Raw genomic sequence first — 129,079 nt, forward strand, 5'->3', positions numbered from 1 at the left:
ATAAAAGAATGCCAGGTAGTGATTTGTGATAAAAACAAAAACAAAAACAAAAAAAACAATGAAGAAAGGAAGAGGATAATAGGGTTAGAGGAAATGTGCCTCTCTGTCTGTCAAAGTTAGTTAAAGCCCCTGGACTGAGCTGAGCTCCAAACAGCCTCAGGATGTCCCTCTTCCTGTTTGGCCTATGGTTCCCATACCCCGGCCCGGCCCCCACTGTCCTCCTAGGCCCTTCTCTGGCCTCCGCGAACTTGGTGGAGGGTGTGAAGAGGGCTTCTGAGAGGCCTTGTCCACCTCCTTTGGCTTTTCTTCCTGATCACTCACTAAATATACTTCTGTTGGGAACTCCTGTTGGACACAAGTCACTTCTGGGCTGGAATTTTGGCCTCTTGGGACAAGAGTCCTGCTAGGTACCCTCGAGGGCACTATAGAAGCCCCACCCAACCCTATCACTTGCTGGTTATATGACTCAGATGAACTTCTTAAGCATTTTTTTTTCAAAGGTGAGGAGCCTCAATTTCCTCACCTGTAAAATGGGTTGAGAATATACCCCCCACAAGGGGATAGCTGGGTCTAGCTAGTGATGGGTATTGCAGTATTTTGTGGGTCAAGTGTAATACAAGTACACTGAGAACAAGAGCTACCCACTAAGCTATTGATTCAACATCTAGAGCTAGAAAACGTTTCAGCTCATCTAAATCTAAAAGTGTTTTTGTTTTTTAAAAATATTTTTATTGCATTTATATTTATATTATACAATATATTTTATACTTTTTATACATACAAAAGATGGAGTTCTGTGTGAATTATGAAACTTATAATTCACCCCGAACACCCCTGTACCCAACTTAAGAGCCAGAACATTGCTGATACCCTTTACCCACCTGTAAGACTTCTGCTCCAAGATGCACCGTTTAGCTAGGGCCTCAGCCCGGGTCAGCCCCATGTTGGCCTGTTTCCTGCTGGCTCTGGGGAATGTGTGCTGGTGGGGGCTGCAGAGGTGCATCATGGGGGAAGCCCACACCTAAAGCCTGGAATCTGTCATCTTCTCTACCATATGTGACTGTTTTCCTCCAGTTTTCCAGGCCAGAGTTCATCCTGTTGGCTGGAGAGGCCCCGACGACACTACATCTGCCGGGATCGGTTGTGGTAACTACTGGGCTAGACTGGGCAGGGATGGAGGGTGGTGAGGGAAGTGGGCAGTTACGGGAGGCCAATTGTGTCTGAATGGAGTCTCACGTGGGGACACCCCAGTGACATTCAGTTTCCCCCAGACCCCTGCCAGAAACGTCACTACCTCCCACTGCTGCTGTTTTCCCTTTGGCCTGTTAAAGGGGCCCCATGTGACTTCCAGCTGAGTCCTGCTGGCCCTCCCAGCCTCAGCTAGGGAATGCTGTGAAACATCTACCAGGTGCCAGGCACTATTCTAGGCCCCACCTATGCTGTGTGAATGAAACAAAGTCCTTTTCGCGGTGGAGATTAAGACTTAGAAGGAGGAGGCAAAGACAGTGAAATGCATAAATATAAAAGAATGCCAGGTAGTGATTTGTGATGTAGTAAAACAAAACAAAAAAAAAAAAAAAACAATGAAGAAAGGAAGAGGGATGGGCATGGCAGGTGGTGGTGGGAGGGAGAGTGTGCTCTCTTTACATGGGGAAGTGGCTCTGGGGAGACCAGGAACAAAGACTGGGTGAAGACAAAGAGTGAGCCTATGTGGCTTCTAGAAGGGCAAATACTGTGTGTGGGCTGTCAGTTTCCTACCCCAGAGCCTGAGCATGTCCCCTGCAGAGCCCCATGTGTGGCTGGTTCCCACCTCTGAGCTCCCCAGGACATATCTGTCCATGTTCAGGTCCATATCTCTTGTTGTCTAGGGCCCAGTTGGGCCTCCCGGAGCTCTCAGTCAATGCTGAGTATTTGAATGTGAGCCTTTCCCATCTCCCCAACCCCCAGGGCTGGAAGCACACATTGTCAGTTTGGCTTTCTGGGCTCCTTGCTGTTCAGGCCTCCTGAGGCAGGGTTGCAGTGGGGCGGGCTAGACGCTTCCTCTCCTCCCAGGCCCTGCATCACCTACCACTCTTGTCCTTTTTCCTGCACCAGTAAGCTACCAACAGTCTCACCCCTGGCTCACCCATGCAACCCCACAACCCGGTGCCTCTGCCTGCTCAGCACCACACTGCCTCCCCACCAGTCCCATGAAAATGCACCTGCATGCATCCCACCAACCCCATACCACCACCCACCACCCCATGTAGAAGACACACTGACTGGCACTCCACTGTGTGCCTGGTCCCTCTGCACTGGCACAAAAGTGAAGTGGGATGGACAATTTTACACCCCAAGTATGCAAAGATTGAGTTACCTAAAAGCATGAAAATGCTAAACTTAAGGAGACTGGTGTGTGAGGGGCTGGGGTGCCAGGGTAGCTCACTCTGGAGGTTCACAACTTTCTGAAGACACTTCCTGTATGGGGCTTGTAGTAAGTCAGAGGGCCATGGCCCTCAGGCCAGTCCCACCTCTGCCCATCCCCTTCTCAAATCACCAGCCCCCAGCTGAGGGGAAGAAAGGAAAATACACCCAGGAACCCTTCCTGACATCCCTGTGGTCACATGTATATTTGATGACTGGAGACTCCTCTACCCACCAGGTAGATGGGCTTGCACCTGCTGTGATGTGGGGCCAGCTTCCCCTGCTCTGCAGGGACGCTTTGTGCAGTGCTTAGGTACCAAGATTCCAGGTGATGGAAACAGTGCTATTAAGTCCTGTGCTCTGTCCGGGGAGCATCTTTGACCTACACACCAGGTCTAGGGAGCCTAGTTATAATCCCTTCTATGAGGGGATCTTGAACCCTAGCTCTCTAGAAAGATGCCAGAAAGGCATGAGGGGCACTGGAGGGTTCCCCAATAAAATATTTTTTGGACCTCTGTTCCCTTACCTGGGAAAAGGGAGGCCCCATTCCCAGGGTTTCCTATGTCACTGGTCTGTTTGTCTGACTTTGGACTGGAGCATTTGCCCCTGTTGCTTTAGCCCTCCTTTCCTCCTGTCCCCAAGGGTCCTCAGTCAAAGTGTAGCTCCCTATGTCTCCCCCAAAGTGGAGTTCTTCGTACACACACCCTTTCCTTCTGGCTCCTATGGGTGTTGGGAACAAAACAGATTCCCCTACAGCATGACTGTCCCATGGGAAATGCTGGTAACAGGCTCTCACGGAAACGTGAAGAGGCAGCATCCCAGGTTCAAAAGCAGCCACCAGTGAGGAGCTGAAATATAAAACATTTTTTTCTCTCTCCATGTGTACTTTCTCTGTCTCAGCATGTATGGTGTTTTATTTTTATTTGCTGTTTAATGTCACATTCTTGGGCATAGGGATATTCACTGCAGGTGGACAGAGACCCTTGCAGTACCTGGGACCCTGCTCTGTGACTCTTGTCACGCCAGTTGCTGGATCCAGGCACCATGCCCCACGTAGGGTGAAAAAGCCCAAGCTCCCTTCCCATGACCTGCTGCCCCCTCGGCCCAGACAATCAGTGGTCCCCCAAGGGCTATACCCCTTGTATGGAGATTTACTTGGCACCTGGCTTGGGAGCCGGGTGGGTGAGAGGCTTCTCCCGCTGAATGCCCAAGGAAAGAGCTTTGATGCTGGTGGGGACAGCCACTGTCATGGTTGCCTTGACATGCCTTGGGTGCATGTGCTCATTTTGGGACTCCTCTCCACCAGCCCCCGAGGAGGGCATCACTAGGGACAGTGAAGCTGGCTGCCTCAGTGGAGGGCAGAGGTCACTCAGCGGGAGGACGCAGGAGGCAGGGAGGCTGGGCCAGGCCTGGGGATTCAGAGAGCAGAGGAGTTGGCACAGAACCCTCCAAGGAGAGGGGAGCAGGACTGAAAGTCGAAGCTTGTATACACGCCATTGTCCTGGGGACTCTACCTCTAGGAAACACACATTCCAAGACGCACATAAGAGTGCCCCAGGCTTAGAGCACTGACCATGGTAGCCCATCACTGGCGAAAGCATATTTATTCATCACTGAGGGCCTGGGCATTCTCTCAGGAAGCAGCTGGGATTTCTTGCAAGGGAAAGAATGGTCAGGATCTGCCTCCCAGTTCTCTCCTGGCCCTGGCAGAATCAACTTGGGAAGCTTTACAAGATATTGGATTTCAGGCCTTGTGCCAGACTGACAGAACCATCTTGGGGCGGTCCCCACCCTCTCAGGTGACTCCTACATGTGCAGCAAGTGTGGAACCCAGGCATGGGAGTGTGCCTGGGTGTGGATCAGCCCTGCCCAGCAACTTGTGGGAAACCCTCCCACGGGGTCCTCAGAGCTGCCTCTGGCCCTTGGAGGCAAGTGTGGCTGCCCCTTTTTTGGGTGCCAGGAGGGTCAGGGCAGGTGACCACAGGCACAGTCTCGGGATGGCACTAAGGCTACATGCTAGTGCGTCTCTCCACACTGCCTCTAAAGAGAGAACTTCCCCGGGGAGGTCCAGGCTGGATTTGGGACATGGGGATACCAAGGAAGAGCCACAGACAAGGCTTCAGGAGAGCCTGACCAGACAGACCCACAGGAGTTTGCCAATGGGAGGGAGGAAGAGCCCTGGGGGCAGTGGGGGTATTATATGTGCAAAGACACAGGGCAGTAATGGCCCAGGCTGCCGCCTGGTCAGTGAACTGGGTCCAGGAGGCTGAGCCAGATGACAGTGGTCTGGGTGGGGCTGTGGTGGAGATGAAGAAGGCAGAAGGCACACTCTGGAGGCTCTTGGCTCTGCTGGACCCATTTCTAGAGTCTAGGTAATCCCTTTGCCCAACTCTGTCTCTTCATTGGATATGCACCCACCCAAATTCTCTCTGAAGTTTAGAATTAATTAACCTGTGCTCTGCTGGAGCCTGGGAGACAGTGTCAGATCGGGACAGAATGATCCAGGGCCATACGATTCATTGATGAGGGCCCTGGGTGACCTTCTAGGAAGCAGAACCCAAGGGCAGCTGGGATTTCTGCAGGGGAAGACATCAGTCAGGACGGGCCTCCCAGCTTTCTGGCCCCTGCTGAGCCTGGCAGAAGGCTCAGATTTGAGTTCACCCTGCTTTACAAACTTTGCAAACCCTGGGCAAGACTCTACCATTTCTGGAGCCTCGGTTTCTCATCTGCTGCATAGGAACTGTAAATATACTCATCTCTTAGAGTTGTTTGTCAATTAAGTGAAAACAATGTGTGCGTTTAGTACAGTAACCCAAAGTACACACTAAAGGTCAATGACTTATCATTATAGTATAATTGATACTTGTTGTTTTCAGACCAAAAAAGGGAAACTCTATTTGGCTCCTCAGGACCTCTGTGTGGTCCTGCTGAACGGGCAGCCTGAGGTAAAATGTGATGTCGAAATAACAGTGGAGCTGTCTTCAATGCCGTAACGCCCTTTGCCAAGCCGGAGGAACTCACCCACTTTGGCTTGGCATATATGAAAGGTAAGCATCTCTTTGGGCAACTCCCAGCTGGCCTGGTGCCTCTAGTAACTCGGGTGTCTGTACCTGAGCTCTGCTCTTCTGGGAAACTGTTTGAGACTTGGGTGCCTCCCTTGAAGTACCTGGATTAGTCAGCATGATGAGGGCTTCAAGTATTCATTGATAAAGCATCAAGCAAGTGCAGAAGATTGTCAGGAAATAATGAGTGTAAGATGTGGGTTTCTGTGGCTTGGCTGGATCTGGTTGATTGATTCCAGGCACTGAAGTTAGGACAAACAAGCAAATGTTAAAAAGCATTTCCATCTAATGATGCAGGACTAATGGGACTCAGTACCCTGACCCTAGGAGCCTAATTAAGATTCCATCTCTAAATATCCAAGAAAAGGGTTTTATACCCTCCCTCTGACGTTCCATTAGAGACTCCTTTATTTCTGCTGTCAACCTAAAATAACAGTGAGAGAGACAGGCCTCCAAAGAATGAGTTTATTTGGGACCAGCAGGAAATTTCAATCTAGGATCCACATGTTGCAGTGAACCATAGGATGCATCTAAGGAGGTTGGGCAAGGGCAAGCCTTTATAGACAAAAGAGAGAAGTATATGTATGCAGTTGTTTCCTTTGAAACTAGAAGCCGATCGGTTGTCTCAGGGCTTCTACTGCAGGAGTTCAATGGCCAGTTCACTAGTGAAAACAGTATCAGGCAAGTGCGTTCTTGTGTGAGTGGCTTAGCTGTGCTTGTGTAGCCTAGTCCTTGTGCTGCTGTTCGTCATTGTGTGACCATGTAGCAAGTTGTGGTTTGAAAAAATTTCTATGGTATTTTTCATTATAGGTATAGAGCATGAGTGACCCCCACGGCCTCCCAGCCCGCTTTTAGTAGGGTTGTATAAGGACTTATTTTGCATTGATAATGTTTACATTTCTCCAATCAAGTACGTTCTGAAAGCATCACTACTTTATCATCCTGTGGTTAGGTTTTGATTATTCCTCGTGCTGGATGGACCTTTCCGGTCGTTTCTAGTCTCATGTTGAAGGAAATGACCAGCAAGTAGGAGTTGATGTCAAAACCTCTTTCAGCTCTTACTTAAGCAACATGGAGGTTTGGAAGGAGTGGCTTGAGGCTAAGTCTATTCATTGTTCTGTTTCCTAGGTGTTGGTGGTGGTCATTTCAAGTACTAATCTCATCAATGGGCATTTTGGTGAACTCTCTGTGTAGCTCGTGACATCAGGCGAGACTTGTTCCTAGAATTTTACATCGAAGCTGTCCAGTTTCAGTTTATAGGCTTTAGGAACAGAGCAGTTCTTGTTCTTAGTTCTCCAGATACTGGAGGAAACAAGAATTCAAGGTCCAGTTCAGTCTACAGGTAGATTAGAAACACACAAAAGCAAATGAACAGGAATTACAGTCAGATAACAGGTGTAATACAGTTTCACCTTCCCTTCAGAAGCATACCCCCATCTACAGTTACCCCTACTTTTACTAAAAGATAATCCACAATAAGACAAATTTGTTTGCTAAGCAAGTTTAGCCCTCATCAAGTTTGGCTCAGAGTATTTCATGTGAAGTGTATCAAGAATAGTGATTGACTACGCAGGTTCCTTGAAGCTTGTTCTGCTTAGAACTTTGATAAGAATCTCAGCCTGGACTTTGTTAAAGTCTCCGGCTAGGAGGCCAACAAGACGAACCTCAAAGGCTCTATTGAGGTAACTTTTATGTGCATTTTCAAATATGACACCAAGTCAAAGCCTTAGTAATATAAACTAATTTTAAATATTGTATCCTGTTATAAAGAGAGTATATTTTTATTGAACTATATAAATAACTATATTATCATAAAAAAAATAAGAATTACTTTTGCTTGGTTTTAGGACCCTGCTGATTAGGTAGGAGAAAAAAGCAAATATTTTAATTTTGTTCACAAGAGTGCACTTTATTATATTGTTGTAAACTATAGGGATAACCTATTAAGGAAAGTTTCCTTAAATCAGAAAAACAAACATTTAAAGAACCAGTGAAATTTCTGGCAAAATTATAAAACCAATACTTTTTCATCTATTCATTCAGCCTCATGTACGAATTCTTGTTCTGTTTGATCTTTGCTAGCAGTTTCAACAAACTTAGTTTCTTTAGTGTCCCGACATTTTTCCTTAGTCCAATGGTTTTATCTTGAAGACAGAAACCTGTAACTTGTCAGAATTCTTTCATCCCCCTTCTCTGTGAACTCCTTGAAGAAAAAGCAATTTTGGACTGTGGTATTTGCGCGTTTAGAAAGTATCACCACTTTCATAATATTCCATGGATGACAAGGACTTAGATCGGTCATGGTTACAAATCTGAGGAGATTTATTATAACCAGCAATTGACAGAGAAATTTGCTATTTCTATGGCATATATCATTTTAACATAATAAATCCAAATATTATACTAAGCCATAATGGGAGTTCTAGGCAATTTTGTACAATTTTAGGAACATTTATATCAAAAACTATATTTGTAGATATTATAACTTAAAGTTTTCTACCACTTGTTACATACTTCCTATGCATTTTAAAATATTGAATGTCCCAATTAGTTTAATATCTCTTTACAAGGTGAGGGACATACTCTTTGCTGTTTAAGGGTCCATTGAAAACCCAAAGTAAATTCAAGGTCAAAAAAAGACTCAATTTAGAATTTGCAGATTTTGGGAAGGTGTCAAGCTTCGCCAAGCGTTTAAAACTCTTGACTAAAATAGAATCATAAGGTCACTGTGAAATAATTGCCATTCATATAACCACAGAGTGATAATTAAAAAGGCTTCAAAAGGCAAATACATAATGGTCAAAACCTAGCTCTTTTAGTATTGAGAAGACTCACTTTTTAACTAATCAAAGACCTAATAAAACACAGAGTAGAGAGCACAAGAAACTATTTTGATAAACACAAAATCTTTTTTTTTCTAGGCCACTACTAAAAAAAGTTAAGGAAAAACATCTTATATTAATATTAACAGCAGAGGCTAATAATTGCAATATAACTCTTATTTTATTAACAGAGAAGACAAATAAATAGTTTTTCAAGCATGCTTTGATATTAAGGCTCAAGTTTTAGAAAAACATAAATAAAGAATTTTCTTCTAATTTTAATTACCTTGATCACACAAAATTTCTTTCATAATATTCATCTTCCATAAACCTTTTGCAATTTCTCAAACTATTTATAATGTTCTTGTTCGCTTTATTAATATCACTTTTTTCTTTTAATTTGTTTTGAAGCAACCCCTAACTAACCTCCAACTAGAGAAAATTACTTTTTAAAAAAACAACAAATAAAAACACATTCTCATATCTCTTCTCCTTATAACTTTTCTCACCCAAATATATCTTACTTTTGTAATACCCTGAAATACAGACCACGTGATAGTAATTGAAATTTAAAACCTTGGTAACTTTAATTCTATTGAAAACCAGAAACTAGGAAAGTAAGCAATCATAAACTGCCTTTTACAAATTCAGGGAAACATTATTTTATAACATCTAGAAATATATGCTCCCTCATAGCACATTTTTTCAGTGTAGGCATCAGCATTTTAATTAATAGACCCAAATATCTTTGTTCTTTCTCTGCAGGAGACAAAGTTTATGTTTAAACTATGTTCAGTAACCAATGTTTCAGCATTATATCTTTGAAATGGTCTATTACATGAATATTCATCATTTCATTCAACGCATTTTATAAATTTTAAGGTTTTGCAACCAAAAGATTTTGTAAACATTTTAGGTAAATGTATCTTATAAACATAATCATTGTTGTAAAGCTTACTTTATATTCTATTTTACTTACATTTACATTTATCAATTCACTGGTTTTAAATAATTATGTTTGAATTGTTTATGAAAAACTCCATTAGACATTAAACAAATGTAGTCATTATCTTAAGTTATTTTTCTCTTGTTTAGTAAATCAGCAAATTAAAAATACCACAGAAACAGAGGACCTAAAGTTAAAACATAATGCTTTTTTAACTCTCTTTCTCATTGTCACATTTGTCACACACATCAAGCAATTTATTTTACTGTGTGTTTCATTCTAGGTTACATTTATAATTTTACCATCTTAAACATACTTACACTTTTGCTCAATAAATCCAGATAGAAGGATATGTCTGCATTATGTTTAGTGTTGACAAGTCTCCATTACGCCTGTTTTAGTTGAACCAAAAACTTAAACTAGCTTCTATGCTTACCAAAAAATTATACCAGATCACCTGAACCTCAAAAAAACATTTAGGTTAGTTCTGTTTTTCTGAGAAAATAGTTAATTTATAAAAGTGTGTGTTTTCTTCCGTCAAGCCAGATCTCACATGTCCCAATAGGACAGTTGTCAGGATGAGAATCAATTAAAAAATACTTTAAATATATAAAGTCCAAATATCCAAAGGTATAGCCACTTCAACTGTGACTCCAAAAGCCAGTAGCCTTTTCTTTTCTAACCACAAGCAAGAGGCTTCCACAAAAAAGAGTGTGGAAACTGCAGTACCCCCATCGAGATCCAACATTTCTCCCAAAGATATAAAACAAAAGGCCCTCCTTGTTAACACAGGTAGTGGGAGGCTGAAACAATTGAGACAAATTCCCCTGAGCTGGCACTCTGGGACAAGGAGACGCCTGTTTCCTCAGACTCCCAGTCAGCTGGCCATCTGATGCAAACTCGGACACCTCCACGCCCGCCAGGAGACCAGAGGAAGATATCCTCACTGGCTACAGAGCTCTTGAGACATAAAACAAGATGAAAGGAGAGTCTTATTGTAACTTTTATCCTTGTGGTAAATCACACAGAAGACAGAGATTATGGAAAAAGAGCTATTTCTGTTAGAACCTAGGACCAAATTCAATAAAAGTCACAATTCAGAGAACATTCTTACAAATGTTTCTTTTCTCCTGCCAATTGAAATTTAGAAAAGAAGGGACAAGAAAAAAATTTTACTCCCTCTCTTAGCCAGGCACTACCCATGGGATGTTTGGGAAAGCTGGCTTTGGAAAGAATCCCCACGTTTCATGGTGGTGATCTCTTGTCAGGCCTCTCGGCATCTCATATCCATAGGCTGGAGTGAGTGGAGTGTCCAGCCTGTTAGGTGCCATCCTCATTGCCAGAAACTGTAAGGATGGAAAAATTACCACTTCTATCCTTTACATCCTCACAGGCTCCAGCTGTGTCTGAGAAGCAAACTAACATAAGACAGATCAACAGGAGAAAGCATAATACATGTTATGTGGTATGGGAGCCCCTATAAGGCTAGAAGAAGACTCCAACAAATTAGTTAATTGGGTTGGACAAAGAACAGTTAATTGTGGCAAAATGGGACTAAATTATGAGAAGGCTTAAAAGATCAGAGTTATTCCAACAAGCAAGGTCTGTGTGGCATTTTGTCTAAACTTCTGTCCTTGAAGATAAGGATGTTGCCTTTCCCTTCCAGGGAGAGGGAGGATGACTATCACACGGGAATTTCATCTTCTTTTAAGAAATAACACAAAGTTAAAGTCAAAGTGGCCAATTTGCACTCAAGAGCCTAAAAAGTGCACTTAAAGCAAGTCTTTTAACTTAAATAGCTGATAGGCCCAAATGGCAAGAGTTTAACTTTTATTCTACCTAACTAGAACTTCCTAGAAGATTCACATATTAAAAAAGATGACTTGGTGGTCATGGAGAGAAGAATTGGGTTAGTAGTTGAGTAAATTTGGAAAAAAAAAGGAGTTCAGCTAGAGGGAAGACAAAAGAGAGGAGGAATTGTAGATGGGGAGGCACCTGGAGAGAAATGAGTCTCAGCTAGCTTTGAGATATATTTGCATTAAGGCATTTTGAGTCCTGAATGCGTTTTGAAGCCTCAAGATGCCAATTGAAATATGTGCCCTAAGTGCAACTGGACCTTTGAAGCAGTCTTCTCTCATTTTAATTCTAAGGAAGAAACGAGCTGGGCAGTTCAAATGATCTCCATCTGGCCACTGAGTTCTAAATTATCTTCGGTATAATTTACCAGAAGCTTAAAAAATTCATGGGGTGAATTATGTTTGAAAGTCTACGGATGCCAATTTAAATTCTGTGCAATGTGAAACAACCCACTCACCTGGTGAAAGGATGCTAACTTCTACAAAAAGGAAAACTAAAGAATATCTGTGAAGAAGGACCATGTCCTTCACACCTATAAAACCAGATCTCAAATCAAGCTCTTCAAAGCTCAGCCAAAATGAGGAGGGAATAAGACAGAATCCTAAAGCAAGCACCAGCAGAAAGATGATTCCCTGGAAGCAGAGATAATAAATGACCCAGTGCGACTGCATCAGTGGTTCTCATGTCACTGATATGGAAAAGGCTTGTCCTTTTGGATCCCATATCTCTGACACCCAGGTTTTACAACCTAAAATAACAACAAAGAGAGACAGGCTTTCCAAAGAAAGAGCTTATTCAGAATTAGCAGGAGATCGCAATCCGATATGCATGTTCTAGAGGACTACAGGTGCATTCCAGGAGGCTGGGGAAGGGGAAGCTTTGAAGACAAAAGTAGAGAAGTACATGTGAGTTGCTTTTGAAACAAAAGATGATTGATTCCAGGGCCATTGCAGGAGTTGACATCAGTTCATCGGTGAAGACAAAAGTGTCGAAGTGTTCTGTGTGAATGGCTAGGATGGCCTCGCAGTTGGTTGTCCTTGTGCTGCTGGCTATCCTTGTGTGACTCATGTAGCAAGCGGCAGTATGGAAAACATTTCCTGTGGTATTTCGTGTAGGCATATGCATGAGTGCCTCCCTCATGGCCTTTGGCTGCACTTTCTTAGGGTTAGACATAAGTGACTCATTTTGGTATTGATAACTTTCTCACACCATTAATGTAAATATCATGTTGCCACAGCTGGATCTCTTTAACTGCTGTGTGGAGGCTGAGCTGGCATCACACTGGCCTTCTGGCAAATCCCTCCTCTCCCAGCCCATCTGGCTTAGGTGTCATATCTCAGTGTTCCTCTATTTCCCATTTGCAGGAGTAGCTCACCTAACTTGTATGATTCTTGTACCAAGTAGGGGCTGGTGACAGCATGTTCCCATCCCCATAGTTCTCAGATCTTATAAAGATCTCTCCCAAATAAGAACAACTGTTACATGCTTGATGCTATCAACTGATATTTGCTTGACTCCTCCTCAGAAGTGTGTGAATACAGGTGTCTTTAAGAATTGCATTGTTACTGATCTATAATATACAATCTAATCCAGTGTGCTTGCATTGTGAGTGCACCTGCACTCACAAATCCACTTATATCCTACCTGCCTACTCCCCAATCAGTGGCCATCCTGGAGCCCTCCCATGTGGACAATCTCTACACCTGCCTAGCTAGGATCATCTTGGGAAATCACTCAAAAAGTGACTACCTCTAGGGTTTGGATATAGATCAACTTGGAGGGTTCACCAACCAACCTTGGTGGGGAACTGCCTATCCCTTGGGGAGAATTCATCCCAAGGGAAGGGTGAGTCCAGTGTGGGGCATCAGATTCAGCAGCAAGGGCAGAGGCAGGCGGGCAGAGGATGGAGGTGTGAGTGCAGTGGTGACTGCTATTTAAACCCTGACACTCTCCTCACCCCAGCATGGCCATGCATTGGGAGAAGAGATTGGTCACTGTTTAAAAGTTCTGCCTTCCAAAACCCAGGTGGACCCCTGTGCCCAGGCAAGCTGCCAGAGAATGCTTTGGGCTGAAAGGGTGGACCACTGAGAAGGAGGAGAGCCACTTTGAGTGTGTGGTGAACAGACAGGGCAGACCTGCAGCAGTCCCTGTGGGAGTGGCCGGGGCACTGGAGGGGCTGGAGTTTGGCTGTGAAGAGAGCAGAGGGGTGAGGGAGGGGCCTCAGCAGCTGAGACTGATTCAGCCTCCTCCCAGAGGTACTGGAGGATACATTTGCCAGGATTTGAAGTCCCAGCTTGGGTTGGTAGAATTCTTCAATCTAAACCACTTGGGTCAAAGGGCAAATTGACTCCACTTACACCATGTCTTGTGGGCAGCTCAGGCCGCTCTTAACAAAAATACCACAGAGCCGGTGGCCTCAAAAATGATACTCCTTTCTCACAGGTCTGGAGGTTGAAAGTCCGAGAACACAGTTCCAGCTGATTTGAGTCCGAGAACACAGTTCCAGCTGATTTGGTTCCTGGTGGGGTCCTCTTTCTGGCTTTCAGAGGCCTCCTTTCACAGTGTCCTCACATGGCTGAGATGAGGGAAGCCTGTGTGTCTCCTCCTCTTATAAGGACGCTGATCTCATCATGGGGCCCCACCCTCATGATTCATCTAAACATAGTTACCTTTCTAAAGACCCCACCTCCCAATGCCATCAGATTAAAAAGTTAGGGCTTCAACATATGGATTTTGGGAAGACACACTATTTGGACCATAGGATTCCATGGCTGTGAGGAGCTGGGTGGTCCAGGCTGAGGTGGAGGGTTCTGCACACTGCACAAACCCTAGTGAAACTCCTTTGTTGGTTTTCCATTTTATACCTATGAGATGATAGCTGAAGGCAGATATTAAACAACAGCTTGTAAGATAAGCAACTAATGCTATTTTCTCCTCTCAGTGCTGAGTTTTCTCTTACTTGATCCCCTCTTCCCTCTTTGTTCATTGCTCCTTCTTAACACCTCACAACCCCAACAAAGATTCTCGGTACCAGGTGTGCTCTCAAAGATTCTTACCTCCCACTCCTGCACTCCCGCCTCTAAGTGACCCTCTGTAGGGCTTAGGGTTGTGAGCCTGAGGAATAGTGCATTCCCTACTGCTTCCCCCTCCACATGCTCTATTTCCATTTCAGGCAAAGAGTTCTTTTTTTCCTGGACAGTGAAACCAGATTGTGCAAAATAGCCCTGAAGGCTGGAGAGAGCAACCTCAGAAGACCTCCAGCTTAATACCTTTCACACTCTTCCTGAGGATAAAGTTCCTTTGTCAGCCACTATGGGATGCCCCAGTGAGTGTTGCAAATGTGTTCATTTGTTCCTTAAGGAACTTATGTATGTCCAGGTGACAAATGCTTTGGTAAACTGTAAATTACATACAAATAACAATAGCTATTGTGGTTGGTTTTCTCTGTTGATGGACTGATCAAGATAGAACAAAGGGGAAAATCAGTTTGTTTTTCGTGCAGGCCCTTGGTCAATGAGAATATGTGACCTTTAATTTCAGACATACTCCCACCTGTCAAAAATTCTCCTCTTTCTGGTTCAGGACCCCCTCACCCCAACACAATAACCAGCAGCCCAGTCATGAGGGTTAGAGGACAGAGACATGGGCTTCCAGCTCTGATCACTGCTTTATTTCTTTGTTTATTAGAACACTACCAAACTGATTATTAGCTTCCTCACTCAAACCAGAGCAAGAAAACACCTCTGTAAGTTTGTGTGAAGTGAGTGATCCTGAACTAGGGCAGGAGACATGATGCAAATGGAGGAGGAGCACACTTGTCTTGCTGACATTGCTCTGAATTCTATTGAGTTGCATCTCTCATCTTCTCCCTACTTTCCCAACTTCCCACAGTGAGAAAACCCACTGGTGCTAATAATGCTCTCCTTTCCCTTAGCAACCCAACCTTCTTTATTGCTACTTTTCCCAGGCACAGCCTGACATGGCACCAGTTTACCTGCAGCTTCGAAAGATATCCTGAGGAGAGGCTCTACTGCAATGAAGAGTGGAGCAAGGCAGCTGGGGAGTCCTTTTGCCCTTGCAGGCCGAGTTTGGCAATTACCCTAAGGAGGTAGGGGTGAACACCTGTGGGGCTCTTTGGTGTGGCATCACTGGAAAACAGTTACAGGATGAGGGCATGTGTTAGTAATGTGGGAGACTCTGCTTTGAATATTGTTACCATCTACCAGTTACATTGGAGTAAACCATATAGTTATCCATCCATCCATCCATCCATCAGTCCGCCTATTCACTGATTCATCCATCCACTCATCTGCCTATTTACCTGTCTATCCATCCTCCCATCCATCCATCCATCCATCCATCCATCCATCCATCCATCCATCCATCCACCTATTCATTGATTCATCCATTCACTCATCTACCTATTTACCTGTCCATCCATCCATCCGTCCGTCGGTCCATCTGTCATCTATCCATCCATCCATCCATCCATCCATCCATCCATCCATCCATCCACCCATCAATCCACCTATTCATTGATTCATCCATCCACTCATCTACCTATTTACCTGTCTGTCCGTCCGTCCGTCCATCCATCCATCCATCCATTCACCCACCCATCCACCCATCCCTCCACCCATCCATCTACCTATCCATCCATCTACCCACCCAGCCACCCACAAACCCATCCACCTATTCATCCAGAAAGCATTCATTGAGCACTATTTGCTAGACTATGCTAATATGGTTCTAGTCTAATAGGTACCTCCTAAAGACAGTAATTTACTAGTTTATTGAATTCCTACCATAATCACCATAATCAATAGTAATAGCCAACCTTTATTTTCAAAATTTATTTTTATTTATTTATTTATTTTATTTCAATAGGCTTTTGGAGAACAGGTGGTGTTTGGTTACATGAATAAGTTTTTTAGTGGTGATTACTGAAATTTTGGTGCATTCATCACCCAAGCAGTGTACACTGCACCCAACATGTAGTCTTTTATCCCTCATCCTCCCAACCCTTTCCCCAAGTCCCCAAAGTCCATTGTATCATTCTTATGTTTTCTCATTCTCATAGCTTAGCTCCCATTTATGAGTGAGAACATACGATGTTTGGTTTCCATTCCTGAGTTACTTCACTTAGAATAATGGTCTCTAATTCCACCTACGTTGCTGTGAATGCCATTATTCCATTCATTTTTATGGAATAAGATGATAAAGAAATTGTAATATATATATATGATATATATAACCAGCCCAAATGCCCCATCAATGAGATATATATATATATCTATATATATGAGATATATATATGAGATATATCTACATCTATATCTATATCTATATATAGATATAGATATAGATATATATCTCATTGATGGGGCATTTGGGCTGGTTCCATATTTTTGCAATTGGGAACTGTGCTGCTATAAACATGCGTGTGCAAGTGTCTTTTATGTATAATGACTTCTTTTCCTCTGGGTAGATACTCAGTAGTGGGATTGATGGTTCAAATGGTAGTTCTACTTTTAGTTCTTTAAGGAATCTCCACACTGCTTTCTGTAGTGGTTGTACTAGCTTACATTCCCAACAGCAGTGTAGAAGTGTTCCCTTTTAACCACATCCATGCCAGTATCTATCATTTTTTGATTTTTTGATCATGGCCATTCTTGCAGGAGTGGGGTGGTATCACATTGTGGTTTTGATTTGCATTTCCTTGATCATTAGTGATGTGGAGCATTTTTTCATATGTTTGTTGACCATTTGTATATCTTGTTTTTTTTTATTATTATACTTTAAGTTCTAGGGTACATGTGCACAATATGCAGGTTTGTTACATATGTATACATGTGCCATGTTAGTGTGCTGCACCCATTAACTCATCATTTACATTAGGTATATCTCCTAAAGCTATCCCTCCCCCATACCCCCACCCTAGGACAGGCCCTGTTGTGTGATGTTCCCCTTCCTGTGTCCAAGTGTTCTCATTCTTCAATTCCAACCTGTGAGTGAGAACATGCGGTATTTGGTTTTTTGTCCTTGCAATAGTTTGCTGAGAATGATGGTTTTCAGCCTCATCCATGTCCCTACAATGGACATGAACTCATACTTTTTTATGGCTGCATAGTATTCCATGGTGTATATGTGCCACATTTTCTTAATCAAGTCTATCATTGATGGACATTTGGGTTGGTTTCAAGTCTTTGCTATTGTGAATAGTGCTGCAATAAGCATACATGTGCATGTGTCTTTACAGCGGCATGATTTATAATCCTTTGGGTATATACCGAGCAATGGGATGGTTGGGTCAAATGGTATTTCTGGTTCTGGATCCTTGAGGAATCACCACACTGTCTTCCACAATGGTTGAACTAGTTCATAGTCGCACCAACAGTGTAAAAGTGTTCCTATTTCTCCACATTCTCTCCAGCACCTGTTGTTTCCTGACTTTTTAATGATCACCATTCTAACTGGTGTGAGATGGTATCTCATTGTGGTTTTGATTTGCGTTTCTCTGATGGCGAGTGATGATGAGCATTTTTTCATGTGTCTGTTGGCTACATAAATGTCTTCTTTTCAGAAGTGTCTGTTCATATCCTTCACCCACTTTTCGATGGGGTTGTTTGTTTTTTTCTTGTAAATTTGTTTGAGTTCTTTGTAGGTTCTGGATATTAGCCCTTTGTCAGATGAGTAGATTGCAAAAATTTTCTCCCATTCTGTAGGTTGCCTGTTCACTCTGATGGTAATTTCTTTTGCTGTGCAGAAGCTCTTTAGTTTAATTAGATCCCATTTGTCAATTTTGGCTTTCGTTGTCATTACTTTTGGTGTTTTAGACATGAAGTCCTTGCCCATGCCTATGTCCTGAATGGTATTGCCTAGGTTTTCTTCTAGGGTTTTTATGGTTTTAGGTCTAACATTTAAGTCTTTAATCCATCTTGAATTAATTTTTGTATAAGGTGTAAGGAAGGTGTAAGGAAGTTTCAGCTTTCTACATATGGCTAGCCAGTTTTCCCAGCACTATTCATTAAATAGGGAATCCTTTCCCCATTTCCTGTTTTTGTCAGGTTTGTCAAATATCAGATGGTTGTAGATGTGTGGTATTATTTCTGAGGGCCCTGTTCTGTTCCATTGGTCTATATCTCTGTTTTGGTACCAGTATCATGCTGCTTTGGTTACTGTAGCCTTGCAGTATAGTTTGAAGTCAGGTAGTGTGATACCTCCAGCTTTGTTCTTTTGGCTTAGGATTGACTTGGCAATGCAGGCTCTTTTGTGGTTCCATATGAACTTTAAAGTAGTTTTTTCCAATTCTGTGAAGAAAGTCATTGGTAGCTTGATGGGGATGACATTGAATCTATAAATTACCTTGGGCAATATGGCCATTTTCATGATATTGATTCTTCCTATCCATGAGCATGGAATGTTCTTCCATTTGTTTGTGTCCTCTTTTATTTCGTTGAGCAGTGGTTTGTAATTCTCCTTGAAGAGGTTCTTCACATCTCTTGTAAGTTGGATTCCTAACTATTTTATTGTCTTTGAAGCAATAGTGAATGAGAGTTCACTCATGATTTGGCTCTCTGTTTGTTGTTGGTGTATAAGAATGCTTGTGATTTTTGCACATTGATTTTGTATCCTGAGACTTTGCTGAAGTTGCTTATCAGCTTAAGGAGATTTTGGGCTGAGATGATGGAGTTTCTAAATATACAGTCACATCATCTGCAAAGAGGGACAATTTGACTTCCTCTTTTCCTAATTAATACCCTTTATTTCTTTCTCCTGCCTGATTGCCCTGGCCAGAACTTCCAACACTGTGTTGAATAGGAGTGGTGAGACAGGGCATCCCTGTCTTGTGCCAGTTTTCAAAGGGAATGCTTCCAGTTTTTGCCCATTCAATATGATATTGGCTGTGGGTTTGTCATAAATAGCTCTTATTATTTTGAGATATGTCCCATCAATACCTAATTTATTGAGAGTTTTTAGAATGAAGGGCTGTTGAATTTCGTCAAAGGCCTTTTCTGCATCTATTGAGACAATCATGTGGTTTTGGCTTTGGTTCTGTTTATATGCTGGATTATGTTTATTGATTTGCATATGTTAAACCAGCCTTGCATCCCAGGGATGAAGCCCACTTGATCATGGTGGATAAACTTTTTGATGTGCTGCTGGATTCAGTTTCCCAGTCTTTTATTGAGGATTTTTGCATCGATGTTCATCAGGGATATTGGTCTGAAATTCTCTTTTTTTGTTGTGTCTCTGCCAGGCTTTGGTATCAGGATGATGCTGGCCTCATAAAATGAGTTAGGGAGGATTGCCTCTTTTTCTATGGATTGGAATAGTTTCAGAAGGAATGGTACCAGCTCCTCCTTGTACCTCTGGTAGAATTCAGCTGTGAATCCGTCTGGTCCTGGACTTTTTTTGGTTGGTAGGCTATTAATTATTGCCTCAATTTCAGAGCCTGCTATTGGTCTATTCAGGGATTCAATTTCTTCCTGGTTTAGTTGGGAGGATATATGTGTCCAGGAATTTATCCATTTCTTCTAGATTTTCTAGTTTATTTGCGTAGAGGTGTTTATAGTGTTCTCTGATGGTAGTTTGTATTTCTGTGGGATCAGTGGTGATATCCTCTTTATCATTTTTTATTGCATCTAGTTGATTCTTCTCTCTTCTTTATTAGTCTTGCTAGCAGTCTATCAATTTTGTTGATCTTTTCAAAACACCAGCTCCTGGATTCATGGATTTTTGGAAGGATTTTTTGTGTCTCTATCTCCTTCAGTTCTGCTCTGATCTTAGTTATTTCTTGCCTTCTGCTAGAAATTTTAATTGTGATGTTAGGGTGTCAATTTTAGATCTTTCCTGCTTTCTCTTGTGGGCAGTTAGTGCTATGAATTTCCCTCTACACACTGCTTTAAATGTGTCCCGGAGATTCAGTTATGTTGTGTCTTTGTTCTCACTGGTTTCAAAGAACATCTTCATTTCTGCCTTCATTTCATTATGTACCCAGTAGTCATTCAGGAGCAGGTTGTTCAGTTTCCATGTAGTTGAGTGGTTTTGAGTGAATTTCTTAACCTGAGTTCTAATTTGATTGCACTGTGGACTGAGAGACAGTTTGTTATAATTTCTGTTCTTTTACATTTGCTGAGGAGTGCTTTACTTCCAACTATGTGGTCAATTTTGGAATAAGTGCAACGTGGTGCTGAGAAGAATGTATATTCTATTGATTTGGAGTGGAGAGTTCTGTAGATGTCTATTAGGTCCTCTTGGTGCAGAGCTGGTTCAATTACTGGATATCCTTGTTAACTTTCCATCTCGTTGATCTGTCTAATGTCAACAATGGGGTGCTAAAGTCTCCCATTATTATTGTGTGGGAGTATAAGTCTCTTTGTAGGTCTCTGAGGACTTGCTTTATGAATCTGGGTGCTCCTGTATTGGGTGCATATATATTTAGCATAGTTAGCTCTTCTGATTGAATTAATCCCTTTACCATTATGTAATGGCCTTCTTTGTCTCTTTTGATCTTTTTTGGTTTAAAGTTTGTTTTATCAGAGACTAAGATTGCAATCCCTGCCTTTTTTTGTTTTCCATTTGCTTGGTAGATCTTCTTCCATCCCTTTATTTTGAGCCTATATGTGTCTCTGCACATGAAATGGGTCTCCTGAATACAGCACACTGATGGGTCTTGACTCTTTATCCAATTTGCCAGTCTGTGTCTTTTAATTGGAGCATTTAGCCCATTTACATTTAAGGTTAATATTGTTGTGTGTGAATTTGATCTTGTCATTATGATGTTAGCTGGTTATTTTGCTTGTTAGTTGATGCAGTTTCTTCCTAGCATCAGTGGTCCTTACAATTTGGCATGTTTTTGCAGTAGCTGGTAGCTGTTGTTCCTTTCCATGTTTAGTGCTTCCTTCAGGAGCTCTTGTAGGGCAGGCCTGGTGGTGACAAAAATCTCTCAGCATTTGCTTGTCTGTAAAGGATTTTATTTCTCCTTCACTTATGAAGCTTAGTTTGGCTGGATATGAAATTCTAGGTTGAAAATTCTTTTCTTTAAGAGTGTTGAATATTGGCCCCCACTCTCTTCCGGCCTGTAGAGTTTCTGCCGGGAGATCCACTGTTAGACTGATGGGCTTCCCTTTGTAGGTAATCTGACCTTTTTCTCTGGCTGCCCTTAACATTTTTTCCTTCATTTCAACTTTGGTGAATCTGACAATTTTGTGTCTTGGAGTTGCTCTTCTCGAGGAGTATCTTTGTCGCATTCTCTGTATTTCCTGAATTTGAATGTTGGCCTGCCTTGCTCGGTTGAGGAAGTTCTCCTGGATAATATCCTGCAGTGTGTTTTCCACCTTGGTTCCATTCTCCCCGTCACTTTCAGGTACACCAATCAGATGTACATTTGGTCTTTTCACATAGTCCCATATTTGTTGGAGGCTTCATTCGTTTTTGTTTTTGTTTTTTACTCTTTTTTCTCTAAACTCTTTCACTTCATTTCATTCATTTGCTCTTCAATCACTGATACCCTTTCTTCCAGTTGATTGAATCAGCTATTGAAGCTTGTGCATTTGCCACGTAGTCCTCGTGTCATGGTTTTCAGCTCCATCAGGTCATTTAAGGACTTCTCTACACTGGTTATTCTAGTTAACCATTCGTCTAATCTTTTTTCAAGGTTTTTAGCTTCTTTGTGATGGGTTCGAACTTCCTTCTTTAGTTCAGAGAAGTTTGATCGTCTGAAGCCTTTTTCTCTCAGCTCGTCAAAGTCATTCTCCATCCAGCTTTGTTCCATTGCTGGCGAGGAGCTGCATTCCTTTGGAGGGGGAGAGGTACTCTGATTTTTAGCATTTTCAGTTCTTCTGCTCTGTTTTTTCGCCATCTTTGTGGTTTTATCTACCTTTGGTCTTTGGTGATGGTGACGTACAGATGGGGTTTTGGTGTGGATGTCCTTTCTGTTTGTTAGTTTTCCTTCTAACAGTCAGGACTCTCAGCTGCAGGTCTGTTGGAGTTTGCCAGAGGTCCACTCCAGATCCTGTTTACCTGGGTATCAGCAGCAGAGGCTGCAGAGCAGTGAATGTTGCTGAACAGCAAATGTTGCTGCCTAATCGTTCCTCTGGAAGCTTCATCTCAGAGGGGTACCCTGCCGTGTGAGGTGTCAGTCTGCTCCTACTAGTGGGTGCCTCCCAGTTAGGCTACTTGGGGGTCAGGGACCCACTTGAGGAGGCAGTCTGTCAGTTCTCAGATCTCCAACTCTGTGCTGGGAGAACCCCTACTCTCTTCAAAGCTGTCAGACAGGGACATTTAAGTCTGCAGAGGTTTCTGCTCCCTTTTGTTCAGCTATGCCCTGCCCCCAAAGGTGGAGTCTACAGAGACAGGTAGGCCTCCTTGAGCTGTGGTGGGCTTCACCCAGTTTGAGCTTCCCTGTGCTTTTTTTACCTACTCAAGCCTCAGCAATGGTGGGCGCCCCTCCCGCAGCCTCGCTGCCGCCTTGCAGTTCTATCTCAGACCACTGTGCTGGCAATGAGTGAGGCTCCATGGGTGTGGGACCCTCTGAGCCAGGCATGGGATATAATCTCCTGGTGTGCCGTTTGCTAAGAGCATTGGAAAAGTGCAGTATTAGGGTGGGAGTGACCCGATTTTCCAGGTGCTGTCTGTGACAGCTTCCCTTGGCTAGGAAAAGGAATTCCCTGACTGCTTGTGCTTCCTGGGTGAGGCGATGCTTTGCCCTACTTTGGCTCACGCTCAGTGGTCTGCACCCACTGTCCTGCACCCACTGTCCAACATGCCTCAGTGAGATGAACCCAGTACCTCAGCTGGAAATGCAGAAATCACCCATCTTCTGCGTCGCTCACTCTGGGAGCTGTAGACTGCAACTGTTCTTATTCGGCCATCTTGGAACTGCCCCCGACCATTTGTATATCTTCTTTTGAGAATTGTTTATTCATGTCCTTAATCTACTTTCTGATGAAATTATTCACTTTTTTTCTTGCTGATTTCTTTGAGTTCTTTATAGATTCTGGATATTAGTCCTTTGTTGGATGTATAGATTGCAAAGATTTTCTCCTATTCTGTGGGTTGTGTGTTTACTTTGCTGATTGCTTCTTTTGTTGTGCAGAAGCTTTTTAGTTTAATTAAAACCCATCTATTTATCTTTGTTTTTGTTACATTTGCTTTTGGATTCTTGGTCATGAAGTCTTTGCCTAAGCCAATATCTAGAAAGTTTTTTCTGATGTTATCTTCTCAAATTTTTATGGTTTCAGGTTTTAAGTCTTTGATCCATCTTGAGTTGATTTTTGTATAAGGTGAGAGATGAGGATCCAGTTTCATTCTTCTACATGTGGCTAGCGAATTATCCCAGCACCATTTGTTGAATAGGGTGTCCTTTCCCCACTTTATGTTTTTGTTTGCTTTGTCAAAAATCAATTGACTGTAAGTGTTTCGCTTTTTTTCTGGAATCTCTATTTTGTTCCATTGGTCTATATAACCATTTTTATACCAGTACCATAGCCTTATAGTGTAGTTTGAAGTCAGGTAATGTAATGTCTCCAGATTTGTTCTTTTTGCTTAGTCTTGCTTTGAATAGTAACAGCCAACCTTTATTAAAAGATCACTATGTACCTGGCATTTACCTAGACATTTTCGATTTATGTTAACTCAGCTCTCACAGCAACATTGTAAACTGGTGTGATAATATCATAGAGTTGATATTATCACACAATTTCCTAGAAGAGTGATCTGAAGTTCATGTGGCTAGTACATTGTAAAGTCTAAATTTGAGCCCAGATGTATTACTCCAAGGCCAATGCTGATTCTTCTGGGATACACTCTTCTCAAATGGCAATTCTAATCTTGTTGGCCAAGCCCTTGCCCTTGCCCCTGCAGCAGAGTCATATGCAAGTTTCTTTGATTTAACTGCCTATGATAGTCCTCTGTTACAATCCTCAGGGAGTTAATGGAGTTAATTACTTGTTATTTGATTTTCAGATGCCTATTAGTAGGGAAGGATTATGCTAATGTATTTACTTACCTAATTAGGATTTAAAATGGGGACACAAGGCAGGAAGGAGAAACCAACCACTTGAGCTGTTACAGAGAGCAGTGTAATTTTGCTTTCGGGGTTTATGCAGCACTTCCCCCATCTCCTGCCCATGTTCTGGATGAAGGGAAAGGCTTGGGAACAGACCTCAACAGAGACCAAGCAGTGTGACATGGCATCTGAATGTGGAGTCCATCTCTGGATGCATCAGTAGGAGCAGAGAGGAAGGAGCAAAGGAGGGGAAGTTTCCACCAATCTCTTCCCTGGTGACCTCCCAGTCAGCACACGGGGCTTGATCTTGGATAGCACTCACCACTGTCATGTGACAAATGCTGGGTACCACTGGGGAATGCTTAGCTTGGAGAAGAGATGGTCTTCTTCAAGAGGACTGTGTGAAGGAGGAATTCACTGCTTAAAAAAAAAAAGAAAGAACGAAATGTTAACCACACCCACCCCACCCTTCTGCCCCAGAAATCTTCAAAAGGACCTTTAAATCCTTGAGATCCTAAGAACTGGCAGGTACTTGGGCCTTTGAATGCCCTTTCCCATAATGTCTGCACATCCGTCTCAATGTTATATACCTTTCAAGGTCAGTACCAATCCCCTAGAGTTCCTGGCTCCACAAGTGGACCCTCTGGGTCCTTTTTAGCATCCTCCTATACCCTTGGCCAGCACAGGTGATTGGACAGCATTCTGCTGATTACCAGTGATAGCAAATCAAGCTCAGGCTGGCTTGAATAAAACATGTCATTTACTGGCTTGCAAAACTGAAGGGTTCTGGTTCTTTCTCAGCCCCCTAGCATCCCTGTGAGAAGCTTCCAGCCCAATCACTCTTACCTTGGACCCTGGGTGATAGGAACTCACATGATGTCAGCGGGACTTGGGCTTCTTGTGTCTCTGAGCTATGCTCTCCTGTCAAATTTGCCTTTCATGGCTTTCCAATTCCACCCTCCAGGTTCTAGCCCTGTGCAAGAAAGAGAGTCTCTCCCTTGGAAATGGCATGGAAATCCTGGGTTTCTGTCCCATTGGCGCTGACAGAGTCATGTGCCCACCTGAAGCCAATCATTGTGTAGGAGGATGTCATGCTTTGATTGGTTAGACTTCAGTCTAACCCCATGGTCACTCTAGGAGGCAGGGATAGAGCTCACACTGCAAAGTGCATAGACTGAGAGGGAGGAAGGATGGTTTCCCATTTCCAAAAAGAAGATGAATAGTCACATGTGGCCAGAAATACATGTCCACCAACAGTGGGCAGTTAGTGGTCAGAGATGTTATATCGTTGGTGAACAAAGGAACCATGTTTACCTAAAGTTCTAGTCTGCTACATCACCGGGGTCTGACCTTGTATTATGGGCTGAGTCTTGAGCCCCCAAATTCATATGTAGAACCCCTAATTACCAGTATCTCAGAAGGTGACTGTATTTGGAACTAGGGCCTTTAAAGAGGTGATTAATTTGGGATGAGGCTGTTAAGGTGGGCCCTGATCCAATCTGACTGGTGCCCTTATAAGAAGAATAAATTTGGACACACAAAGAAACACCAGGGAGGCACAAGTACAGAGGAAAGGCCATGTGAGGACACAGGGAGAAGGAGGCTGTCAGCAAGCCAAGGAGAGAGGCCTTGGGAGAAACCAAACCTGCGGAAGCCTTGGTCTTGGACTTCCAGCCCCCAGAACTATGAGAAAATGAATTTCTATTGTTTAAGCTTCCCAGTTATATGGCAACTCCAGTAGATTAATACACCCTGAGTCTGAGAAAGAGAAGCAGTAGCCAACACTGGGTGTGGACACCTTCGCAGAGTTCTGTGTCTTATTCCTCATAGGGTATGTGGGATAGATGGGGAGGGCTGTGAATGACTTCAATTATAACTTGCCTGCCTTGGCTCTGGAACTGGACTGAAGAGCAGGGACAAGCCCAACAGTTAAAGCAGTGAGAACAGTGGGGTTGTAAACATTTTTTTGCCATGTCCCATGGATAAATGGACATTAAAACCCAACATGCACACAAGTATATAGAACAGAACTGAAGCAAAAACCTCAGGAAATAAGGTGCAGCCTTTCTATATGCAATGCACATTGATATCTCCTATTATATTTTCATTCATTTTAAAAATGCTGATTATGGCCCCCAAATTGATTCATAGCTCACCAATGGGTTACAGACTGCGGTTCGAAAAACCACTTCTCAGACTCTCCCAACATTGTCTTGCTTTCCTCCCGGTACAGCTTCGGAAGGTGCTGCTATGTCCTGGGGTCTTCAAAGTCCCTGCGTATTCCTTTACCCTGCAGGGTTTTTGTTCACAGCATTTATCATCACGTGGGATGATGAATTCATTTTATTGATCATTAGCATAGAAAACACCTGAGGGTAAGGGCTTTTTTTGTCTGTTTTGTGTAGCCATTTCTCCAGCACCAAGGCAGTGCTTGAAGCACAGGGAGTTTGTGCAAGAGTTGTGAATGAATGGAGCTGAAACTCCTGGACTGGAAGACACTACAGATGACAGTCATCCATCGGAACATCAGCAGTTGACTTGTCAGGGAACTGTAGTTCAATTCCCATCTGTCCCCTCTCCTGGGCCTACCCTGGTCCATGGGGACTGGAACTTCACTTTCTGCCCCTGACACTGCCCCAGGGAGGCAGTGTCTCAGAGCTGGCCTGGACCCCTTAACCTCCTCCCTGTCCTTTTGACAAGCCCTGTCACTGCTTATCCTTGAACTCTTTCCTGCCCTCAGTACCCAGGCCTGGGGCTCTTTTCATGCCTAGGCCACCTTCTTCTTGCCCTTGTGGTGCTACCCTGGGGAGTCCTGGGAGGAGGGTGCTCTAAGCCAGGAGTGTCCCAGTGAATCAGTTGACATTCTTGCTGTGGCCTCTGGTTCAGTAGCTATATGGTCTTGGCATATTTTCTCTCTGAGCCTTGGCTTTTTCATCTGCAAAATGGAAAATAATCATCAATCTCTTGCAAATCTGCTGTAAAGGTGAAAGGTGGCAATGCATGTGTGGTACCTATGCTTACAAGCTTTCCTTTTCCTTCCTCCAGCATTATAGTGCTCTAATATAAAATAACACAACAGCTAACCTTCAGTCTGTAGATTCAGATACAGGATGTCAAACCTGAGTTTAACTCTAGCACTTAGAGTTGTTGGGGACCACAGGTCAGATCCACTGGAGGCAGGTGGGAGTTTGAGTAATAGTCTCTTACTCAGACCTGGAGTCAGTACAGCAGAGTCTCTTGCCCCAGGGCTCCAGGGGCTCAGACCTGTCTCTATGAGCCTATAATAGTCTAGGTTCTCTAGAGAAACAGAACTAATGGGTAGTTACCTATCTATCTATCTATGTATCTATCTATGTATCTATGTATCTATGTATCTATCTATCTATCTATCTATCTATCTATCTATCTATCTATCTATCATCTCTGTATCCATCTTCTGCCTATATATCTATCTATGTATCTATTATCTATCTATCATCTATATGTCTTTCTGTCTATCTATCTAGAGATGTATTAGAAGGCACTGGCTCATGTGGTTATGTAGGCTGAGAAGCCTCAAGTTGTGCAGTTAGCAAGCCGGAAACCTGGGAGGGCCAATGGTGCAGTTCCAGTCCAAGCCTGAGCCCAAAGGCAAGAGAAGAACTGCATCCTGGCATGAAGAGAGTCAGGCAGAGAGGAGCTGCTTCTCCACAGGAGGGTCAGTCTTTTTGTTTAATTCAGTCCTTCAACAGATTGGATGAGGTCCACTCACATTAGGGAGGGCCATCTGCTTTATTCAGTCTATGGATTTAAGTGTCAGTCAAGTCCAAAAACACCCTCACAGGCACACCCAGAATATTTGACCAAATATCTGGGCACCCCATGGCCCAGTCAAGTTGACACATAAAATGGACCAGCACCAACACTCCATTATGGTGCTTTCCTGTGCCCATCCAGTTTCTGACTGATCTTACCCTGCTTCTGGCTCAGTGTCATCTCATTCTCCTCCTTCTGCTTCCCCATCCCCAAATCCTGCCAAGCCTTAACCTGTCTACTGCCCTGAGGACATTTCTGAGGTGCTCTCTGCTGCCCCCATGTGGCCCCTGAAGGCAGACCTTTTTCCTGTCTCATGTTTGTGAAGATCAACAAGTTTACGCAAACCCATTCATTTATACAACCACTTACTCAGTCTTGATTTATGGAAGGCCTGCTCTGGGCTTGGCACCATTGAATTCTTACATCAACCCTGAAAAGCTGGTGCTATTTACATTTGCCATTGAGAAAGTTGTGACTCTGTGAGGTTAGGTAAGCTAGAAAGAGTGCGACCAGGGCTCACTTCACATTGCTTTGCTATATGCCAGGTGCTGCAATGGACACTTCAAAGGGCATTGAGTGAGGCCTCAGAAAGGAGAGTCCCTCTCTGTGTCATTGAATGGACAAGAGGAGAAGTCTGGCCTGTCCGCTGCCTGAGCCTCGGTGGCTGTGAAGCTGGGTGGTGGCCACTTGTTGTATCTGGGAAGACAGTGTGGCCTCCTAAGGGGCTTATATTTTCTTTGATAAATGGTTCTGGTGCTGACAAAAATAACTTGGAAACCACTGTTGTGAAAGATTGGGAGCCCCCGAAGAATTTTAAGCAGGGAAGCAACATGATTACATTTGCATTTTAAAAAGGGAGACAAAGACAATTTAGTATAAAAATAAATCTCCTTAATCACATCATCACAGCAGAATAACTTTCCTCTGGGTGCATTCTCTCCCTGCCTTGATCACATGCGGGGGTTTTTACACAGTTGTGAACTTCACCACATTCGATTTGCATTCTTCTTTCTCACTCAATGGTACATGTCCTCCAGTGGCCTTCCTAGTGATCCTCTGGAGTGGCAGCCTGCTGTGCCTTCCCAGTCTTCCTTCACTTCTTCATTCTTGTGTTGTGGGATATTCACCCAGTAGCACCATGTGAGTGATAACTACTATTATTATCATTTAAATTGCATCTGATTTTTCTGTTTTATAAATGCCATAAAAACAAGTGTACTTGACCCCAGAGTTTTTTCAGTCCCTTATGGACTTTTCTCTTGGATATATTCCTACCAAAAGGATCCTGGGTCAAAGATCCTAAATGCTTTTTTAAAATAAATGTTTTAATAGACTTTAATGTTTGGAACAGTTTTAGATTCACAGTAAATTTGATTTGAAAATACAGGGAGTTTTCATATATCCCTGCCCCTCGACATGCACGGCCTTCTACAGACAACATAAAAATCCTGCACCAGAAGGTACATTTGTTACAATCAATGAACCTACATTGACACACCATTACCACTGAGAGCTCATAATTTACACTGAGGTTCACTCTTGATGTTGTACATTCTATGAGTTTTGACAAATGTATAAAGACATGTATCCACCTTTACGCTATTGTTGAAGTCAAATAAAATATGGAGAAGAATCTCTAAATTTAAAACAATTTATTTGGGAAGCAAGAATTGCAGTTTGGGGTATACTCACATACTGGGTGGTCTTTGGTGTGTCTCAAGAACGAAGAGAAGGTTGGGATTTTTATTAGGAATAAAAATGTTGTAGTTTTGAAAGAAGACTCATCAGCACTTTAGAAGCTTTTGGGAACTGAAAACTGATTGGTGAGTGACAGTGAGAGGTGAAACAAGTCTTAGAGTCCCAGCAGGTCTTTTCAGCAGCTACTAGGTAAAATTGGTCTTAGGGTTACAGCAAGTCCTTTCAGTAGTTGGGCTGATGGAAAAATTTAATTCTTGGAGCAGGTGCTATGTGCCGCGAGTTCATTTTCTTCCTGGTTCCTGGACTCTGATTTAGTTGGATATGACAAGAATTACTCAATTTGTATAACCAGTTTTCAAGTATCTTACAGAGTAGTTTCGTGGCCCTAAAAATCCTCTATGCTCCACTTATTTATTTCTCCCTGCCTCCAAACCCCTGATCTTTTTACACTTCCATAGTTTTGCTTTTTCCAGAATATCATATATCTAGGATCATACAGTATGTAGCCTTTACACACCTACTTCTTTCACCTAGTAATATGCATTTTAGACTCTTCCATGTCTTTTCATGGCTTGACAACTCATTTGTTTTTAGCACTGAACAATATTGCATTGTCTAGATGTAACAGTTTATTTATCCATTCACCCACTGAGGGACATCATTTGCTTCTAAGTTTTGGCAATTATGAGTAAGGCTGCTATAAACATCTGTGTGCAGGTTTTGTGTGGACATAAGTTTTCAACTCCTTTTGATAATTACCAAGGAGCACAATTGCTCGTTTGTATGGTAAGCATATGTTTAGTTCTATGAAAAACCACCAAACTGTCTTCTAAAATGGCTGTGCCATTTTGCAATCCCACCAACAATGATTGAGAGTTCCTGTTGTTCCACATCCTCACCAGCACGGTGTTGCCAGTGTTCTGGAATTTGGCTACTCTAATAGTATTCTAAATGCTTTTTTTACGCACTAGCCTGCTGAACAATGTCTCTCCATTTGTGGTGGAGCTGAGCTCAAAACCAGCACGAGCCAGCATCAGCCTGAGGATTCTTGGTCCATGGCCACATGGGGACATGCTACATCAGGAGAGTGGGAGGTGGCGGACACTGTGCTTTTCCCTTCAGATCCCCCCTCAGGCCAACTCGTTCACCCCCAACCCCAACGAGGCCAGATTCTCCCAGATCCTAGCTGCCTTCCTCATGAGTAACTGCTCTCAACTGGAGGGAAATGGCTTGCCCAGGGTTAGGCTGGCAAGGGCATCCTGAGACCAGGACATGTTGAATTGGGAATACAAAGGTAAGGTCAGGTTCTCCCTCTGGCTGGTCCTGCATTCCTCATTCTGTATATTGGACCTCAATATCACTCCTGCATGGACTTCTGCAGACTTCTGCCTGCCCCAGAGTCTGTGTTCAGGGAACCCACCATCAAGCAGTGAGTGATTCGACCTGCCATCCTCTCCTAGCAGGGATGCAGCCTCAGTCTCCCAAAGAACAGACTTGACGAAGGTGGGCTGGGGGTATCCAGTCTCCCCTTTTTCAGGGGGCTACTCCTTGAACACCTTCTTGTGCAGCAATGATGCCAAAGCTAAGACCTTTCTGGTGTGAAGAGACAATGTTCTGGGAGTGCATGTAGACAGAAATGCTAAATGAATTAAAAAAAAACATGGAGTTTTGGGGCCAAGGTTTGGCTGTGCCTTTTGGTAAAACACACATCATGGAAAGTGTGACGGTTTGGGGTGAACAAATCTTGTTTCTGTCACTTTCAAGTGGTGTGAGCTTTGCCCTGTTGAGTGACCTCTCTCTTGCTCATGTTGGCAATGGCAATGACAATGCCATCTTCAGAGTATTCCTGTGAGAATCAGAAGAGACTTATGTGTTCTGTGAACTACTTGGCATAAAAAGGGGTTCAAAAACAGCTCCTTTACTCTCTCTTTTCTGTTCATGTCCTAGGGTTTGGCCCTGTTTCGAATATAGTGGAAAATAATATCCCAGGTGGGCACCTCGAGGAATTGTCTTTCTCTGGAGCTCTCCTGGAATTGTGACTACAGATAATGTTTTCATTCTGCTCAGAGTCCCCCGGACAGTGTCTTGATCATGCCCTCCCCCTCTGCATCTTACTTCCAGCAGGTGGAGAGTAAGCCATACTTTCACGTTGAAGATTACATCCCAGCAAGTCTGATCGAGAGGATGACCGCTCTACGGGTCCAAGTCGAAATCTCAGAGATGCACCGGCTCAGCTCTGCACTCTGGGGAGAGGATGCTGAGCTGGAGTTCTTGAGGGTAAGGCCTTCCTGACCTGGAGAGAGGTGTTGGTCTTCAAGGGAATGCAGTCAGCAGTCCCCTCTGGAGCCTTCTCAAGGGGCCCAGGTGTGTGCAGACCCACAAGGAGGCACGAGCAAGCGTGGAGCTCTAAGAGGGAGGGAGGGGCAAGGAGAGGCTTCTGGAAGCAGCTGACATTGGAAATGACCCCAAAGAGGGTAGGATTTAGTGAGCTGGGGTGAGTGTGGTAGGGCTTTTCCTTATTTATTTATTTATTTTTTTGAGACGGAGTCTCGCTCTGGGATTACAGGTGCCTGCCACCATGCCCCACTAATTTTTGTGTTTTAGTAGAGACAGGGTTTCCCCATGTTGGCCAGGCTGGTCTCAAACTCCTGATCTCAGGTAATCCGCCTGCCTTGGCCTCCCAGAGTGCTGGGACTACAGGCGTGAGCCACTGTGCCCGGCCAAATCTTAGATCAGCATTCCAGACACTTTCCTCCAAGCAGGGAGACCACGTTTCTTAGAGTTGACACATGGGACAGCAGAAGAACGAGATCAGAGCTTGAGCCAGAGAAAAGCCATTGCAAAACCCCAAGTTTGCAGCCCTCCAGGCAGCAGTCCTCAACACAGCACAGCTGCTGCGGCCTGTGCACAGGGGTACAGCTTGAGCCCGCTGTCTCTTCACCCGCGGGGCAGAAACAGTGGCACTGCAGTACCCCTGTGTGGGCACACACAATGATGAATAGTCTTTGCTACTCCACAACCTCCCCTTGCTGTGGGCCAGGCACTGGAAAATGGAGACAAAAAGCACATGCTCTTTGTTCCCAGGAAGCCCCATGTCTTGTGGGGAGGATTGTGGTCTACCCACAGGCACACAACTCAATAAACGCTCAATGGAACAAGAACAATACCAGCTACTCTATGTCAAGATGTGGGGACCAGGGAGGGAGTGGCTACTGTGCCTATGCAGATACAGCTGGGGGGCAAGTGAGAGGACACTCGCAGCTTCCGCAGGACAGGATACAGGCTGGGCCATTTGATTGGGGGAGCAGTTTTAAAAGGAAGCTAGGAGATCTGTATATTTCTCTGTACAGAAGTCAGGTAGAAATATTCCGTCTGTGTTTTCTAGCCCTTAATTGAGGTGGATACTTGAAAACAGAACAGCCAACATGAGGTCAGGCCTTTGCTTTTCAGCTGGTCATTTTGCAGAACTATCCCTGTATCTAACATAGTGTAACCTGCAAGCGTTTCGTTTGAGAAGCACTGGCAAAGCATGATCAGGACACTCCATAGTCTGGGCTGCACATGTGTTCCCTGTCAAGGGGACGAAGCATTCCCCTGATGAAGGACCAGTGGAGACTTCAAAGCCACCTGATGATGAGTGGTCACAGAGCCACAGACCTGCAGAATCCAGTCTAGAGGCCAAGGACCCAACCCTGCAACAGATGCCTGCAGGATGGACGTTACCTTCTGGCCTCTGCCCAGACCCTGGCTTTGAGTGCTGAGTTCACTGTCAGGGTCCCTCACTTCCTGGTTGAATGATGGAAAATGATTGTAAAAGAAACTACCAGGCTCAGAAGCAAAAATACAGGAAACTAATTTTTCCCCCATTCACAGAAAGCACTGAATAGATTTTATTTCGTTTACATGTAATCTTTATGGGTTTCAAGGAGCACTCTTGCTTTTGCAGTTCCCCTTGGTGGACTGGTTGGGGTTGTTAACACTGGTGTTACCTGCCTGTGGTACAGAGAGAGAAACTAGACAGGGCTCTGTCATCACCCCCAGAGCACACTGGGAGCCTCTCATTAGGGTGAGGGTTTGTTAAAAGTTTTCTCCCCCTCCCTGATTATAAAAGTAAACATCTCCTAATAATTCTGCTGCCTGGAGATAGCACAGTTATATTTTGGTATATTCATCCTTCTCTGTTTGTTCTGTGCATTCCTATATATGTGTATATGCATATATATTTAAAATTAGCTTTATATTATATATGCACTTTTATGTATGCATATAATCCCATAAATCTAAACATTTGAAAACTTCTTTTGAATTAACGTATGTTGTACCCTACTTTTTTCTCTCAATGCTCTATTGTTTAACATATAAATAGTTTCCAATATGGGACTATTTAAAACGATACTGAGATTAGCATCTTTTACATATAAATCTTAGCTGTATTTCTGCTTCATTCCTTAGGGATAGAATCTCATGAGTGGAATTACTGGGTGGAAGGTAATAAACATTTTGAACATTGTTGATACATATTGCTAAGACACCTTGCACTGCAGTCATTTCTGGACACTTTCCATCCCTTCTACTGGGCTATAAATGTCTGGAGGGTCCTGGATCCTCAGAGCCCATCACAGAGCTCAGTTACTACTCTACAAGCAATCACTGGATCATTTAATTATAGCTCCTCATGGCTCTTGTTTTTCATTAGGAAAAGGAGAAAACCATTATTGGGAGGCTGCCTCTCGGCCCCCAGTTCACTAATGACTAACTCTGACAGTTCAGCATCTCATACTAGCAACAGACTGGGCAAAAGTCCATTTTGGGGAGCACTGAATACCATAGTCTGTCTGTAGATTCACAACTATGCTAGCTTATTAATCTCAGAATAACCTGTTTAAGGTGAATTCGGTGTTTTCCTAACTTCCTCAACCATGGAGCCATTTTCCTACATAGCTGTGGGTTGTGATAGGTTATTAAAATATTTTTTTCTTGCTATTGAAATCATACTGGTTGTATCCTATAGTTTCTCCCACTTAGCACTACAACAAATGCACTCTCCTGATAATTACAAATGCTTTATAAATATCCTTTGCAAAGCCTGCCTGATAATCAATTTTAAGGCAGTACTGTTTTTAGGAAACCGTTTACTGCCAGGAGCTGGTTTCCCCAAATCACCCCACAAATCTGTACTGAACAGCATTATGAGAAGGGGTTGTCCTGATTATTCAGCATATTTTCTTAGGGTAGATACCCACAGGTGGAATTATAAGGTCAGAGAAGATGAATTCTGAACCCCTTGATGAATATCCAGAAATAACAATCCATTTGTTTTGAAGAACGTTCAATACAGCAAGGGTGCTGTGTGGCTGGCAGCCAGGAGTGCTTGGTCCCGTCTCAACTTTGCTGCCTGTTGTAAGGAGGACAGGCCTTGTAGTAAGATGGCCCAAAGCACATGGAGAGGAAATGACCCTTTGAAAGGACACCCAGCAATAGCAATCCAAACGGGGCCAGGAGAAGCATCCTAGGAAACTCCCTAGCAGACAGGGAATGGAGGTAGACTTCATTATTTTATTGTTTTGCAGATGAAGATGCCATTGACAACATTAAGTATATTCATCTATGTTTCCAGGCCTTTTGGATTCCCTGTATTTCAGTTGTTAAGAGTGAAGACTCAGGAGCAAACAGGCTCATCTTTCCATATTTCTATTCCTGGCTCCAAAGCAGGAACTTGGACAGATTACTTAGAAAAGGGATAGCTTCACCTTCTCTGTGATTGTTCTGAAGATTAAATAATAATGAAATTATGCTGGGAGAGGCTTAGCATAGTGCTTTACCAGTAGGAATCTTGAGGCCCAAAGAACTGAAAAGTATCATATCTCTCTTTGTATAAACAATAAATTAGAATATAAACTAATACTAAACAATTGAAGAATTGTAAGTCTAGCAAAGGCGTCTTTATCCTAATGAGGACTACTTATTAGTGCTTACTTTTTAAAAGAAATATCACACCGAATTCTTTAAAAACATCTACCTAGTTATCTTGGGGTGGTCCTGCTTTGTTTAATCACGTGCCCAGTCTGGCCATTGGATATTTCAGCACCAGCGCTCAATAAATATTGATTTGTATGATGATGAGGATACTGATTGATTATGATGACGATGATAATGATGATGATGATGATGACAGGGTCTCTCCAAAGTTAAACGAAGGAGGCTTAGGGTTCAGAAATGTAATTTGAACCTTGTGTGAAGAGCTGTGGAGTCTGCAGGCAGCATAAGCTGTCTGCATGGACTTCATCAACGGTGAATGGGCAAGGAGCCTGAGAAAGGAGCCCTCAAAAGCTATAATTTGTCCCTGTTTTTGTGACCTTGCCTGGGGGTGAGAGAGATTGGATAGGACATGTTGCTCTCTGGTTAGGGGTAGGAACGGGATACCAGATCTTAGCAATACAACCCTTCTGAGAGGGCTTCAAATGCATGGAGCAAGAGGTCCTGGCTGTGGGTCCCAGAGACACATCAACTTTCTGATGGGGACTGGCGTATTCCTGGTGAAGATGAAGTTGGGAAAGCCCAGGGTCGGAAAGTGACTGCCATTCAGGTGTAGAAACATTTGTGTTCATTTTATACTCTGGTCTCTTAAGAAGTTGGTGGCCTAATGCAGTCCCCAGCTCCAGTTGGCCCATGGCCCCTGGCAAAATTTATTCCCCTAACCTGGTAAACAGAGGCAAGACCTTGGGCTATGGGGACCCCCACGAAGGCATTGCTGCATGGTGAGGAGTGCCAAAGTGAATTGTCATTTTCTCTGCAGTTCACAACTAATACTGGTGATCTGGAAGGTTGCTTTCTATGCTTCAGCCTCAGTTTTTCTATCTGTCATATAAGGGGGTTGGAACAGAAAACACTATAGACTCTGACACAACCAGGAAAAGAAATCTCTTACCATGAGATGTCCCAGAAGAGTATGAATTCTAAAAAACTTATTCAGAATATTATTATTCTACTGTGTTATTTTCATAATAACTGTGTTCTAAGTACTGTTTTAGGTATTCCATAAGAAAAGTATTCCTTGGGTTACAAAAAAAAAAAAAAAAAAGGAAAATTCCATCATATCAGAGGTGCAGAGAAATCTGTATGTAGCAAATAAATCTGCTCGATCCAGTGTTTCCTAAACTTCTGTGACAATCCTACTCTTTCTTTTCAGAACGCCTATCAGTATGTTTTGCATGGAGTGAATGACGTGAGGCCCATTATTTTAAACCATGTGCCTGTCTCTTCTACATCAGCCTTTTTCTGCTCCAGGTCACTCAACAGCTCCCAGAATACGGTGTGCTGGTTCACCAAGTATTCTCAGAGAAGAGGAGGCCAGAAGAGCAGATGGCCCTGGGGATCTGTGCCAAAGGTGTCGTAGTATATGAAGTGAAAAACAACAGCAGAATTGCAACTTTATGGTTTCAGTGGAGAGAAACCGGAAAGATTTCTACTTACGTGAGTGCAGCTGAGTTGATAAATAACCTGCACTTCATTTTCCTCTAATTTGTTGGCCATTTAGAGGAGCAATGGGTCGTGGGTCACGTGGCTTTCTCCTGACCAAACATTCTCACAACCTGTCTGTTTGTTAACCTGCATTCTGATGCATTGAAGGATATTTGGAAGAAGTCTGCCAAGGGATTTTGGGAGGTCCTCAGGAGGCCATTTCTTCCCTACTATTCCTTGCCTGGACCCCCACATATCCCCAAGAACAACCATTGATCTAAAGGGCTACACTTCCCTTCTGGGTAAAGTTTTCTTAATTTGGAGACTCCATTAATGTTGAGAGCAAAGCTGGAGATGGGAAATGGATGTTGAGAGTGTAGTTTAGGTTGAGTGGAGCCTGAGAGGTTTGGAAACTTCTTCCTGTGTTTTAATTTTCCCTTTGCACACAATGTGCCAAGGCCTCTGGTCTGTCTCTGAGGACTACAGGTGTGCTACGGGACACTGAGGATTGCAAAATTTTGATAGATCTTAAAAGTTTCAAAGTCTATTTTTGGATAGAAAATCCCCGTTAAGTATACAACATTTGGAATCTACTTGAACACTATTTGCATGCATATTTCTACCTCCTGAAGTGAGTCGCTCTGGCACTGTACCCTGGTGGCTGACAGCCTCTGCCTGTCCTGTGGTTGTTCCAGTCAGCACCTGTGTCACTTCAGTGATGATTTATTATAAAATATGAAGTTCTTTATCTTGTGGCCCATGAGAAAATATCTGTTTCCTATTTAGTTTTATCTATGGTTAAAAATATTTTCTGACTAGATCACTATTTGTATTATTATTTGATGTTAGAGTTTCCTGAGTAGAACATAATTGCTTTCATTCATTTTCAGGATGTTTCTTTTATTTCTTCCATCTTGGCTTTGAAGTTAACACATTGTCAAGATACAATTTCATAATAAATTATTGTTTGTTTTCAGGAAAGAAGCTTACATCTAAAAATAAATAATAATTGAGCACAATTTAATTGAGTTTATTCAAGTGGTCCATATATTATCAGGAAACTGACTTTTTTCCCAAATTATTTTGACCAAACTCAAATGAATTTATATTTGTGAATTTTTCAGAATTTTAGTTACTCAAATTACTTTAACTAAACTGAAAGATTATATGAAGAACTTTGTTTAATGAATTTAATACTACTACATTACTTATTTTTTATTGCATGTTTAATTGTTCAGATTTTTCAATGCACTATGCTTCAAAATATTCATAAAAATGTAGATAACCTAAAAAGTAATTTTTAAAAATGGAATTTTTTGAAGCTGTAAAGCTCAACAGTCCCCTTAAGTAAATACTTTATGTATACATTGGTTTAACTTTTATAGGTATTTATTTCCCCCCCTACCAGGGGATTTCCTGATTAAATTAGTTGATTAATTTCTTGATTAAAACTGGGAAGTCATCAGGCTCTGAAGACAAACTTACTAGCTCAAAAAATACTTAATTAGGGTTTCCATTCTCTGATGATCATCCTCTTCCTTGGCATGAATAACTTATTTTTACAGAACAGTCATCAGATGAAGTAATGTCATCGGCAGCTTGCTGCAAACCAAGCATCTTATGCAGAAAATGACTTGAACTCTTTATGCTTCTGTAAGAACAAAATAGGGAATTCAGTGAATAATATGAAAATTAACTCAGGAAACTGGTCTTAGTTTTGCTTTTTAATACCTGAGGCCAAAATTCTTCAAACAATTACAGATCATTCATCTTGCCAGCCTGCACCAAAGCAGCAAAGGAAATAGAGAAAGATGACATTTCCAAAGAATATGATTCGTAGATGTGTTGGCATCCATATGTGGTTTGATTGTTCAATCAAAAACTTGTTCCTTCTAGAACAATAAACCTATGCATGTTAGTAACTGTTCTTGGTTATCAACACTAGTTAAATCTCTGAAGAGAAATGCATAGAAACAGAAGCAGATACATGCTATGTAGGGCCCTCTTTATGAAAAAGAATACAAAGTTACAATAGATGGCATGAAAGAAATGTTTATTTAGAATGAGAAAAGAAATCACAAAAACTTTATGAATTTTTAAAAGCTGAACAAATCCTGCAGATATCACAAAAGCCAGCAAGTAATATTTTTATTAACTTCCTGACAATGTCTATAATACTTTTTTCCTTTCAAATTTTTAATGGCATACTGTGATTATTTTTCCGTATGATGAAACTTTTGTTATATAATTTTCTCTAGAGAGGATAGAAATGTAGTTTAGCTTTTCTTCTAGCGTGGTGGATTGAAATGTTTTTATTATTGAAATGATTAATAGGATGCATGAAACACGCAGCTTTGCACGAAACATTTTTGCTGTTTCTAGTGCTGCAACAGAGTTCTTTGCTGCAAATGCGTGAAACCTAACAAATTCTATTTCATGGGATTCCCATAAAATAATTCATATGATGTATTGATAATGCAGTATACACAATTATAGAGTATATCTGTGATAGGGAAGCATTTCAATTGGATGAGTATTTTTGAGAACTAAATTATAGTTTTTCATTTCTGATGAGTGCAAAAACTTCTTGTAGATCAGCTACTGGCTCTGTACAGCTCATGCTTCCGTTGGGGGCTGGGTATTATAGAGCATGGTCAATTTCATCTGGCTGCTGGCCCTGCAACTTTCTGCTGAGATTTTAGGTGAGTTAGACAAATGGAAGGAGTATTCTGGGATGGGTAGCAATAAAGCAATTCTAGAAGAGCCTTCAAATCACCTAAATAAATCCAACTAAATCTAAACAAAGTGTATCCCCATCTCAACTTCTTAGAGAGATCTGGTTCGTATCACCCAATACCACCTGGTGCGAAGGTAAGTGGCAAGGAGGGTGTGTCTGAGTAGAAAGAGTCAGTGGTCTTAACCAACTGGGGTGAGAACATCTTACTTTCTGCGCATTATAAGACCATGTGAATGCATTGCCAGGGCTCCTCCCAGGAGGTGAGGGTCCTGGAGCTTCAGTTTCATTAGCTTGATGGCAAATCTCCCCTGCCTAGAAAACTATTATTTGTATTTGATACAAAGATGTATCAAAACAAATAATGAAGCAGGTGAACAAATAGCAACAGAAAAAAAAAAAAAAACAACAACAAAACTCCTAGGGATGAAAAACATTCAAAATGGTAAACTGATGCTTTGAAACTAGCATGTTACAGAGCACCTGCTATGAATTAGGTGTGTGCAAGAGTAATTGCGGTTTTCGCCATTACTTTTAACTGCGAAAACCGCGATTACTTTTGCACCAACCTAATATGTTTATACTGCAACCACAGAAGTGTAAAGAAGGGATTTCATGCTGGTGCTGAAAACTCAGAGATTGGAGTTATACATCATCGTATACATCATTAGAGCAGCAGCTTGCCTATGCAAAAGTTTGCGGATAAGAATTTTCCATTATATGATGTTATCAAAATGGTGATAAATAGAAATAAAATCCAAACCACTACAGTCAAAACTGTTTTCACCTTTATGTCAAGAAATAGGATCAACATTCCACTCTGGTGTTTGATACCTTGGAGCACTGGCATCTGAAAGGAGAGTTTTGCTGAGAGTTTATAAGCTGAAATAAACTTTGGTGTGTGTGTTTGTTTGTATGTGTGTGTGTGAATGATCCTCCCTTCTCAGATTTGTTAAAAAATAGTTATTACATTTTAAAAAGTGATTTATTCTTGCAAGGCACAGTGGCTCATCCCTGTAATTCCAGCACTTTGAGAGGCTGAGGAGGATCACTTAAGCCTAGGAGTTCGAGACTAGCCTGGGCAACATAGTGATACCCCTGTCTCTACTTAAAAAATACAAAAATTAGCTGGATGTGGTGGTGCCTGCCTGTGATCCCAGCTACTTGGGAGGCTGAGGTGGGAGGATTGCTTGAACCCAGCACTTTAAGGTATCAGTGAGTTATGATTGTGTTGCTGCACTCCAGACTGGGTGACAGAGCGAGACCCTGTCTCAAAAGAAGAGTGACTTGTTCATATAAAAAGTGCTTAATATCTGGATAAATTTAATATAAAACTATCAGGATTGCATGAAAGACTATCAGTGTGTACTGATAAAGTGTTTGGATTTCAAGCAAATATTCAACTTTGAAAAAGTGTGGATAAAATGATCTGTTGAGTACTAAAGAATTATTACGAGTAGTAGAGCAGCATTTATGAATGCTTGAGACAACACCTTATTTAAAGAAATACTAGTTATAGTACAGTTCAATTGGATTCAGAATCCATTCCTATTAGCACAAGGAGGCTTAGCACTATACTTATCAGTAAAAGTAGAGTATATAGAGAATGAGCAATTTATCTAAAATTAAGTTAATGGTGAAAAGGAGTTTCTCAGAGAAAAAGCAATGAATATTTATCTGCCTTTTGTTGATATCTGACATGCGTGAATGGAATTTCTTGGAAATGGTGACCATCAGGAATTAAAAGAGATTAGCTTTAAAGAGGATCAGGGGTTTCTGGGAGCCCTTTCAAGCATAAGCCCTGTTTCTATAAAGTTATCTTTATAGGAGCAAGCTGAAAGTTCTTATTGAAATAGATAGAATACCCAGAATGAAGATTTTATTTGGAAGTTTTATACGAATTAATATTTAATACCACTTATATTTATATTTTATTGTTCTTATCAGAATAATATATTGCAAAAATTTATATCTTTCTCATAAGGCTCTATACAGGTAGGCTCATATAGGTCATCTTCCCCGGTTTAGCCCAGTGAGCTGGACAAATACTATCACTTTGTTTGTGGGCCTTGAAGGTATAATGTGGGGAAGCATTTCTTTGTGGTGTGACCTCAATTCCTGTGGCATTTTGAGGACTCTTGCTTTTTTATTTTTCATCTGCAGAATAAAAAAAGTGATAGAATCTCTCTTATTCTGTAGTTGTGAAGACAAAATAAATTCATACTCATAAAGCATTTAGAACAGAATCTGCCACGTTATAGGCAGAAATATTATAACACACAGGTGTTTTTATCTTTTTCATAACCCGACTAGTTGAGATTTTGTCTACAACTTCTTGGAGTTTGTACAATAAAGGCAATGGGAGTACTTAGTGGCTTTTCATAATGCACACTGAGGGTTAGGTTCCATCCTTGCTGAGGTCGATGTACCTGACCCACTTCATGTTCTCTTCACCCAGCATGCTCCTTGGAAAATAGTAATTGTTTGATAAACAACTTGATTGATGAATGAAGAAAAAACTAAAAAGAGAGATTTCCTTTACGCCAAGAAGAATATCAGGCCATAGTCAGACAGCATCTGCCATGCACCCGTGAATGCCTGCTACAGGATGTGGAACTGAGGGACCGAGCATTTTCTTGCAGTTGTGCATCAGTGGAGAGTTGTGGATGATCAGTGTATTAAAGTCTGTGTTTGCTTCCTTCAGCAAAAAAAGTTCACCATCACAAGCAGTGTCACTGGGAAGAAGCACACGTTTGTCACGGATTCAGCCAAGACCAGTAAATACTTACTGGACCTCTGCTCAGCCCAGCATGGGTTTAATGCACAGATGGGTTCTGGGCAGCCTTCCCATGTTTTATTTGGTAAGTAGAAGCTATATTCCCCATATACACTGTGACAGTTTGTTATTTCATAAAATAATTTGTATAAATAGAAACAATTGATCTGGGTACCTCTAACAGAGTTGTAAATCTCTCTAATAATGACAGAAATACAATAAAAATGAAATATAGTTTTATTTTCTCATGTTGGCAAGCACTAAAATAAATAACACTGGGAGGGTAAATTAATATGATCTTTTCAGAGTGCAATTGGAAATATATATCAAAAGCCTTAAAAAGTGCATGTCCTGTTGGCCCCATAATTTTACTTGTAGCTAGATATTTATCCTAAGATAATCAATATAGACATACCCAAAAGTTGCTGCCCATGGACGTCTACTAGGGTGTCATTTATGACAGTGACCATTTGAAAGTAATCTAAGTATCCAAACATAGAAGACCAGATAAATAAACCAAGAACATCTATATAAGTCAGACAGTAAAATCAGTTTTTGGACACTGATGATACATGAAACTACATGATATGGTGCTAAGTGAGGAAAAGGAAGTTATAAGACTGTATCTAGCTAGCACCGTCCAATGACACTTTCTTCAATGATGGAAATATCTGCATTGTTCAGTGTGGGAGTCACTAGCAATGCAGACCTATCATTAACAAAAGTTTTTGGAAAAGGAATTCGAAGGAAAAGACTTTATTCTCATTACAGTCTGCAAACCCAGAAGGCACAACCTGTGTATAAAACAAAGGTGTGTTCTAGAGAACAAAGAGAGGGTTTGGCTTTTATAGAGAAAGTTCCCACCTAGGTTCCCAATCAAGTTCATTTATGCAAATGAAGGATTCAAACTTGCTTAGTTCAGATTGGTTGATGTGGTGCAGTTCTGACTAGCTGAAGTAGCTGAGCTCTGATTTGAGGAGGCAGGTGAGCTCTGATTGGTTGGTTCAGGTGAGCTCTGAAAGTCCCAATGTTAAACAGAATGGGGGGTATTCAGGGAACTCAGAGTACCTGTGTGACCTCTAATCAGCAAATGGCTGCTTGGCTCTGTTTTATTTATTTATTATTTATTTATTTATTTATTTATATTTTTTAGCTTTTAGTTTTTATTTACTTATGAAACATAATACAATTTTGGACAAAAGGTAACAAATAAGCATTGAAATTTCAATGGCTTAATATAGCAAAAGTTTGCTTCTCAGGTGCTTCTTAGTCTGGCTATTTTGCAGCTCTCCTCCAGCGACTTGGGGTCTTGGCTGCTTCCACGGAGAGCTCCATTATCTAGAACAATTACTCCAGAAAGGAAAGAGAGAGGTGTAAAATTGCACAAGATGTTTTAAGAGACAGACCCCAAAGTGACTCATATTCCTTTCATCTGCATTTCATTAACAGAACATAGTCACACGGTCCCCATGACCACTACAAGAGGGGTTGGAAAGGGAGGAGTTCCTGTGTGCCCAGGAAGAGGAAGTAGTGTAATGATACACCATGGTCCTTGCCATAATGGCTGTAGCCATCTACTGTATCACCCTTAATTGAGAGTTTGGTATTAAATTCATAGCAGGACCAGATTACTGAAGAGGCAGAGTTTGTAATTTGTGTTTAGATTGGAATCCTTGCAAGGAAAAACACTAAAATGTTTCTGCAGTACACATAATCTAGAGATCAGGTGAACAGCACGGTGACCTGAATGCAGCACAGTTGAAGATTACCTACCAACAAGAATGACAAGGAATGTCCTATTAAATAGCCCTGGAAGCACCTGTACCAATCAGGAAGCTATTTGCTGCTGCTTAGCAATTACAGTGAGAAATGTAACTCATCACATTCTCCTACTTTTGGTTGCTTAGCAGATCTTTTGCTTACTGTGCTTCTAAATTCAAAAAATATAAATACCCTTGTTTTACCAGGACCATATCTTAAAAATTTAAGGTACCTAGTATGGTAGGATTTTTTTTGCCTGAACTTATTTTTTTCAGAAAAATTTCAACTTTTATTTTAGATGCAGAGGGTACTTGTGCAGATTTGTTACATGGGAATATTATGTGATGCTGAGAGGTTTGGAGTATGGATCCAGTCACCCTGGTAGTGAGCATAGAAGCTGATAGGTAGTTTTCTAACCCACCTCACCTTCCTCCACCCTCTATTAGTCCACAGTGTCTATTGTTTCCATATTTATGTCTATGTCTGATCAATGCTTAGCTCCTGCTTATAAGGAAGAACATGTGGTATTTGATTTTCTGTTCCTGCATTAATTTCCTTAGGAATTTGGCTTTCAGCTCGATCCGTGTTGCTGGATACAAAACCAATGTACAAAAATCGGTAGCATCTCTATATACCAACAACATCTCAGGCTGAGAGTGAAATCAAGAACACAATCCCACTTAAACAATAGCCACAAAGAAAATGAAATACCCAGGAATACAGCTAACCAGGAAAGTTGAACAATCTCTACAAGGAGAGCTACAAAACACTGCTGAAAGAAATAAGAGATGACACAAATAAATGGAAAAACATTCTATGCTTATGGATTGGAAGAATCAATATTGTAAAAATAGCCATACTGCCCAAAGCAATTTACAGATTCAGTGCTATTCCTATCAAACTACCAATGTCATTCTTCACAGGATTAGAAAAAAATATTCTAAAATTCGTATGGGACCTAAAAAGAGCCTGAATAGCCAAGGCAATATTTGGGCCCAGTTAGCTGCTCAGAATCCATCTTGAGGGACTGGCTCTTTCACGTTCACATTTGTTCACACTATTGGACACTTCAAAGGTGGCAACAAGAACTGAGGGATTAAATTTTCAATGTTATTTAATTTTCATCCATTTATATTTAAATTTAAACAACCACATGTGCCTACTGTATTGAATAGCACAGTTATAGATAGACACACCACACTAATTTGTTTAATATTAATGTATTTTAAGATAAGAAAGAATACAGAAATGAACTACACCAAAATGTTACTTGTTATTACCTTTGGGAGTTAGGTATGCAGGCATGACTGTTTTCTCTGTGATACTTTTTTGATATTTATTAAACTTACAACAATGAACATGTATTATTGTTATAACTAAGAGTGAGACTATTGGTTAAAATGGGGCACACATCACATAAGACAAATTAATATTTATTGAGCATTTACGAAGTGCTATGGAGCTATTTACTATTGTTATTACTAACTTTTCTGGTGTTATGCTAAGTACTTACACTAATTACCTCCCTTATGTTCATAATTTATTGTTTTCTCAAACTGCCCTGGTCAAGCAGCCCCAGGAGGCGTATACCAGCATTATGGGGAGGAGCAAACTGAGACTTGGAAAAGTTAAATAATGTGCTGGCTGCTTAGTGGTGGGCCTAGTCAAGGTTTGAACCTGTGGCTGTTGGGGCCCGGCGCCTGTACTACGGCCTTTTATAACCAGCCAGAGCATGGAATTCAGTGCTAGAGAGACTTGGTTTTGCACACTGGCTTTACCACAGCTGCTGTCAATCTCTAAGCATTAGTTCTTCTTTGGTTACAAAAGGGAACAATATAATACAGTGGTTTACACCCTTCATGTTCAGAGCATGGTTTCTGGAGCTGCAGCATGCATGTCATCTGGGAGCTTGCAAAGGATGCAGAATTGCAGGCCCCACTCCAGACCTTCAGAATCTGAATCTGCCTTTTAAAAAGAACCCAAGTGATTTGAATGTACATATAAGCTTCAGAAACACTGATTTGGAATGTGGCCTGTGGAGTCCGGTAGACTGAGGGGAGTGCCACTTTCTAGCTGTGTGACTTTGGGCAGCTCACTTCCCCTTTCAGAGCTGGAGTGCCCTCATTGGCGCATACAGACCATCCTGTCGGTTTGCGTTGTGCTCCAGCGGGAAGGTGCGTGCGTGTAACATTTCCAGCTCAATGTCTGGTGTTTTGTGCTCAGTGCGAGAGTAGTAATGGTGGCTCCTGCTCATGGGGGTTTTGTTCAGTGCCAGCCAACTCATGTGGGAGCTGTGTCATTGGGCCCTGGGGCTGGCCCAGGAGTTGGGGTCAACTGGGAAACAAAATTGCTGAACTTTCAGATGCAGAACCAAACGCAGAAAATTATGGTAGCTTATTTTATTATTTGCAGCAGAACCAGATGAACATATAAACATTTCATTGAAACCACAGGCTGGTGGTTCCAGGATATTTCCAGGGAGCTGGAGGTGACAAATGTAAATTAATTATACCTGACTTACCTGCTGTTGCTGAGAACAGCGTGTGAAACACCATTGATATTGCTTTTATTGCCTGATTTCAGTGACTGTAAAATATTTATAAAGATTTCATGAGCTCACTTGTAAAATTAGTCCTTTCAGGCCTATTTGGCTTGTAATAGGCTGTTTTCTCAAACTGCACATTCTACCGTCTTAGGAGTTTTTAGGAATCTAACATTTCTTTGCATTGAAAGGATGAGTTTAGACAAAGTTTCCTTGCCTTTTAAAATATTTCTTCATTTTAGAAACTCTCTCTGCAGACACCCTTTTCAGTGATTACATGCAGCTGAGAACTGGCCACCTCCAGCTCATGGTCCCACACATCCCTCAAGCTCAGGGCATCCGTAATTGATCTCTTCCTCTCACACGCCTCTCTTTGCCATGATATCTGTCTTGTTCAAATGGGTCCACCCAGCCTCCCTGCAGGAAACTGGGAGTGTCTGGGCCTGCACCCTCTCTTCCCACCCCACTTGTCACCAAAAACAGAGAGAGAGCAATGTCAAAGCTGGGGGAACCCAATACATGTCATATCCTTGAAATGGAGGCATGTCACATAATAGACTTGCTGCTAGTACTCATGTCCCGGATAATTGTCCTTCTCAGCCTTCAGAGTGACCTTTCAAAAGGACCAATCCGATCATTTTCTTCCATACTGAAAACTTGTTAATGGCTTTCTGCTGTCTGCAGGGACAAGCTCAAACTTCTTCTAGAATGGCATGCCAGACACTTCCCACTCTGCCCCCAGTCCTGCTGTATTCTTTGCCCTGACTCTTCCTCTCTGGCCTCTGGCTGTTTTTCATGCCAGCTTGCAGGCTGTTCAGCACACCAGGATGACTCAGCTTCCAGGGCCTTTGTGTCCAGCATACCCTCTGCCTACAGCGCATTCCCAACCCTTTCCTGGCTCAGACCACCAAGATAAGTCCGGTAACCTCCTCCTTGAAGGCTTTCCTGATTGACTGCCCCCAGGTGGCTCTTCCTAGGTGGATGGACCACTCCCTCTGCTGTGCAGACCTCTGTCTTCTCACCTGTATTATTCTGCCTCTTTTATTTGTGGATATGTCTGCCTGTAGTCAGCAGTGGACTGGGAGTTCCACAAGAACAGCTCCAGCACAGAACAGAGGTGTGGTGTGTCAAATGGGAAGCAGTTAATACATGTTTTTTGATGAACAAATGGATGATTTGCGTGGAATTACAATCATTTACTGAACCCTTCCCATTTTTGATATTTAGTTCACTTTTTGTTTTTAAGTATTATAAATAATATGATAAATATCATTTGAATAAATATTTTTCTGTATTTTATATCGTTTCTTTTAGTTAGATCTCAGAAGTGTAATTGCTGGGCACCAGCGATGGGCATTTTTAAGACTATTGCTGTTTTCGCGAGTGCCATTCTCAAGCCCAGTATTGTCTTGCCTGTTTTGTTGCATCCTTGCTGGAATAGATATCATCGTGTTTATCTTTGTTCATTTGATAGCTAGAAGTGATTTCTCACTGTGGCTTTATTTTGCAGTCCTTTGATTTTTGAGCAGTTGAGCACTTTCCAAGTGCTTCTTAGTCACTCTTCTGTAAATTGTCTCAATAAACATATTACTTTATAGTTATATTTGGTTCTGTAGGGAGAAAAGATAGATCACTGAGCTTTTACAAATGCATAATTTCAGGACTAAATAGGCAGGATCTGTCAGCCTTGCAGAGTGGGGTCCATGGGCCTTTGCTGAGCTCTTCTCATGGGTGGCCTGGGGGCTGCAGGAATGGTCTTGGCCCTTCCCCAAGAAGGCGGCAAGGCTGCAGATTTGCAGTGGGCTGCCCAGAATCTTGTCCTGGGTGTCTTTTCCTCGTGGCCCTTGGCTCTGAGTATATCCTGTGCCCTTGTGACACTGTAACTGACTTGGACTTTGCCCTTGACATCCAGATGGATTCAGCCTTATTTCCCTAGTGCCACAATTATGCTACGAGTCACCCACAGCAGGGAACAGAAACGGTCCACTGTCCTCGGCTCGCTAGTGGCTTTGGGACATTCATGGCAATACTTCCTTCTATTCTTGAAAGTCTGTCTGCTTTTGGCTCTACCACCTTCCAACAAATCCCCCCTCCACTGTTTGTCCACCCAGTTAGCCCCATGAAGCTGAGGCCTAGCGATGACACTGGCACTCACCGGCAGCCCTGCCAGCCCACAGCTGTAGACTGAGTCCCTGATGCTGAGTGCTTGGCACCCAGGTTCTCATTTCCTGACCTCACTAAGCGGCCCCTCTCCTGCTAACTGAGCTTCCTCCTCAGGCTCCAGGCACTCCCCAGCATCTCACAGGCCCTTGAGCTCGCTCTCCTCTGCTGACTTCTGTGAGTCCCCTGCCTCTAAGGGATGGCTCCTTCCTGTAATCACAGTCTCTGAACAGTCTTGCTTCAAACCCGCTAAACCTCTCTGAGCTGAGACCTTGCCTTCACTCTCTGCCTAGAATATCCCCCCGTGTGTTTTAATATCCATCATGATTAAGTCTAAGGTGACTGTCCCTTTGGGCCCTGGAGAAGGCTGGGCGTGTCTCAGATCAATCTCCCCTGCTGCTGTCATTGTCTTTGTGTCCTCAGCGTCCCCATTTTCCAGCGTGGACTGTGGAGTCTGCAGGTTTGAGTGTGAGTCTGCCCTACCGCTTACTGGCTTTGGGACCATGAGCAAATGATTAACAGTCTCTTAGCCCCAAGTTCCATGATCTATAAATTGTGTATAATAATGTCTACCCCACAGGGTTATTGTGACGATGAAATGAGACAGTGCAGATAATGTGCTTCCCCCGATGCCTGGCACATAGTAAGCATTCAGCAAATATTAGTAGTTGGTGTTGACATTACTGCTGTTGTTGCTGTTTCTGAGCAAGCTCTAGCTCTGGAGTAAGATACTATGCAATTTGTGCAAAAGCTGCAGGTCACGTTTAATTTACTTATATTCCTTGATTGCTTTTTGCCTACTGTATGTGAGTCATGTTACCATAATGCCTCATGCATGCAGAAAATTCTCAAAAAGTTTTTTTAAAAATACTGGCTTTTTCAGTGAGCACAGCCCTGGCAAGGAACCAGACACCATTGTAGGGAAGAGAGGGGGGTCTGTTTGAAGAACTATATGCCCATGGATATCCTTGAAAAGGAGGCACTTCACCAGGCTCTAGAAGTGCATGTGCACACACACATACACACACAGAGAAACCAGGAGCCATACCACTACCATGTGTCTGGCCATTCTTTCCTTCTTGGTTTTAGCAAGGCGCAGATGGTCAGAATGTAGTCATCATTTTCCTTTCTTAAAATACTAACTTGGCTTTATGTAAAGCCTCATTAACTTAAAAGCTCTATTTTTCAAATCCCAAATTTTTTTATGAACAATGTGAATAGGGAAGTGGGGAGTTAATCACATCCATTGTCTTAAGTTCAAGATTTCATCAAAGTTATTTATTAAACATTTCTACATGAAAGGATAAAGGCAACTGTCAAAGCTGAGGGGACCCAACACATCTCATATTATATTCCAGGAAATAGGACCTTGTATTAAATATGATTACCAGGGCAAACTAAGCTGTGTAGAGATTAAAGGTTATACTCCACAGAGCAGAGCCTAATCTTGGGATCCCAGGGGATTTGGAGGAACATTTGTTATAAGAATGTTTGGGAGGACAGATCTGTAAAAGCAGAAAGCAGAAAGGGATGGGGCAGCTGATTTCACAGGAGGCTCTGCCAGAGCCGACACACCCGCAAATGCTCTAGGGTTAGCACCCATTTAAACAGGCTCCTTGGCTCTGCATCCTGTTAGTCGCAGGGGGGAGAGAGAGCATCTTGTCTCTTCCTTCTTCTGTTTCTGAGGTTTCTTTCATTAGCAAGTGCTAATTAGGAGAACTTGCATTCCCAGGGATAATCGCAGGAGACAAAATAGCAGCAGAAAAAGAAAGGAGGAGGAGAGCGGGGGCCCAGTGATATGTTACAACCACCACAGCAATGGATCCAGCATCATTCTTGTGTGTGTGTATGTCTATCTTTTTCTCCCCAAATTCAGACCATGATAAGTTTGTGCAAATGGCCAATTTGAGTCCTGCACACCAGGCCCAGTCTAAGCCTCTCATTTGGATTCAGAGATTGTCATGCTCAGAAAACGAGTTGTTTGCATCCAGGCTTCAGGACGCTGTAGGAGGCATGTTGAGTACATCACTGGATAACTTCAAAGTGGACGGCAGCAAGGAGGTTGGAGCAGAAGGCATCGGGCGCAGGTGGGTGTGACACATTTGTTCTCTGGGCTCAAACCACCATGTGCTTGATGCTCTGCAGTGATCTGTATTGAAGATTTTTTTTTTTTTTTTGAGACGGAGTTTCGTTCTTGTTGCCCAGGCTGGAGTACAGTGGGGTGATCTTGGCTCACCACAGCCTCAGCCTTCCAGATTCAAGCGATTCTCCTGCCTCAGCCTCCCAAGTAGCTGGGATTACAGGCATGCACTGCCACACCTGGCCAATTTTTGTATTTTTAGTAGAGACGGGGATTCTCCATGTTGGTCAGGCTGGTCTCGAACTCCAGACCTCAGGTGATCTACCCTCCTCGGCCTCCCAAAGTGCTGGGATTACAGGCGTGAGCCACCACGCCCAGCCAAGAAATTGTTTAAAGAATGTTAGATGTCTAAGAAAAGTATATATTTATTGGGTAACTGTCAATCAATTCCACAGAGATTTACAGAAGGCCAGCTATGGGCTAAGTCTATGTTAAACACTCTAGGACAAACATCTCATTCCTCCTTCTATGATGCTCCCGTCTTTCGGTGAAGAAAGAACTACATGATAATACGAAATTGGAGAGGACAAATAAACAAGTTGCAATAAGCCTATTTGGCCTTATTATCAGCCAGGTGCTGTTTCGAGCATGCGTACACGTCAACTAATTTAAGTCTTATGACTCCGTTAAGTGTTTCTGTTGTCCTCATCACATCACAGAGAGAAAACCCAGGGGTTAGGATTTGAACACATGCAGCTGGCCTTAGAGTCCAACTCCTAACCTCTACACCATGCTACCTTTCCTATTGATGAGCTGCTTATCATTTAAATTTGTATGTAAAAATAATGGGCTTATAAATGCAACTTCACATGACAAAACAATGATTCATAAATTTAAAAATAGCCTAGGACTTGGATTACATTTACACTGCAATTTATAGAAATAGCACAGATTCCCAGGCAGCATATGACCAATGAAGGTTGCTGCAGGATCTGTTTTTTTGGGATGAGTTTTCCAGCTACTTCAGCAAGAAGGTATGGATGATTCATTTGAACTGAAAGTCTATGTGTGTATCTATAGCTATACCTATATCTACATCCATGACTATCATCTTAAAGTAATTCTTAGAAAATTATTGTCTCCAATTCTGTTGATGCAAATATACATTGCTGTGCATCACAAACTAAATCAACAGTGGTAAAGCAAAACGGTTTCGAGCATCTATTGCTATGTAACAAATGACTGGATTAGAAATTTCACAATGAACTGGATTAGAAATTCAGGCAGGACTTAGTTGAGGGATTCTTCTGGGCTTCATGTGCTATTGACTGGGGTCCAGCAGATGTTGGAGTAGTCTAGAGGATGCAAGATGACTTTGTTCACAGGCTGGTTCCCTGGATGGTTGAGAGGCAGTGCTCACGGAGCCCCTCTCTCTCCGTGAGTAGTCTCAACTCCTCTCCCTGTGGGGTCTCCAGCAAGATTCTGCATGGCAGGAGGGCTCCAAGATCCCAAAAAGAAGCTGCCAGTTCTCTTCAAGTCTAGGCCTGAAGCTAGCCTGGTGTCACTGCTGCCATAATGTCAGTTAAAATAGTCACAGGTCAGCACAGATTCAAAGGGAGCAGAAATAGGCTCCAGTTCTTGATGTAGGAGTGTCCAAGACCTTGTGGACATCTTTCATCTGTCACCCAAACTGATGGTACCTTATAGCACTTCATTGTTTAAAAGGCAGAAGAAGCCATGACTGACTCAAGGCCACCTTGAGGATGTGTTTCCCGCAAAGCATCCTTCCTGAGAATGGTGGCCCTTCCAGCGACTGGCCAGTGGTCATGCATAGTAGGGGCTTTTCAGTATTGCATGGTAGCTGGCCTTCTTGATAGAAAGCTGAATTGGTGCCCTCCATACAATTCGGTATAACTCTAATCTTGGTTTACAAATGCCAAATTTTCATGATCCTTAATAACTCACATCAGAAGTTACTGGTAACCCGTGGGTGAAAAGGGAAACCTAATTACTAGGCTTTTGAATTCTTGGCAGATTCCCCCAACCCCACCCCCAAGAAGCACAGCTTGAGACACTGGTTTGGGTGTGGGTATGTTTTTGTGGAGCTGATGCCAAGAAGGAGTGAGCGAGAGAGTGAGTTGAGGAAGCAGGCAAAGTGTGGTCACAGCGGTGGGGGTCACCAGGTAGCTGTTGAGGGCAACCAGGGCTCAGCTCCACAGAGGTGTGCAGAGGCCTCCTAGAACTGCAGGACAGGAGGCAAACACCGTGTACTGGCTCCTACTTCCCTTTGGTCGAAGGATGGGAGGCCTGGACTCTCCCATGCTTTTGGGTAAGGTGGGAATAGTGGCGGTGGAGGAGATGGCCCCCAAGATGGACAAGAATCTCTAGAGCAGAAACAGGGCCACACCTCAGCCAGTATGCTGTCAGCTCAGCTGAGCCTGAGCTCTCATGGAACTGCCCCTCACCACGGCAGTCAAAGTCTGAGGTGGGCCAAAGGCCATGACAGTGATGCAGATGAGATGTTTAGCGTTTCTGTCATGGTACAGAGGCCACTCTGCCGAGGGCCCCTGCTGACAGGGTTCTGGATCAAGCCCTGCATCATGGAAGTCCTTCGCCAACACCTGCTCTACGGTCTAGTGCTGTGTGACCTCAAGGAAGTTATTCAACACCCCAGACCTCAGTTTCCTCATTCGTCCAGTGGTAGTAATAGTCATCCTTCCCCACTGGGTGGCTGTGGGAATTAAGTCATGTTTTAAAAGCTGAATATGGGCTGGGTCTGTGGTGACTGCCCTGATGCTGGTCTCAAACACAGCGTTAGGCTCCATGAACAGTGCAGCAATTTCCAAGCAAGGGCACCAGGGAGGGCTGCTTGGGGGATGTGACATCAGGTCTTGACTGATGAGTAGGATCTGGGCACCATGAGAAGAAGAGGAGGAACACCATGAGCAAGGGCCTCCTCAGTCTTAGTAGAAAAATGGATTGAGCACCTACTGTGTGCCAGCTCTGGGTCAGGTGTGGAGCACTCGGTGGTGAGCAGGGCAGATGTGGTCCCCACCTCATGAGCTCACAGGCCAGCAGATAGGTGGCCCACATGGGGTCTGTGTAGAAAGGTGCGGGCCATGCCGCTGGCCTGAGCCTGGGCATGTGAACACAGGAGGGAAGGCTGACACGTGGAGGCAGGACCCCATCGCCAGTGGCATTCCTGAGCAGTTGTTTACACAGCACCTCTTGGAACAGAGGTGCCAGTGGCTGCCTGCCCTGAGGTACAGCTCCTGCCTGTCCTCCCTCTCCTGGGAGGTGGCCTCTGACTTCACATCACTGCTTTTCTGAAGCCTTTCCCCACTGCCTCAGGCAAAGGTGTGCCTCCTCCACATCCCTGGCTCCAGTTAGGGCAGTACCCTCTGTCCCGTCCACCCTGACACCCACACGCTTGTGTCTGTGCTGTTAAACATGGAGCTTCTCAAGAACAGCAATGTGCCCTGTGTATCCTTAGCTCTGAGGCTGGCAGGGAAAGCTTTCAGTAAATGGGTTTTTTTAAAGTTTGCATTTAAAATGTGTTTAAATTGTGGTAAAAAATACACATAATATAACACCCACCGTCCTAACCATTTGTCAGTTCAGTAGCATGCAGTCCACTCACGATGTTGTGCTACCATCACCGAAGTCCATCCACAGAGTTTTATCCGTCTTCCCAAATTGAAACTGCACCCATTCGACACAACTCCCATTCCACCCACCTCAGGCCCTGGCCGCTGCCGTGCTCCTTCTGGTCTGTGAATGTGACTGCTCCAGGCTCCTCAGATGAGTGGAATCATTCACATTTCATCCTTTTGTGGCTGGCAGTGATTGGCTTTTAAGCAGTAGAGGGTTGCATGTGTGGCCCAGATCACATGAGTCATAAAAACCCAGGCCCAGAAAAGCTCTTCCTTTTCCCTAAAGGCCACGTGAAGGCCCCCTCAGCCTCATCGCCTCTCTTGGCTCCTCCCAGACTGTGGGGATTTCTCCATCCATTGAGCACACGAACACCTTGTCGCTGCCTCTCCCTGGGCTCCTTGGTTGGCTCTAGGAGGCATGAAAGTCATCCCCCCTGCATCCCACAGCAGGCTGGGGACTCCCAGAGGATAGGGCCCATGCCTGACCCACCCTTTACCCTCGGTGCTTTGGAACCCAGGCCTGACACCTGGGGTTCTGTCACTGTGGGTCTATCGTGCTCCAAGGGAAGCACAAACAGGAGCCAGGTCAGAGTGAGGCCTCATCCGTCGCCAGCCTCCAAAGCTACCCTGTGCTGCACCTCACTGTGAGGCTGGACTTCTCCTCCCCCCACTACCCCTGTTCTTCCTTTACCAGCTGCAGCCTCTTTGCACAGTACCAAGCTCCCTGCAGAGAGCCCTGGCGTCACAGTTCCAAGGGTACAGGGGGAGGGTCCACAGGAAACTGTCCGTGCCAGCATCCCCTGCTACATAGTCCAGCTGCTTGAAGCTGTGAGATGGCTGTGGGGCTCTGAGGGGTGGGGTCGGTCTGGGTAACCAGGGAAGCTGAATCTGCTCAGATGTTCGGCCACCCAGGAGGCCCAGAGCTGGCTTTTTCCAGGGCTCTGAGACACACAGCTTTACATCAATTGTTCCCTCTCACTCTAGACATTGCTTACCTCTGAATGTAGCTTATCTCTGTGCAGAACTGACCCCAGGGCTGGGACAACATCTCCCTTGACTCGTTATTCTGCTAGGCTCTAGTACATTATTTACTAGCATGTGGCACATTCCATCAGGGCCAACTGAATGCCTGCATGAATGCTTCTTGTTCACAGCATGGTATGATCAGGCGGCACCCAACACAAGCATGTACAATGATCAAGCAGGTCAGTGACCCTGTGCAGCCCTCAGTCACATGGTAGATGGGGTGTGGAGGGCGCCTGGTCTGGCTGAAGGCCTTCAGCTGAAAACAGGAGCAAATGACAAAACATCAGTATCCACTAAGAGGGCTGGTGTTTGATGCTTACTATCTCATTTCAGTTCCATTGGAAGCCTGGGAAGTAGGAATATTATTCTTATTTTATGGTTGAATAAATGGAGGTTTGCAGGGCCACATATCTTGCACATAGTAGGAAGCTCATATGAAGCCGAGTGACCTCAGTGTCCCCTCTGAGACATAAAGATCCTAGAGCCATTTTTCCCAGTGCCCTCCTAATAACTAGATCAACCCTTGACGGGGTCCCTTTGAGGAGGTACTGGATGACTGGACACAAGGCTGCCCTCCCTGGGCACCACTCAGAAATGCCAAGAAGTTGCTTCCTCCTTCAGCCACCTTATCTAACCTCATTGTCTTTTCCCGGCAGCCCCTGCACTGGCCGGGAGCAGCTGAAGAGTGCCTGTGTGATCCAGAAGCCAATGACCTGGGACTCTCTCTCTGGGCTACCTGCTCAGAGCGTGCATGCAGGTATGGGCCAGGCCGCGGCCAGGTCTCGGGTAGAGGAACCCCTACGCAGGAAGCTTGCTTTGAGTCTTTTACCACCACTTCATTTTGCTTCCCACACAATGTTTGTAATCTTTTTGTTTTTTGAATTATTTTCTTTTTAAACTACCTGTGGTTGGGAAGAGACATTTAGCTTTGGCTGGGTATGTGGATCTGAAGTGTGTTAGCTCTGGCGAAGACAATCCCAACACTCTCGTCCAGAAGGAAGAATACCTCCTATGGAGGGTGTGTTCAGAAAAAGGCACCATTCACTGTAGATATGCTTCTTTATGCAGGCCAGAACACCCATGTTTCCTAGTATTCACCAGAAAACATACACAGAGTAGACGGCAGTCCCTTCTGCCATGCACCCTCCTGGCCAGTTCCCCGTTGAATGTAAGGACAAAGAGATCCGACACTTGGAAAAATATCTCTACTCAGTGAGCATTAAACCTGGGGATTGGATCAGTGTATTAGTCTGTTTTCATGCTGCTGATAAAGACATACCCAAGACTGGGAAGAAGAAGAGGTTTAATTGGACTTACAGTTCCACACGGCTGGGGAGGCCTCAGAGTCATGGTGGGAGGCAAAAGGCACTTCTTACGTGATGGCAGCAAGAGAAAAATGAGGAAGAAACAAAAGTGGAAACCCCTGATAAACCCATCAGATCTTGTGAGACTTACTCATTATCATGAGAATAGCATGGGGAGACCAGCCTCCATGATTCAATTACTTCCCCCGGGTCCCTCCCACAACATGTGGGAATTCTGGGAGATACAATTCAAGCTGAGATTTGGGTGGGGACACAGCCAAACCATATCAATCAGGAAAACTGCCAGGCAACTCTTTACCAGTAACCGTCTGCCAATTTCTGCCAAGGTCCCTGGGGGAGGGAGAGACGCGGAAGGATTGCAGTGGTGGGTCACTGTTTGGGGATTGTCCCAAGTATGCTGTGGCACACACTGAAGTGCCTCACCCCAGGACTCCAGCTCTCCAGGAACAGCTTCGGGGCTCTGTCTGGGGCTCCTCCATGATCCAAGCCAGGGGAAGACCACAGGTCACACAGGCTGGGCTGCTGGCACCTTGTCACCCCTGGTTATTTGAGGCCTGGGATGGGAAGGCTTTGCTGTGTCATCTCTGTTTTAGCTTTTGTTTTTGTTTTCACTCTCAGCAAGTATTAATACATCTCTGCTCATCCTCTGTCTTGTCCCAAAATGAATGCGGAACAAAATAGCTACAATAAGTCGTACAGAAAACACGCACCATAGCCCATACTGTTCTTGCCCCTGCTCTTTAAGCTGGAACTTGAGCAACACTGAGTGACACTCCAGAGAGGCTTATGCGAGTGTGTGTTCAGGCATCCATTCCCAGCACTGCTGGAAGATAAAATATGAGCTACTTTTGTTTTCAGGAATGTGTGCATGTGAATGTGCATGCACGTGTGTGTGTGAAATGCTGTTTACTCCTTTTGTATTAGCTCCCAAATAATTTTGGGGAAAAGCACAGTGTGGTGCTCTGATTCTACCTCTAGGGTCACAGAATAATAGGAGGAAGAGCTTTACAGCTGAACCAGGCCGAGAAATCGTGCGTGTGACACTGAAACGCGACCCACATCGTGGTTTTGGTAAGAGGGTTCCCTGCAGGTGAGGCCCAGTCTCTACCGCTGGGCAAAGTGGGGAGGTGGGTGCTGTTTTCCCTTTCAACTTGTCTACTACCCTTTCCTATCCCTCCTCTCCCAGTTTGCCTTTTCTAGTAATCACTTCTGCTTTTTTCTCCCTTTAATTGTTCCTAAAGAGCAATGAGACTTTTGTTTCAAAGTTTTTCTTTTAGGCCTGATACATTTTTGCAGCGCATCTAAGTACAAGGCAGAAAAAGATTTTTTCCCCTAATACCATGTAGCAACCTTCCTCTAGTCAGCCATGGGGAAGAAGAGTCAATTTATTTTGCCTCTTACTAGTAACCACTTTCTAAGACCCTAAAAACTGTATAAGAAACAAGGTACGGAAACAAGGTACTTGATTAAAAATCATTTCTTTCCTATGTCTCATTATCTACTGAAGCAAAATCCAGTGCCTATTGGTGGTTTGTGCTCCTAGCTTTAGCTGTGCTTACTAATGGGGAACAATCCACCTTTCTCCAAGTATCATGGCAGAGTAGAAAGGATCCTCTATTTGAGGATCAGAAGACCTGACTGTAACTATTAGCTAATGCCACTTGGTAGCTGTGTGATATCAGGGAAATGACCTAACCTCTCTGAACAGCAAAATCACTAAGTATCATCTTATCATGGACTGTCATCTTGGATTACAGGTTTTGTCATTAATGAGGGAGAGTATGCAGGCCAAGCTGACCCTGGCATTTTTATATCTTCTATTATACCTGGAGGACCAGCAGAAAAAGCAAAAATGATCAAACCAGGTACATCTTTTTAAATCACTAGAGATACTGTTTTAAGAAATCACTCTTTTTTATTTCCTTGGAAGGATTATTTAGATGTATTATTTTTCCAGGAGGGCAGATACTAGCCCTGAATCACATCAGTCTGGAGGGCTTCACATTCAACATGGCTGTTAGGATGATCCAGAATTCCCCTGACAACATAGAGTTAATTATTTCTCAGTCAAAAGGTATGTTTTAACCTGCTCTTGGGAGCTGAAGAGCCTCCCCTGTTTTCAGGAGTACATGATTACTATGAGGTACTAGACCTTGAAGTCCACGTAGGTCTTCTGTATTGCTTTCCTTGTGGTATTGGCTTGCAAAGAAGCAGTGTAGTGGCACAAATTAATAAGCTTTTCAATTTCAGGCGCAGGATGGGCGTTACCACTGCTTGTGTTGCTGAAAGGGAGTAACCTACTCTAATTCTTTGTTAGACACGGCTGGATACAACCAGTCTTTTTTTTCCATCAACTCTCCTTGCATGGCAGGGAGAACCTTTTTCTTGCCACCCAAAGTCCTTGTTGATAGGGACTGCGCCAGGATTTCTGTAGTTTGGGTTTAGGTATAGCAATCAGCTGGGGAGGAGACAGGAACTGTTCTTTGTTGAACTTTTGTTTTGGGTTCAGGGCTACCTGTGTAGGTTTGTTATTACAGGCAAACTTGTGTCACAGGGGTTGATGTACAGACCTTTTCATCACCCAGGTGCTCAGTAGAGTGCCCAATAGTTATTTTTCCTGACCCTCTCTCTCCTCCCTCAAGTAGGCCCCGGTGTCTGTTGTTCCCCTCTTTGTGACCATGGGTTCTCATTATTCAGCTCCCACTTATAAGTGAGAAAATGTGGTATTAGATTTTCCTTTTTTTTTTTTTTTTGAGATGGGGTCTCACTCTCTCCCCCAGGCTGGAGTGCAATGGCATGATCTCTGCAGCCTCCACCTCCCGGGTTCAAGCAATTCTCCTGCCTCAGCCTCCTGAGTAGCTGGGATTACAGGCATGCGCTGCCACACCCAGCTAATTTTTGTAGTTTTTAGTGCAGACGGGGTTTCACTATGTTGGCCAGACTGGCCTTAAACTCCTGAACTCAAGTGATCCGCCCGCCTCAGCCTCCCAAAGTGCTGGGATTACAGGTGTGAGCCACCACGCCTGGCCCGGTATTTGGTTTTCTGTTCCTGTGTTAGTTTGCTGAGGATAACGGGAACTTTTCTTTTCTTTTTTTTTTTTTTTTTTTTCAACAAGAGTGAAACTCTTGTTGCCCAGGCTGGAGTGCAATGGTGTGATCTCCACTCACTGTAACCTCCACCTCCTGGGTTCAAGCAATTCTGCCTCAGTCTCCCAAGTAGCTGAGATTATAGGCATGCACCGCCACGCCCAGCATATTTTGTATTTTTAGTAGAGATGGGGTTTCTCCATGTTGGTCAGGCTGGTCTTGAACTTCTGACCTCAGGTGATCTGCCCACCTCTGCCTCCCAAAGTGCTGGAATTACAGGCGTGAGCCACTGCACCTGGCCTGTTCTTAAAGCTGAATTTTCATGGCAAGCTCGCTCTTCTTACTTGATGTGCGTGTTCATGATCAACCTAAAGAGTAAAGTACTTTTTAGTGATGTTTTTCTTCATCCTTTAGATAAGAATGAGAGAGCAACAACTGCCTATATCAAAGGAAAATACTCTTGTTTTTGTTGGGAGCAAGCTTGAGGAGCCTGGGGGAAGTAATGGGAGGAGGCTAACATCCCTTCTCCCTAGTTTCCTGAGACCACTGCTGCTTTTGGTTGGGTGATCCTGTAAACTACCAGCAGGCTGCCTGCAAATTCAGGCTCACAATTGCTTCTTCACACTTCAGGGGTGTCGTACAGTTTTCCTTTGTATACAGGAGGACTTCCTTTCACACCAGCCTGCATTTTCTAGGTCCTAAATGCAGGCACTACATTTGCCTTGCCTTCTGAACACTGTGTACACTCTCACTCTTGTATATGTACACAGTGCCATGCAGCTCCCCCGTCCAGAAGCTATGGATGGTGGAAGGTGGCCATGCTGGGGTCTCAGCCCCACACCCTTCATCCCGGGGTTGAAGCCTCCCAGGGGCTGGCCTCAGCATGTCCCCAGTGCCAGTCTCAGGCTTGTTGTCTCTGTCGGATTTCCCAGCACCACTGCTCTCCTTTCTGCAGTGGTTCAGCAATCCCTGTGTTTTCTTCCACATCCTCCACTGACAGGAGCAATCAAACCATCCCATGTGTCATCAGGAAACACAATGCAGGTGACCGAATCACAATTCAGCATAGTCCAAGGATGGCCTGCTGTGATGGAGGTTGTCAAAAAGCGGTACTCGAGGTCTGCTATTCTCAAACCGCAACCTCACATTAAAATTCCAGACAATGAGTTTCCCACAATGGCTGGGAATAAAATGTCCTTTCACTGTGGTGCCCCAGCTACCTTTTGACAATGCTGCCTTCATCATGGTGGGGTTTCCTCATACAGCTGGGCCACTGCCAGAGGAAGACGTTTCCTTGGTGATGCTGGCTGGGTCTCCGTGGCAGAGACTTGACCACTGTGACTTTCTTCTATCTGGTTAGGCTGCTGTTAAGGCACCTGGGCTAGATTGGAGATCGGGATCAGACAGATAAAATGTCCATCATGAGCCTCTGTCATGGCCTACAGTAAATTGAGTTTTAGTTACCAAAGAAGGTCTCCCAGCTCATATGTCTACTAGGCAGGACACCAGCTGCAGCATGGCTTGACTTTTCAATTCAATCGTAAGTCCCATCCTCACCTCTCATGGAGGATGTGGAAGATAATGAGCCGATGCTTATGATACTGCCAGAAGGACAACGATGACAGAATCTGTGAATGAAATGGCCAGAAATGCAGCATTATGAAACAGTGGCCCAGCCACTCCCTGCTGGATACCTTTAGATTTGAATAACTTCAAATCAAATTCATTAAATCAAATTTATTCAAATTGAATTCATTCAGCATATGAGTTTGGGCACTTCCCTGAGTGTTAATGAGTCTGTATCAAAAGTAGTAAATCTACTTGTATCCAGGTCTAAAGAAAATCTGACTATTATTCATTCCTCCCACATGTATTTGTTGAGCAGCTAATAATAACATATTAACAGTAGATACATTTATTGAGGCTCTACCATGTACTAAGCTGTGTGTGTCTGTGTGTGTGTGTGTGTGAGAGAGAGCCATATATATACATATGAGGAAATATATATTCTTTCATATATACATATATATTTTTATCTTTACATATGTAAAATCTTTTCTGTATGTATAATCTCTAAGCCTCATCAACTCTACAATATTATTGATATTGATATTATCTCTACTTTAGATACAGGAAAATTTAGGTTCAGATATGTTAAGCACCTTGCCCAAGGTTTTTCTACTGATTCACAACCTCATATTCTTTTCTTTGTTCGGTGCCAGGTCACAAGTCAGACATGGGGTAAGCAGGAATCAGTGGCCTAGCCTTCACTCAGAGGGGCCTGCAGTCTGGTTATTACCAAGCCTCCCAAAAGGACCTGATACGTTGGTTTTTGATCACATGGTGGTTGTAGATATGCTCAGTGGGGTGTTCAGGAGAGGCTGGGTGTAAGTGCCCACATGCTGGCTGTAGGATTTGGGGCAAGATACTGAATAGTTTTGACTGTGTTTTCTTATGTTTGAACAGGGATTACACCTTCATGGTGGTCTGCTGAGAAGATGGGAAGATGTCCATATCTTCCTATATGTATGTATATCTAAGGTGCCTATCACATGGCTAGAGCTTAATAAGGGAGAGCTGGCCTTATAAAGTTCTTTTGAGCCTACGCATTCATAGTTGGGTCACTTAAGCTCTATCTAGGTTTCTAAATCACATATAGAATCTTCCCTTTCTCTAATCTAAATGCAACATCTTTCAGGAGGAGCTAAATTCACATTGTTCCTGAGCAGCTATAAAAGATCCCTCTGTCATTGGAGGAAAACGCTGTGCCCACATAGAGATGCCACCGAGAAGCCAGCCTTTTTAAGCTGTTGACTTTTTCTTGGCTTGTTTTTATAGGTGTTTGTGGAAATAACCCAGATGAAGAGAAGAATAGCACAGCCAATTCTGGGGTCTCCTCTACAGACATCCTGAGCTTCGGGTACCAGGGAAGTTTGTTGTCACGCACACAAGACCAGGACAGAAATATTGAAGAACTAGACATGGCTGGGGTGAAGAGCTTAGTGCCCAGGCTGAGACATCAGCTTTCCTTTCTGCCGTTAAAGGTAATCATCCCTTGGTTAACTTTCTAGATCTGGAGGAACGAGAACAGGCTGTGGAGCCCAACAGCCTGGCCCCTAGGCCCTCCCTGCTCTCTGTTTTCCATGTCAGGTGGATGGAAGTTACTTAGCCCCTTTGAGCCACAGCTTCCTCATCTGCAAACAGAAGCACATGCCTGCATGGCATGGTTGTTGAGAAAAACGCATAGAAGAAGGCAGAGTTCCTAGTCAGTGTCTGGGCACAGGCTCAGTGTGGGTGCCTCTGGAGTCCTTAGTCACTAATTATAATTGTTATGATAATAGCAACCTGAGGAAATTGATTGCTGCCAATGGCAAGGCGTGGGCAATCAGGCACCTCCTATTGTTGTCCTTGAATTGGTCCTCAAGCTGGGAACTCAGTGGCTTTGGTCTTGACCATACCCCATGGAGGAAGAAGATGGGATCTGGAGTAGGTGTATAGAGGGCTGTGTGCTTCAATCCCAGCTCTGCCGCCCTCTGCCATCTCTTTGGACTCCGAGTGGCGTTGTCTCCTTAGGCCCCTCCAGCCTCTCCATTTCGCTCTGGGCCCTGCACAGCTGGTGCTCATGGACTGAGTCAGCTTGCTGTGTTCTGCTTGGTTCTGCCCAGGAGAAGCCTCGGGAGGAGCCTGCAGTTGTGGGATGAGTGAGGACAGGGTGGCAGTGCCGGGGTCTCAGCTGCACACCCTTCATCCCACTCTCTCCCTGTGCTGACACAGGTTGGCTGTGTCCCTCTACAAAGAGCACAGCTCTATCAGGGTCCATCAGCCACTCCCTTCTCTCGCCCTTCAGCCTCAGGGTTGGTCACAGCAGCCAGTGTTTCCAGCCCTAGGTGCTGAACTGATATTACTGGTTTCTCCAAAGGCTGCCAAGACCTTTGAAAACAAGCCTTCCACGACCTCTCTTCCCTTACTCAGGCTGAGTGGCCCTTCTCATTCTCGCTGGGACAACTTGCTGGTTGAAACAGGCAGGTTATTGCACCTCTTTCAACCTCATTTCTCTTTTTATGACAGAGATAATGATGCCTGTCCACAGCTGTGGAAGCTAAGGTACTATGGCCAGCGTCGGGGAGAACACCCATCTCTTTCTTTCACTCATCTTAGCTTAATCAGCTGGGGCCCCTGTAACTAAAGACAGATTAATGAGAGAAAAGCATCCACAAGTATTTACTGTAAGTTTTATGTGACATGTGAGCCTTCATATGGAAATGACCTGAAGAAACAGTTCTCCCTGAGTGTGTTTCATGAAGAATGGAGAGTCATGGAAAAATGAGATAAGACAAAAAGCAGGAGTATGTAAGCTGGGAGGAACTCAGTGAAGGCCTGTTTGTTCAGATTCCTCTCTCAGTCCCTGTGTCTTCCCAGACAACATGCTCCGTTTTCCCGGATATAGGGAGGGCGTTCTCACTTGAGGGTCTTCTGCCTTGCTTCAGGGGAAGGTTAGAAAATCCTTCCTAGGTTTTAGGGCCTGCTTCAGAGGAGAAGATCAGGGGAAGGTCAGAGAAACTTCCTGCATGTACTGTTTCTCCAATTCCTCCAATGTGCCAAGGTGCCCTATTTTGGGGTAGTGTGTCTTGACCCTTGCCACAAGGATCTGGCATGAAATGGGGCTCCATGAATGACGGTGCCTTCCTAATTGGCCATGGTGCTCACCTGGACAGCACATCCCATGAGGAACTGTATGCAGGAGGCCGGTAGAGGAATAATGGTAGTAGCTGCCGTTAATTGAGTGCTTACTTGTGTACCAGGCAGTGTCCTGAGCACTTTATATGTATTAGCTTATGGAAGCTCCATGGTAACCCAATGAGACCATTCCTATTATCAACCCCTTTTATAGGTGGGGTACCTGAGACAGAGAGAGCAAAGGAGCACACCCAAGTTCTCTCAGGGAGCAGGTGACAGAGCTGGGATTGGAATGCAAGGGATTGGCCTCCAGAGCCGAAACCTTCACCCCAGGCCTTCCTCTGGGAGGTCCTCTCTGTCAGGAATCAGGCCAGAGAGGCCTTCAGGCTGTGGCTTCTTTGGCGGCAAACCTGAGAGTTGGTTTCCTGGGGTTGAGGGCAGTTAAGGGGAGCAAGGGAGCTCTAAGGCCACGCTGACCATGGTGCAGGCTGTAAGACCCAACCCAGATGGTGCAGGCTCTTCTGGGTCTTGTGGCCAACTTTGTGGCCAGATGATCCTCTGTAGTATGGTGGACTTTACATTCTCACTTCAGGTCTCACCCTCAGCAGTTGTTTTGCTCCTTGAATTTTAAAATTTAGACAAAACACCTTGCCAGCCATGGGGTGTGTAAGGTCTCTGGAAGAATCGAGGCTTCATTGTTCAGCTTCCTCCAGCTTGTTTATTTTCCTGTGCGTTATTAGAATTTTCTGACATGCATGGTGATTAGAAAGCACTAAGTAAAGGGGACAGATAGGACAAAAGACCCTATCTTCTAGGCAGAGGGACAGCGGAACATGAACAGTGACCCAAGCATTCTCTGCCTAGGAGTGGCATCAGTCCAGTCCATCGCTCCCTCATCTTCCTCCTGCCTTGTCTGAGGTCACATGGAGAAGGCCTGATAAAGCTAGAAATGCATCCCCTACTGACCCAGCCCAAAGTTCATGCTCTTTCTGAGGTGCAATAATGCTCCTGAGAGCAGGTGAGAGCTAAGAGGTGACATCTGCCTTCATCCCCTCTTTATTTTTGTTTGTTTGTTTATGGCAGGGTGCTGGTTCTTCTTGTCCTCCATCACCTCCGGAAATCAGTGCTGGTGAAATCTACTTTGTGGAACTGGTTAAAGAAGATGGGACACTTGGATTCAGCGTAACTGTAAGACTTTTTAGGAGAGCTTGAAAAGCAGTTAACAAGATGTCCCTCCAGAGCCTGGTGGCCATCCCACCCAGACGGCACCCTCTGACAGTGTGCTCAGTGTGCACAAGTGCAAGGGGTGAATAAAGAAAGTCAGTGGGGGCCTGCACTGGGGGATGAGTTCAGAGACAAACAGAGGTACTGGGGAACTTCAGGCTGAGCAGGACATACACTAGGGAATTCCAACCACATGGGGAGGCAGTGTGGGCAGAGTTGGGTGATGTGTCCCGACTCTGAGGTCAAGCTGGACTGCAGAGAGAGAGAAGCATATTGGGTCTTCAGGGACACAAGCTAAAGGTGAGAAGGGCAGTCCACTGTCATCTGGCCAAGGATGGGTGGGGCAGTCCACTGTCATCCAGCACGGAATCAGTGTGGAGCCTCTTACTCAGACATCCCAAGGGCCAGGCCTCCATCAGGACTGACACTTTGCATTTGGTTTCTGAGCTCTACCTGGTAGACCCTTGTGGAAGGAGATTACCCATGTAACTGTGTTTACCCAAGGGGTTGGGGAATGGCACACACAAAGCTGGTGAAAATCCAGAGGCCAGAGGTTGGAAGGTGCTGCTTTTATTACTGAGTATTGAAAGTGATCCATTACTGGCCGGGTGCGGTGGCTCACGCCTGTAATCCCAGCAGTTTGGGAGGCCAAGGCGGGCGGATCATGAGGTCAGGAGATCGAGACTACCCTTGCTAACACGGTGAAACCCCATCTCTACTAAAAAGCACCAAAAAATTAGCTGGGCATGGTGGTGGGTGCCTGTAGTCCCAGCTACTCGGGAGGCTGAGGCAGGAGAATGGCATGAACCCAGGAGGCAGAGCTTGCAGTGAGCCGAGATCGCACCACTGCACTCCAGCGTGGGCGACAGAGTGAGACTCCGTCTCAAAAAAAAAAAAAGAAAGAAAGAAAGAAAGAAAGTGATCCATTATCTTGAGACCCTGGAATGGGCTGGACTTCAGGAATGCCATTGTTGGATTTAACTGTTGATGGGAAATAGAAGCATCTCCCATCAAAGTAAGGAAATGCTATGACTGATGAAAATTTTCAGAGGAAATTGAAGAGAGATGTGAATAGAGGGCATCCTTCCTTTCCCCTGTGACAATGCTGTGCACCTAGAGCAAGGATATTTGTTTTCTTGGACCCTAAGCCTGCAATGAGTTTGTCAGCAGTGTATGATTTTAAGGGACCAAGTAAGAAACCAAGCAATAAGGCTCATGAATCCACGTGGAGGGAACAGGCTGATGCCAAATATGGTCAATTTATTCTTGGCTTGGGGTAACAGCTCTATCAGACACCAAACATAGCTATTTCTTGTCTGAAAAACTCACTAAATTTTGGGTTATTCACAAATATATATTTGCTGAGAAGAGGTTGGTGATTTCCTTTGGCTGGTAAAAACTTGGATTTTCTTTGCAGCTATTTCATTTCAAAAATAATTCCTGAAATGTCTCACTCAAATCCAAATGGCCATTAAGCACATGAAAAACAAACCCATGAAAAGCCACAGGAATACAAATTAAATTAAATGAAATTTTAAACTTTATATCTATCAGCTTGGCCAAATATAGCTGGTGGAATGTCGAAAAGTGGTACTGTCATACAAAGCTGGTGGAAATGTGAATAAGTATATCCATATTCACATAGGGATGCAATCTGGCAGCATCTATTATAATGAAAAATGCACATATCCTTTGGCCTATCAAAGCACACAAGAAGTGCCAGGCACAAGCCTTCAGGCCCAGAGCCATATCCACCTATACTGGTCGCTACCTATAGAGAGATAGTGGTACATCCCATGTGACCAGTTGCTGAGCACCTGCCCTGTACCAGTGCTTGGGCTGGGGACATGCCCAGATCTCTCACATAGTTTCTGTTGTTAAGCTTATGAACACCTAATCTTATTGCTCAGTGGAGAATACAATCTAAACGAACAGGTGAATACAGAAGACAGTGCCAGTCGGAGGTGAGGTCATGGGATACAGTGGTGGGCAGGTGGGGATTCCCTTAGCCGGGGAGGTTGGGGAGGCTTCCTGGAGGAGGACAGATGGGTAGTGAGTTTTCTGTTGTGTTTTTCAGGGTGGCATTAACACCAGCGTGCCCTATGGTGGCATCTACGTGAAATCCATTGTTCCTGGAGGACCAGCTGCCAAGGAAGGGCAGATCCTACAGGGTAAGAGGTGGGGTCTCATTGGGAACTCTGTGCTCCATGGTGTAAAGAGCCCTGCACAGGGAGGGCAGCCTCTAGGCCTTGCCCTGCTCCCGTTCTGAAAACTATGCAAATGATTGCCACCCCAGGTCATGCTTTTCTCACCTGGAAAGGGGGCGATAGAACCTGCCCTGCCATTTGACAGGTTGGGGGTTCTGCAGTGGCACACTGGGAAGCATAGGTGATAGAAAAATAGTAGAAGACTTAAAAGACTTGTGTTGCTCTTTGGCCTTCATAGGGAAACATACTGCATCTCTTGGAGGACAAGTGGACCTCAGTAACCTCACTCGCACATCCGGGGAGGACACCTGAGCCTTCTGTCGCCTTTGCTCACCTCCCACTGCTCTGAGGGAAGGGAGTGATTTTTGTTGGTCTCCAAAACTGCCAGAATTGAGCCAAAAAGAGAACCTGGGATCTTACTTATCTCCATTTCCCCTAGAATTCTGATGTCTCCAGCATCAACCATGCCTCCCTGACCTTTTTTGAAATAATAATAATAAAAAAATACATCCTGGAGATATAAATATCTAAGCAACTTGAAAATACTTTCAAAAATGGTTTCACAGGAAAACAGGAGGAAGGATGAGGTTGAAAAGAGCTGGCTCAACCATTCTGTGAGCCAATAATAGAAAGGCTTTTATATCCCTGATCTGTGATGTGCCTGAGAAGAAGGGAGCGAGGCTGCTCAGAGAGGCAGGATTCCTGCTGACTCCGGGGGGACACCTGGCACCTCTGCTTCCTCTCCCATTTCTCCAGGCTGCATGGAGGGGCACCGGGCAGGGGCCTCCGGGAAGGGAACCTCCTGCAGTCTCAGGTACCAGGTCATGACATGACATCCGTCCCTTTCCCAGGTGATCGACTCCTGCAGGTGGATGGATTGAGTCTGTGCGGCCTCACCCACAAGCAGGCTGTGCAGTGCCTGAAGGGTCCTGGGCAGGTGAGTAGACTGTGCTGACCAGCTTCCCCTCCTTCCAGAGCTTTCCTGGACAACATCAGAAGCTGACATTGCCTCTGGGTGGGAGGGAGGCAGGCAGGAAACAATGCTTTTTCTTTGTTAGTTTTTTTTTTTTTTCTCTTCCATTTCTTCTACCCTCACTTTTCTATGGGGATGTGCAACCCAGGAGGTAGCAGACAGATGTTTCCAAGTAAAAAAATCTCACCCCCTGTAGATAGCCTTAGAAACTTACTGGTGGCTTGCCTGAATTCTAGAATTAGGCAGCAGAATGGAGAAGATGGAGTGAAGTGACTGCTGTAGCCTGGCTCTGGCTGCCCCGGCCCCACTGGCCCTGTGTCCATAGGGTCTTGGGCCTTCTTACTTCCCCACCTTTGCATAGGATGACCCCACTCCACTCCCTGTTCATGACATTCCCCATCACCTGTGTTGTACCCACCGGGGCCTGGGTCAGAGTGTCCTGGGATTCTTTTACTCACAGTGAGGTAGGAATTCAGAGTGCCAAGAGCAGAGCCATTCATCCTTTTTGTCCCCTTTATTCCCTGCCCCGCAGTGACCCGATGTTACCCCACTGTGCCAAGTCCTCTGCCGGAGGGTGGGAGCCTCGAACTGCCCCAGTGTCCTGAGCCACAGAGCTGGCATCACTCTCTCTTGGCAACTAAAAAGTCAACAGAGACAGGAGGGATTCCTAAGGGCCCTTCCAACAAGCTGTGGCGCAATGTTCTGGCCACTTTTTGCTTTCTTTCCTAAAGTGGTCCTCTGGTGTCTGGTGAAATTTGCTTATATTAGTGACTTTGGTTGACCTATCTTGAGAATGGAGCCATAATTTATTGATACCTTCTGATATTTAGACCTTTGCTAATGAGCATGGGTAGAGAGGGTACTTGGCTGGCCTCCTGGCTGCTTTGGCAGGTGCTGAGTGACAGGTGCAGCACGAAGATGAAGGCAGGGCCACATGTCCTGAATGGGAGCTTGGCATTTCTGAGAAGCTTCCAGGTGATGTCTCGCTGCTGGTTCTTGAACCACACTTAGGGCAACAAGGGGATATGGTGTTGTGTGGAGAAAGGTGGGAAATCACGTTGGAAAGAAAGGGGAGGGCAGTTGGTGCAGACCTGGGGTGCCACAGGTTTGAGTCTTAGGTGATGGGAAGCATTGGAGACTTTAAGTCAAGAATGTTGCATGTTCAATTTGTTCAATGGCAGTCATGATGGGGTGGACCAAGAGGGGTGCAGATAGGGTCCAGCGAGCCAAGGTAACCAGAGTTTGCCACGGCCCAGGGGGACACTGGCAGTGAGAGAGGGGGTGGAGGGGAGGGGGCACTGGGGAGTTGTTCCTGATGGGGAATGTTCACAACTTAGAAACCAGATGAAGGAGAGCTGGACCACTCCAAATGTGGCCCTTGGCAGGTTAATGGTGGGGTGAGCCAATGTGAGGGGAGGAGTGTTTTAGGAAGAACGAGGAGGGGAAGTGAGGGTGAGTGAGGGGAGGAAGATGAGTGTGGCACTGCATATGTGAAGTGGAGGTAAATGTGTTGCTTCCAGGTGTACTTGTCTAATAAGCACTGAGAAATCTGGGTCTAGACTCCAACACATAGGCTAGTTGAGAGATTCAAATGAAGCTGCTCATAGGAAGCGTCCGAAAATTAAAAAGCATTTGCAGAGTCAAGGGAGTGCCTCCTGGTTGCCACACGAAGTATAAACTGAGTTTGTTCACCCTTCCTTCTAGATTGCAAGACTAGTCTTAGAGAGAAGAGGCCCCAGGACTACACAGCAGTGTCCTTCTGCTAATGACAGCATGGGAGATGAACACACGGCTGTTTCCTTGGTAACAGCCTTGCCTGGCAGGCCTTCGAGCTGTGTCTCGGTGACAGATGGTGAGAGGAGAGAGAATTGAGTGTTACTATTGTCATGTTATTGTGTGCCGCTTTTGAATTGTCAGGTCAAAAGGGAAAGGCACAAAGGCTTCCTCTGGGTTCTGAAAAGAAAGTGAGCCATGGTGATCATGCTGAGATCAGCTTTCTCATGCGATGGAAGCCCATCTCATGGAATAGGTTTCTGGAAACAAATGCATTTTCCCCAAATGATTTCTAGGCGTCTTTCTGCCCCCAGCCTTCCTCAGTCCTTTGATCAGCTGCCAGAACCTTAATGTTTGTGTGAATATTTAGGATGAAATTGACTGAAAGGGTCATACATTGTCAGATACATTTGGCTTCACAGTCCAGCCAAGTCATTTGTAATGAAGTTATTTGAGGAATGACTAGGCAGGTTGGGAGAGGAAGGTTCAGGAATCTAGCTTTGTTATTAGCATCATTTTAAAAAGCAAATGAACAATCAGTTTAGAGGGACAGCACTGCATGTTTTCCAATGGGCTGCCCCTCTGCACTTGCCTTGTGATTTTGGTATTTGCCAGGAACATGTTAATTTCCTCAGTAAGAATTATTTGGACCTTAGCCATGTTTTAGTCCCTTCATAGAGATTTTCTGGTTTTGCTGCAGAAGATGCAAGGCAGCCACAGGGTTGGGATGGGGTAAAGGGGAATGCTTCTTTTTAAATCAAGTCTCCTCTGTCCTCATCCCTTTGCTCACTCCCTTGGGGCCTTTGAGAAACTGACTCCAAAGAGTGGAAGAGGCCTCATGGCGATGGTAGAACTGGTCGTGCGACACACCTTCACATAATTGCTTCACATGCTTCCATTCTTGCCCTGGTGAAGTTTGCAAGTCTGTGCTCTGTGCCTCTGTGCATTGATGCCAGCAGAGTCGCTGGCATCAGAGAGGAAGCCCAGAGGCCTTTTTGGTGGACAGACCATGTAGATGGCCAGCTGTGCTCATCCTTGGTGCCCAGAGGCAACCGTTTTGTCTTATGGTCAGCCTACCTGGGTAAACAAAATGGCAGCTAAAGCACTGTCCATAGAGTCGGCCATAATTTTCTCCATGGTCTAATTATGCAAAATTTAGTTTCAAGTATACTACAAAATGACTAGAGTTCTAAAGGAGTAATAAGAATATATGTGATACAGGTTTTATTAAATGCCAAGAGCATGTTGTGTGTGCCTGGCAGCTATATCTTTATGTATAAACATAGTTGGGTTATCTATAATAGTGCTATTCAATATAGTAGCCACTTGCCACATGTGGCTATTGAGGACTTGAAATGTGACCAATCTAAATGGATAAAATAGGTATTGGATTTTGAAAGTTTAGTTTGTAAGAAGAATAAAAAAATCTCATTAACAATTTTTTCATATTGATGACATGTTGAAGTGGTAATATTTTAGATATATGGTATTAAATAAGATGTATGATTAAGTGTATTTAACCGGTTTCCTTTTACTTTTTTAATTGTTTTATTTATTTTTTGTTTTACTTTTTATTTGCTTTTTTCTTTTCTTTTAATGTAACTATTTGAAAACTTCAAAATGACATTTGTGGTTTGTATTTATAGCTCACATTATATTTTATTGGACAGCACTAATCCATAACATACATAATGTACTCTGCCATAAAAAGTAGCAAAAGAATTATTTTAATGTAAAAGAAATAATTCATCTACTTGACAATTTACATTTTGAGACTGGTCAATTTCACTTGTAATCTACTGAAGAATTTGTTTTTATCAACATATCACACTACAGGTCCTAAGTTTGAAGTTAAACTAAAAAAGAATGCCAATGGTTTGGGATTCAGTTTCGTGCAGATGGAGAAAGAGAGCTGCAGCCATCTCAAAAGTGATCTTGTGAGGATTAAGAGGCTCTTTCCGGGACAGCCAGCTGAGGAGAATGGGGCCATCGAAGCTGGTGACATTATCCTGGCCGTGAATGGAAGGTCCACGGAAGGCCTCATCTTCCAGGTGCTGGGGGGCATGGGCAATGCAGCTCTATCTGCAGGCTGGCCCCAGCTTTGCCTCTTGCTGGCGTGCCACCATAGGGAAAACTCTGGGCTCTTGAAAATCACACCAGCAGCCTGGATTTTAATCACACAAAGAGAGTAATTAGTGGTACACGCTCACATTTAATTTAAAATCTCTGTTTTTAAATATCTGACCTTAACTCAGCCTTGCTTCTCGCTGGGTTCATGAGAGAAGCTGAAGATAAAGCCCTGGCCTCTGTGCTGGCTGATGTCTCTTCACACACATCCTGGGAGTTGGGCGTGGGGCTGAAGGGACTAGATTGGGTCCCTTTCTGTTCTCCTTCTCATTTCTCAGCTACACTTATAGCTTTTCATACGTTGTTGCACTGATTGTCCTGCCTATGATCAAAAATGCAATTTAAGAAGAAGAAAGAGTAATGAACTATTGTATATATTAGACAGAGTCCTGGAAGAAAATGGAGTCATTTGAGGAACATTTAATTAAGGTGTGGGCAGGTTGTTAGGAAGCTCAAGGGAGCATGTTGTGGCCTAGGGCTAGGAAGAGTGGGAAGCAGTTACCCGTAACCCGAGACCAAAGGGGATGCGAAAGCGCAGTTACCCCACCCCAGGAATGGAGAGCTGGTGGAGGGATTCGCTGGCATGAGCTCTTGCCTTGGCTGAGGTTGTAGTCATCCCATGGCAACCTGAAGGGAGGAATCTGGAAGCAGCAATGACCTCCTCTCCCTGTCTCTGGTCTCCCACCGTGTTCCCCTAACTGAGCCCAACAGGAAGCCTCATGCAGTCTTCATAGGTCAGCTCCAGAATCACAAAGCAAGATGGGCAAAGGGGGACAGTGGTTCAGGGCAGGGCAGGGCAGCGGGGAGGTCTCTAGAACACCATACACTCGAGTGGAAGGGTGTACCTTCATCTGTCCATCTCCTGATCCAAGAACCCTTCTCTGAGAACCACTGCTGGGCTGGCAACTCTATGAGAGACTGAAGACACAGAGGAGGACAGCTCATGCAGTCTCAGAGCTCACGGGCAGGAAACAGCGGTGATGGCAGGAGACACGTACTCTGGGAGACGAAAGCCCATGCTGCAGTGCTCACACCAGTGAGCCAGGAAAGAAGTGTACCCCTTGGAAGTCCTGGATGGCTGAGGCAGGGACTAGGGAGTGTTCTGATCAGCAATTCTCAAGCAGGGATTATTTCCCTCTCAGAGGACATTTGCTTAAGTCCAGAGCCATTTGTGGTTGTCACAGCTGATGAGTGTTTCTGGCATCTAGTGAGTAGAGACCAGAGATGCTGCTAAACACCCTACGATGCATAGGACAGGCATTCCCACAAGGAATTGTCCAGCCTGAGAGGTCAACAGTGCCAAGAGTTTGAGAAATCCTGGTCTAAATAGGAAATAGGAGCTATCGAGGCAACCTTGAGCCCTGGACATTGAGAGGGTGGCTTGGAGCAACAGGTTCAGCATGGCAGGGGCTTAGGATGTGGGTGCAGAGGGGAGTAGATGGGAGAGAGGGAACTGGGGTGAGAGGCAGCAGCAGGTAGAAATGGGGTCTATGTGCTATGCCTTGGAGCTTACATTGAGGGAAAAGTGAGTCAGCCAGGGTGTGCAGTGGGAGGAAGGACTCAGTTATATCTGCATTATGGAAAACTACCCTTGAGCATTGTGGAGGGAGGCAGGTGGGTGACACTGGAGAAGGCAGCAAGCAGAGAGGAGGTCACTGCAATCCTATAGGCAAGAGGTTCCCAGAGCTCAAGCCGAGCCCTGATAGGAAGCTTAGAGCCAAGGATCAGGCTTTAGAGATTCAGGTGGTGGAGCCTGCACAATTGGTGGCCCAAGATGAGGGGAGGTTGGGAGGAAAGGGCAATTGAGATGAACAGCCATTTGTTGGAGCCACTCTTTCTCTCTCTGAAGAAAAGGCATTGGTATTGGCAGATATTGCCATTCCCTTGAGCAACGTGGAGGGAGGCAGGTGGGTGACACTGGTGAAGGCAGGGACCAGTGAGGCGGTTACTGCAATATTACAGGTGAGAAGTTCCCAGAGTCCAAGCTGCACAAAGGTGATGCACAGCCCAGCATCTTGCATCAACTTTGTGGAAGCTGCAGGACACTGACGTTGGTTCCTTGCACTTTGAAAAGTCAGGCCCACAGCAGTGTTCTCTGGAGTTCTCAGGAGTGAGAAATAGACCAAGGTGCAGGAGGGAGGAGCCAGTGCCTGGAACACAGTGGGGAGAACATCGCTGTATCCCCAGCGATGCAGTCCCAGATCTAACAGTGAATCTTGGTTTCTCGCAGGAGGTGCTGCATTTACTGAGAGGGGCCCCACAGGAAGTCACGCTCCTCCTTTGCCGACCCCCTCCAGGTGCGCTGCCTGAGATGGAGCAGGAATGGCAGGTAGGCTGCAGTGTCTTCTACTCGCTCTGCCTGGCTCTGGTTGGGCCCCCCTTTTTCCTGATTCTAGGGTCCTAAGAGGGTTGTAGGGTTGTAGGTAGGTTCAATGCCACCTCCTTTCACAGGGGCAGGAAAATAGCTGGCCCCCGAACCTCAATAGGTCTCCTTCCTCTCCTTGATTCTGACTCTTCCAACATTTGGGTCTTCCTGTAGATGTTTACATGTTTAGACTTTGGCTGTGAAACTTTTAGGGCCAGGTTCTTTGGAAGCCCAGGCATCAGAGAGGGAAGCCTGGGAGGAAGGAGAGTAGACACAGAAGCAGACCAAGGGAATTTCCAATAAGAATTTCCATTCTGAGAGATGATGTGGAAAACAGGATATATGATTACCCCCCTAATGCATGAAATAGGCGCGCGCAGTCTAGTGCAAAGGAGAGAGCCATTGGAATCAGGAAAATCAGGATTTTTACCTTGATTCCTATGTTAGTCAGGTTCTCAGAGAAATAGAACAGATAGAATGAGTGTGTGTGAGTGTGTGTGTTTATGTGTGTTTATATATGAAGAGAGTGAGAGAAAGAGAAAGAGATTTATTATAGGAATTGGCTCATGTGACTATGAGGGCTGGCCAGTCCAAATTCGACAGGGCAGGCCAGTAGGCTGGAGACCCAGGGAATAACTGATGGAGATCAAGCCCAAAGGTGATCTGGAGGCAGAACTCCCTCCTCCTCAGGGAGGTCAGTCTTTCCTCTTAGGGGCTTCAGCTGACAGCATGAGGCCCACTACATTATGGAAGACAATCTGTTTTACTCAAAGTTTGCTGATTTAAATGTCAAATCACATCTAAAAAAAAATACCTTCACAGCGACATCTAGATGGTATGTGACCACTTATCTGGGTACCATGGCCTAGCCAAGTTGACAGATAAAATTACCCATTGCCATGCCTTCTGTGAGGTCCCTAGGAAACAGATTTTGCAGCAGACATGTGAGTGTGGGAGGTTTTTATGGGCCTGCACTTGAGAACATCCCCTGTGAGGGTGACCGAAGTGGGGTGAGGCAGAAGGAGAGATCAATGTGCAGCTATAACCAGGGCCTCAGCTGACCCTGGAGGGAGCCCTGGAGCAGAGATGGCCCTTTGGAGCTGCCATGAATTGGGACAAGAGAACCTGTGCCTTTGCGTGTTGCCCTAACCAGCACTGGGGTGTAGGCCACCCCAAGGAGGGGAGAAGAGGCAGTGGGATGTGAGTCTCAGTCCTGGAGAGGGGATCTGGGCAGGTACCTGGATCACCTGTACCTGCTGTGCTGCATGGGCCTTGGGCAGTTGCCTGTCCTCTCTAGGCCTCATGATTCCTCATCTCTAGGATGTGGATAAAAAGGATCACTTATTATGCCTGAGGGTGTCACCATCACTAGGACAACATAAAGGGCTTGATGACCCAGATCCTGTTGATGCTTAGACTCCAAGAGGTCATTTGACATAGCATCTAGGGAGAGAAGAGCTATGGGAAAGATATCCAAAAGTTGCTGGTTTGGAAAAGAAGGTAGATGACAGCAATTGTGTTAAGAAACTGAACCAGATGAGAGAGGGCCAAATTTCACATACACCAATTCAGGCCAAGGTGCTGGGACTCTGTGTTTTTGTTGAAATCTCTAGGAAATCCCAGGGAAAAAAGCAATCTTTCCATCCTGGAAAATAGCTCCTCCCAGGAGAGCCCATAAAGCTCTAGCAGGAAGGGTCCAGGTGAGGTGTGGGGGTGAGCTTTCCCTCCTCATACCCGAAGGCCAAGTGGGAGAAGGATTGTGATTTGCTCGGGTGGCTCCAGTGGTCAGATTGCAGAGCAAGGGTAAGCGGCTCTGGGGAGTGGGCATTTAGTCCATAAAGTAAAGCACCTCTGAGAAGGAGGCAGCCATGCCCACATTTGGGGTAAGGACATTCCAGGCAGAAGGAACAGCATGAACAAAGGCCCTGAGATGGGAACCCACCTGGATGTTTGAGGGACAAAAATACAAGTGTGCTTGGGCCGTCGTTAATGAAGCAGAAGTGGAGGAAGTTGTGGAGGCGGCAGGGACCGACCCTGGAGGGCCTTGGGGATCAGAGGAACATGATGCCACCACCCTGCATGCAGTGGGAAGCCACTGGGCTGGCATGGAGGGTTAAGCAGGAAATGTCCTCCTCCATTCTTCAGAGGAGCCACTTGGGTTGCTCGTGCTCAGGGACTGCAGGAGGTCAAGCAGGTCAAACATGATGTGGCTTGGACTCAGACTGTAGCTGAAGAGTTAAGCAGTAGCCAGATTTGGGATACATCTGGTAGGTGGAGTCAGGAGACTACTTTGTGATTAGAAATGGGTATGAGGAAAGAGAGCCATGAAACTTTGGCACGAGGAAGCCAATACAGGGTGAAGGAGGGGTCAGAAGGTAAAAAGCCCAATTTTCCTGATTCCAATACCTCTCTCTGCACTAGATCGCACATGCCTATTTCATGCTTTAAGAGGGTAATCATAGATCCTATTTTCCTCTTCATCTCTCTTGGTACCAATTACCAAGAGAGGGACTGCTTACAGGGGCTGGGGAAGGCCATCTGGGGTGCATGGAGGAGAAACAATAGTTCTAATATCATGTAAAACTGAGATGTTTATAGGCTATCCAGTGAAGATATCTCTTAGGCAGTTGTGGAGAATAGGCATGAGATCAGGGCTAGGAAAAGTGAATTTGGGAGTTGTCAGCATGTAGAGGCCATGTAAAGCCATGAAATGGTTGAGATCACCTTGGGAAAGAGTGCAGATAAGTTCCAGGAGAGGACTCAAAAGTCAGCACAGAGCATGCCAACATTGAGAGGCCTGGTACAGAGATGGAACAGCATATGAGATTAAGATGGGGCCTGGGAACTGTGGAAAAACGAAGCAAGGGTGAGACTAACGATCAACTCCAGGTAAGTACAGCAAATGAACGAGGAAGCTCTCAGGCAGGAAGGAGGGACACACTTTGTTGAACGTTGCTGAGAGAGAGAGAGAGAGTGGGAGGACAGAGATTTGTTCTTCGGCTTTAGAAAGATAGAGGTCACTGGGGACCCTGATGTGGGCTCCTTCCATTGGGTGGTAAGGACAGAAGGCTGGTGCTAGTGGGAACGAGAAAGAAGGAGGGAGGCATGGAAATTGTGAGAAGAGACACTCATGTAAGAGGCTGCCATGAAGTAGAGCACAGAAATGGGTGGCGAGAGGTGGAAGGTGAAGTTGGGGTAGGGGCAGAGGCTGCTCAGTGGAATTTGCTGTGGGAAGATGAAGAGTTCTCATCTGAACGTGTCCGTTTTCACTGTGAGGTCACAGGCAAGGTCAGGGGGGAGTTGTTGGAAACTTGAAGAGAGAGACAAGATGAGAAATAATTTAGAGAGCAGAGGTAGAAAACTGAATTGATTAAGGACACAGAGAAAGATTATCTGGAAGTCTTGACTGCCCATTTGACATCTGCAGTCACACACTTGAAGCTAATCTAGTCAGAGGCTCAGAAGCAGGGGTGAGGTTCACACAGTTTGAGTAGGAATTAAAATGGAAACCCAGAATCTGCAAGTGACATGTGGGAGGAAGAGAGGGGCAAGGAGGTGGGCGCTCAGGGTCTTCCTTGTCTGTAAGTGAGCATCTAGGGGGCAGAGCCATGGATGCTGAGCAGAATAAGAGGCACACCGAGGACATGTGTGACAGGGAAGGGGAGTGGGAGTTATGATGAAAAGCAGCAGCTCCACAGACTGGAAGTCTTGGAGTGGGGAAGGATTGCTGGAGAGCGTGTCCAGGGACAGTGAGCTAGGAGAGGATAAGTTAAAAAACAGATTTTGTAGGTCTCTCCAAATAGTATGAAATGTGATAAAATATGCTCTTTCTTAAAATTTTGATTTTTGGTGTATCCTGTATAATGTCCAGTCTATTAGAAGAGTAGTAAATGTTTATGACTTATAATTAAATAAATGTGCACATTTGGAGGTGTATCCCTCTCATTGCTAGGGATGTACAGTCAGAAAGGTGGGGAGACCACTCATTGGGGTGGTTCTTCTTTTGTAGGTGAGGGCGGGGGTGGGAACCCAGCCATGGGCTTTATTACATCAGGGATGGAGATCCGGGGGTGGAAGTGCTAGAAGATAATTTTCTGGAAAAGGTAAAATCATGATTCCTACAGATATAAAAATGAACACATGTTAAAGATTTTATTTAACTCATTCAATGAGGGGACCAGGCAGATGTTAAAACTGGCTCAAAAAAAGATTTCAAAGGACCTGTTTATTTATAGAGTTGTAAAATAGCTCAAAGACAGTGGAGACAGCCAGAATCAGGGAACCCAGCAGGTTCTGCTGTAGATAAAAACAGTTTTCTACTGAAACACAGATTGTTTTTCTGTAGAAGGTCGAGCAGTGGCAGCAAGACATAGCACGTCACCAAAACCAAACCTAAAAGTCTGACAGGGAGGTGAGCAGTTGAGATGAAGCAAGTCATGTCTGAGAAAGTGAGGAGGAGACCCAGGAAAGAACATCATCTTGATGGGGCAGGAGACAGGGAGACAAGCCCTGCGATGACAGATGAAGATGAACTTAAAAAGAAAACATTTCTTATCGGAAAGTGGAATAGAGTCATTGTTGAGCATATTTATCTTCCATTTTTATCTTTGTCTAAATTTTGCAAATATTTTTTATTTAAAAATAAGGCTCACATTTATGGAGAGCTTCCAAAGCCCCCTAAGCTAAGGTGCCTGAGTGTGCTGCCCAGGGTCCAGCCGGGAGCATGTGGAGGAGCTGGGATGCTATGGTGATAGGCCAACCTCAAAGCCCATCTTGTAACTGCTCTGATCTACAACCACATGGGGGAAAAAAGCTTTTTAGTTTTTTAAAAAACAATTTGCACCCCAGAGCCAGTAATCAGTAGCATTTCTTTTAATAGACACCTGAACTCTCAACTGACAAAGAATTCACCAGGGCAACATGTACTGACTCATGTACCAGCCCCATCCTGGATCAAGAGGACAGCTGGAGGGACAGTGCCTCCCCAGAAGCAGGGGACGGCCTGGGTCTCAGGCCAGAGTCTTCCCAAAAGGACATCAAAGCAGCACAATGGGGCCAAAATAGAGAGAGACCTTGGGCCAGTTCCTTGACACATTCTCCTGAGTCCCACCCTCATTTATGCAAACTTCACCAAGAAAGGGATGCATCAACATTGGAGACCTCTTTGGAAAAGGATGTGAGGCAAAACTGCTATTCAGTTTGTGATATCATGAGACTTGGAAGGTAAGAATTGCCCCATTTGCAGTCATTTTGTAAACTGTATGCATCTCATTGCTAGGAAATTATAATCAAGCCATCAATAACTATGCTTGAATGCTTTTTGTACCCAGAACTGTTCCGGGCATTTAGGAGAGAGGTTGCACCAAGAGAAGCATAAGGTCTGGTGCTGCTGTGACCACCTGTGAGCTTTTGGGAAAGCAAACCCTACCCAGACCACAATTGTCCCCAATATGTCTTGGAAACTATAGATGGCAGGCCTCAGGTTTTCTCCTGGCACACAAACTTTTCTCTTGTATCCTCTATGGCCTCTTAAAGCTTTGTAGTAAGAAGGAAGTTCTTACATGCATCCTCGTTTCTATTGCTAATATAATGCTTTATTATCCACATCAGTTTTTTTAAAAAGATGAGGTCTCACTAAGTTGCCCAGGCTGAATTCAAAATCCTGGGCTCACGTGATCCTCCCACCTCAGCTGATCAAGTAGCTGGGTCTGCAGGCACTGGCTGTCATGCCTGACTATACCAGCTTTTGTTTTCTAAACACATCTATATCTTCAAGACCACCCTGCAGCATTCATTTTCACAGTCATTTTAAACTTAGTCTGCATTTTTGTGTCCATCCATCTATAAGTATTTCTGGTTCTCAGTCCTATGCTGAAGGAACACATAGTCTTTGATTCAGTTTGACAAGTACTTATTACACAAGGGGCTTGGAGACCTGTTGGGAGCAGACAGAGGGCTGCACATGTAGGATAAGACCTGCTTCTAGGCATTTGCCAGCCAGAGGCTTGGGCATAAAGCAGGCAAATAACAAGGGGCAATCATTTGTGTCTGACACTCTATAAATCCACTTAGATGAAATGGCTCTCATTTGATGGTCATCTTAGAAGACTGTCAAAGGTAGATCCATAGGGAATGATAGTCCCTGTGAAGTGTAAAGCGGTGGTGTAATACAGTTGGACCTGGTGAGAGCTGTAAAATCCAGGAGCCAGGCATGCATTCCCTAAAAGTACCCTGCTACAATTTTTTGAAGAACGCTGTGTTAGCCGAACAGAAGCTAACTGGTTTGCAAAGTAGAACAGGGTGGGCAAGCACATTCATCAATGACATTCACTTTCATTGTCTGATAATGTATAACATAAGTGTATTTATAGTTCTTTACAATTGCACTCTAGGCAGTAATTGACATACTTGATAAAATAATAAAGAAAATAACCTACAGCGACTTGTCCAAGGACAATCATTACCATGATCTTAAAGGACATATAAAAGGAACCGTACTTTCCTGTAGGCAGGAGGCACTTGTTTGGATATTGAAAGGTTTTGCTGCCAGATAGTTTGGGATAATGAAAAGAGACCCTGGGAGCTGAATTATAAAGTGACTCTGGGTACAGGTACAAGCTTGGAATTTGACTTGCCAGGTGCCTTTAATTTAATATAGTCAATAGTTATTTAAAATGGTGTTTTAAACTATTAGCATAGGCAGTCACTGTTTCATTCATTAAATTACAGAAAATCAGCCTGTTCAATATAAAAATGATCTAGTTTAGCCTCAGACTCCATGCTGGAATCTGCTCCATAACATTCCTGAAGAAGGGGTCCTAGCTTTTGCTTGAATATCTGCAGGGATGCGGAGCTTGCTACCTCTTGAGTGACCCATTTTATCATCATCTAGTTACTGATCAGAGGTTCTTATATTAAGGTGAAATCTTTATGCTGTTATGCTGTTCCTATGGGACCAGCATTTAAAGTTACACATTTTGCATACAGCATGGCTTATAAATTCAAGCCTCCTAACTTCATCCGAAGCTCAACCAAAGAAAAAGTGATTTGCTCCCACATAGAGAGAGCAAATACATCTTTATGCTTCTTTATGTCTTCTACTTCCAAGTCCGGATACCTATTTCTGCCTATCTTTTAGCATTTGCTTTTTTTTTTTTTTTTTTTTTTTTACATCAAACATCACATTATTCTGTTTTTCTGAACCAAATTAAATTTGGCTTAGTGGCCCTATTTGCAAGGGTATACCAGATGTCCAAAATCTGTCATTCTTGGAGGGACTGCTCCTTCTAGAGCCACATGAGAGTCCCAAGGGCTCATCCAGAGCATTCCAGGGGAGTCTCCGATCTTCAGTCTGTTGTGAACGCCCGTCGCCCATCATACTCACTGCCAGGCCAACATGGTCCATGTACCCATGGATGAACTGTGGGCAGTCAGCCTTACTGTTCTGCATATCCTGGCTCTCTCAATGGCCAACCGCTCCCCCTTTTTCTCTAGCCTCCCTGTGGTGGTTCTGTTGATGAATGCTTTCTGCCTCCTCACATTTCCTGACTTTATTTTTACTTCGTTTTCCCTCCCTCACTTAGGAACCTTTCCTCCCCTCTGAAAAAAACTCAAACCAAGTCCACCTCTCCTCCAACAGGACGTCAGTTTGCATTTAATGCACACATAGTTAGTGGCCGCCCCCTACAGGAAGAAAAGAGGGACGCATGCCCCGCAACCCCTGGACACAGTTCCCCTAGTTCCTGGGTAGGGTCTGAATAAGAATTTCAAAGTGGGATTGTGACTCTCTGCAGAAGCCTTAAAAGTGTTTGCAGCTCAGTTCTGAGGTGGCTGTCGCAGGCCACTGCCTCTTAAATGTCTGGCATCTGTGAGTCAAACTCTTTAACAAAAAGAGCATGGATTTCTGGATCCTATTACATGGTTTCAGCATTGCCACTTACTAGTATGCCTGGAGAGTTGCCTTCCCTGAGCTGGAGGCTTCCCAAATGTAAATGGGGACCATGACAGTTCCACAGGGTACTGTGCAGGTCAAAAGAAATAGCACGTGCAGGGTGCTGTCACACTGCCTGGCATGCAGTAAGAACTCAATGCAAGTCTGTTTTCCTTCCCTTTCCTGAGCTATTTCCAGCTAAAGAACAGGTCCCTTCAATTGAAATTCCCAGCAAATTGCCGGAACTTACCATCTGCCAGGTGGCAACTTCCTACAACCAGATGGCTGCCAGCACCACAGAAAACCCAAAGTGTTCATGGACAAGATTCGATTTCACTTTTCTTTCTCTGTTCTCTTCTTTTCTCACACTCTATATCTAGAGGTTTTACCGTCTAGTAGTAGATCTTTATAAAAATATCTTATAATAAAGCACTATAGTACATTTTTATGGAGGAGATTTGGATTACGTGCCTATCAGAGGGAAAGCTTGGCTGAAGTCACATTTTTTATAAGGTTAGTTCCTAAAGGTAGGCATAAGGCAACAATCGCATCAAGTCTCATTACCCTTGAAACATCACTTTGGAAGGAGTGATGTTGTTTGCCCCTTGGTGTGGGAGCAAATCACTTTTTGTTTGGTCAAGCTTCAGACGAAGTTAGGAGGCTTGCATTTATGGGCCATGCTGTATGCAAAATGTTTGTCTTTAAATGCTGGCCCCATAGAAACAGAGACAGACTGAGAGGATGGAAGATTTAGTTCTCCCACTCATGTGCATTTCAGGGCTTACACTCATTGGTTGGACAGTTGGTCTTTGCAGAATGTTTAAGGTTCTCTTTCTCTTTCTTTTTTTTGCCTAGCACATATCACTAAACTCATGTAAGTAAAATGCACGTAAGTTCACCAAGCATCGCTTTGTGAAAGTGATGGTATAAATCTTGATGGTCATTTATTTAAGAAAGCAAAATGAAGCAGGAGTCCTTGAAATGAACCTAAAGTTATGACATACCTTCTGGGGAAGGGCACTGCCTGGAATAGCAGAAGATAATTAGGAGGCCAGAGATCTCACTCAACTGCAGCTGCTAGGCCAGGTGTGATGTCAGAGTAGTTAGGGAGGGATGCAGTTGCCAGGTGAGGGAGCTGTCATGCCTGCTCCTGGGTTGGAGTGTGGCTGAGGGGAGTGAGTGAGCCTGGGATGGAGCCTGGGTGCTGCCTCTAGTAGGGTTCTCTTTATACCTTCCAGGCTCCCACGGGTACCTGCCCCCTGCATTCCTATTCCTATCCACACAATTCTGACAAATCCCAACTATTATACTTCAGCTCAGATTTATCATCTGAGCTTCAAATCTGGCAGTCCATTGAACTAGTCTACCTTGATGTTTTAGAGATACCATAAATCCAACCTGCCAAAACTAAATGCAGTTGTCAGGAGCAGAGACCTGGGGCTCCCAGCTGTGTCATCAGGGCTAACAGGGACATCAGTATGGGGCCTGATGATGGAGAACTGGAGACATGAAGAAACACAAAACCCAAACTTTGTTGTGAGTTTAAGCATAAGTAAATAGGACAATTATAATACCTTCATATTTCAAGCCTGAAATGCCCAATCTGCTTCTGTGACTTTCCTCCTGAAGGTAGAGATGATTTTGGTGGCCCAAGTCTTTAAAGGATAGCTGTCCAGAAAAGTTGGGCATAGTGTCTTTTCTCAGTAAATATCCTGTAGCAAGCAGAGCCTTCAGAATGGTTTCACTGACCTCAGAGCTGAACTAGGATTCCTCTTAAAAATACCCACTGAGGAGTTTCAGGACTTGGTGGGGACCCTGGTTCTGGGGTCCTGCTGGTTTGTGTGGGAGAGATGGCTGGCCAGGGAGCCCATGTGAAATCTCCAGATTCTCCTCTGGTTATCATCTGTCTATAAAAGCCTCCTTCTGTTGGACAGCTTGGTGGGCAGAGAATGAGGGCAAGAAGAACTTGAGGTCATTACACAAACCCAGGGGGTGAGCATAGAGCTCCGTGTACCCTGACAGCATCAGGGTCTTGCTGAAAGTCCTGCTACATTAGCCATGAGCTGGCTGACCTTGAACCCTGGGTGTAGGATTCCACCTCTTTACCCATCATGTCCACATGGCAAAACATGAGGCTTGCTGTGAAAGAATGTCTCTATCTTAATGAAATTCTCCAAATTTCCAAGTCTTGCCCTTTCCGTGAAATAGGCATACAGGCTTCTGGTGCCTCTTTATTCCCTAGTCACCCTTTCCCTATGCCCACAGTTGAGCCCCAGGTCAAATCTCCAAGGGCAGCCTGATGGCATGTGCAAAAGGGTAGAAGGATAGGCAGTCGTTGTCCCTACTTGTGGTGAGATAATGGCCAAGATTTCACCCTTGGGACCCCAAGTCCCCCTGGACAAGCGGGAAGAAAATAACTTTTTCTTTGGTTGAGCCTCAGATGAAGCCTTGCCTCTTGCCTCTTAGGCTGATGGCTTCCCTAGGTCTCTGTCCAGGCAGAGCCAGTAGCTGGAACTCCGAATCGAAACCAGAGGGCAAAGAGCTTATTAGAAGGGGTGGAGGGAGTCTACTGGTGGGAGGTGAGGTGTGGACATAAGCAGCTGCAGTGGCCAATGGAAACATACTGCTGCCATCTCTCACTCCTCAACAAGGCTTAGTGTGCTCAGAATGGAGGGAAGTGGGTGCTGCTTGAGGGGGTGGGGTCAGTAGTGAGTCTTGACCTGGGCAATAGGCTAGATTTCCCATTCTTTGATAAAACTTCTTGAATGTTTCTTTCCTATTTTTATAAGAAAACAGTTTCTACATGATTTGGCCAAGTTTAAAGCCAATTTTCCCTGCAAATTCTCAAGAATTAAGAATGTCTTTTGACAGTGAGTGTTCCTCTTCAGTCCTTGTAGAATAATTTCTTTTTTATACACTTGAGTGTGCATATATTTACATGACATTCACTATTTCACATACCCTGTAGCTCTTATGAGCAGAAATAATGTCTCTTTCACAGTGAAGCTCAGTTTGGGACAGACGCTTCCAGCTCTACTGGGGAGGAAGATGGACTCTCTGGATGTCTGGGTGTTTGTAGCTATTGGGGTGCACCAGAGCCAATTTTAAGAGAAAGAGGCAATGCAGGAAAGGAGAAGGATAGCAGCAGCACATAACAAAGCCAACCCATTGATTTGGGTATGGGGAAGGAGGCTGAGAAATGAGGATCCATGTATTTGGTAAAAAGCTAAATCTTTGTGCTTTTCTCTTAGATATTCCTTCTCATCTTCTCTAACCAGACCTTCGACAGATATTTTCTGAGCACCTTCTCTGCATGTCTGCAGTGCTATGTAAAATGCCCTACCTTTGCATGGACTGTTCTTTCTAATCAAGAGGCGTGTGTGGCGAACTTGGGGCAGCCCCTGGAAGCCTTGTTCTTTGACCATTACGTCTGCAGCTGCATCACCAGATAATGAGCTTCACTACTCACTCGTCTGACTCCTGTGTCCTTTCACGGGGAGTAAATGTCACTCTAGCTGGCCGCCTTTCTAAATAGGCACATTTTCAGTGCTCAGAAAAGGACCTGATCTTTGCACAAAGTACTTTGATGGTTGCCTGCTTGAGTCACTCCCAACCCCTTCCTGAGGCCCTTTCTTTGTAATTCTTCTGTTGAAATAGTTATCATATTCACAGTAGTAATCACAGCATCTCACATTTACTAAAAGCTTACCCCATATCAGGAACTCGGAGCGAGGGGGCTGTGTCGGAATTATGTAATTTACATGTCCCAATAATCCTAGACGCTTCTTGACCATTTAGTTTTGTCAAATGAGAAAACTGAGGTTCCAATGAAGTCAATAAACTTGTCCAAGGTCTGACTGACTCTGTTTGCCATGTGAAGAGTCAGTCTTAGAATTGGGTCATTGCCCTGCTTGCAATGCTGTGCTCTCTGGCAAGCCCCTCTGTCTCCTGAGCTCAGTAAGGTGCTGCAGCTGCCTCTATCATAGCACTTCCTACATGGACTGTAACATTTCTTTACTGCTCCAACTTCTCATTAAATTGGGGGCTCCTCAAAGCCGGGGCAGTGCCTTATTCGTTTCTTGCTTCTTGGTGCCCAGAGCAGCCTCTGGCATGAGCTGTTTCAACATTGGCTGAGTCTCACCGGCCTGCGTCGTGGAGAGTATTCTAAAAGGCAAGGGGAAGGTGGGGCAAGGAATTTGTTTTATTAAGGCTGGAAGACACATGGGCTTCTGTTTTCTAGTCCTGAATTGGATGGGGAGGATGGGGAAGGTGACATGTACCATCCATGTGGAGCCCCTTCTCCCACCTCGGAGGATGAAGAGTATCTTACCATCAACTCTACATGCCAAGGCCAGCTACCCTGTGAAGAATGTTTGGAGGCAGATTCTGGGACCATTCTCTTGCCACAGTTCTGCTCTTGGGGCACTGTCCCAGAGTCTTTGCCTCCAGAAGAGTCCCCAGAGAGTGGGAGTGAATGGGAAGACCTGGAGGAGCCTGTGGACCTGGAGTACGGTGCCCTCAGGTGGGTATCACTCTGACTGGGTGGTCTGGGGCTGAGCTCTGACAGCAGCAGGGCTCAGTGCTATCAAGTCACTTCAGCTGGGGGCGGGGAATGGTCTGCTGGCATTGCCCAGTTTCCCCTGCATCTTCTCTGGGAGTCATGCGTCATTGTGATGGCCATTTTCACAGAGCACTTACCATGACCCTTGCACCATGAAAACGACCTACAACATGGGGACTGTCATCAGCCCCATTTCACATGACACATTTGGGGCTTTCTCAAGGTTATCCAGTGAGTAAGTGACAGAACCAGAATTCAAGCCTGATCGGTTCCCCACTCCATGGCCCACCTGTTGAGTGCCCATCTATTCTGACTCCTGTGTACAGGAGGGTGCATCTCTTTCCTCGGGTCTCTTTCTTTTGGGGGTCTAAATGTCTAGTGCTGATTCCTGTTTTGCCTGCTCCTACCTGCCCCTCTGCTGGATGTACTGCAGAGAAGAGTCTTGGTGTCCTGTCATAGGGCCCATCTTGTTGGACTGCTGTGGCTGAGTATAGACCAGCATCAGGAAAGTCTCACTGTTAAAGCAAGGAGCCACCGGAAGCTGACCTGGTCACCAGGCAGGGTCAGAACATATTGATGAGGACACAGGAGGAATAAGGACAGCAGAAACTGTCACACTGGGAGGAAGGGAGGTTAAATTCTGGGCAGGTCTGTAACCACCCAACATTCTGTTAAAGTACTTACAGTGCATATTTAAAAATGCCGAATGTTCCAAAAACTTTCACATAAACAGAGTTTCAAAGTCCATTGAAACTTACCGAGACATCAGTCCGAGAAGTTTCAGGTATAACTGAAACACACTCCTCCACTTTCCTCCCACTGTGTCCCAGATCCATTTTCCTGGCTGTACATAAGGAAGCTCAGCCACCACAAATGATTGAGCTGGAGCCTCAGAGGACAGTGGTGGGCCAGCTGATAAAGAGAGTGGATATTTGAAATTAAAATATAACAAAAGGGCTAGTTCTTATCGGAAATAGGAAGCAACAAGTTAATAGAGTGGAAGATTCAGAGGCTTTGAAACCGTTCATGTTCATGTATGGGGAAGTAGAACACTTTATAACATCGGGAGTGTACATTATGGACTGACAGAAGTGTGGGCAAGCAGGAAGCAGCTTATATGCAGGGGCAGTCTTCTTGGAGCTGACTCCACAGGGCTGGGAAGCTGAAAGAAGAAGGCTGAACAATTGGTGAACCACAAGGGCCAGTCCACTGACATGTGCAGTGCCTCTGAGCCAGCTGGGAAGAGAAAGGCAGAAGGTGTGGCATTGTGGTTGGGGGTGCTCAGATTTGAAGCCTGGCTCTGCCACTCACTAGCTGGGAGACCTGCAGCACATGACTTTTAAACTGTTCCATATGCAGCTGACTGCCAGATGGAGATAACCAAACCCACCTCATGCGGTTATGATGCCAAGTGTATAGTGGTAAGCGCTTAAAAAACATTAGCTACTTTTATCTTCAATCACAAAGGAGGGAATTACTCCAGTGAGAGGATACAAGCTTTTTAATGCATTCAATCCTGTTGGGTTTTTCCATGTAGTCAAAGGAACTAGACAGTTGGCCTTGTGCCTTAACATGTGATATGGGTCTGGGTGGGGAGAAACACTCACCTATGACAAGGGTGCCAGGCTCTACCAAGTCCTCATCTATGTATGGACTGTGGCGTGGGATGTGCTCAGGGTGAGTCCTGTTAGAATCACTGATCCCGCACAAAAAGGAGAACAGGTCTCACCCTCCCCTGCAGACAGAGGATGGGTGTGCCAACATGAGTGCTCAAGGCGTGAGTTCTTAGTTTGGCTCCATGCAGCAGCCCACAGGTGTGCTTCATGGCATCTATGGGCTACTGCACCTAGAATGTTGACTCGTGTGCTTCTTTGGGGAAATGAAGGTCTTAACAGCCTTTAAATTCTCCAAAATGTCCATAACCCCTATAAGCTGAACCCCCTCCACTGTATATATGATCTCATTTATAAGGAGGACTTTGCCTACAGAGCAGTGCAGCCTTTAAACCTAATCGCCAATTATTTCATTTGGTCCTTTTAGACATTAAGACAGTCCTAGTACATAAGATAGTTTCTACATGTGATTTAACTTAATCCTCATGTCAATTTTGAGTGATATTCTTATTTCTCTTTTTAAAAGGGGCTTAAAAGGTTTAATTTGCCTGAGATCATACAGGTAGGAGGGGTGGATTCACACTACATCTGCCTGGTTCTCCTTTTGGTGCCTTTTCACATTTCCCCTAGAATGTGTCTTTTCATGTGAATTTGTGTAACACAAGTCTTTCCACAAAGTGGCATGAGTCCTACTTTTCCTTCACAAAATATTTCTCTTTTATGAGGCTAAGAAAAACACCCTTGTTCAGTGGTATTAAGAAGAGGACGGAACTGTTCTGTTTAGGGAAGGCTGCTAGCAAAATGAGGAGGCCACCCATTAAAAGCTGCTTCTTGTTTTAGGTAAACACAGAGAGCAACCGTCTCCCGAGGCAGAGACTGAGGGTTTCTGCATGGAAGTCCTTTTGACAGAAGAGCCCTCAGGTGACCTTGGTCCAAAGAGTGTACCCACTGGCTCTGCCACGGGGAAAGAAACCTGTAGGCTCCTGCGAAGGTGACCTGGGATGAAGGGCCTGGCCCAGTTGTTAAGAGCTCACTGCAAGAAGAGTATGCTTGTCAATTCCGCGGCTCATTTTGAATCATTGCTGTTGCCTCTCTTCAGTTCTGGGATTTACGTCCAGCAAAACTTTGCGTGTGTGTGTGTGTGCGTGTGGAAAGGGGAGGTGGTGAGAAGGGGGTGGGTGGCTTCCCTTTGTGAAAGGAATTGAGAACCAACCTCCTCCTCAAAGATACCCCAGGCAGGGTGAGGTCTTGCTGCGGCACTGGCACACACTCTCCGGGACAGATACAGGGTTGTAGGGTGCACTTCGTAGTTCACCTTGGAACAAAGGAGTTTCTATGGTTATCACAGTGGAAGGACTCTGTAAAGGGAATTGGCTCCAAGGTTATGGGTGTAATATGTTTTGATATCTTTCTGTATCTTTTCTGTACAACTCCACATAGCTATACATTCTTTTAAAAGGACTTTCCTTTTGGACTTTATACCTGATTCTACAAAGCATATGAAGGAAAAATAAGATGGGGATATCTAGTAAAGAAAGCGGAGTGATGTGGTAGATCCAGCATTACCCCATATTAGGACAAAGAACTAAAGACACGTGGATTAGCAAACGCCCAAAAGAAACACTTGGGGGACCAGAGGCAAGCCCAGGAGCATACCTGGTGCTGTGTAACAGAGAAAGCAGGGCAGAGTCGGGGTCTCAGCATAGGGGAAGGGGAGACAACTTCATAGATACAACTGGGAGAGCTGGAAAAATGATTTAGTTTCAAAGCCCACTTCATCGACTAGAATCTCTCACACACACACACACACACTCACACACACACACACACACACACACACACACACATCAGAGAAAGACTGGTAGGAAACAGGCTCTAGTTTTATCAGATCTGCAGAGGAATGATCACTCTTCCAGCTTACTGCAGTAGACCAAAAGCATAACAACAAAAAACCTACAAAGCTGACAATATTGAAAAAGTTTAAACTTCTGTACAATAGTAATGACAAAACTCATGTAAAAAGAACAGCAATGAGTTGGGAAAGCGTTTACATAATTGTGAACAAAGATTAATATTTTTAATATTTAGAAAGCCCATTATAGTTTATAATAGATCAATACAGGATTTCAATAGGCAAAATATACAATAAAATACAAATGACCAACAAACATACAAAACATTCTAACCAAAACAATGTCAATATATTGATTTGCATTCATTACGTTCACAAAATTTAAAAAAAAAAAAACTGTCCAATGCTGGCAAAATTTTGCTGAAGCTGGCATATTCAGAAATATCAAAAGCTGGGTATGTCCACTGACCTAGCAATGAAATTTCTGAGAATTATCCCATAGAAATAATCCAGAATAGCAAAAATATTAATTTATTTAAAAATGCTCACTGTAGTGCTCTTGATAAAAACAACACATTGGAATTGGCTGAAATGCCTTAGAATGATGGTAACATTAGAGAAAATGATGGTACAATAGCATATTAGAATATTGCACTGCCAAGAAAGCAATATAACTATGAAGAACTCACAACTTAGTCAAGTGTTTGATGTAATAACTCAGAATTACATGCTGGTTACAACTATGGAAGGCCTCGCAGGCACAAGGAGAAGCAACATGAACAGAGGCGAGCCTCAGCAATGAAACAGAAATTGACCAAAGTTTGGGTGATGGGATTAGGAGAATACACTTTATTTTGTCAAAAATTACTTTTATATAGCTATAAATTTTACATTGAAAATAAAGAGACTGAAACTGCAAAATAAGAGAGAGAAAGAAAGCAAGAATAACCAACCAAACAGAAACAAAGACCAAGGTTTAAAAAGTCTGTGCTCTAAAATCTAATTCGTGAACTCTCCTCTATGTGCTTTTGTTTCTAATTTTTCTGTTCTCCTTATGACAGAAAAATCTTATAGGTCATTTGGCTTCTTCTGCTATTAATGAAAAAGATGTTTCCAGGGATCTGAACAGCCTTGTTCTAAATTCTCTCAGAGCTGAGGCCAGCTCCCCTGGTGCATCATTACAGTTTCACAGTCCTCAAGGTTAGGGAACTAATCAAGTATGCAATGAAGTGATTAAATAACAGTATTTACGATTTTAGAACTGCTCACATTCTGCTGAACACTGGTTGCTTATTTCCTCTTTGGAAAAGAAATTGGTGGATACAGGCTCAAAATACATCTGGTCCTCCTCCTTATAGGAAAGGACCACCCTTGACTCCCAGGCTGCTATACTCATTTTGAGCCGTATGTTAATTTGTCTTAGGTGGACTCAATTGCAGCTACCACTTGCTTTGTTTCAGGGCAAATGTCAGAAAGAACAGCTAATTCCTACGAGACTCAACTGCTTCCATTGTTGGCTGCTACATCCTACAAACCTGGCTGTACTTGAGGATCAACTATAGCAGGTGTTCAAAATACATATTCACTGGCCTCATCCCTGGAGATTCTGAACCAGTAGGGCTGAGATGAAGCCCAGAAACCTGTACTTTTACCAAGCTCAGCAGATGATTGTCTCTGTGGCCAGATTTAAGGACAACTGATCCAGACTCTTCAAGACTTCACTTGTCCTTCCCATCTTCCCTCCATGCCATAAATATTTATGAAGCTCCTATTATGTGCCAGCACACCATTGTTATGAGGTTGCTAAAGCATATACATATTCAGCACTAAGTTGAAGTGCAAAAGTGGGCTTCCAAACTCAACATAGTAAAGGCATCAATTCTCCCTAAATTAATTTTATAGGTCTAATGCAATTCTTATCAAAATCCTAGCAAGGTATTTTGTAATCATAGATGAGTTTATTCTGAAATTAATTTTATAAATTTCATTTTATATTCATAATGTAATTTACATTATACAAATAAAAATATCTTCTGAAACTTAATTTGAAAATGCACAAGCACTAGAATAGCTATAATATTCAAAAAGTAGAGTGGAGTGGGAGGAATCACTGTAATCAATATTAAGGCTTACTATATAGCTAGAGTAATAGTGAGATAGAGAAATAGACACATAAAACAATGGATCAGAATAGATAATCCAGAAATAGACCCACACAAATATTCCCAACTGATATTTGACAAAATGCAGGAGAAATTCAGTGAGGAAAGAATTGTTTTTTCAACAAATGGTGCTGGAAAAATTGGACATCCATAGACAAAAAAAGAAATGATCATTGACATTAAACGTCGCACTGTGTACAAAAATGAACTCCATATGGATCCTGGACTTACATGTCAATGCAAAACTATATGATCTTTAGGGAATAAAAGGGGGGGGGAGGAAAATTGTTGGGATCTAAGACTAGGCAAAGAGTTCTCAGACTTGACACCAAAAGCATGATCTGTAAAAAGAAAAGGAAAAATTAACAAATTGTTTTTTGTTTATTTTTTTCTCTGTAAAAAGTCTCTGTTAAGAGGATAAAAGATCCAAGCAACAAATGAGGAGGAAGTATCTGGAATCATATATCCAACAAAGGACTGGTGTTTAGAATACATAAAGAACTCACAAAACTCAACCGCGACAAAACAAAAAAATCCCATTAGAAAATAAGAAAAATACATGAATGGATATTTCACGGAAGATAATATACAGATGGCAAATAAGCACATGAAAAGATGCTCAACTTCAATTAGCCATTGGGGAAATGCAAACTGAACTACAATAAGTTATCTCCACGTATGTATCAGGATGGTCAAATCAAAAATAGGGAAAACACCTAATGCTGCTGAGGATGTGGAGAAAGGGGATTGTTCATACATTGCTCATGGGAATGTAAAATAGTGTATACATTGTGGAAAATGGTTTGATTGGGTCTTATGAAACTAAACACACAATCACCGTAAGACCCAGCAATTGCACGTAGGGTACTTATCCTAGAGAAATTAAGATTTGTGTTTATACAAAAACCTTTATGAAAATATTCATAGCAACTTAACTTGTAATGGCCCCAAATGAGAAAGAACCCAGATATCCTTCAAATAAGTGAATGGCTAGGTAACGTGTGGTAATCCATATCAAAAGAAATAACTCTTGACACTCACAACAACTTGTATGAAACCCCAGAGAGTTATGTGGAGTGAGAAAATGCCAATCCCCAAAGGTAGTACAAGTATGATTCAATATATAGAACATTCTTAAAATGACAAAATTATAGAAATGGAGAATGGATTAGTGGTTACAAGAAGTTAAGGAGATGTGGGGGAGGAGAGAAGGCAGGTGTGGTTATAAAAGGGCAGCAGGAGGGGTCCTCTTGGTGATGGAAATACTCTGTATCCTGACAGGTAGCAGATATATGAGCCTACCCATGGGATAAAATTGTATAGAACACATACACACACTCTCTCTTTCACACCTACACAAACAGGTATAAATACAATTAAGAAAATCTGAATAAGATGGATGTATTATGTCAATGTCAATATCCTAATTGAGATACTATACTCTAGTTTTATAAGATGCTACTGTTGGGGAAAACCAGGTAAAGGTGACAGGGCATCATCTGTGTTATTTCTTCCAACTGCATTATGAGTATACAGTTATTTCAAAATAAAAACATTTAACTAAAAACTGGGTTTTCCAACTGTGCTTTAACCATGCCATAGTGGCTCCACATATTGGCAGGTCAAGTTCTATAGAAGGTTACAGACTCACTGACCAAGAATGAGAGTGCTCAGCCTCTGAGGCTCACTGTGGCTGATTAGCCCACCTACATAGTCAACGTTATCACTTTGGCACCTGTAGTAATTTTTAATAAATTATAAGAGTCTAAACCAATTCCATCCCTCAGTACTTATACCTGCTACAGAATAAAAGCTTCAACTTCAGAGTCAAATAATCATGGAGAAAAACATACAGGAAGAATGTTGGAGCAGCTCTAGGTGTCTCTGCTCCCTTGGCTTGACACACATTCACTGAGCACATGCTGTATAGCAGGCTGTAGGCAAGGCCCAGTGGACGGCCGTGATGTGGATGAGAATTGCCATCTGGGGACTTGCTTCCTGTGCAGGAGATAAAACATAAACACATGAAATAGTATTACAATCAATGGGATGGATGCTGGAATGATGGTATGGAAGTAAACATATAAAAAAACAAGGATTTTTTTTTTTTTTCCCCAAAAGGAAATGGGAATCCTGCCTGAGGAGAGGGCTTTGGATGGGGTCGCAGGAGCTCCTCTGGAAGCAGAGGTGGAAGCATGAAAGGGCTTAGCATGCTAGGCATGGGAGGAGGCCATCAAAGACCCCAACATGCAGACAGACTATGTATGGAGCCGAGAGGCAGGAGGAGAGCCACTGAGAGGTGGGCACGCACTGTGAGCTAAAAGGCTTGACTTTTAAGCAGGTATTTGTTATCATCAGAACTCAAATCTGAAAAGTTAGTCTGGTTTGTGGGGTGGAAGATGGATTGGTATGGGAAAGACAAGAATTGAGACCACTCTAGAGACCATTACTCATTCCAGAGAAGGAGGAGTGATGGGGTCATCAACTGAGTTGGAATATCCTATTTGGTGATCATTTTGGCTTTGTACATTTTGAATTTGTGATATCTCTGAACATGAGGGATCCCAGAGGGATATTTCCACTTAGGCGAAATCATGGTGAATTCCATTGCAAGGGAAGCAGTCACTGAGGCCTCAAAGCAATGCTGTGACATGGTTTTATCTACATGAGGTTCTGTAGAATGCACTCTAAAGAGAGCTGACACGCAATGAAGCATCAACCCCCAAAGGGAGTAGCAGAGGGAGGGAGTTTCAAGGTGAGTGTCAGTGGATGCATCTCAGGGTTGAGGGTGAAGGAGAAGAGCAGAGGAAGGGACACCATGTCTCCTCTGTGGTTCTTCATTGGATTTCTCATTGCCTGACTGACAAGCGCTTTCAAGTCATCCCACGTCTTTGAGAAGAAACTGTTAAAGATCATCAGGTTTCAAACCCATCTCTGGCTCAGTTCTTAAAACCAGGCCTGCTTACTCTCACTGGGTAACGTAGACTATGCGTTGTCTATTCAGCATCCTTTCCTCTTTATTCCTGTCAGCATGGCCCAATTGGCTTCAAGGCAACCCTTCTTGCTAGGGACAGAAGTCATAGTTAAATTTAAGCCAGTGAAATACACAAATATTTCATAGGGACTTTTAGAAAAATACCCACACATCTTTAGGGAAAATTTCCAGAAGCAATTATTTATCTACCCCACTGTACAGCTTCTGACAGCCTTTCCAAGACCTTAAGAGGGATCCGTTTTCAAAGGAAGCCAAACAAAATCAACACTGTGGATGCCAGAGCTGGGGAATGGTGAGAGCTGGAGTCCCAGTTGGTATAACTGAGTCAACCAGTTGAACCCTGTCCTGCGGTGGGACTTGGAGTTCCTGTGGCAATCAGTCTATTCATGCTTAAGCCAGCTTAAGTTGCTCTGCCTGTTTCTTGCAACTGAAAACCTTCTTTTTTTTTTTTTTTTTTTTTTTGAGACGGAGTCTCGCTGTGTCGCCCAGGCTGGAGTGCAGTGGCCGGATCTCCGCTCACTGCAAGCTCCGCCTCCCGGTTTATGCCATTCTCCTGCCTCAGCCTCCCGAGTAGCTGGGACTACAGGTGCCCGCCACCTCGCTCGGCTAGTTTTTTTGTATTATTATTATTATTTTTTAGAAGAGACGGGGTTTCACCGTGTTAGCCAGGATGGTCTCGATCTCCTGACCTCGTGATCCACCCGTCTCAGCCTCCCAAAGTGCTGGGATTACAAGCTTAAGCCACCGCACCCGGCCCGAAAACCTTCTTACACAAGAGATTATCAATCACCTTTCCCCAGATTTTGTCCTTGAGAGTCCTCTTAGTCTGTAACTCGAAGATAGAGACATTTATCAATCCTGATCTTTGGGATTTCTGTTTCCCAAGTGGTTTTCCTTCACTGGACTTTTCAGATTTCCTTTTATCATTTTGAAATAATTTTAAAGTGAAAAGCTCCAGCAGGGCATGGTGGTTCACGCCTGTAATTCCAGCACTTTGGGAGGCCAAGGTGAATGGATCACCTGAGGTCAGGAGTTCGAGACCAGCCTGGCCAACATGGTGAAACCCCATCTCTACTAAAAATACAAAAATTAGCCAGACGTGGTGGTGGGAACCTGTAATTCTAGCTACTTGGGAGGCTGAGGCAGGAGAATCACTTGAACCCGGGAAGCAGAGGTTGCAATGAGCTGAGATTGCACCATTGCACTCCAGCCAGAGCAACAAGAGAAAAACTCTGTCTCAAAAAAAAAAAAAAAAAAAAGTCTGTGTTACTGTAGACAGTATGTTTTTTCTAAAGTACTTACCAGTGCAAACCTGGGAGTCTTGACCACAGCTGTGGGTGGAGGCTGCTCTTCCTAGAAGAGCTTTGTCAGAACCTGCCAGCCTTCAAGCCCTGTGCCAGGCTCTTTGTGTTGTAGCACATGTAACCCTCACCCTATACCCGTGGAGTAGGCATTTGTAGTAGTCATGCAGGGCTCCTTTGTGGTGAAGCAGGGCCATGTGATTTCCAACCATGGAGCTGTGAGGAGAGGCATGCATTGCCAATTCCATGCTGGTGCATTTAATTGCAGGTGGAGGACCCACCTGAGCACTCCTTCCATCTGCCACTGAGATCCTAATGTGATCAGAGACAGTGGGCGTGCCATCAGCCTGCATGCTAAGTCAGGGAACAGGAAGCAGAGTGGCCAGCTGACCCACATTGCGTATGCACTGAGAGCAAGAAGGAAACCTTTACTGCTACAGGTGGCTAAGATTCGGGGTTTATCTATTACAGCAGCATAGTCTAGTTTATTCTGACTTGTACACTGCAAGGGTCATTTTTATAGATGAGGAAATTGAGACCAAGAGAAGTTCAATAATTTATCTAAGGCCACAAGTAAATAAAGTCACTGAGGCCCAGGACTACATCCTTCTCACTCAATCATGCCTGCCTAAGGACCTGGCAAGCTGTTTTGTATTCTTTTATGATGTGGTCAGTCAGGTGTGACCACAAGAAGAGACCCAGGACAGACTCATGAAAATAAAGTTTATGATACATACAGGTTCTAGAGTTTCCCATGCCACTCCACATGGGAAAGACATCAGGGTGGTCAGGAGGCAGAAGACAGGCGAGGGGGACACCTAGGCCATGGCCTTTACTGGGTTTCCATGGGAAAGGCAAGGCAGGGTGAACAGCTTAGGACTAGCCAGTTTGAATCATTCCAGTGGGCTTTGACTCTAGACATGGTTTCTAGTTGGCTTGTACCTGGCCCTGGGATGATTAAGGAGAGGAATATGGTCTCCTGGAGCGTAGGGAGAGATAGAGATGCAGCTCTGTGCTGGTTACTTTGTATATCAAAGGCATGCTCCTGTCTTCAGCCTCCTGGCCACCCTGGTGTCTTCCCCATGTGGTCCTGTGTGGCCTGCTGTGCCTGCTGTCTCTAGGACCTAAAAGTATAACAGATTTTGTGTTCCTGAGCACTAAGTCTACCCTTGAGGCCTCACCTAATTGATCAACACATAAGACAGTACAAAACCCAAACCAAGAAGAGTGTCTGGCTCTTAAGACTGAATTAGAAACCATTTTGAGAAATGAGCAAAAGGTGAGAATTTTTTTTACTTTGAGTGGAAGATTCTCTGAACATTGCTTATAAACCTACTTAGTGCACACCAAAGAGGTCTCCACTTTCATCATGCCTCTCCACCCAGCATGCTCAGAGGCAAATAAGTCCAGGTACTCTCCTGCTGAATATCGCTTCCCTGCAATCCTATGGGATAAAGTTCAAATTTCTCAGCATGGCATGTGAAACTCTCCAGTATCTGACTACAACCCAGGTCACCAGTTCCAATCCCAGCTCTTGGACCATCTCCAAACTCTTTCTTGCAGTCATTTGGAGCTCCTGGTAGGTAGCTAGTCAGGCAGGAGCAGAGCAGGAGAGGGCTACTCCCACCAACAAGGAATGTCAGGCGACCATCAGCTGATGGTCAGGCAGTTGTCGCATTGTCTCTCTGAAATAATAATTGGTCACAGCCAGCACCAGAGAGAGGCAGCTTCCCAATAGATAAAAACATCTGAAATTGGTAACTGGCAGCTTTCAAGAATTGGGCAAGTGGGCTCAAGCACAAGCATTATGGGGCAAAATGGCAGAGTATGACCTTCCGGAGGCATGCCACCCGGAAAGGGAAGAAAGCCTCAGGTGAACATGTGTACAGCTCCACTAAACACACTGCCCATGCTCACCTCCCAGTGCTAGCAGGCCACCGTGCATGCGGGCAGCTCACCCTGAGGGAAAAGTAAGGGAAAAGGGGTGCAAAATGCTGGAAGTGTGTCAGCATATGAAATCCTAGGTTCAAGGTCAAATGGGGCACTTGTCCTTCAAGTTGTCCACTTGGGCCTCTTCCAAGTGTACTTTCTTTCCTTCTGTTCCTGCTCTAAAGCTTTTTAATGAGCTTTCTCTCCTGCTCTAACACTTGCCTTGGTCTCTCTCTCTGCCTTATGCCCCTCAGATTCTTTCTTCTGAGGAGGCAAGAGTTGAGATTGCTGCAGACCCATACAGATTGGCCACCAAAAACCTAGATGACTTCTACCACTAACACACCCATGAGGGTTTACAAAAAATTGAGGCCAAGAGTAGAAAATTCCTCTGAAAAGAGTTGTTGGATTGCTATGGCATTTCCGCTTCCATAGCTGTTTCCCCTCCTTGTGGAGGGGAGAGGAATGAGGTACCTCTCCTTTCCCTCCAGCCACATGAGAAAGACTGCTCAAATCATATACAGGGTTTGACATGTGTCTTCTGCAAGGATTTGGTGTCTAGAATGGCCCTGAGCAATCTCATGGTGAGAGGTGATGACAGCAACAACATGCCTGACAGGAGAGCAAAGAGAAAGAGGACTGTGCTAGGAGTAAACAGCCAATCCCTATGTCAGGGCAAGGGTGTGGATGCGCTTTTTATGTAGCCAAGTAAGCTGCAGGCAGGGCATAGCCTGGAGCCACTGCGAAATAAGCAGGGGTGAAGGGGACCCCAGCAGAGAGAAAGCCAGAGCCTCAGCTCCCACAGAGCATGCATTAGGGGGAATCACAAAAAGGCACCCACGTGTAGCCACTGAATTACAAAAATGGTGGCCCGCCCTTTCCTGTGCAGCCCATTATTGGGGCACAAAACAATGCCTACAACTCAGCCTCCACTTACTCATTTGTCTGGTACCTTTATTCATGGCAAAAATTACATAAATAGATTGGTAGCCCTGGAGGGGCTGAGGGAGGGTCTTGTAAGTAGCTTGGCAGAGGCAACATCACTGGGCATGGGTTTATACTCAGAGATCTTCTGTACAGGAATTCCTGAGAAAACACAAGATTGTCTCGCAGAAGAAATAGACAGCTCAAAATAGCTGCTGAGCCCAGCGGGCCCGTTGCAGGAGGACTCCAGCTGTATAGGTGTCAGACAGCCACTGAGTCTGGAGCGCCTAGGTGTGAACCTGGGTGAGAAAGGAGAAATTGATGGTGCCCATTTCCCAGGCTGAAGGGGAAGAGAGCCTAACAATTAGATAAGTCAGAGGGAATCTTAAACTGAAATGGGAATATTATGGGTGTTCAAAGTTATAAACCAGCCCAAGATTTCATATGCATGGGCCCAGGGAAAAAAGCATCTGGGCATTGAGTTCAAATGGCATTGGAAAGAAACAAAGTTGTCTTCTGTTTGCACTCTGTTAGGTTCCACTAATGAGATGCAGTTCAGTGAAGACATCTGTATTCTTGCTGTAAAGCACAGGACTTGGTGCAGACCAAGGAGCAATTCATAAGGATTAAAAGGCATGAATCTAGGTTCTTTCTTAGAATTTGGCAGTCTTTGCACTTCACTTTCTGCCACATCATTATTTTACAGTTAGTAAGTAGAGCTGCAAGTGGAGGGCAAGACATTTATGTTCAAGGGTTTGTGGCAGGCCCTCCTGCCAGCTGAGCAGCTCTCTTCCATCGAAGCCTATGGATTATCTCTCCTTGTGGTGTGTGCATGCAGAGCCATGGGCTGGCTGAAGCTGCAAACGGATGAGCAGCCAGTAAATGGATCAATCTATTAATATTTATTGGGCATCTGCTGTGTGTCAGGCTCAGGGACCAGGCAGCCAGGGATTCACAAGATAAATGTATGTTCTTGTGCCCTTTAAATAGTTTTCCACCTCCACTGGGATTTTTATTGGCATTGAAATCTCCACAATTTATTTTTATAGAGTCTTTTATGTGAAGCGTCTCAAAGCAGGGCAGAGAGAAACACACAGAGAGGCCCTCCCAGCTTCTTCCAAGCTCATGGTCCTCATCAGCTCAGACTTAATAGGGCTGGGTGTGACGCATACCATTCCCAAATGAACCAGGCTGTAAAGCACAGGCCTGAAGCAGGGGGTGCTGTGAAGGGTAATGTCAATGAAGTGATTTTTTTTCTGCCAGTGTTGTTCTTAGTTATCTTCTCTTCCTGGGCTCCAAGCCTGAGTTAGAAAACTCTGAACTTGAGCATGGGCCTTGGGGTCTCTCCCAAGGTCCTGAGTTCCAGCTATCCATTGGGGTCCTCCTGACCGTATCTGGGGACCCATGGCTTGGATGAGGGTATGTTTGGCAGTAAGTACTTATACTTGTAAGGAGTGGATAGAGCCCTACCTCAGCAGAAAGCAGACATTAGCATGGCCCTCAAGGTCCATCTCAAAGGGCATCTGGATATCTGGATCAAGACCAAGGACTGCAAAGACAAAAATTCCAAAACCAGCATTGCCTCCCTGTGCTGGCCAATTCTGCTTCTCCAACTGAGCCTTCCCAGTGTGATGATTTGAATGTTTGTCCCCTCCTACACTCATGTATTAATATTAAAAGAAATTTGGTTGCTGCTGTGGTAGTGTTAGGAGGTACGACCTTCAGGAGGTGAAAGGACCATGAGGACTCTGTCCTTCTGGGTGAGATTAATGATATTAAAGAGGGCGAGTTTGCCTTCCTTTTTCCTATTTGCCCTCTGCCTTCTGCCACATGAGGACACAGTGTTCCTCTTCTCCGGAGGGTGCAGCAACAAGACCCCCATCAGATGCTGGCACCTGATCTTGGACTTCCCATTCTCCAGAACTGTGAGAAAAAAACGTTTTGTTCTTTGCTAATTATCCAGGCTCAGGAATTCTGTTATAGCAGCAGACACCCAGGGATTAGCATTGAGCCTCGGACCATGCAGGAAATAAGGAAGCGGTGTCTGGGAGGTGAGGTGCAGCAGGCAGGGGACAACCAAAAGACTTCCCAGCCCTGTTGGAAAGTGGACCTGGAGGGATAGATTAAATGAGGCAGAACTGAGGCCTGGGCTGGAGGACCAGAGAGTGAAACTGGGCCTGCACTGGGGAGTGAGGAGGACCTTAAGCTGCATGGGAAGCCCTGTGTGACTGAATCCTAGGACCATGAGGAGAGGCAACATTAGCAACTAGGTGTTGGGCCTCTGCTTTTGGAATCACTGTGTGGTGCATGAACTCATCCAGACTGCGTGATGTGTGAAGGGCATCCAGCCTTACCCCTAAAGTACAGAGACTGCAGTGGGTCTGTTGCTCAGAGAGAACTCCCAGAAACTCTGGGAGAGTCACAGACCTAGAGAAGCATATGGCTCAAATCTCTTGAGCAAGAAAAGCAGTGTTCACTGCCAGGCACAGTGATGAATGCTTCTGTTCTTTGTCTCATTAAACACTTGCAACTGTGTCCCCTTTTTTAAAAAAAGGAAAACTGAGACACAAGTTGGGAAGTAATCTGCCAAAGGCCACCAACTATTCAGTAGCAAAGCAGGGACTTAAGGCTAGGTTTGCAAGACTCCTAGTGCTACTGGAAATTGGTAAGACTCAAGGGTTTAAAGAGGCCTCCAAAGAAGGGTAGTTGACTGTGATGGGCCCTAAACTTTATAGTTCTTTGAATTTTTCACAGGTGAAAGGACAGAAAGCCAAGAAGAGCCTTCTGGGTCAGTGGCTTCTGGGAATATTGTGTGGTCAAGCAGGAAGTCTGGGGGAGATGGAATGAGACCTCAGGGTCCACTCTTACCAACTGTTCATTTAGCCTCTATGCAAGGATTTCCTGGTGATGTGAGTGGGGGTTATTCCCTCTGTATGTCTTGGAGCAGCCATGCTGCTCATGTTTGTGAAATGATGACCAGCGCAGAATCCTGATGTTAGACACTGTGAAGAAACATTAGACATGGGGTCCATCTTTAAAGGGGAATCCTACCCTGGTGATATAGTTTGTATATTTGTCCCATCTAAATCTAATGCTGGGGTGGGTGCGGTGGCTCACGCCTGTAATCCTAGCACTTTGGGAGGCCGAGCGGGCAGATCACCTGAGGTCAGGAGTTCAAGACCAGCCTGGCCAATACAGTGAAACCCGTCTCTACTAAAAATACAAAAATTAGCCGGCTGTGGCAGCATGCACCTGTAGTCCCAGCTACTGGGGAGGTTGAGGCAGGAGAATTGCTTGAACCAGGGAGGTGGAGATTGCAGTGAGCTGAGATCACGCCACTGCACTCCAGCCTGGGCAACAGAGCGAGACGCCATCTCAAAATAAATAAGTAAATCAATAAAATAAATCTAATGTTGAAATTTGATCCCCAATGTTGGAGGTGGGGCCTGAGGGAAGTGTCTGGGTCATGTGGGTAGATCCTTTATGAATGACTTGGTGCTAGTCTTGTGGAAGTGAGTGAGTTCTTACTCTTTGTTCCCATGAGAACTGGTCGTGGAAAAGAGCCAGGCACCTCCCACCTCTCTCTCTTCCTCTGTCTTGCACACATTGGCTCTCCTTTGTCTTCTGCCATGAATGGAAGCTTCCTGAGGCCTTCATCAAAAGCAGATGGTGGTGCCATGTTTCTTGTACAGCCTGCAGAACTGTGAAACAAACAAACCTCTTTTCTTTATAATTACCCAGGCTCAGGTATTGCTTTGTAGCAACACAAACAAAGACATATGGCAATGGCATGTGTTGCTTGCAGGGTACCTTGGCTGATGCAGAAAGAAAAAGTCTCTGTAGAGACTCACTGTCAGTGACTACGGAGCAGGAAGCTGGCCTCAAAGCCTGGACAGAGGGTGGCTGTCGCTGCTCAACTGCAGTTCAGCTCAAGCATATGGCTCTTTGTGGGACCAGCATTGAAGGCTGGGGGATAAGTGAGGCAGGTCTTGTCACACCTTCAGGGTAATTGGATTCACCAAAGTGGCTCTGGTCAGGACCAGTGAATAGAGGTGTGTTCATCAAGATAAAAAGATCCTGGCTTCCTGTCTTCAGGCAACGTCTACGATTGAATTCCCTCTACACTGACCACCCTTGCTGAAGTTGTTTTAATTGACCTCGTAGCCAACTGACCTCATATTCTGGCACAGGCTCTGACTCCTTTTTCAATAGCCTAGCTGCCCTGCTCTGATACTACAAAGGGACCCCCACCCTGAGGTCAGGAGTTCAAGACCAGCCTGGCCAACACAGTGAAACCCCGTCTCTACTAAAAATACAAAAATTAGCCGGCTGCGGTGGCATGCGCCTGTAGTCCCAGCTACTGGGGAGGTTGAGGCAGGAGAATTGCCTCTGGGGACTCAGTAGGGTTTTAGAGGGCAGGTGAGGGTCAGGTGAGCATTCCTGGAGAACACAGTCCTCAGTGGTTCAGGATATAAGCATGGCGCAGACAGCTGTTGGCATTATCAGCCTGGCCTGGGAGAGGGGGATGCGCACAGGGTAGTGCACACGGCCCGCAGGGAATTTACAGCGGCGTCTCCCATGGGTTCTCAGTGCCTTGGAAGACCGGTAGAGGCTCTGTCTGTCCCGGCCTGGCAGGCAGAGGGCCCCGGCGCAGGGCGAGGCTCCAGTGCGCAGGCTCGCGGGGGCAGGTGGGATTGGACAGCGACGAAGGCCGGCGGGCTAGGCGTGGACCCAACTGGCGAGGCTGCTGGGGTTGCGGCGGGGCAGTTGGGGCGGCCCCGCAGGCCCAGGTGAGGAAAGGTGACTGGGGGCCAGGTGGGCAGGGAGCGTGCGGGAGGCTGCCGCGCCGAGCTGTGGGAGGGCGAGCGTGAAGATGCCGTTGATGTGCAGGGGACCCAAGGCGTGGGTTGTGGCCCTGGCCCGGGAGGCTGCCCGGGTGGGCCTGGGCTGTGAGGTAGTGTCGCTGCAGCCCGAGGGCAGGACCCGATCCTAGCCGTGTGATGCCAGCTGCACTGTGACGCGTGTTGGGGCGCCTATGCGTGACGGGACTGGGACAGGAACCCTGTGGCTCTGTGGCAGGGGAAGGCCACCAACTCCCTGAGGAGCAGCAGTGTGGTATGATTAGTAAGAAGCCGTCATCAGGCCCTAAGACAGCCAAGAACTTCCCAATGACTCAAGGGCCGGTGGAGGTCAAGAGACCTAGAAAGAAAGAACATGAATTCATCAATCCATTCAGCAGCTATTTTGAACGCCTCCTGTGTGCCAGACGCTGTTCCAGAAGCTATGAATATCACTGAATGTGATAGACAAGGCCCTCATATGCTAGCGTTGACTCAAGGAAAACTGTAGGATGGGGTAGGTTTCATTTTTGGAAGTTGTAGAATCAGTACTTACGTTTTGAATGTGTTAAGTTTGAGATGCCCAGTAGGTTTTTCCCAATAAAACCTACTAGACATAAGCATAAGCTGGGAAGAATTTTACAGAGGGCTCGGACCACCTACCACCTACAGGTGCCATGAACATTTAGCATATTTGATTTTTCACATTACCTATTCACCTTCTCTCCATTTATCAGTCAACTGGTAGTTTTTGTGGTTTTTTTTTTTTTTTAGTGTGGTGAAATACACACATAAATCATCTAGTAGATATTTGGGTTGAGATATCAAATATACTTTTTAGAAATTTAAATCTGAAGTCCTGGAGGATGTCAGGCTAGAGTTAATCTTTGAAATCGACATCATATACTGTACATAGTATTTAAAATATATGGGACTGGTGAAGACATCTAGTTTAATAGTGTACACAAAGAAGAGGGGAAGCCAAAAAAGGGAAGGAGGTAGTGGTCAACCATGTTGAATGTTACTGTGTAAGATGAATTTGGTAATTAGGAGGATTTTAATCATTTTGACAAGAACAACTTTAATGGAGAAGAGAGGCATTAAGGTTGGGTGGAGTTTTTTCAAGAGAGAAGAAAGCAGAATGTTTATATGGCAATGTGATTAAACTCATAGAAAGGAAAAACTGCTGCAGATGAAAGAGGGGAACATTGTAGAGGGTAGCTGTTGAATACCTGAGAGAGGAGGAGACCCTACGCAGGTGAGTAGTTGGTTTTGAAATGAGCAGCGACACTTACTCTGTTGTAACTAGAGGGGAAGCTGAGACAACAGGTGCAGATACGGTGGATGGTGGGAAGAGAGTCTATTGGTACAGTCGTCCATCAGCTGAGAGGGAGGGCAGCAGGGGAGAGGAAAGGTGTGGGAACTTGGAGGAGAGACATGTGATAGAGTCCTAGAGAGGGTGAAAGTGAACTTACTAGAGAAATAAAGTTGGATTCCCAGGCAGTGCTGAGGGCCCATTTGAGATGTGGAGTCATGCATTTAAAGTGATACAAACCAGTGTAGTTGTATCGTGTTCAACTTCGGAAGGGTGTTGTGAGGATTAAATAAGGTAATGCATGAAAAACATTTAATAGAGTATCAGGCATTTGATGAATGTTAACGCTTTTTATTTGAGCCCTCATTTTGTTTTCCTTTTCTGTTTATACATATGTGACTGAGGAGGGCTGGCAATTACCACCCGACAGACTGTTCTGGGGCATGTTCTCCAATCACAGAGAACTGCAGTTTGCAGCTACTCAGAAGTCTGATTCCTGTTGCGGTTACATGTACACAGTGTGATAATTGAGGGTGTTTGCTTTTTAGAGGCATTGTCCTGGACTGTTTGGGCTGAGGTTTGTCACAGTGACAGTCCTTAAGTTTTTGTGAAATCTTTTATGACTGCATTTCATATTAGATCTGATGCACTAGTAATCTATAGAATCTACAAATCTAAGATCAGCAGGAAAATTTTCAGTTTGATAGGTTTTCATTTCTCCCTGACCACTTGAGCTGTATTAAAATACAAATAACAATAATGTCTGACAGTAAGCTCTTGAAAGTGCCAAGCACTTTTCTAAGCACATCACATGCATAATCTTGTTTAATCGTCACCTCAACTCTACAAGGCAGGTACAATTATTTTACTGATTTTTCAGATGCAAAAATAGGCTCCAAGGGGTTAAGTAATTTGCCCAAGGTACACATACCCTGACCTCCAGTTTCTACTGCACACAGTAATTTTTTTTTTTTAAACTGCTTCACCATCACTCATCTGCATTGCAGTGGAGTACTTAACATGCTGGACTCCAAAGCCAGAATGCCTGGTTTCAGAAAACTGCCACTTAGAAGCTATGGGACTTTGGGTAAATTATCTAACTTCTGTGTGCCTTTGTTTCTTTTTTGACAAAATGGAAATAATAATAGTACCTGCCTGATAGGGCTACTATCATTGTAATTGAGAATCACATGAGTTAATATATTCAATATGCGTAATATAGTGCCTGCTTGTTTAAATGCTACTATTATCACCTGCTTGCTAGTACCACCATGGAGCAGTATATACCGATTGGTTTGATCAAAATAATACTCCAAGTGTCCTGTTATTGTGTCTAAGCAGAGTTTTAAAATTGCAGCCCACTATATTATTCCCACCTCAGGGATCACTCCTGTTTCCTCTGAGTTTATCTCTCTGAGGGAAAGAAATAGATAAGTTTGCTTCCAGGAGCAGAAAACAACTCAAATTTCATTCATACTCATTTGACCAATAGAGTTCATTTCATTCATCCTGGCATTACCTACCACTTAGCAAAGGGGAATAAGGCTTGGGGAGTAATGTGATTCCATGTTGTTTTTCCCAGATCAGCAGCCCATTTAGAGGAATTTGGTTAGAAAGGCCAATGGACTGCATAGCCAGTATTGGACACAGCATATGGTAGGTGATGTGGGTCAGTGGGCTGGACATAAAAGTATTCTGAAAAGATCTGTAAAGTCTTTGGAGTTACTATGATGTGTTGTGTCAGTTACTGATTAAAAGTGACTGGCAGGCTTGGCATTTGAGACCAGTGAAAGTTCTAAGTGATCTTTGCTGATGTGCAACACGTAGAGTAAATGTATGATAAAAAGTAGTAATTCTCAGTGAGTTTGCATCAGAATCACCAGTGGGGAGCTTTATGAAGATTTGCAGAATGACAGGCTCCACTTCCACAGATTCTGAATCAGTAAGTCTCAGCAGGGTTCTGGAATCAATCAACTTTTTTAAGAGCTCCCCCAGTGACTGTGACGTGCAGTTAGCATGGGATATCATTAGTGCAAATCAGTGCTTTTAAGCCCTAACTGTGTTTTACAATTACCTTTCAATCGGCTTTTTAAAAACATACTGATGTTCTGGAGCCACCCCAGGGATTCTAAATTAATTTAGCCTGGGTGAGGTCTGGACATTTGTGTGTTTCTTTAAAAAAATGTCTCAGGTGATTCTAATGTACAGCTAGGTTTGAGAATCACTGGCATAGTCAGCTAGATTTCCTGCCATAGTTTATTTACTCTTAAAAATTTAAACATAGCTTCAGGCAGCATCTTACCACCAGGAAAGTAGAAAAATGAGCATTTCTGAATTTCCCCAATGTAAATGTTCAACATGATAATCAGGTAACAATGAAAAATGTGAATTGCTGATAGAATTAGCATTTCTTACACTAAGCTGTGAAGATTTGATCAAGTTTCCCCTGGGGATGAGAATTTACATTTCCCAAGAGCTTTATATAGAATCTCAATATTTCAGCAACTCTGGGAGGTGCATATAATTCCCATTTTGTAGATGAGAATTTTGAGGCTAAGGGGGGTTAAGTAGCTTGCACACTCAGTTGTGTACATTTCCAAGGTCTAGGTTCCATTTTCTCAGTAATTCTCAACTTTGAGTGCACACTGGGATCACCTGGGGAACTTTAAAATTACAAGTGCTTGGCTGGGCGTGGTGGCTCACGCCTGTAATCCCAGCACTTTGGGAGGCCAAGGCGGGTGGATCATGAGGTCAGGAGATCGAGACCATCCTGGCTAACATGGTGAAACCCCATCTCTACTAAAAATACAAAAATTAGCTGGGCATGGTGGCGTGCACATGTAGTTCCAGCTACTTGGGAGGCTGAGGCAGAAGAATCGCTGGAAGCTGGGAGGTGGAGGTTGTAGTGAGCCAAGATCACGCCACTGCACCCCAGCCTGGCAACAGAGCGAGACTCCGTCTAAAAAGAAAAAAGAAAAAAAAAATTACCAGTGCTGGTGTTCCATTCTCAGAGACGCTGATTTTGTTGGTCGTGTGGCCTGGAATTGGGATTTTGCAAAGCTCTCCAGCTAATTCTAATATGCAGCTGAAATTGGGAATCATGCATTACACCATGCAGCTTCCTGATGGTCTAAATTAATTTTCTCGTACGCCCGTAGATTGCCCTTCTGTAGACTGCTGTGACTGGGTTCCTTGCCTTCGTATATTCACTTATAGATATCTTAGTGTCTTTTCTTTCCACTCCTTCCTCAACTTTTAACAAATAGGTAAAGATTGCCAGACACTGTTCTTGGTACCAGAATGACACAGTGATGACAGGGCAGACCAAGTTGCCAGCCTCATAGTACTAATACTGGGGGAGGTAGACAATAAACATGTGAGAAGATGCATATGGACTTACATAGGTAAGCAAACTTTAAGGTAATGAAAAGTGCTTTGGGGAAAAGTACAGCAGGATGATAAATAGTGATCCCAGCAGCAACGCATGAGATTCCATTTGCTCCACATCTTCACCAGAACCACTTTGTATTGGATTGTGTTTGTGTGCTTGATTTCAGCATTTCTAGTAGGTATGTAGTAGTATTTCGTTATGGTTTTCCTTTGCATTTTTATGTTGGCCAGTTCATGAAAATACATCTTTTCATGTATTTATTTGCCATCTATGTTTCTTCTTTGGTGAAGTATCTGTTCACATCTTTCGACTATTTAAAATTGGGTCGTCCTCTTTTTGAGTTATAAGGGTCTATATATTTAGGATATAAGTCCTTCCTCAGATGTGTGTTTTGCAAATATCTTCTCCCAGACTGGGGCTTGACTTTGCATTTCTTAATGTTGTCTTCTGAAGAGCAGAAGCTTTTAATTATTTTGAAGTCGAGTTATCAATTATTTCTTTTGTGGTTTGTGCTTAGTGTCTTAAGAAATCTTTGTTTAATCCAGTGTCACAAAAGTTTTCCCTTAAGTTTTCATCTAGAAGTTTTATAGGTTTAGAGTTTGCATTTAGGTCTGTCATCTATTTTGAGTTGATTTTTGTACATAATGTGAGTATGGGGTGAAGTTTATAATTCTGTGTGTGGATGTCTCATTTTCCCAACACACTTGTTGAAAGCACTATCCTATCCCCATTATATTATCTTGACACCTTTCCCCTTCTAAATCAATTGTTACTATGTGTGAACTATTTTTAATCTCTCTGTTCTTTCCTGCTGAGGTATATGTCTGTTCTTATACCAGCACCACATTGGATATTCCATTCATAATTTCTATTCATTATAGGGAGGTCCTAGTTAGTGAAATAAAGGAAGGAAAAGATATAAGCGTAACCAGATTAAAAAGGAAGAAATAAAATTGTCTTTATTTGCAGACAATATGATTGTTTATGAGGAACCTGAGGAATCTACAAAAAAGCTACTAGAAATAACATGACTTTGGCAAAGACACAGGATGTGAGGCCAATATACAAAAATCAATAGTATTTATCACTGGCAGTGAACAATTGGAAATTAAAACTTAAAAACACAATTGACAATAGTATCAAAAACATGAAAAACTGAGGGAAAAATCTAATGAAGTTCTGTAATATTTGAATACTAAAAACTATAAAACATTGAAGAGAGAAAGAAAACCAAATAAATGGAGAAATAAATCTATTCTATTTGATAATATTTTGTTAAGGGTTTTTTTTTGCATATATATTCATGAGAGATACTGGTCTATAAAGATATTGGTCTGTAATATTCTTGATTTTGGTATCAAGGTTAATGGTGGTCTCATAAATTAGTTGGGAGTGTTCCCTTTTCTATTTTCTGGAACATTTTGTATAGGAGTGTTATTCTTCCTTAAAGGTTTGGTAGAGTTCAACAGGGAGGTGTCTGGGCCTAGAGTTTCCTTGTGTTAGTTTTATACCATCGACTCAAGTTTTAAAATTATATATGGCTATTCAGATTTTATGTGCTACTCAGTTCTTTTTGAGTGAACTTTAGTACTTTGTGTCTTTCAAGGAATTAGTTCCTTTCATCTATGTTATCAACTTTGGCATATAGTTGTTTGTAATACTTTCTTATTATCCTTTTAATGGCATTAACATCAGGATCTGTAATGAAGTCCTCTTTTTCATTTCATTTCAGATTTCGGTTATTTGTGTATTCCATCTTCTCTGCCTCCCTTTTTCTCTCCCTGTATCTCTTCCTCTTCCTCTTTCCTTCCCACCCCTTCCTTTCTTTCAATAGTCAGTCTAGAGCTGCACTGTTCGATAGTTATCCCTAGTCACATGTGTCTATTTAGATGTAAATTAATTTCAATAAAATTACATTGAAAATTGAGTTCCTCAGTCACACTGGCCACATTTTAAGTGACCAGGAGTCACAAGTGGCTTCCATATTGGAGGGTGCTGCTATATAGAATGTTTTCGTCATTCTACAAAGTTCTACTGGACTTTGAGGGTCTAGAGGTTAGTAATTTTTCTTTAAATCTTTTCACAGATCTGTTTTGGATTTCATTGATTTTTCTCTGTTGTTTTTTTATTTTCCACTTCATTGATTTTTTGCTCTTTATTATTTCCCTCTTTTTGCTTGCCTTGGATTTAATTTCTTTTTAAATTTCTTACAGTAGGACCTTAGATTACTCATTTGAGGCCTCTATTGTTTCCTAATATAAATATTTAACGCTATAAATTTCTCTATCAGCACTGTTTTAGCTGCATCCATGAATTTTGATGTTGTATTTTTACCTTCATTCAATTCAGAATAATGTATAGTTTCCTTTGTCACTTCTTTGAATTTAGAGTTATTTAGAAATATATTCTTTAATTTCCAAATATTTGAGAATTTTAAAGATGTATTTCTTTGATTTATATTTTAATTCCGTTTTAAAAAACATATTTTGTGTTTCAGTTTAATGTTTTATGGTTTGTTTTTAGGCCCAGAATATGGACTATCCTTGTGAATGTTCCATGTCTACTTTAATACTTATTTTGTTGTTGGCTGGGATGCCCTATAAAAGTTAGGCCAAATTACTTAATGGTGTTGTTCAGGTTTTCTGTCCTTATTGTCTGTCTACTTGTCTCCAACATTGTTGTAGATTTTTCTGTTTTTTCATTTCAGTTTTCATTTTATCACTTTGGAAGCTATGTTGTTGGATACACACACATTTCGAATTCTTACGTATTATGTAATGCCCCTTTTTATTTCTGGAAATGTTTATCTTTTTTTAAAGTCTATGTTGTCGATGTTAATATGGCCATTCTTTCTTTTGATCGGTGTTTACATGGATTATCTTTTTTCCATTTTTAAAATTTATCATGTCTTTATAGGTAAGGTGGGTTTCTTGTAGACAGTATATAATTGGATCTCACTTTTCAAATCCTGTCAGACAATCCCTGACTTTTGATTTGGATGGCCAGACTGTTTACATTTAATATAATTATTGATATGATTAGATTGTAATCTGTTATCTTGCCAGGTTTGCGCTTGCCTTACCTGTGCTCTAATCTATTCCCTTCTTTTCCCATACTCTTTTGGTTTAAATGAGGCTTGCTTTACTTACTCAATTTTTTACTCCATTTTATCTCCACGCTACCGTTTTCAGAGAAAAGCTTCTGCTTTTTCTCCTCCATGCTTCTTCTCCTTCTTTTTATTCTTTTTCTTAGTGGTTACTCTAGGCTATATAAGTTTGTCACAGTTTACCTTCAAATAATATATCATTTCACATATAGTATAATATATATACCTTACAGCAGTATGCTTCCATTATTTCCCACCCATACTTTGTGTTATGATTGCCATACATTTTACATCTGCATATCTTATAAACTTCACCATGTAATTGTCATTATATTTGCTTTAGACAATTATCTTTTTAAATTCTTGTTCTCTTCACTCTTAAAAATCTTATTTTATAGACTACTTTTAGAATAGTTTTAGATTTATAAAAAATGGAGCAGATAGTACCATAAGTTACCCTATACCCCCTCAGCCCCATGGTTTTCCCCATTGTTAATATGTTGCTTTTGTTTGGTACATTTGTTATAGTTAATAAATCAATATCCATAGATTAGTATTAACTGAAGTCTCTAGTTTACATTAAGGTTCACTAGTTATATTGTACATTTCTATGGGTTTTGACAAATGTATAATGTCATGTATCCACAATTATAGTATCATACAAAATAGTTTCATTGTCCTAAAAGTCTTCTGTGCTTCATCTATTCATTATTCCAGCTCAATCCCTGAACCCCTGCTAACCACTGATCTTTTTGCTGTCTCAAAAGCTTTGCTTTTCCTACAGTGTCATATAGTTGGAATTAAATAGTATGCAGCCTTTCAAATTGGCTTCTTTTGTTTAGAAACATTGATTTAAACTTTCTCCATATCTTATTATAGCTTGATAGCTTATTGTTTATCATTATATAGATAGATGCTCCTTGAAAGGGCCATATATGCAAAATAACCCCCAAATACAGAAGGAGCCAAGAAATCAAAGAATGAGGCAGGCATATCTAGTTTATTGGCAGAGGGTGATTTTTAGGGGGAACTTATGGAGACAAATGTGTTCTTGGGCAGAAATGTGTTCTTTTAAGACAGGCAGATGTTCACACCATTACTCCCCAGACTCAGGGTTTATATACCATAGGGAAAGAGTGTATATATGCTCCATAGACAATTAAAGACAACCCTCCAGAACAGGTAAGATTTCTCTATGTCTCATAGCCTATAATTTGTGTGATAACATCAAGGTCGACATGTTCTTACACTATGGATAGGAAATAAGGTAGGAATCAGGAGGAGTTTCCAGGACTGGGGTTCATCAGAAGTTGGAGTAGTGGATTAGCATCCAAAATGGAGTAACTTCTGTCTCCACAATGGATATATCACAGTTTGTTCAAATTATGAAGTACATCTTGGTTGCTTCCAGTTTTGTGTGATTATGAGTTAAGCAGCTATACACATTTGAATGCAAGTTTTGTGTGAATGTAAGTTTTCGGATTAATTAGGTGAATACCTAGGAGTACAGTTGCTGGATAGTATAGCAACAGTATGTGTAGCTTTGAAGGAATTTGCTTAAAGTGTCTTTGAAGTGGCTGTACCATTTTGCATTCCCACTGACAATGAATGATTGTTCCTGTTGCTCCATATACTCACCAGCATTTGCCATTGTCAGTTTTTTGGTTTTTAGCCATTCTAATAGGTATATAGTATTGTCTCATTGTTGTTTTAGTTTGCAATTCCAATAAGGACATATGATGCTAAACATCTTCTTATATGCTTATTTGCCACCATTATAACTTCTTTTAGGAGGTGTCAGTTTAGATATTTTGCCAACTTTATTTCGTTTCTTTTACTTTTTTTTTTTTTTTTTTATTTTACTTTAAGTTCTAGGGTATGTGTGCACAATGTGCAGGTTTGTTACATAGGTATACATGTGCCATGTTGGTTTGCTGCACCCATTAACTTGTCATTTACATAAGGTATATCTCCTAATGCTATCCCTCTCCTAGCCCCCCACACCATTACAGGCCCTAATGTGTGATGTTCACCACCCTATGTCCAAGTGTTCTCATTGTTCAGTTCCCACCTATGAGTGAGAACATGTGGTGTTTGGTTTTCTGTCATTGTGATAGTTTGCTCAGAATGATGGTTTCCAGCTACAGTCATGTCCCTGCAAAGGACATGAACTCATCCATTTTTATGGCTGCATAGTATTCCACAGTGTATATGTGCCACATTTCCTTAATACAGTCTCTCATTGTGGACATTTGGGTTGGTTCCAAGTCTTTGCTATTGTGAATAGTACTGCATTAAACATACGTGTGCATGTGTCTTTATAGCAGCATGATTTATAATCCTTTGAGTATATACCCAGTAATGGGATTGCTGGGTCAAATGGTATTTCTGGTTCTAGATTCTTGAGGAATCACCACATTCTCTCCAGCACCTGTTGTTTCCTGACTTTTTAATGATCGCTATTCTAACTGGTATGAGATGGTATCTCATTGTGGTTTTGATTTGCATTTCTCTGATGACCAGTGATGAGGAGCATTTTTTCATGTGTCTCTTGGTGGCATAAATGTCTTCTTTTGAGAAGTGTCTGCACCCACTTTTTGATGGGGTTGTTTGTTTTTTCTTGAAAACTTGTTTAAGTTCTTTGTAGATTCTGGATATTAGCCCTTTGTCAGATGAGTAGGTTGCAAAAATTTTCTCCCATTCTGTAGGTTGCCTGTTCACTCTGATGGTAGTTTCTTTTGCTGTGCAGAAGCTCTTTAGTTTAATTAGATCCCATTTGTCAATTTTGGCTTTCGTTGCCATTACTTTTGGTGTTTTAGACATGAAGTCCTTGCCCATGCCTATGTCCTGAACGGTATTGCCTAGGTTTTCTTCTAGGGTTTTTATGGTTTTAGGTCTAACATTTAAGTCCTTAATCCATCTTGAATTAATTTTTGTATAAGGTATAAGGAAGGAATCCAGTTTCAGCTTTCTACACATGGCTAGCCAGTTTTCCCAGCACCATTTATTAGATAGGGAATCCTTTCCCAATTTCTTGTTTTCGTCAGGTTTGTCAAAGATCAGATGGTTGTAGATGTGTGGTGTTATTTCTGAGGCCTCTGTTCTGTTCCATTGGTCTATATTTCTTTTTTGGTTCCATATGAACTTTAAAGCAGTTTTTTTCCAATTCTGTGAAGAAAGTCATTGGTAGCTTATGGGGATGGCATTGCATCTATAAATTACCTTGGGCAGTATGGCCATTTTCACGATATTGATTCTTCCTATCCCTGAGCATGGAACGTTCTTCCATTTGTTTGTGTCTACTTTTATTTTGTTGAGCAGTGGTTTGTAGTTCTCCTTGAAGAGGTCCGTCACATCCCTTGTAAGTTGGATTCCTCTTTGTAGGAATTGCGAATGGGAGATCTGGCTGTTTGTCTGTTATTGGTATATAGGAATACTTGTGATTTTTGCAGATTGATTTTGTATCCTGAGACTTTGCTAAAGGTGTTTATATCAGCTTAAGGAGATTTGGGGCTGAGACGATGGCATTTTCTAAATATACAATCATGTCATCTGCAGACAGGGACAATCTGACTTATACTTTTCCTAACTGAATACTCTTTATTTCTCTCTCTTGCCTGATTGCCCTGACCAGAACTTCCAACACTATGTTGAATAGGAGTGGTGAGAGAGGACATCCCTGTCTTGTGCCAGTTTTCCAAGATAATGCTTCCAGTTTTTACCTATTCAGTATGATATTGGCTGTAGGTTTGTCATAAATAGCTCTTATTATTTTGAGATGTGTTCCATCAGTACTTAGTTTATTGAGAGTTTTTAGCATGAAGGGCTGTTGAATTTTGTTGAAGGCCTTTTCGGCATCTGTTGAGATAATCATGTGGTTTTTGTCTTTGGTTCTGTTTATATGCTGGATTACGTTTCTTGATTTGCATATGTTGAACTAGGCTTGCATCCTAGGGATGAAGCTGACTTGATCATGGTAGATAAGGTTTTTGATGTGCTGCTGGATTCAGTTTGCCAGTACTAAGAATTTTCGCATGGATGTTCATCAGGGATATTGGTCTAAAATTCTCTTTTTTGTTGTATCTCTGCCAGGCTTTGGTATCAGGATGATACCGGCCTCATAAAATGAGTTAGGGAGGATTCCCTCTTTTTTTATTGATTGGAATAGTTTCGGAAGGAATGGTACCAGCTCCTCTTTTTACCTCTGGTAAAATTTGGCTGTGAATCCGTCTGATCCTGGACTTTTTTTAGTTGGCAGGCTATTAATTACTGCCTCAGTTTCAGAGCCTATTATTGGTCTATTCAAAGATTCAACTTCTTCCTGGTTTAGTCTTGGGAGGGTGTATGTGTCCAGGAATTTATCCATTTCTTCTAGATTTTGTCGTTTATTTGCATTGAGGTGTTTATAGTATTCTCTGAGGGTAGTTTGTATTTCTGTGGGATCAGTGGTGATATCCCCTTTATCATTTTTTATTGCATCTATTTGGTTCTTATCTCTTTTCTTCTTTATTAGTCTTGCTAGTGGTCCATCAGTTTTGTTGATCTTTTCAAAAAACCAGCTCCTGGATTCACTGATTTTTTGAAGGGCTTTTTGTGTGTGTCTCTCTCTCCTTCAATTCTGCTCTGATCTTAGTTATTTCTTGCCTTCTACTAGCTTTTGAATGTGTTTGCTCTTGCTTCTCTAGTTATTTTAATTGTGATGTTAGGTTGTTGATTTTAGATCTTTCCTGCTTTCCCTTAAATGGACATTTACTACTATAAATTTCCCTCTACACACTGCTTTAAGTGTGTCCCAGAGATTCTGGTACGTTGTGTCTTTGTTCTCATTGGTTTCAAAGAGCATCTTTATTTGTGCCTTCATTTTGTTATTTACCCAGTAGTCATTCAGGAGCAGGTTGTTCAGTTTCCAGGTAACTGTGCAGTTTTGAGTTCTAATTTGATTGCACTGTGGTCTGAGAGACAATTTGTTGTGATTTCTGTTCTTTTCCATTTGTTGAGGAGTGCTTTACTTCCAACTATGTGGTCAGTTTTGGAATAAGTGGGATGTGGTGCTGAGAAGAATGCATACTCTGTTGATTTACGGTGGAAGTTCTGTAGATGTCTATTAGGTCCACTTAGTGCAGAGCTGAGTTCAAGTCCTGGATATCCTTGTTAACTTTCTGTCTCATTGATCTGTCTAATGTTGACAGTGGGGTGTTAAAGTCTCCCATTATTATTTTGTGGGAGTCTATGTCTCTTTGTAGGTCTCTAAGGACTTGCTTTATGAATCTGGGTGCTCCTGTATTGGGTGCATATATATTTAGGATACTTAGCTCTTCTTGTTGAATTGATCCCTTTACTATTATGTAATGGCCTTCTTTGTCTCTTTTGATCTTTGTTGGTTTAAAGTCTGTTTTATCAGAGACTAGAATTGCAATCCCTGCTTTTTTTTTTTTTCTTTCCATTTGCTTGGTAGATTTTCTTCCATCCCTTTATTTTGAGCCTATGTTTGTCTCTGCATGTGAGATGGGTCTCCTGAATACAGCACACTGATGGGTCTTGACTCTTTACCCAATTTGTGAGTCTGCGTCTTTTGATTGAGGCATTTAGCCCATTTACATTTAAGGCTAATATTGTCATGTGTGAATTTGATCCTGTCATTATGATGTTTGCTGGTTATTTTGCCCATTAATTGATGCAGTTTCTTCATAGCATTGATGGTCTTTACAATTTGACATGTTTTTGCAGTGGCTGGTAGTAGTTGTTCCTTTCCACGTTTAGTGCTTCCTTCAGGAACTCTTGTAAAGCAGGCCTGGTGGTGACAAAATCTCTCAGCATTTGCTTGTCTGTAAAGGATTTTATTTCTCTTTCACTTATGAAGCTTAGTTTGGCTGGATATGAAATTCTGGGTTGAAAATTCTTTTCTTTGAAAATGTTGAATATTGGCCCCCACTCTCTTCTGGCTTGTAGGGTTTCTGCCGAGAGAGCCACTGTTAGTCTGATGGGCTTCCCTTTGTGGGTAACCTGACCTTTCTCTCTGGCTGCCCTTAACATTTTTTCCTTCATTTCAACCTTGGTGAATCTGACAATTATGTGTCTTGGGGTATGTATCTTTGTGGTGTTCTCTGTATTTTCTGAATTTGAATGTTGGCCTGCCTTGCTAGGTTGTGGAAGTTCTCCTGGATAATATCCTGAAGAGTGTTTTCCAACTTGGTTCCCTTCTCCTCGTCACTTTCAGGTACACTTATCAAACGTAGATTTGGTCTTTTCACATAGTCCCATATTTCTTGGAGGCTTTGTTCGTTTCTTTTTATTCTTTTTTCTCTAAACTTCTCTTCTCACTTTATTTCACTAATTTGATCTTCAATCACTGATACCCTTTCTTCCACTTGATCAAATTGACTATTGAAACTTGTACATGCATCACGAAGTTCTCATGCCAAAGTTTTCCGCTCCATCCATTCATTTAAGGTCTTTTCTACACTGTTCTAGTTAGGAATTCATTTAATCTTTTTCTCAAGGTTTTTAGTGTCCTTGCAATGGGTTCAAACATGCTCCTTTAGCTTGGGGAAGTTTGTTATTACAGACCTTCTGAAGCATACTTCTGTCACCTCCTCAAAATCATTCTCTGTACAGCTTTGTTCTGTTGCTGGCGAGGAGCTGCGATCCTTTGGAGGAGAAGAGGCACTCTGGTTTTTAGAATTTTCAGCTTTTCTCCTGTGGTTTCTCCCCATCTTTGTGGTTTTATCTACCTTTGGTCTTGGATGTTGATGACCTACAGATGGGGTTTTGGTGTGGATGCTCTTTTTGATGATATTGATGCTATTCCTTTCTGTTTGTTAGTTTTCCTTCTAACAGTCAGGTCCCTCAGCTGCAGTTTTGTTGGAGTTTTCTGGAGGTCCACTCCACACCCCGTTTGCCTGGGTATCACCAGCGGAGGCTGCAGGACAGCAAATATTGCAGAACAGTAAATAGTGCTGCCTGATCCTTCCTCTGGAAGCTTCATCCCAGAGGGGCACCACCTGTATGAGGTGTCAGTTGGCCCCTACTGGGAGGTGTCTCCCAGTTAGGCTACATGGGGGTCAGGGACCCACTTGAGGAGGCAGTCTGTCCATTCTCAGAGCTCAGTGTCCTGGGAGAACCACTGCTCTCTTCAGAGCTGTCAGGGACGTTTAAGTCTGCAGAAGTTTCTACTGCCTTTTGTTCAGCTATGCCCTGCCCCCAGAGGTGGAGTCTATAGAGGCAGCTGGCCTTGCTGAGCAGCAGTGGGCTCTGCCCAGTTTGAGCTTCCTGCTGCTTTGTTTGCCTACTCAAGCCTCAGCAATGGCGGACGTCCCTTCCCCTGCCAGACTGCTGCCTCGCAGGTTGATCTCAGACTGCTGTGCTAGCAGTGAGCAAGGCTCCGTGGGTGTGGGACCCACTGAGCCAGGTGCGGGATGTAGTCTCCTGGTCTACTGTTTGCTAAGATTGTTGGAAAAACAACAGTATTAGAGTGGGAGTGTACCATTTTTGCAGGTACAGTCTGTCATGGCTTCCCTTGGCTAGGAAAGGGAAATCCCCTGACCCCTTGCACTTCCTGGGTGAGGCGACACCTCACCCTGCTTTGGCTTGCCCTCTGTGGGCTGCACCCACTGCCCAACCAGTCCCAATGAGATGAACCAGGTACCTCAGTTGGAAATGCAGAAATCACCCGTCTTCTGCGTCGATCACGCTGGGAGCTGCGGACTGGAGCTATTCCTATTCAGCCATCTTAGAAGGCATTTCTTGTTTCCTTTTAAAAAAAAAGATTTCAATAGTTTTGGGGGAACAGGTGGTTTTTTATTATATAGATAAGTTCTTTAGTTATAATTTCCGAAATTTTGGTGCACCCATCACCTGAGCAGTGTGTACTGGACCCAATGTGTATTCTTTCTATCACTTACCCCACTTCCCAACTTCCTCCTAAATCCCCAAAGTCCATTATATCATTCTTTTGTCTTTGCATCCTCATAGCTTGAGCTCCCATGTATAAGTGAGAATATATGATATTTGGTTTTCCATTCCTGAATTATTTCAACTTAGAATAATGTTCTCCAACTCCACCAGGTTGTTGTACATGCCATTATTTTGTTCCATTTTATGGCTGAGTGGTATTCCATGGTGTATGTATGTGTATATGTGTGTGTGTGTGTGTGTGTGTGTGTGTGTATGTGTATATATATATATATCACATTTTCTTTTGATTGGTATTTAGGCTTGTTCTTTATTTTTACAATTACAAATTGTGTTGCTGTAAACATGCCTGTGCAAGTGTCTTTTTCATATAATGACTTCTTTTCCTCTGGGTAGATACCCAGTACTGGGATGGCTGGATAAAATGGTAATTCTACTTTTAGTTCTTTAGGGTATCTCCATACTGTTTTCCATAGTGGTTGTACTGGTTTACATTCCTACCAGCAGTGTAAAAGAGTTCCCTTTTCACCACATCCATGCCAACATCTATTAATTTTTATTTTTAAATTATTGCCATTCTTTCAGGGGTAAGGTGGTATCTCATTGTAGTTTTGATTTGCATTTCCCTGATAGTTAGTTATATTGAGCATTTTTCCATATGTTTATTGGCTGTTTGTACAACTTCTTTTGAGAATTGTCTATCCATGGCCTTTGCCCACTTTTTAATTTTTTTTTTTCCTTTCTGATTTGAGTTCCTTTTAGATTCTGGAAATTCGTCCTTTGTTGGATACATAGTTTATGAATATTTTCTCCCAGTCTGTGGGTTGATTGTTTACTCTGCTGATTATTTCTTTTGCTGTGCAGAAGCTTTTAAGTTCATCAGGTGCTATCTACTTATTTTTGTTTTTATTGCTTTTGTTTTTGGGTTCTTGGTCATGAAGTCTTTGCCTAAGCCAATATCCAGTAGAGTTTTACCAATGTTATCTTCTGGAATTTTTATGGTTTCAGGTCTTATATTTAAGTCTTTGATCCATCTTGAGTGGATTTTTGTATAAGACGAGAGATAAGGATCCAGTTTCATTCTTCTGCATGTGGCTTGTCAGTTATCCCAGCACCATAAAGTGGGAAAAGGATACTTTCCCCACTGGTAAATCACAGAATTTGTTGAACAGGGTGTCCTTTCTCCATTTTATGTTTTTGTTTGCTTTGTCAAAGATCAGTTGGCTGTATTTGGCTTTATTTCTAAGTTCTCTATTCTGTGCCATTGGTCTACATGCCTATTTTTATACCAGTACCATGCTGTTTTGGTAACTATAACCTTGTAGCATAGTTTGAAATGGAGTAATGTGATGCCTCCAGATTTGTTCTTTTTGCTTAGTCTTGCTTTGGCTGTGTGGGGTCGTTTTTGGTTTCATATGAATTTTAGGGTTTTTTTCTCATTCTGTGAAGAATGATGATGATACTCTGATGAGAATTGCATAGAATCTGTAGACTGCTTTGGGCAGTTTAGTGATTTTCACAATATGGATTTTACCCATCCATGAACATGGTATGTATTTCCATTTGTTTGTGTCATCAGTGATTCCTTTCACCAGTATTTTGTAGTTTTCCTCGTACAGATCTTTCACCTCCTTGGTTAAGTATATTACTAAGCATTTTATTTTTATTTTTTGTAGCTGTTATAAAAGGGATTGAGTTCTTGATTTGCTTCTCAGCTTGGTTGTTGTTGAGGTATAGCAGTGCTACTGATTTGTGTACATTGATTTTGTGTCTTGAAACTTACAGAATTAATTTATCAGATCTAGGAGCTTTTTGGATGAGTTTTTAGTTTTTTCTAGGTATACAATCATATCATTGGTGAACAGTGACAGTTTGACTTCCTCTTTACCAATTTGGATGCCCTTTATTTCTCTTGTCTGATTACTCTGGCTAGGACTTCCAGTACTATGTTGAATAGAAGTGGTGAAAGTGGGCATCCTTGTCTTGTTCCAGTTCTCAGAGAGAATGCTTTCAACTTTTCCCTGTTCAGTATAATGTTCGCTGTGGGTTTGTCATAGATGGTTCTTACTACCTTGAGGTATGTGCCTTCTATGCTGGTTCTGCTGAGGCTTTTAATTATGACGGGATGCTGGATTTTGTCAAATGCTTTTTCTACATCTATTAAAATGATCATATGATTTTTAATTCTGTTTATGTGATATATCACATTTATCTAATGTATGTTAAACTATCCTTCCATCCCTGGTATGAAACCTACTTGATCATAGTATATCATCTTTTTGATATGCTGTTGGATTCACTTAACTAGTATTTTGTTGAGGATTTTTGCATCTGTGTTCATCGGGGTATTGGTTTGTAATTTTCTATTTTTTTTTTTGATTATGTCCTTTCCTGGTTTTGGTATTAGGGTAATACTGGCTTCATAGAATTATTTAGGGAGGATTCTCTCTTTCTCTATCTTTTGGAATAGTTTCAATAAGATTGGTACCAATTCTTCTTTGAATGTCTGATAAAATACAGCCATAAATCCTTCTGGTCCTGGGCTTTCTGTTGTTGTTGTTAACATTTTATTTTATTATTACTGACTGAGTGTTGCTACTTGTTATTGGTCTGTTCAGAGTTTCTATTTCTTCATTTAATCTTGGAGGGCTATATATTTTCAGGAATTTATTTATCTCCTCTAGATTTTCTAGTTTGTGTGCATAAAGGTGTTCATAGTAGCCTGGAATGAGCTTTTGTGTTTCCATAGTATCTGTTGTAATATCCTGTTTCGTTTCCAGTTGAATCTATTTGGATCTTCTCTCTCCTTGGTTAATCTAGCTAACAGCCTATCAATTTTGTCGATCTTTTCAAAGAACCAGCTGTTTGTTTCATTTACCTTTTGTATATTTTGTTTCAATTTTATTTAGTTCTGCTCTGATCTTTGTTATTTCTTTTTTTCTGCTGGGTTTGGGTTTAATTTGTTCTTGTTTCTCTAGTTCCTTGAGGTGTGACCTTAGAATGTCTGCTTGTGTTCTTTCAGACTTTTTGATGTAGGTATTTAATGCACTGAACTTTCTTCTTAGCACCACTTTTGCTGTATCCTAGAGGTTTTGATGTTATTTCACTATTATTGTTCAACTCAAAAAATTTTTAAATTCCATCTTGATTTCATTGTTGACCCAAAGATCGTTCAAGAGCAGATTAATTAATTTCCATGTATTTGTATAATTTCAAGAGTTCCTTTTGGAGTTAATTTCCAGTTTTGTTCTACTGGGGTCTAAGAGAATACTTGATATAATTTTCATTTTCTTAAATTTATTGAGACTTTTTGATGTACTATTATATGATCTATCTTGGAGGATGTTCCATGCACTGAAGTAAAGAGTGTATATTCTGCATTTGTTGGGTAGAATGTTCTGTAAATATCTTTTAAGTCCATTTGTTCAGGAGTGTAGCTTAAGCCCATTGTTTCTTTGTTGACTGTCTTAATGACCTGTCTAGTGCTGTCAATGGAGTATCGAAATTCCTCAATATTATTGTGTTGCCATCTGTCTCATTTCTTTGGTCTCATAGCAATTGTTTTATAAATTTGGGAGCTCCAGTGTTAGGTGCATATGTTTTTAGGATTGTGATATTTCCCTGTGGGACTAATCTTTTTTTTTTTTTTTTTTTTTTTACTGTTGCTGTTTTACAGTCTGTTTTGTCTGATATAAGAAAAATTATTTCTGCTTGCTTTTGGCTTCCATTTGCATGGAATATCTTTTTCCACCCCATTACCTTAAGTTTATGTGAGTCCTTATGTGTTAGGTGCGTCTCTTAAAGAGAACAGGTACTTGGTTGGTCGATTTTTATCCATTCTGCCATTCTGTATCTTTTGAGTGGAGCATTTAGGCCAGCCACTTACAGTCAATGCTAGTATTGAGATGTGAGGTACTATTTTATTCATCATGCTAGTTGTTGCCTTAATAACCTTTTTTTCATGATGTTATTGTTTTATAGGCCCTATGAGATTTATGCTCTAAGGAGGTTCTTTTTTGGTGTATTTTGAGGTTTTGTTTCAAGGTTTAAAACTCCTTTAAGCATTTCTTATAGTGCTGACTTATTAGTGGCAAATTCTCTCAGCATTTGTTTATCTGAAAAATATTTTATCTCCCCCTCATTTATGAAGCTTAGTTTTGCTGGATGCAAAGTTCTTGGCTGACAATTATTTTGTTTCAGGAAGCTAAAGATAGGACCCCAATCCCTCTGGCTTGTAAGGTTTCTACTAAGTCTGCTGTTAATCTGATACATTTTTCTTTATAGGTGGTCTCACAGCTCAAGATTCTTTTCTTCGCCTTGACTTTACATAACCTGATGACTGTGCCTAGGTGATGATCTCTTTGCAATGCATATCCCAAGTGTTTTTTGAGCTTCTTGTATTTGGATGTCTAGATTTCTAACAAAGCCAGGGAAGTTTTCCTCAACTATTCCTTCAAATAAATTTTCAAAACTTTTAGATTTCTCTTCTTCCTCAGGAACATCTATTATTCTTAATTTGGCCATTTAACATTATCCCACACTTCTTGGAGGCTTTGTTCATTTTTTAAAAGTTCTTTTTTCTTTGCTTTTGTCTGATTGTGTTAATTCAAAAGCCTTGTCTTAGAGCTCTGAAGTTTTTTCTTCTACTTATTCTAGTCTGTTGCTGAAACTTTCCACTGCATTTTGTATTTCTTTAAGTGTGTCTTTCATTTCCAGAAGTTGTGATTTTTTTTTTTATATCTATTTCTCTGGAGAATTTTTCATTTATATGCTGTATTTTTAAAAATTTTCTTTTTTTTGACTTTTTTTCTGGTATCTCCTTGAGTAGCTTAATAATCAACCTTCTGAATTCTTTATGTGGCACTTCAGAGATTTGTTCTTGGCTGGGGAGCTGGTGTGATCTTTTGGAGCTGTTAGAGAACCATGTTCTGTCTTGTTACCAGAATTACTTTTCTGGTTCTTTCTCATTTGGGTAGACTATTTCAGTAGAGAGATCTGAAACTCAAGGCCTGATGTTCAGATTCTCTTGTCCCATGGAGCGATCATTTGATGTGGTGTTCTCCCCATTCCCTTAAGGATGGTACTTCCTGAGGGCTGGACTGCAGTGATAGTTATTGTTCTTCTGGGTCTGGCCACCCAGTGGGGCTACCAGGCTCTGGGCTGCTGCTGGGGGATGTCTGCAAAAAGTCCTATGATGTGATCCGTCTTCAGGTCCCCCAGCCATGGATACCAGCACCTGTTCTGGTAGAGGTGGCAGTGAAGTGAAGTAGACTCTGAGAGTCCTTGATTGTAGATAATGTTTACTGTTCTGGCTTTCTTGAATGCTGGTTATGCTACAGTGAAGTTGTCAAGTGGATACACTTAGGACCTCTGGTTAGCCAGGATGTTTCAGGCAGTGGAATTAGGTGTTGACTTCCCCTTCCTGGGATCAGGATTATTCTGTTATGTGTTGCTGTAATGGCCTGAGTTGGTTGGCCTCTAGCCAGGAGGTGGAATTTTCAGAAGAGCACCAGCTATGATACTAGTACGGGGCTCTAAGTCTGCCCTAAGACGGCCAGGGTAAGTATTTTTGTTTCTCAGGTGCTGGGGGCAGGGTTCAGGGGATAAAGTTCCCCAGAGTTTCTATGTTTTGTGTTCAGCTACCAGGGCAGGTAGGGAAATGCCATCAGGTGGCAGCAGATTAGGCAGATCTGGTTTCAGACTCTCCTTGGGCGGGGTTTGCTCAGGCCACTGTGGGGTCTGGGAGTTGGTTCTTCGGCCAATGGGATTATGTTCTATAGGGAATCTTGACCACCTCTTGACCACCATATAATCTATGCTGTATTATATAGTTTGCCAGGGAAGTCAGGGATAGCCAGTAGCAAGAGGCCTGACTCATCTCCCATAAAGTTGGCAAGCCCACATATTCTGCAATGCCCCGCTCAGACCTTGCCCCTGCTCTGTTGGTGGCAGTTCTTGTACTCCTGCACTTGCTTGTATCTGCAGCAGCTCCTGCTCCTTCCTCGGACTCTACTCCAGAAAATGTGAGCCCAGTCAAAACCACTACCAATTTCATCCGGGAGCTTTCTTCACCCCACAACACTTTCACAATTCTGCTGGTTGCCTTCCTCAAGGGCCCCAGTGAGATATAGTCAGGAATGGCTTCCCTGTGCTCGAGCTGGAGACGAGGAGTTCATATAAGGCACTTCCTGCTGCTACTTCTACTTTTATATTTTGTGTGACTCTCTAAATCCTTTCATCTCTAGGTAAGGTTAAATTATTCTCCTGTGATCTGGATTTTCAGATTCCTAGTAGGGATGTGTGTTTGGAGGTCGGTTTTCTCCCTCTTACACTCTGGGAACTCACAGTTTTTCTCCTGTTTCACGGAATTTGCAGTGACATGCCTATTTTGCCATTTTTTAAATGAGGTTGTTTGTTTTTTCATTGTTGAACTTTAAGAGTTCTTTGTATATTTTTTATTAGAACTTTTCTATCGGATATGTGTTTTTCAAACATTTTCTCCTGGTCTGTAGCTTGTCTTTGTATTCTCTTAACAGTGTATTTTGCAGAAAAGTAGTTTTTAATTTTAATAAAGTCCAACTTATCAACATTGTTTCCTGGATTATCCTTTTGGTGTTGTATTTAAAATCTCATTGTCAAAACCAAGATCGCCTAGATTTTCTCTTTTGTTATTGTTGTGTGGTTGCATTTTATACCCCAAGAGAATATTTTGAAGTCCTAACCCCAGATACCTGTGAGTCCAACAACTTAAGCTGAGGTCCTAATACAATGATTGGTGTCCCTGTAAAACAAAGGAAATTTGGACACAGACAGAGGGAGAAATTCCTGTATCAGCAGAGGCTGAAATTGGAGTGGGATGTCTATAACCAGGGAACATCAAGGATTACTGAAACCACCAAAAGTTAGGAAGAGACAAGGAAACATCCTTCCCTGGGGCCTAAGAGAGGGCATGGCCTTGCTGCCACCCTCAGACTTTTGCCCCCAGAACTGTGAGAGAATACATTTCTGCCTCTTTAAGCCATCCAATTTGTAGCACTTTGTTATGGCAGCCATAGGAAATGAATACATATTTTGATACCAGGAAATCTTTTTCTGTTGTAATAAGTACCTAAAAAACATGGAAGTGGCTTTGGAATTGTGTATAGACTGGAAGAATTTTTAGGTGCGTTATATAAAATGAACCTAAAAATTAAAAATTTTCAGGTGATCACACACCTGAAAGACATACTTGTGGCTTGGTACATGGAAGGTGTGGTTGCCAGGCAACCACATCCAGCCTGGGTTGTTTGGTGACTGGATAAGGTATGGGACTGGTAATCTCCAAATCATCCTAATCGCTTTCTTAGAACTATCTGATTGAGGCTAAGGGCATGCCTCTTTCTGTTTGTCCTTTTCTTCTGTTTGTTCTTGAATTAGTCACTGTGAAACTTTAGCCACTCACTTCTAAGTAGCATAGAGTCCCCCAAAACATGAGTACCATTGCTATTCTTTAGGAACAGCTTTAGTACCAGAAGTGGGTGGCTCAGGCATCACTGCCTTATCACAGGGAAGTGTTTTCCACCTATTACCTCATATCTGACTGTGGGGACCACAGAGGAAGGAAAAGGTGGGGAAGGTGAGCTAGGAGAGGGAAGAATTTCAAATGAGGAGAACTTTCTTCTTCTTCTTCTTCTTCTTCTTCTTCTTCTTCTTCTTCTTCTTCTTC

General features: G+C 43.4%; 2 protein-coding genes and 1 long non-coding RNA gene across 7 annotated transcripts; 2 read left to right on the forward strand and 1 right to left on the reverse strand.

The window, feature by feature from the left end:
* The first annotated feature begins 16 nt into the window (after positions 1-16).
* LOC116272911 (FERM and PDZ domain-containing protein 2-like) lies at positions 17-66,820 on the forward strand. The gene is given in 18 exon segments (XM_031661807.1): positions 17-1,146; positions 5,280-5,370; positions 5,373-5,454; positions 14,269-14,309; positions 14,312-14,388; positions 14,390-14,415; positions 15,058-15,151; positions 15,154-15,198; positions 31,717-31,872; positions 36,883-37,068; positions 42,495-42,651; positions 50,906-51,116; positions 56,445-56,545; positions 58,092-58,184; positions 58,871-58,978; positions 59,071-59,187; positions 63,039-63,244; positions 65,961-66,820. Coding segments are annotated over 18 exon segments (2,094 nt in total). The 5' UTR covers positions 17-972; the 3' UTR covers positions 66,090-66,820.
* Positions 66,821-67,011: 191 nt separating this feature from the next.
* On the forward strand, positions 67,012-91,111 carry LOC116272912 (putative protein FRMPD2-like). Of its 4 annotated transcripts, none has more exons than XM_031661809.1 (8): positions 67,012-68,065; positions 68,179-68,272; positions 69,160-69,245; positions 70,986-71,133; positions 72,891-73,105; positions 75,412-75,510; positions 80,426-80,769; positions 87,717-91,111. In XM_031661809.1, exons 4-8 carry the CDS (start codon positions 71,055-71,057, stop codon positions 88,012-88,014), a joined length of 1,035 nt encoding a protein of 344 aa, XP_031517669.1. In that variant the 5' UTR covers positions 67,012-68,065; positions 68,179-68,272; positions 69,160-69,245; positions 70,986-71,054; the 3' UTR covers positions 88,015-91,111. The 4 variants fall into 4 exon arrangements, with proteins under 4 accessions (XP_031517669.1, XP_031517671.1, XP_031517668.1 ...); XM_031661811.1 differs by lacking the exon at positions 87,717-91,111 and adding an exon at positions 86,728-87,536 and having other exon boundaries at positions 67,015-68,065; XM_031661808.1 differs by lacking the exons at positions 67,012-68,065; positions 68,179-68,272 and having other exon boundaries at positions 68,317-69,245.
* Positions 91,112-97,914: 6,803 nt separating this feature from the next.
* Positions 97,915-105,531, reverse strand: LOC116272910. Of its 2 annotated transcripts, XR_004181438.1 has the most exons (4): positions 104,624-105,531; positions 104,392-104,514; positions 102,284-102,362; positions 97,915-101,112 (listed from the first exon to the last, which is right to left on the reverse strand). It is a non-coding gene; the product is annotated as an uncharacterized LOC116272910 (long non-coding RNA). The 2 variants fall into 2 exon arrangements; XR_004181437.1 differs by having other exon boundaries at positions 97,915-102,362; positions 104,624-104,885.
* Between the last annotated feature and the right edge of the window lie 23,548 nt (positions 105,532-129,079).

This window comes from Papio anubis, unplaced genomic scaffold (genome assembly GCF_008728515.1).
Source record: "Papio anubis isolate 15944 unplaced genomic scaffold, Panubis1.0 scaffold254, whole genome shotgun sequence".
NCBI classification, from domain to species: domain Eukaryota; kingdom Metazoa; phylum Chordata; class Mammalia; order Primates; family Cercopithecidae; genus Papio; species Papio anubis.

Coding starts and splice junctions, on each gene's coding strand:
- LOC116272912 (XM_031661808.1), top strand. CDS start 69,138: ATGACATCCGTCCCTTTCCCAGGTGATCGACTCCTGCAGGTGGATGGA. Junction 69,246..70,985: donor GCCTGAAGGGTCCTGGGCAG/GTGAGTAGACTG, acceptor CCTTCCTTCTAG/ATTGCAAGACTAGTCTTAGA. Junction 80,770..87,716: donor GATATCATGAGACTTGGAAG/GTAAGAATTGCC, acceptor TCTGTTTTCTAG/TCCTGAATTGGATGGGGAGG.